Genomic DNA, 107,915 nt, shown 5'->3' on the forward strand with positions numbered 1-107,915 from the left:
TTTATACAGATTCAACGCTCTAAGCCAATTAAATTATTTTAGAACTATAAAAGTATATAATCACTTCATAAACGTTCCTCACTCTGTGACTTTTTATATGATCTTTTTTTAATTTATATTGTATCATCATTCTTATAATACAAACATATCTATGTTTAATTTTCAATTTTATTATATTTGATTGAAATTTGACTTTTGTTCATTTATATGACTTTTCCAGGTTTTCCCTGGAATTAGATTTGGCATATTCTATACACATACTTGCTTGTGCTTTTGTTGACATACCTGTTTAGTGTGAGTAGTCACAGGTTTTTCCACACTTTTTGACCAATTATTTTCTATGACCTAATTCATGATTACTGGATTAAAAAAATATTTTATATTGATTGAAGTGTCACTAAGCATATATACACATACACACATTATAGAAATTTCCCTGACTTTTATATCATTTATTTTGTATTGTAATTTTGATAATAATTTTTCATTTTATTATATTTATGAAATTTGATGTCATTCCATGTCTGGAAATCCCAATTTTACACTTCCCTGATATGTAATTAGATTAGGCATATTCTCACAAGCAATATGTATGTGCTTTTCCTTTTGTTTACACACCTGTTCAGTGTTGACATAGTTCTGCAGAGCGTCGCGATGAATCCCACCGCCGCCGCCACTCTCCTGATGATATCCGTTTGGGGTTGCGGGACCTTCAGAATACTCATACTCATCATATTCTTCTTCCTCTTCTTCCTCATACTCGTCCTCATCCTCATCTTCATCCTGATCCTCTTCTTCATCACGCTGAAGCGCACGGTATTCCCAAACCGGGGGGAGCGACGGAAGGTTCTCATAGTTGAGCAACGCGGTGCGCCGATGACCACCAACCCCCATTCCCCGGTCACAGCCATATCCCTGCGGAGGCAGTGAGGAAGCGTGTGTGTGCGTCAGCGGGAGGGAGTGCGGATGCGTGTGTGTGCGGGAATCCCCAGTGGTGCTGCTACTGCTACTGGAGCCCAAAGACTGAGATTGGGACACAGTGCTCGGACTTAGCCTTTGCCTACGTGCCCCTCGGAGTCCGTTGATATTCTCATATGTCAGCTGGCTTTCTGAGCAAGGCTCCATGCTCGGATGTCGGTGCATTAGATGATGGCAATGGTGATAGGAGTGTGTGTTGCACATGTGTACAGACGGAGTCTCCTCTCCTTCTGTTTCGGAGCTGCCATCTGGCGCTCGAAGCGGGTGAGTGATGTGGCGGTCTCTGTCTCTCTCCATCAGGTGGCGCTGTGCTGGGGTCGGACCCAACATGAACTTCACCTCCTGGGCTCCAGGCTGGAGGAAGACCTGAGGGTCTTTGTGAGGGTCGTCCATGGGGCAGCAGTGCAAGCTGGGCTGGCCTGGGACTGGGCCCCCACGTATGGTGGTGGTAGTTGAGGTTTCCGGGTAGGTGGTGGGCCGCACTTCGGGCAGGGAGTGGACACAGTGGCGGCTCGAGAGGTCAGTTTCCATTCCCACTGTATTCACATATGTATGGGTCTGAAAACAAACAAGAAAGGTTTGTTAGTTGCTATTTAAGTAACTTAAATAGCAAACTAATTGCCTGGGCTAAGTGTTACAGTATGGATATTTTAACACCTGGAAAAAGATGTGTATGATGCAAAGGATCTGTACGCCAAACTATGCATCAATGTCATTGCATTAGATAACTCAAGAGGCATTTACTTAAAATAAAATAGCACAAACACACTTTTCAAGCAAAACAATTCACTTGTTAGAGGCAATGAGGTTTTAAATGTTAGTGGAACACATTTAATGTAAATAATGTATGTATATAATGTATATTTTATGTCTAATGCAATGCTGCTTGAGCGACCCAATGCTTTTTGTGGATACTGTATATGTGCACAGGCAGGTGTTTGTTCTCACTTGGTCATCCAGTCCCATGAGGCTGTGTCTGTGGTCGTTGGTGAGAGAGGGCTGCGATGAGTCTGCACTGATTGGGTATCCTGGGTATCCATTAGGAAAACCCTGCATCGGGAACGCAGGGGCTACACAAACAGAACAAAGCACAGTACACGTAAGCAGGTGTCATTTAGGTCTCCCTTCTGTAAAAATCCTGATTATATGAGCAAGATATAAAAATAAAGTTGTGAGAGACATTTAATGAATGGAGTGTGAAAATATGTAAATACAAGTGTCTAGGTGTTTAAATGTGCATGCACTTTTTCTACAGATAAAAAAGCAATACCATTGATGTGTCATTAAAATGAATTGACATATATGTACATATGAAACCCTATTTGTTCAAGTGTGTAGATATTCCCGCTCACTATTGGGTGTCTGTGGAGTTCGAGGCATGTCCATCTCTGGCGCATGCCCGGGCCGGGTCATGATCATGGGCTCTTCCACCACATTGATGCTGTTACATTGCATCAACTCCTGCAGCAGGTTGAAGATCTCCTCTGCACGAGAGCACTTGAATGCAAATATCCCTGTCAAAACATACAAAAATAAATAGCAAGAAAAACAGTAAATGCACAGGTGGAGTGTCACTTTTAAGCATGGGGGAAGGCACAAAAATATATTGGCACATAAAACATATAAATTAGGATGACAGCATTAAATTGAACTTATTTTAACAATAATTACAATTAATATCTCTAGCATGTATATTAAATTAAGTAGCCAAATCAACCAACCCCCAAATAGTGTGCAACAGTCAGGTTCCAGAAGTGAAAACTGTAAAAACTTAGCCTAGACATCTAGACGCACCCTAGCAGCAGCAAATCTAATGTGGATCAAATCTTGATGTGGGCCTGGCTTGTCAGGGTAGTAAAAGCTTGATTTTTAACCATAACTTACAAACCATTATAGATAGACCTACTGTGAGCTCAGAGGTTGTTAATCAATGGTATATGCGTCAGCACACATTATTTCAACTTATCTTTTTTAAGTAATTGTGTTTAACTGCTGAATTTATGGTGAAAAGCTACATTATCCATGATGCTGTATAAAAATTCCATCAATCGGAGAGTCGCAACAAGCAAATCGTGCCAAAAGAGCTTCAATGAAGCACTGTGTGCGAATGACGTCCAAATACTTAAAGGGGTGATGAATTGAGAAATCAACTTTCCCTTGAGCTTTTGATATATAAAAGGTCATGGTAATATAAGAATATCCTGTAAGTTTCAAAGCTGAAAACTTCCTTGTTAGTCAAAGAAAAGCTTTTATTGACACCAGGCCTAGCAAACGATCAATCTCAGAATGTGCCCGGCTATGACGTCTGAGTGTAGTGAAGCACCGCCTCAACAGAAGAAGAACAGCACCTGATTCTGTAGCCCTGCCCACCGACTACACAAGCCTACATGGAGCTAAACCGGATAGAATTTCTAAACATACCGCATAAGCTTGATTCGGATTACAATATTTTGAAGGCACGGATGAACTTTATTTTTAATGAATATCCAGCTCACGTGGGGAAGACATGACAGGATGAGATTACATGAATGAATGAAGCAACACACTAATGTGAGTAAAACATGTTTTTATATGTGATAGTATTGCATTATTACAGATCGTTTGATATCTATTGATTATGTGTACGTGTCTAACTGAACATTAGCACGCTGTCAAAGGCTGATGAATCCTTTATTTGTGGTGTTGTTGGTTCATTGCGAATCGGGATCAGACAGATGTTTGGGCTAGGGCTCGCAAAGCCCAACGTCCCGGGGCTATGTGTTTTCCAGACAGGCTACCAAAACGTAAGCCCGGCCTGCCGACGGGCTATCTTAAATAGTGAAATAACATTCCTTTCTTGATGTGCGTTCACTCTCTTGACTTGATATTTGAAGAAAAAAAAACATTGCGGAAGTTTTGATCATGCAGTCGGCAACGTACTTGGTGTGTGTGTGTGTGTGTGTGTGATGCACGGTTCGCTCATATCCACCTATCGGGTGGGCCAAGTAATAAAAGAAAATCAATACAATCAATCACGGGTGGATGAGAGATAAATCATTGTGTTTGTTTGATAAAGATAGTTTGCGAGCCCTGTGGGACGAATCATTTCGTTTGCCGTTTCTCACAGGCTTTCAAAACAATCCCTCATAGCCTACACACAAGGGAGCTGAAGCTCATTAAATATGCAAAACTGTTATCCAATTATAGCAGTGGGCGTTTACTTCCAAGTCTTCAGTGTGGCACACCCATCAAAACCCAGTGTTTCTTGAGAGAGCCTCAAAACCAGGGTAAAAAAATTGCCTATTACTTATTCATTATGTTTTTGAATGTAAAAACCACGCGGACGTCATAAGTTGACCTCAGACAACAGTATAAAATACCTTTAAAAATTAGAATATGTACACATATTTCGCAATAAACTTAAAATGTATTGTTTCTATTGATTTAATCAACAACTTTAAATTAAAGCCAGTGAGTACAGTCTTGTACATTTGTCCGATTTTCAAAATACTTTTTTGCTTCAAATAAAACTTTGTAACACTATGATTCACTGCGTAGCTGGTTGTCTTAGTGGAAGAAAATTCTTCCGTAAACCAATGCCACTGAAAAAGTGGGCGGGTGCTAAAGCTCTCTATATACCTATAAGCAAATATAAAGGTTCCTGATGGTTGCTCTACACACAATTCAGTCGTACGTCTGCATAATTTTGAAGCAAGAATCATCTCACCTTGTCCTGTCTGACAACGACGGCCACTCTCGAAAGAGAAGAGGTTGGAATCGTAACCGTATCGCCGAAGGCAAAGGTATGGCCACCGGATGGCGTCACGTTTGCGTGTGTGCAGAATGAGCTCTGTCTGTGTGAGCTCCATGGTTCCTGAGCCCAACTCATTTCCCTCATCGTCCACATTAGTCACCTGTCAAACATAACCAGTTATCTCAGATCCAAATGATGCTCTACTAGGTGAACCTAGTAGCTGTTCTCAAATGTTGCACTTCAAATATTTACCACCACAGTACTTTTTAAAGGTTTGTGAAAAGCACCTTGAATTTGTTGAGATGGTTGTCTTGGATAGCGTCTCTGTATAGACAGCTCCAGCAGCTCCCCATAGCTTCAGCAGGCCAGCTGAAACCTTAAACGGGGACAAACAGGTCAGTTAATGCTAGAACTACATGGAGACAGCTGAAAGTTAATAAGCAAGACCTTTATAGTGGTGTTATTTATGGAAAATAAATGGGCAATGCATAAAGAGATGACTGAAGACAAAAAGTACACCTATGCATGCTCACCTGGTCCAGGCCATTAGTGGGAGTGATGCTTGCGTCAATCCCAGAATCCTCTGCTGGGTGTCATGGCGGAAGTAGGGTGTGCTGGTAAGAGCATCCAGGCCCAGTGCACAAAGGTTTCATTTTTCCTATGAAGCAGAGGAAAAGCAAAGACTTGATGTACAATCCTCTGAGTATACTGTCCTCTTTTTCAAGAACTACTGTGATTAAGGCACGGGAAATAAGTTTCTCCGTCTCCTCTGACTCCCACTGGATAAATAAAACGTAATTACTTTGTACTGGGAATCTTATTCTCAAGTGAAAAGCAGTTTCACATTCAGCTTATAAGATGATCCTTAAAAAAAAAGATGGTCTAATAACCGATAACCACTACTTGTATTTCAGGTGGCTTCAAACTTCAAAATGCATCTTTTTATTGTGTGATCCCACCACGAAAAGTAAAAGACCTTGTGTTCACGAGTCTAAACCCAAACTGCCCAAATACTGAGTACCATATTTATGTATTTCTGTGTTACCCCACTAAAACACTTACTGTAAGAATGCATTGTTATATTAAAAACCATGGGCAAAATTCCAACAGGTGTCATTACTTTCTGTAAGTGTGGAATGACCACACTAATTATTATCTAAATAAACCCATTCTTTCATGAATCTCAAAATTAATATCAGTTAAATGTGCCAGAATAACATGGACTTGTTTAAAGTTTAAAACACAAGACCTCTGACAACTTCATCACTTAAAATGTAAATGTTTGTGTCCATCAATTAAAGACCAAAATAGTGCAGATTCATCAACACAGCAGTTCATCAGAAATCACATCACATCAGAAATGCTCACAATGTATGAATGAAAACAAACAATAAATAAAATAATACCTTTTGCTCTGAAATGATACTACACATTCTTAAATCAATGCAAATCATTTAGCAATGAATACCTGAATCATACAACAAATTTAAACAGTTTACTCTTCATACTTTTTGCTCTGATTCTCTGCACGCTTTTTATAAACCAGGAAATACTATGAAAGAATTCAATGGCAAGTGTGTTTCGTGTACCATTTAAACAGCAGTTTTGTAACCATGACTTCCATGAAAAATGTACACTCAAATCCAATTCCATATAACAATATAATGCTAAAATAAAACAAATTGTATACTTTTTTATGTTTTATGTCTACTATTAATATCAACATGACTGAAAATTAATAATCCAGTGCTCACGCTGATCAATATAGCACCATGAGCATTTCAAACGACATAACTGCTTTCAATAAAATGAAGCATGCATGATTAAATGTAAAAAGATTAATGGTGGAAGATGTCAGTATTTTAAATGTGTGCCAGGCCCTTTAGTCGAATTCATGTGCGATTCATTAATAAAGTTTGTCATAAACATGAAGGCCCAGTCATAAAGTTGCTTTCCACACAACCCCAAACTAACACACAGTATTAGTGCGATGTACAGTACACAGAAAAAGGAAACTGTGCAATAAAGGTAGGCTTGGAGATAATGCATTTGATATGTTATCCCTTTTTGGATATTGATAAATCAGTATCAATATGAGCATGTCAGTTCATAACATCAGGCCACACAATGTCTCGTGCCTCACACAGCAATTTGCACAGTCGAACCTGAAATCCACGTTTCTCTGAAGGTCTGTCAAGCAGGACCAGATGCGTTAGGCACCTGGAAAATTGTGTTTTTATGTCTGTAGTTTATGCAATAAACCAGAATCTTATATCCAGATCTCGTGCAGCAGGTATTCCGAATAGACACTTAGGGACAAACAGATGCGACTTGCTCGTCTTGTAGCACATCACCGCCGAGAATCAGTCGTAAAAACCGTAGAACTGCTGCACAAATCTGCAGGACTAGATTTTTTAATGCGAAGACAGAAAAGCAAAGTAGAAGTCGAACCAGTAAGAGCAACACTTGCGGCGTTCGCGGAGATGGCTCGCTATGTTCCAGCCTTTGTATCAACGTTAGTGTTACACTACCACTAACCGTTTGCAGCTGGATGCTAGTAACTATTGTGTATCAAACACAGCACATTCACGCAAACTAATGAGATGAATGAAAGCAGGATGCGATAGAGCTCGCGCTGTACCAGCGGCATCAAAACACGTTTAGGCTACTGCAGAACAATTCAGCTGCGGTTGCTACTCACATGTTTGGCAATACGAGACGAGACAGATGAAGGATGCGAACAGCAGTCCACGGCGGATGCTACACCATCGGACTTGGCGGTCGGCGTGGTGGTCGTATTTGATGCTTATTCTAGTGGTAAGACTGAGAAAAAGCGAAATGCGTGGAAATATAACAATAAAGGCAATTGTTTTTTCCCCGTAACGCCCCCTTGCTGCGGCACGGGCCTCTCTTTGACATTTCCCGACCACCAGGGTGAGAGTTCAGGCAGACAACGAGGGCTGCTGGAGCGACAAGAAGGTAGAATATGCTGGAGGACCAGAAGATGAGGTGTGAATGTGTTTGAGCATCACACGATGACGTGTTGGCAGCAGCTCTATTTAAATCCACCTGGCTGTCATTTGAGACAGACAATTCAATTTCTTCTTGGTTTTATACATTCGGCATTCTGTCAAACAGGTGTTTTTCGATTAGAGAAATTGTTCAAACTTTAATTTCTAAATCGTTTGCAACTGTCCAATATTCATTACTTAGTTTTTGATCATGTCCGACAGTTTATTGAAGAAAAATAAATGTGTACAAAAAAAAATCTCAGGGCCATTATGAGGCGGTGTGAAATAAGTCTACTCTAGGTGATACGAATTTTTTAAAAACACTGGTACCATTTTCTACAAAAATCATTGCACCTTGAATACACAGGAAACAGTTTTCCAATATATATATATATATATATATATATATATATATATATATATATATATATATATATATATATATATATATATATATATATATATATATAATGGATTTTTGAATAACATTTTTGTGGGGTTTCTCTATGTAATCTATATATATATATATATATATATATATATATATATAATGGATTTTTGAATAACATTTTTGTGGGGTTTCTCAATCTACACAAAAGATGCCTTTTCTGACACTTAAAAATCAGATCACTTAATCATTATTTTCAGAAATGTTTTCTAAAATATTAAAACATTTAATATATATATGACTATAGCCATTTATTTTTTTTCCTACTATGAAAGTCAATGGATACCATCAATTGTTTGGTTACCAACATTCTTCAAAACATCCTTGTTTGTGCTCAACAGAAGAAAGAAACTCATACAGGTTTGATGAGGGTGAGTAAATGATGACCGCATTTTCATTTTTGGGTGAAATATCCCTTTAAGAAATGTGGGTAACACTTTACGATAAGGTTTCATTTGTTGTAATTAACTACATTAGTTAACAGGTAATAACAATGAACAATATCTAAAGCATTTGTTTATTATATTAATGTTAATTTCAATATTTACTAATACATTTTTTCAAATAAATGTCATATCTGTTAACATCAGTTTGGGCACTGAATGAACAGACCATGGATAATTGTATTTTTATTAATAAACATTAACAAAGATTAATAAATGCTGTAAAAATATATTGCTCATTATTAGTATAGTTCATGCTAGCTAATGCATTAAATCATTTTAACAAATGAGACCTTATTGTTAAATGTTACTGAAATGTGATATGCAACACTGAATTTCAACTAGCCCATTTGTACTGACAATAGCCGATATAACACTGAATATGAAAATCCTCAGATGATTGCCACAGACATTGCTTTAATCATAAAAAGCAGTGCTTTCCTTGGAGTGGATAGCATGATAAGGAATAGAGAGAAGATCTTCAACAGATTCACAAGAGTCCAGTTGAGGCTTTGCATGTGGAGGCTCAAAGAGCTCAAAATCATCAATCATCTCAAAACTTTCGGCAGCAGCAGGAGAGAAATTCCCAGAGTAAATAGCCCTCATTCTTGAGCCTGTGAAATAAGACAGAAGTTCCTCAGAATCAGTGGCTTCTGGTTCCATGACACCAGGACTGAGCGGCAGCTGGTTCTTGTCCTCTTCCTGCTCTGTGAAGGCAGCAGTCAGCCCTGGTATTTGGAAGATATCCTCATTTGCATGAAGGGAAGGTGTCGAGCAATTAAAATTCTCAAGAAGGTTCTCTGTTGTATCATGTGACACAGAGGAGGATGGATTCTTGATGTTGCTACTGTCATCAGCTCCGTTTGTCCCATCCACATTAATGCCAAGATTCTTCACCTATATCCTTTAAGCTGGCAGGCCAGAAGGCTGGTGGAAGGTTGTAAACGCCTACTAATTTAATTGGACCAAGCTCCTTAAGATTTGGAGGATCCCAGATCAAATCTAAACATAAAAAACATAAGCAAATATCTATATCATATATATTGATATATGTTGTATATACACTCACCTAAAGGATTATTAGGAACACCTGTTCAATTTCTCATTAATGCAATTATCTAATCAACCAATCACATGGCAGTTGCTTCAATGCATTTAGGGGTGTGGTCCTGGTCAAGACAATCTCCTGAACTCCAAACTGAATGTCAGAATGGGAAAGAAAGGTGATTTAAGCAATTGAGCGTGGCATGGTTGTTGGTGCCAGACGGTCCGGTCTGAGTATTTCACAATCTGCTCAGTTACTGGGATTTTCCCGCACAACCATTTCTAGGGTTTACAAAGAATGGTGTGAAAAGGAAAAAAAACATCCAGTATGCGGCAGTCCTGTGGGCGAAAATGCCTTGTTGATGCTAGAGGTCAGAGGAGAATGGGCCGACTGATTCAAACTGATAGAAGAGCAACTTTGACTGAAATAACCACTCGTTACAACCGAGGTATGCAGCAAAGCATTTGTGAAGCCACAACACACACAACCTTGAGGCGGTTGGGCTACAACAGCAGAAGACCCCACCGGGTACCACTCATCTCCACTACAAATAGGAAAAAGAGGCTACAATTTGCACGAGCTCACCAAAATTGGACAGTTGAAGACTGGAAAAATGTGGCCTGGTCTGATGAGTCTCGATTTCTGTTGAGACATTCAGATGGTAGAGTCAGAATTTGGCGTAAACAGAATGAGAACAAGGATCCATCATGCCTTGTTACCACTGTGCAGGCTGGCGGTGGTGGTGTAATGGTGTGGGGGATGTTTTCTTGGCACACTCTAGGCCCCTTAGTGCCAATTGGGCATCGTTTAAATGCCACGGCCTATCTGAGCATTGTTTCTGACCATGTCCATCCCTGTATGACCACCATGTATCCTCTGATGGCTACTTCCAGCAGGATAATGCACCATGTCACAAAGCTCCAATCATTTCAAATTGGTTTCTTGAACATGCCAATGAGTTCACTGTACTAAAATGGCCCCCACAGTCACCAGATCTCAACCCAATAGAGCATCTTTGGGATGTGGTGGAACGGGAGCTTCGTGCCCTGGATGTGCATCCCACAAATCTCCATCAACTGCAAGATGCTATCCTATCAATATGGGCCAACATTTCTAAAGAATGCTTTCAGCACCTTGTTGAATCAATGCCACGTAGAATTAAGGCAGTTCTGAAGGCGAAAGGGGGTCAAACACAGTATTAGTATGGTGTTCCTAATAATCCTTTAGGTGAGTGTATATATATATATATATATATACACACACACACACACAAAATATAAAAACATTTTCATTACAGCATGTTACATTTTTTTTTATTATTTAATCTTAAACATGTTCATATTTAATGTTGCGCATAAACCATTTAAACCAGAATAACAAAGAATAACTGCTAAAAATACATTGTGATGTCACTATACATAACGCACACATAACATACAGTTTTATTTTATTTACAAAAATTAAAAATAAAATGTCATCATCAACCATGAGGTTAAACCTTGATTGAAAACATCCATCTAACTGAATTTTAATGAATTGAAATTGCTTAGCCTACACAAAAAAATGACATAGGCCTACCGTATATAAAATACTTGTTAATAAATCCATTTGACCACAAAGAAATTAATAAACCATTTCAGCTACTGGGGAGTTCATTTAGATAACTGTGCTAAAATATTGAACTGTTGGAGCAAATGTCATTTTTGATTTACTACACAATTGTGATACACAGTACAGTGGGTAGGCTATTTCAAAATAATGTTTTGAATATATTGCAATAGGCACTGCAAATATAAACATAATATATCACAGTTGCAGTGTGCATGGTAACTTAAATCTCTTTTTTGAAGTACGCAATAAGTTGTGCCTGCAACCCCTTCAGCCGTGAGTTATTTACGATACAGTAATAGCCTTATTGATTGTATAAAACGGTTCCACACAATACAAATATTAAAGCCAAAAAATATGTATCAATACAATACTGAATGAGAACAAACATGTTTACGTTGCTAAGAGTGGTTGCTAAGGGTGTTGTGTAGAACGCCCTGTTTTATCGTGAATAAAACACAGCTACTGGCCAATCACTCAAGGACTAAACCTTTTAGTTCCAGTCGTCGATTCTGATTGGTCAATAGTTGTTGTTAATACTTATTCACAATACAGCAAAGCCTCTCTCTTACAGCTTACATGACTATTTCTTCAAGGTTCAACACATGTAGCCTAAGTAGCCTACAGGGAGTCATCTTCATAGTACATTTTGCATGTTGCACGTTTCCTTGGTGCTCTTACCCAACAACTGGAACAAGGGAATGCAAATGTTTCGATCTTCGTGTTAATTTGCATAATACTCTCGCGTGCACATGATTCATTCCATCACGTTAATCCATACGTACATAAACAATTACACAACAGATATTTAGCATATATAGGCCTATTTAAGTCTAACTATATTTAAAAAAAATAATAAACTATCTAATTAATATATTTCACGAGGTTCTTGTCGTCTTCTTGGCAGTCGTCATCGATCTGGCAGCTCTTTCGGACAACTTGATATTGACACATCAAAGCTAATTTTTAAGTGGCATCTACAGTGGTGAAAACGGACATCTTATCCTGCGCAGCGCCGCGTTGATCTTCTTGAACACAGCATTTTCGCATTACTATGTTGAGTGATCGTTTCACAACACGAGGAAGAGGCAGTTGTTTACACGCCTCTCTCTAGTGGCCAGCGCTTCAGTAGCATTGTTTCTACACTAGACTAGAGCAGCCTAGCCCTTCTTGCACGCCCACTGTCTGTTACACAAAGTTATATCATGATTTCAAGATCATTTAGGTCATAGAAGGCCATCGAGGCTCCTCTCGACTTCACATAACACCGAGCAGCTCTTCAACCTGTCAGGTAAAAACAACAGCCTTGTTATTAGTACAACACGCAACTGCCTTTCTCTGATAAGTGCGTCGTTTACACTTCTAAACAAAATTCTACCTTTTTTTACTGGGGTCAAGCCATCCGCCACTCCGAGATACACAGTCAATCTATCCGCCACGTTATTTTGGGGTGCGCGCATACACTGGCTGTTACGGTACGACCGTCAGAGAACTGATATGAAAACAAGTGATCTTCTGGTGAACGCGATTTAACATACTTTTATTCAGTACGTCTGTCTGAATAAATGAAAACAAATAAATATTGTACCTGTCACTGTATGATGCCGACTTCCAAAATAAAAGTCTGCCTGAATAAAAATAGAAACATACCTAAATAAATATAAATAAATAAACATTTTACAACCCAATTTCACCTGAAAAGGATAGTACACCTCACAGCCTGTAACTGTATGATGTCGAATTCCAAAATAAAAGTCTCCCTGAATAAATAAACAGGTGTATATATGAATTTTGGGGGAGGGCTTTTAATTTAGTTATATATATATATATATATATATATATATATATATATATATATATATATATATATATGAATACATGTATATATTTACACACACACACATATATACATATATATAAATATATATATATATATATATATATATTTACATATATATATTACAAAATAAGAGCACTCCAAAACTCATATTTGCGCAGTTTTTTTCTATACATTGAGTAACCCATAAAAACAAAAGTCCTAGTTTACACAAACTAATTTCACTGCAGACTGAGAGTACACCTTCTTACAGTGTCCACTACACCGTTTCAGGACAGTCTGATGTGGGATTACAAAATAAGAGCACCCCAAAACTCATATTTGCGCTGTTTTTTCTATACATTGAGTAACCCATAAAAACAAAAGTCCTAGTTTACACAAACTAATTTCACTGCAGACAGAGAGTACACCTTCTCATAGTGTCAACTACACCGTTTCATGACAGTCTGATGTGGGATTACAAAATAAGAGCACCCCAAAACTCATATTTGCGCTGTTTTTTTCTATACATTAAGTAACCCATAAGAAGAAAAGTCCTAGTTTCCACAGACTAATTTCACTGCAGATGGAGAGTACACCTTCTCACAGTGTCAAATACACCGTTTAGGGACAGTCTGATGTGGAATTACAAAATAAGAGCCACCCAAAATTCATATTTGCGCTGTTTTGTATTGACATTAAGTAACCCATAAAAAGAAAAGTCCTAGTTTCCACAGACTAATTTCACTGCAGATGGAGAGTACACCTTCTCACAGTGTCAACTACGCCGTTTCAGGACAGTCTGATGTGGAATTACAGAATAAGAGCCCACCAAAATTCATATTTGCGCTGTTTTGAATGTACATGAAGTAACCCATAAAAAGAAAAGTCCTAGTTTCCACAGACCAATTACACTGCAGATGGAGAGTACACCTTCTCACAGTGTCAACTACACAGTTTCAGGACAGTCTGATGTGGAATTACAAAATAAGAGCCACCCAAAATTCATATTTGCGCTGTTTTGTATTGACATTAAGTAACCCTTAAAAAAAAAGTCCTAGTTTCCACAGACTAAATTCACTGCAGATGGAAAGTACACCTTCTCACAGTGTCAACTACACCGTTTCAGGACAGTCTGATGTGGAATTACAAAATAAGAGCCACCCAAAATTCATATTTGCGCTGTTTTGTATTGACATTAAGTAACCCTTAAAAAAGAAAAGTCCTAGCTTCCACAGACTAAATTCACTGCAGATGGAAAGTACACCTTCTCACAGTGTCAATTACATCGTTTCAGGACAGTCTGATGTGGAATTACAGAATAAGAGCCACCCAAAATCCATATTTACGCTGTTTTGTATGTACATGAAGTAACCCAAAAAAAGAAAAGTCCTAGTTTCCACAGACTAATTTCACTGCAGATGGAGAGTACACCTTCTCACAGTGTCAACTACACCGTTTCAGGACAGTCTGATGTGGAATTACAGAATAAGAGCCCACCAAAATTCATATTTGCGCTGTTTTGAATGTACATGAAGTAACCCATAAAAAGAAAAGTCCTAGTTTCCACAGACTAATTTCACTGCAGATGGAGAGTACACCTTCTCACAGTGTCAACTACACCGTTTCAGGACAGTCTGATGTGGAATTACAAAATAAGAGCCACCCAAAATTCATATTTGCGCTGTTTTAGAAAAGTCCTAGTTTCCACAGACTAAATTCACTGCAGATGGAAAGTACACCTTCTCACAGTGTCAACTACACCGTTTCAAGACAGTCTGATGTGGAATTACAGAATAAGAGCCACCCAAAATCCATATTTGCGCTGTTTTGAATGATTCAAGATTCAAGATTCAAGAGTTTTATTTGTCACATACACAGTTATATACACAATATACAACTGGCAGTGAAATGTAAACAGGTCCGCTCCATGGACAGTGCAAATAACAGTTACAAGAAATTAAATAGAAATAGAATAAAATTAGAATAAAAAGTATTAACATAAGTAGAATTATAAATAAATCAAGTAAAAGATAAAAATAGGAAATAAGATAAAAATAAAAATATAAAAAATATGTGGATATGATAAGTGAGATAAACTGTAGACTTAAAAATAAGTGGTTAACATAAAATATATAATATGTATATATAAAGAAGTATAATGTGCAATAATGTACATTAAGTATAATGTACATTAAGTAACCCATAAAAAGAAAAGTCCTAGTTTCCACAGACTAATTTCACTGCAGATGGAGAGTAAACCTTCTCACAGTGTCAACTACACCGTTTCAGGACAGTCTGATGTGGAATTACAGAATAAGAGCCCACCAAAATCCATATTTGCGCTGTTTTTTCATGTACATGAAGTAACCCAAAAAAAGAAAAGTCCTAGTTTCCACAGACGAATTTCACTGCAGATGGAGAGTACACCTTCTCACAGTGTCAACTACACCGTTTCAGGACAGTCTGATGTGGAATTACAAAATAAGAGCCACCCAAAATTCATATTTGCGCTGTTTTGTATTGACATTAAGTAACCCTTAAAAAAGAAAAGTCCTAGCTTCCACAGACTAAATTCACTGCAGATGGAAAGTACACCTTCTCACAGTGTCAATTACATCGTTTCAGGACAGTCTGATGTGGAATTACAGAATAAGAGCCACCCAAAATCCATATTTACGCTGTTTTGTATGTACATGAAGTAACCCAAAAAAAGAAAAGTCCTAGTTTCCACAGACTAATTTCACTGCAGATGGAGAGTACACCTTCTCACAGTGTCAACTACACCGTTTCAGGACAGTCTGATGTGGAATTACAGAATAAGAGCCCACCAAAATTCATATTTGCGCTGTTTTGAATGTACATGAAGTAACCCATAAAAAGAAAAGTCCTAGTTTCCACAGACCAATTACACTGCAGATGGAGAGTACACCTTCTCACAGTGTCAACTACACCGTTTCAGGACAGTCTGATGTGGAATTACAGAATAAGAGCCCACCAAAATTCATATTTGCGCTGTTTTTTCATGTACATGAAGTAACCCAAAAAAAGAAAAGTCCTAGTTTCCACAGACGAATTTCACTGCAGATGGAGAGTACACCTTCTCACAGTGTCAACTACACCGTTTCAGGACAGTCTGATGTGGAATTACAAAATAAGAGCCACCCAAAATTCATATTTGCGCTGTTTTGTATTGACATTAAGTAACCCTTAAAAAAGAAAAGTCCTAGCTTCCACAGACTAAATTCACTGCAGATGGAAAGTACACCTTCTCACAGTGTCAATTACATCGTTTCAGGACAGTCTGATGTGGAATTACAGAATAAGAGCAACCCAAAATCCATATTTACGCTGTTTTGTATGTACATGAAGTAACCCAAAAAAAGAAAAGTCCTAGTTTCCACAGACTAATTTCACTGCAGATGGAGAGTACACCTTCTCACAGTGTCAACTACACCGTTTCAGGACAGTCTGATGTGGAATTACAGAATAAGAGCCCACCAAAATTCATATTTGCGCTGTTTTGAATGTACATGAAGTAACCCATAAAAAGAAAAGTCCTAGTTTCCACAGACCAATTACACTGCAGATGGAGAGTACACCTTCTCACAGTGTCAACTACACCGTTTCAGGACAGTCTGATGTGGAATTACAGAATAAGAGCCCACCAAAATTCATATTTGCGCTGTTTTGTATGTCCATGAAGTAACCCATAAAAAGAAAAGTCCTAGTTTCCACAGACCAATTACACTGCAGATGGAGAGTACGCCTTCTCACAGTGTCAACTACACAGTTTCAGGACAGTCTGATGTGGAATTACAAAATAAGAGCCACCCAAAATTCATATTTGCGCTGTTTTGTATTGACATTAAGTAACCCTTAAAAAAAAAAGTCCTAGTTTCCACAGACTAAATTCACTGCAGATGGAAAGTACACCTTCTCACAGTGTCAACTACACCGTTTCAAGACAGTCTGATGTGGAATTACAGAATAAGAGCCACCCAAAATCCATATTTGCGCTGTTTTGAATGTACATTAAGTAACCCATAAAAAGAAAAGTCCTAGTTTCCACAGACTAATTTCACTGCAGATGGAGAGTACACCTTCTCACAGTGTCAACTACACCGTTTCAGGACAGTCTGATGTGGAATTACAGAATAAGAGCCCACCAAAATCCATATTTGCGCTGTTTTTTTATGTACATGAAGTAACCCAAAAAAAGAAAAGTCCTAGTTTCCACAGACGAATTTCACTGCAGATGGAGAGTACACCTTCTCACAGTGTCAACTACACCGTTTCAGGACAGTCTGATGTGGAATTACAAAATAAGAGCCACCCAAAATTCATATTTGCGCTGTTTTGTATTGACAATAACCCTTAAAAAAGAAAAGTCCTAGCTTCCACAGACTAAATTCACTGCAGATGGAAAGTACACCTTCTCACAGTGTCAACTACACCGTTTCAAGACAGTCTGATGTGGAATTACAGAATAAGAGCCACCCAAAATCCATATTTGCGCTGTTTTGAATGTACATTAAGTAACCCATAAAAAGAAAAGTCCTAGTTTCCACAGACTAATTTCACTGCAGATGGAGAGTAAACCTTCTCACAGTGTCAACTACACCGTTTCAGGACAGTCTGATGTGGAATTACAGAATAAGAGCCCACCAAAATCCATATTTGCGCTGTTTTTTTATGTACATGAAGTAACCCAAAAAAAGAAAAGTCCTAGTTTCCACAGACGAATTTCACTGCAGATGGAGAGTACACCTTCTCACAGTGTCAACTACACCGTTTCAGGACAGTCTGATGTGGAATTACAAAATAAGAGCCACCCAAAATTCATATTTGCGCTGTTTTGTATTGACATTAAGTAACCCTTAAAAAAGAAAAGTCCTAGTTTCCACAGACTAAATTCACTGCAGATGGAAAGTACACCTTCTCACAGTGTCAACTACACCGTTTCAAGACAGTCTGATGTGGAATTACAGAATAAGAGCCCCCCAAAATTCATATTTGCACTGTTCCCTTTCGAAAGGGAACTCGCGCTGCGTCAGCTTGACGCTACGGGGGAACGCCTTCAGCGTGACAGGTGTCTGAATCACAATCGAATCACGTCAATCCTATTGACCGGCGACAGCCCATGACATCATCAAAGTGCGACCAGGAAGTATATAAGGGCGCCTTACCAACATGACACCGCCTCTTCGTCTGAAGGGACTGTTCGGCGGGCAGGCCCTGAGGCATGGCAAAGCGACGCAGCGTCTCGTTCCCTGTTCTCAGGGAACCTAGGTTACATACGTAACCGGAGACGTTCCCTTTCGAAAGGGAACTCGCGCTGCGTCAGCTTGACGCTACGGGGAACGAAATACCAACGCCACCATGCCGAGGGGAGTGCATGCCCACTGGCAGTGACAACTGTCAGGACAAGCAAATTGAAATAAAATGCCTGAACCACTCCCCCTCTGATCACACAAGGCTGTCAGTGACAGCATTCCCTACGGTCATAGCCCGAGCTATAAGCCTCGTCAGGAACCTTAGTGCGGCTGCACGAGGTCCTACTCAGGCCGCTCAAAGGCCTGGATCCAACCCATTCAAAGGAAGGGGGCTCCTTTAAGGGAATCTGGCTAGGGGGCCCTAGGGCGCCCCAGCCAGCCACTATTCGGGAAGAAATCACCGAATGCCACCAGGGAGACCTGACCCAGAGACCTCTATATGGGACACATGGGACCAGCCATCCTTGTCTGTTCGAGAACAGAGCCTCTGGAAACTCACCTCCGGGAGAGGCATCCAACCCAAGGTACTGCAAGCTGGCAGTGTCCTCCTTGAGCCGGATCTCAGAGACGGGCATCCTGGAGAGCAGTACTCAGCATAGCGCTTTCGACCCTTGCCAGCGAGGGGAGTTAATCTGCTCGATCCTAGGATCTACTGAGTTATTATCAAGTAGAAACACTCAGGAGGCCAGAATGGCCTAAAAGCTGATATAATTGGGAGGCCTCGCGAGGGGCCTACGACCATCTGATCAGGCCCAGGCAGCTTCGGGCTCACATACGACCCTCGAAGAGAGGGGAGCTTAAAAAGGGGCTGCCCGGTAGGTAAGCCAGGTTGTAGGCTAGATTCCCTCCCATGGGAACCAAGTAGCAGAAGCGACCTCAGTCGCGCCAGGGTAAGACCATCCTCAGATGCTGCCAAATAAGGGGCAGATACCACTAGCTGTCAGCATATGCCAGTAAACAGTTCTTGAACTGAGAACCCAACCCCTCAGGGAGGCCTAGTGAGGCCTATTACATGATAGCAGTACATGCCAAATGCTCGAGGAACCAACTCGGGAACTCGGCTAAAGGGAGGCCAGATGAGGCCCATCTCCATAATAGCAGTCGAAGCCCACTGTCGATGCAGCTGGAAACAGGAGCTCATCCCCTCAGGGAGGCCTGGAGAGGCTACCTAATAGCAGGCTATGCTAGCCGCCAGAACATTCTGACTCGGGAATTCCCCCTCAGAGAGGCCCAGTGCGGCCTATTGCCTGGTAGCGAGCTCACCGGGAGGCAGAGTAAGGCCTACCATCTGCCAGCAGTCCATGTTAGTCCACATGACTGAAACCTTGGGGTGTGCCATCAGAGGAGGCCCGGCTTGAGGCCTACTCCCCACGGCAAACCTTCAGGGGGGCCTGGAGAGGCCCGCTACCTGGAAACCCCACATGCCTGCTGCCAGAGGCATCCTGGTCCCGGGGCTCACCCCTAGGGACAGTCAGGCAGCCGCACTGACTTATCATGGTCGACTGGGGTCCATGGAGCCTTACAGCAGATCCGCGGAGGCGGCTTCCTGTTGTGGCAGGCACGAGACTGGCTGCTATATCTCCCGGCTGACAGCGGCTCCTCTGCTGGCTGACAAGACAACAAAGAGAAGTTATTAGTTGATAATTCTGCTACTTGAGGCCGACATCGTTGGGGAGTAAGCACATAGCAATACCAAAAAAAAGGGCCGACTTTGCAAAGGCCAACTTTCCGAGGCTGACTACCTATCTAGGTTGCAGCTATTAATCGCTAACCTCCCCAACGTCGGGACTCACTCGCAAGGAGGCCTACTGAGGCCTACCACCTGACCCGGAGTCTACTGCCCAGACTGCCCAAGTTGGCTGCTCACAGCCAACTGGTTTCCCCAAGGTCTCAACCTGGGGCTAATCCATCCCAGCGGCCCACTTTTCGGGCCTACTGTATGACAGTTGCAGTCTTACCAGCAGCGTCTACAAGCTCTGGAACCTAATTACATTACTCATGACAGGATACTCGGCAAAACAACGCCCTGGACCCCCTAAACGGGGGGAGTACCACGTACGCCACCCGCCCAATGAAGGACCTAGCTTTTGAAGCGGCCTATCGTTTAAATGCAAGGGCGTCAGCCATGGCAATGCTCTGGCTACAAGGGAGCTCACTACCAAACCAACAAATTTTGCTTCACAAAGGTTAAGAAGTGCTGCTCAACCGAAGCCATGGGTGAGGCAGAGTGATACAGAGCTAGGTTAGCGAAATACTCTAATCTACCCTGTTTTAACAGAGGAGTACTGCCACATGCCTTCAAAAACCTGCTGAATATACTTTCAAAGCAACTGGCTTGTAAAATGCATTCGTTCTGGCCGTCCAAACAGAGGAACTATAGGCCCTACAGAAATATCCAACTACTCCAAAGTGATCCCGAAATCCTCAGCAGGGAGCATGGAACAGAAAATATATTGATATTTTCCCCACAGGGGACTTACCCGCTCGCCTGCAGCACGCCATTGATATTCAAACACAATCTTTATTCATAATGTGTGTGCTTAGGTGCAACATTACCACCGACCCGCTCGAGGGCGCTCTCACACACCAGGCCTGGCGGGCCGTCAGAGATTGGGGTACTTCCTTTTCCCGCTCATCACGGGCCCACCGCCTGATGTAAGAGGCGTTGGGGAAAAGGGAATTGTTAGAAGGAGGAAGGGCCTGCGTTAGTCTAGCGCCTCCTCGGAGGCGGAGACTGATCCCAACGTGGCCCTCCACGGCGCTGGTTCCGGGTCACTTGTCCGACGTCCTTCCTCTTCTGAGTGCGGGAGTCACGCTTTTTCCACGCCCTGCTCCGACCAGGAGGGGGCGCGCGAGAAGCGACGCTGGCTCGCTGGTCCTGCCGCCGGTCCTCAGACCGTGACGGACCGGAGCTTCCCGCCTGTCTGGGTGCCGCCCCGGATCTCCGCGGAATGCATGATCTAAATGCCGCAGAGCGTGCCCTCGCCTCTCTAAACCTTCCCACCACCGCCTCGACGGAGGTGCCGAAGAGTTCAGAGGGTGAGACCGGGGCATCGAGGAGAAAGGTCTTTTCTTTCCCCCCGATGTCCGCCAGGTTCAGCCACAGATGTCTCTCCGTGGCCACCATGGCCGCCATCGAACGACCGATGGCGACCGCTGTTTGTTTGGTAGCCCGGAGAGCAAAATCTGTGGTGCGACGCAGCTCGGCCATCGCATCAGGGGGTAGGCCCTCCCCCTGATCGAGATCCCTCAGCAGATCAGCCTGGTAAGCCTGCAACACCGCCATAGTGTGCAATGCCGACGCAGCCTGACCTGCCGACGTGTATGCCCTGCCGTTAAGGCGTGAGGTGGTCTTCAGCGCCTTAGAGGGCAGGGCGGGAGCTCTCAGTGTCGATGGCCTCCCAGACGCGAGATAGTTCGCGAACGTCTCGTCGATTGGTGGCATCGACACATAACCGGACTCGGCGGATCCCTCGACATCAGCGGAATTCCCTCGCTGATAACGAAAGATCCGGGCCGAGTACGGCTTCTTCCATGCCCCCGAGATCTGATCATGAAGATCGGGGAGAAAATGGAAGGATCCCGGGAGCTGCTGGATTGACGTCGGAGAGAAACCGATCGTCGAGGCGGCTCGAACGCGCGGGCTCTCTCCTCGCGCGCCGCCACTGTAGCTGCAGTCTAGCAGTGGCACTAGGGTTGGGCATCGAGAACCGGTTCCAACTTGGAACCGTTTAAAAAATAACGATGCCATTGGAATCGTTTAGAAATTTTGTTTTCGATTCCGATCATCGGTTCCAAACGCGCAAGTTTTCGGAAGTGCTTGCCGCGCCCATTTGTTCTGTTGCAGCCATGGAGCACGGTAAGTGGCGCTCAAAAGGGTGGCTTTATTTCACAAAAAAAAAAAACCTGGGTCGGCACAGTGCAACACATGACAAACTTATATCTTGCACGGGAGGATGCACTACAAATATGTGGTGTAGCTATAAATTAACGAGTGTAGCGTGTTTGAAATGCTGCGCAGGTCTGTCCCTCGGGCAACCCTGCGCTAACCAACGTTATTAACGGGATAGTTCACCCTGAAATGAAAATAAAGCCTTCTTTTACTTACCCTGATGTTGTCCCAGTGCCCTATGTCCTATGACATTTAAAATACTGTTCCTGCACGCGCTCCTTCCTATTATGGCGATCAGCTAAAACATTACAAAAAATAAACAAATGTATCACGCAACGATACAGGGAGACGCGCGCCATATGGAAAGTGTTCAGTGGGCACACTATAGGTTTTGCGAGAAAGAAACCGTATTATTCAGTCAAAACACTGAGCTCGGCGGTATTCTGAGCGCGCTCCTCTGTGTAAGTTACACTATGAGCTGTCAGCAGCCGCCGGCGCTCATGCCTACTATAATAACTCGCACTGTTGTCATTGCACCCACGATAAGCACACACACACACACACACACACACACACACACACACACACGCACCATTTTGAGAAATCAAGCTCAATAGAAAAAAACGCGATTCTCGTCTTTTCTATAACGTATATGATAAGAAATAATACTAATAATATAACCTCCTTAAGTGAATATTGTGTACCGGTTGTCATGACAATATTGCACGAGGCTACTGCGGCTTGGAGTGCGCACACACTGGAACACGCGCATTTGAACAACAGCTGGGTGAGTAAAAGATGGCTTTATTTTCATTTCAGGGTGAACTAACATTATCCCACCTCATCATAATCAGGTAAGTGATTGTAGTGTAAACCCCTTGACCAAATTGCGAATTGTGGTGAACAACAACGTTACTGAAATTATTTTTCCCCCTCGTAGATAAATGTAGCTATACGCAAATTGCCCACGCTAGTAGCAGTCCTAATGACTGCTGTTAATGCTATTGTTAAACCGGGACTCGGTGTGGAACTCCATTCACCTTTGCAGCAAAGCAAGTGAAAATGCCAGCGGAGAAAGTCCCAAAACTAAAACTCATTATTGAATCAAAATACAATTTTCCTCTGTGAAATGAGCCTGTGACATGTTGTGACTCCACCCCTCAAAGAATCGGAATCGAGAATCGAAAAGAACCGTAATCGAAACTAAGAATCGGAATCGGAATCAGAATCGTTCAAATCAAAACGATGCCCAACCCTAAGTGGCACGCTCCATCACTTCCAGCAGCTCGTCATACACGGGGCAGGGCGGCTGAGAGGGTTCAGCTGATACTTCGTCACCACCCTGCTCAGCTACCCCTTGCTCATCCGGAAGAACACCAGCTGACGAAAGGGAGGAAAGGTCTGACTCCTCCCCCGGCAGCTGCCCCTCGCGATCTGACCGATCGTCAGAGAGAACCACGCCTCTCTCTAGACGATGAGCCAGATCCATCTGGGAACCCCATGATTGCAGCCGGCGCTCGGCCTCAGCACCGGCGGGACCGTCCCCAGAAGCTGGACCCACTTCCCTCGAGAAGAGGGCCAGACGAGAGCGGAGCGTCCGGATGGGAAGACGCTCGCAGTTGGCACAGGAGGCTCCCTCGAGAACCTCCCGTGCGTGCTCTTCCCCCAGACAAAACACACAAAGGGTATGTGTGTCCTCAGGTGTAAGGAACCTGGGACACGGATCCGCGCACTTCCGGAAGCTATGCTTGGACTTCCCTGTGTGTTTCATTGTAGCTTTCGTGATTCTTTCTTTCGAAGCAGACAAACAGTCCCTGAAGACGAAGAAGCGGTGTCATGTTGGTAAGGCGCCCTTATATACTTCCTGGTCGCATTTATGATGTCATGGGCTGTCGCCGGTCAATAGGATTGACGTGATTTGATTTTGATTCAGACACCTGTCACGCTGAATGCGTTCCCCCGTAGCGTCAAGCTGACGCAGCGCGAGTTCCCTTTCGAAAGGGAACAGTGCAAATATGAATTTTGGGTGGCTCTTATTCTGTAATTCCACATCAGACTGTCCTGAAACGATGTAATTGACACTGTGAGAAGATGTACTCTCCATCTGCGGTGAAATTAGTCTGTGGAAACTAGGACTTTTCTTTTTTTGGGTTACTTCATGTACATACAAAACAGCGCAAATATGGATTTTGGAGGGCTCTTATTCTGTAATTCCACATCAGACTGTCCTGAAACGATGTAATTGACACTGTGAGAAGGTGTACTTTCCATCTGCAGTGAATTTAGTCTGTGGAAGCTAGGACTTTTCTTTTTTAAGGGTTACTTAATGTCAATACAAAACAGCGCAAATATGAATTTTGGGTGGCTCTTATTTTGTAATTCCACATCAGACTGTCCTGAAACGGTGTAGTTGACACTGTGAGAAGGTGTACTCTCCATCTGCAGTGAAATTAGTCTGTGGAAACTAGGAGTTTTTTTTTTAAAGGGTTACTTAATGTCAATACAAAACAGCGCAAATATGAATTTTGGGTGGCTCTTATTTTGTAATTCCACATCAGACTGTCCTGAAACGGTGTAGTTGACACTGTGAGAAGGTGTACTCTCCATCTGCAGTGAAATTAGTCTGTGGAAACTAGGACTTTTCTTTTTTTGGGTTACTTCATGTACATACAAAACAGCGCAAATATGGATTTTGGTGGGCTCTTATTCTGTAATTCCACATCAGACTGTCCTGAAACGGTGTAGTTGACACTGTGAGAAGGTGTACTCTCCATCTGCAGTGAAATTAGTCTGTGGAAACTAGGACTTTTCTTTTTATGGGTTACTTAATGTCAATACAAAACAGCGCAAATATGAATTTTGGGTGGCTCTTATTCTGTAATTCCACATCAGACTGTCCTGAAACTGTGTAGTTGACACTGTGAGAAGTTGTACTCTCCATCTGCAGTGAATTTAGTCTGTGGAAGCTAGGACTTTTCTTTTTTAAGGGTTACTTAATGTCAATACAAAACAGCGCAAATATGAATTTTGGGTGGCTCTTATTTTGTAATTCCACATCAGACTGTCCTGAAACGGTGTAGTTGACACTGTGAGAAGGTGTACTCTCCATCTGCAGTGAAATTAGTCTGTGGAAACTAGGACTTTTCTTTTTTTGGGTTACTTCATGTACATACAAAACAGCGCAAATATGGATTTTGGTGGGCTCTTATTCTGTAATTCCACATCAGACTGTCCTGAAACGGTGTAGTTGACACTGTGAGAAGGTGTACTCTCCATCTGCAGTGAAATTAGTCTGTGGAAACTAGGACTTTTCTTTTTATGGGTTACTTAATGTCAATACAAAACAGCGCAAATATGAATTTTGGGTGGCTCTTATTCTGTAATTCCACATCAGACTGTCCTGAAACTGTGTAGTTGACACTGTGAGAAGTTGTACTCTCCATCTGCAGTGTAATTGGTCTGTGGAAACTAGGACTTTTCTTTTTATGGGTTACTTAATGGACATACAAAACAGCGCAAATATGAATTTTGGTGGGCTCTTATTCTGTAATTCCACATCAGACTGTCCTGAAACGGTGTAGTTGACACTGTGAGAAGGTGTACTCTCCATCTGCAGTGAAATTAGTCTGTGGAAACTAGGACTTTTCTTTTTTTGGGTTACTTCATGGACATACAAAACAGCGCAAATATGAATTTTGGTGTGCTCTTATTCTGTAATTCTACATCAGACTGTCCTGAAACGATGTAGTTGACACTGTGAGAAGGTGTACTCTCCATCTGCAGTGAAATTAGTCTGTGGAAACTAGGACTTTTCTTTTTATGGGTTACTTAATGTACATTCAAAACAGCGCAAATATGGATTTTGGGTGGCTCTTATTCTGTAATTCCACATCAGACTGTCCTGAAACGATGTAATTGACACTGTGAGAAGGTGTACTTTCCATCTGCAGTGAATTTAGTCTGTGGAAGCTAGGACTTTTCTTTTTTAAGGGTTACTTAATGTCAATACAAAACAGCGCAAATATGAATTTTGGGTGGCTCTTATTTTGTAATTCCACATCAGACTGTCCTGAAACGGTGTAGTTGACACTGTGAGAAGGTGTACTCTCCATCTGCAGTGAAATTCGTCTGTGGAAACTAGGACTTTTCTTTTTTTGGGTTACTTCATGTACATGAAAAAACAGCGCAAATATGGATTTTGGTGGGCTCTTATTCTGTAATTCCACATCAGACTGTCCTGAAACGGTGTAGTTGACACTGTGAGAAGGTTTACTCTCCATCTGCAGTGAAATTAGTCTGTGGAAACTAGGACTTTTCTTTTTATGGGTTACTTAATGTACATTATACTTAATGTACATTATTGCACATTATACTTCTTTATATATACATATTATATATTTTATGTTAACCACTTATTTTTAAGTCTACAGTTTATCTCACTTATCATATCCACATATTTTTTATATTTTTATTTTTATCTTATTTCCTATTTTTATCTTTTACTTGATTTATTTATAATTCTACTTATGTTAATACTTTTTATTCTAATTTTATTCTATTTCTATTTAATTTCTTGTAACTGTTATTTGCACTGTCCATGGAGCGGACCTGTTTACATTTCACTGCCAGTTGTATATTGTGTATATAACTGTGTATGTGACAAATAAAACTCTTGAATCTTGAATCTTGAATCTTGAATCATTCAAAACAGCGCAAATATGGATTTTGGGTGGCTCTTATTCTGTAATTCCACATCAGACTGTCTTGAAACGGTGTAGTTGACACTGTGAGAAGGTGTACTTTCCATCTGCAGTGAATTTAGTCTGTGGAAACTAGGACTTTTCTAAAACAGCGCAAATATGAATTTTGGGTGGCTCTTATTTTGTAATTCCACATCAGACTGTCCTGAAACGGTGTAGTTGACACTGTGAGAAGGTGTACTCTCCATCTGCAGTGAAATTAGTCTGTGGAAACTAGGACTTTTCTTTTTATGGGTTACTTCATGTACATTCAAAACAGCGCAAATATGAATTTTGGTGGGCTCTTATTCTGTAATTCCACATCAGACTGTCCTGAAACGGTGTAGTTGACACTGTGAGAAGGTGTACTCTCCATCTGCAGTGAAATTAGTCTGTGGAAACTAGGACTTTTCTTTTTTTGGGTTACTTCATGTACATACAAAACAGCGTAAATATGGATTTTGGGTGGCTCTTATTCTGTAATTCCACATCAGACTGTCCTGAAACGATGTAATTGACACTGTGAGAAGGTGTACTTTCCATCTGCAGTGAATTTAGTCTGTGGAAGCTAGGACTTTTCTTTTTTAAGGGTTACTTAATGTCAATACAAAACAGCGCAAATATGAATTTTGGGTGGCTCTTATTTTGTAATTCCACATCAGACTGTCCTGAAACGGTGTAGTTGACACTGTGAGAAGGTGTACTTTCCATCTGCAGTGAATTTAGTCTGTGGAAACTAGGACTTTTTTTTTAAGGGTTACTTAATGTCAATACAAAACAGCGCAAATATGAATTTTGGGTGGCTCTTATTTTGTAATTCCACATCAGACTGTCCTGAAACTGTGTAGTTGACACTGTGAGAAGGTGTACTCTCCATCTGCAGTGTAATTGGTCTGTGGAAACTAGGACTTTTCTTTTTATGGGTTACTTCATGGACATACAAAACAGCGCAAATATGAATTTTGGTGGGCTCTTATTCTGTAATTCCACATCAGACTGTCCTGAAACGGTGTAGTTGACACTGTGAGAAGGTGTACTCTCCATCTGCAGTGAAATTAGTCTGTGGAAACTAGGACTTTTCTTTTTATGGGTTACTTAATGTCAATACAAAACAGCGCAAATATGAATTTTGGGTGGCTCTTATTTTGTAATTCCACATCAGACTGTCCCTAAACGGTGTATTTGACACTGTGAGAAGGTGTACTCTCCATCTGCAGTGAAATTAGTCTGTGGAAACTAGGACTTTTCTTCTTATGGGTTACTTAATGTATAGAAAAAAACAGCGCAAATATGAGTTTTGGGGTGCTCTTATTTTGTAATCCCACATCAGACTGTCCTGAAACGGTGTAGTTGACACTGTGAGAAGGTGTACTCTCTGTCTGCAGTGAAATTAGTTTGTGTAAACTAGGACTTTTGTTTTTATGGGTTACTCAATGTATAGAAAAAACAGCGCAAATATGAGTTTTGGGGTGCTCTTATTTTGTAATCCCACATCAGACTGTCCTGAAACGGTGTAGTGGACACTGTAAGAAGGTGTACTCTCAGTCTGCAGTGAAATTAGTTTGTGTAAACTAGGACTTTTGTTTTTATGGGTTACTCAATGTATAGAAAAAAACTGCGCAAATATGAGTTTTGGAGTGCTCTTATTTTGTAATATATATATGTAAATATATATATATATATATATATATATATATATATATATATATATATATATATATATATATATATATATATATATATATATATATATATATATATGTATATATGTATATATGTGTGTGTGTGTGTAAATATATACATGTATTCATATATATACACACACACACACACACATACATACATACATATATATATATATATAACTAAATTAAAAGCCCTCCCCCAAAATTCATATATACGCCTGTTTATTTATTCAGGGAGACTTTTATTTTGGAATTCGACATCATACAGTGACAGGCTGTGAGGTGTACTATCCTTTTCAGGTGAAATTGGGTTGTAAAATGTTTATTTATTTATATTTATTTAGGTATGTTTCTATTTTTATTCAGGCAGACTTTTATTTTGGAAGTCGGCATCATACAGTGACAGGTACAATATTTATTTGTTTTCATTTATTCAGACAGACGTACTGAATAAAAGTATGTTAAATCGCGTTCACCAGAAGATCACTTGTTTTCATATCAGTTCTCTGACGGTCGTACCGTAACAGCCAGTGTATGCGCGCACCCCAAAATAACGTGGCGGATAGATTGACCGTGCATCTCGGAGTGGCGGCTGGCTTGACCGCAGTCATATACTGCACGCGTTAAATAATGTTCTGCTGAGCGCGTGACCAACATTTTGCGATCCCACATACTGTTTGCACGAAAGTATGTAATATGCGACACTCGTCACCATCTTCCCCTTTGAAAAAAAATGTTTAGGAGTCATAGGCTACGTGGAGTCGCTCCATAGGACATACTGAACTGGCAATGAACAAAATTTCTCTTATGTTTGAATCTATGATTCCATTGTTGGAAGTTCATTCAATTTATTTTTAAACATAAAAATAGCCTATTTATTAATAACAAATGTGACAACTTTCGGCAAACGGTTCATCTTTACGGTTAAAATCTGTTTATTATTTTTTTTATTAAATTATGTTTTGTGTTTATAGCCCAATAACTATAGCAAAATGGTATTATATTTGAATGTTTTACTTATTTTACGATATATTAATTTTTTTGCATCAAGCTAATGTTGTATGATTGCATTTTTTTTTTTTGCAAGAGAAGGCTGTTGTCCTTTACTACAAATGAGCCCTAAGCTACTGTTGTCCTCCTTGACTCACATGCTGTGGAGATTAATATAGGGTGTTAGAAGTTATTGGGTGCTGAGCAATTACACTAAAACAATGTGTATGTACATAAGCAATTGCTAAGAAACATTTATTTGCCAGTTTGCAGAAAGAATGTGGATTCCCATGCTGGGTTTTACTTGCCTGCCACACGTTGGTGGGATATTTGGAGGTCTCATCACACGGAAGGAGGTGAAGACCTGGTACATCACGCTCAATAAACCTTCATGGAGGCCACCTAATGCTGCTTTTCCAGTGGTGTGGACCACTCTCTACACTGGCATGGGGTTAGTTTAAACAGTGGTTTAAAAATAACTATACTTGCCGGTTATCCATTGAAAAGCTTTGAAGGAAGTTGTAGTTAAGTTTAAATGTTAATAAGTAACTAAAGAGACCTTCAGATGGTGTGAATACGTTTTTCTTTTCTTTTTTTAAAGCTACGGTTCATACCTTGTGTGGAAAGAGCTTGGAGGCTTCACCCAGGATGCAATGGTGCCACTGGGGCTCTATGGGTTGCAGCTGGCACTTAATTGGGCCTGGACCCCCATCTTCTTTGGAGCGCACAAGATTAAACTGGTGAGACATTACTCTAGGTTCAAAAATGGTTCCGTTAAAATACAGAGAAACTATTTTAAAGGGAAACCAGAACCAGTTTCTCTGCTTATAGCAATGAGATGGTATCAAAGTTTTTTGTGAAGACATGCTACCTGTTTATCCAGAATGTAACAGTATTTAGTGATAACATTGCTAATTAGTGTTCTTCTTTCATATCTAGGCGATGATAGAGATTGTGTTGCTGAGTGGCACAGTGGCGGCCACAATGGTGTCTTGGTATCCCATCAGCCGCACTGCCACACTGCTCATGGCCCCATACATGGCCTGGCTCTGCCTTGCTACCTGCCTCAACTACTGCATTTGGAGAGACAATCCAGATCCCAAAAAAGACGACTAAAGAGGCCAATAAAAAACACTATTCTAACTAACACAGCTGACTAGGAAGAAAAATGCAGTCATGCTTTATTTGAAGTAACTGTTTACTAATGAAGAATTCAGTTTATTTTTATCTTTACTTACAAGTTTATAATATATAAATTCACAATGTCTTAATTATAAGAGCAGGAAAGGCACTAAAATGAGAACATTGTAATGCTTCAATCATCTCTTCACTAAAGTTCAGCATTTTACACTGATCAGTTTATAGGTTTTCTCACCTCAAAATGTTTAATAACAGAAAAATGTTTTGTTTGCTTGCTTCCATGACATGGTTTTTTTATGAATAAAAATGTTTCAATGACTCTGTTTCTTAAAAGGAAATTCAGTTACAACATAGATTTTATTTCAAACACCAAGATCTGGTCATAAACCTTTGTGGCTGTGCAAGGGTGGTGGTCAGGCAGGGTAGGTTTTTATCATCTATCTTTTGTGAACATATTTTGCCATGGCGTAGGCTATATTATCAATATCTGCCAGAATATTCCCCAGTGTGCACGGTTTGTTATTTCACTTGTCTATGCAACCTATTACTGAACCACACTTTAGCTGTTATTTCATCCTAATCCCACATTACAAATTTTACAAACCTTAAATTATGCTGGATTGTTAAAATGGAAATAAAAACATTTTATTATAGACTTTAAGGCCTAAATAGAGGCTATAACCCCCAATGATGTTATTAAAACAAAAGCTGGATTTTTACATTTAAAAAAAAAAAAAAAGTATTATGAGAGTGAATCTACCTTAACCCCCCCACGACTACATATGCAAAATAGAGGATTCAACCATCTAGAGAAAAAAAAATCAGTCTTAAGGATAAAAAAAAGGGAAGGATGTGAAAACAGTAGAGCAAAAATTAAAGAATGTACATAATTCAGCATGGCTGGGTTGTTTCACGGTAAATACAAAAAGTATTTATTTGTATTATGAATTCAAGAGAAATAATATGCAAGTAATAATCTATAAAACTGAATATCGTTTTTGAATAAAGACATTTCTCCAACTTTAACAGAGCTCTCCGAATTAAACCATCCGTTGTACTTCTTGGAAGTTTCTGTTCAACCATCAACATGAAGAGAGCTACAGTTGTTAGAAGTGAAGATTTAAATACACACCTTAATTGTTTTATTTGAAAAAGTGCAGAGGAATAAGTTCTATACAGTTTGATGATTATTTTTCAGTTTTTTCAGGGGGTCCATCATCAGGTTTGGAGGAAAAGCGCTGCATTAGTGTCTTCCACAATCCCTTCTTCACTTCATCTGCTTGCTGCATGTTTCCTGCAAAAATAAATAAATAAAATAAATAAACTAGTAATACAAATGTCTATTTAAATTCTAACACACATAAAATGACAGCTAATGAACAATTACTTTGACTTGAAATGTGAAAGTGATCTAAACAAACTGCTCTTGTGAAAATTCACAATACAATTATAAAATGATCTAATTCAAAATTCTCCTTTGTTTTCCCTTCTCATTAGATTACTACTACATGACACTGAATGTAAATACAGACTAGTACTTTACATTTAAGATCAAGTCTTTATGCACTACTCAAGTTTGGGGTCAGTTTTTTTAATAAAGAAATTCAAACTTTTATTTAACGAGGAAGGACACATTAACTTGATCTCAACTTTTGATCAATTTAATGTGTCCTTCCTTTAAAAATGACAGTAACTTTTACATTGTTACAAGAAAAGGCTAATTCAATAAATGAAGTTTTTACTTTCTGAATCCTATATACTTTCTGAATAACAAAATGTTTCTTGAGCAGCAAAACAGCATATAACAATGATTTCTGAAGGATCATGTGACACTAAAGACTGAAGTAAGGGTGCTGAAAATTCAGCTTTGCCATCACAGGAACAAATTACATTTGAAAATGAATTAACATAGAAAACAGCCATTTTTATTGTCATTATATTTTACAATATTTATGTCAATATTACCATTTCAGACAATTGAGCTTAGGAAATCCTCACCTGTTGCCAATAGTATTTTGCACTCTTCCACTGTCACACCTGTAAAACTTGTATCTTTCGCTCGTGGAAACTGAAAACACAGACAGACAAAAACACTGATGCTGTTAAACTGAGGTTTGCATCAATAAAATCAACCGAATGAAAGACATTCTACGAAAAACAAAATTGTGAGGAAAGATGTTTTGACAATAAATAATCCAGTCTCCACAGAATATGCACGATATTAAGCTGATGATATAAATAAACCTGGACCTAGAAGATATTAGGACATTTCACTCACCTTTTCTTTGTAAACATTACTGTTGATGCGAGCCAGACTTTCATACATCTGATCACATTTCTCTGGGTCTGAAATCTAAATGAATACATATAAGACAGCATAGGCAATGTTGTAAATAATAAGTTGTATTGCGGCTTAAAATATTGTTTAGAAAGAATCTTAGCAAGGAAAAAAAACATTATAAAGAGAAAACAAACCAAAGTACATAAGAACTTCTCTAACATATCCTGATAAATAACATGCTCGTGTTAGTGACTGTCTAATAAAAAAAGTGTGAGCACCTCTGCGCATAATGTGACATTTGACTTGCAACTTGCAAGGTCTGCAACAAGGGTAAATAGAGAAGTAATTTACTTAGTAAATCTCCTACCTGTGTATTTTCGCCTTCTCGGAAAGCACTAGCGACTCTTTGGCGTAAAAATGTTCCTAAATCTCGCCCTTTCTTTGATTCGTCCTTTGGCCATTCCTCGCATAGCTTTAGAAATCGACGGTATCTGGTGGCAGACATGTTTGACGTACAGGAATTGTAGGTGGTGTTTCACAACTGCACTCACTGTGCAGAAAATCTGTAAGCCGTGGAGGGTCAAATGGAACGGCGTTTCAAAATTGATACTACTTACATTGAAATAGCCCGTCTCTTCACACGGTTTGTCCCAGATGAGGATCCGTACTGCCATCCTGTTAACCTCGTGGTTTGCCGTAGAAATCTCAAGGTAACATCCAAGACCCTCTGCTTGCTCGGCTAATACCAATACGAATAGTAACATAAAATGAGCGGAAAGAAAGCCGAGGGGCAATCAGGTGGTGTCATGGGCTGGATAAGCTCAGCTTGCCATTTTGCATCGGACAGAAATGATTTTAGAAGGTTTGTTACTATTGTAAATTATCTACCAAAGCTTAAAACGACCCGAACAGTACTACTGCGTACACCTCATATACCCGAAGTGACGTTCAAATGTATCTTTTTAAATATTTTGACAGCATCTGTGATGATCCCCTTTGTTTCATTGTTACAGGAACCTCCTTGTAAACCTGGGTTTATTTGCAGCGGGTGTTTGGGTCGCAAGAAACCTCTCAGATTTCGACTTAATGTCTCCTCAGCCAATCACGTAGCTCCCGATCAACAAAAAGGGACTTGCAGGTGAAACAGCAAAAGCATTGTTCATCCCCACACTTCAGAAACAGATCAGAGAATTAACTCTTGTTTTCTCTTCTCAAAATAGGTGGTGCTGAAATGGGAGACATTTTCTACAGTGGGTCTTGTTGAACAAGCCCATTCGACTCTCAAGGGAATAAATCCCAGACATTCGAGGATTACAATAGTAGATTTCTTGTGTACTTTGGTGTTTTGTTGAAATAAAGCTCATGTTGAAACATTTGCCTAAAGCCTTTTATTTACGAATAAATATAAAATCTACATAATATTGGAACAATAGTCAAGAAAATGTAAACATCTGTTAGATTTTATATTTTACAAGCACTTCATACATATTTTGATTTCTTCAAGAACATCCTTTTGTGTAGCACTTCCACACTTGCAGTCCATTATTTTGAAGACAAAACTTTGATCCAGGTCTCTTTTTCTAACCTGAGGACACAAGTATTACGATTTTAGATATTACCTTACACAAGAACTGAGGCATTTTTCAAATCAAAATGTTCACTCAAAATAAACAATGCTCAAGATAATAAATACAGGGATTGGACAATGAAAAAAATACTGGCCAATATAGTGTGTTGGAGGTTTCACAACTATACATCTTCACTGATTTTACATTCAGCAATAAGAACAGACTCTGAAGGTTTAATTAGCGGAGCAATAGCACAGCTGTACATAAAATATTGCAATTCACAACATAATAGGGGACATATCAGGGCTCAAAAGCGGACAAATTGTTGTTGCGCGTCGCACTGGCTCATCTGACCTGGGGCCTATACCATGAAGCCGGTTTAGCTGGCTAGCCAGATATGTTTAAGCTTAGTTTGTGCTAATCCTGGGTTTTAGGTACCATTAAAGTGGTTTGGCTTTTAGCTGTGTTCATCTCCATAGTAACTTACGCTCCACGGCTAACCTGCTCCAGGGCAGGTTATGTTCTGGATAAGAGATCTCAAACTGAAATTGGACCAATCAGCTGTGAGCAAAGTGACACATCTATGATGCAATAAAGTCACTCCCCCTGTTTCTACTACATGTGACTACATGTGAGTTTAAATGTTCAATTATCTCTATATATCAACTAAACTAGCTTCAGAACTTTTACTTGCACTGACTAAGTAAGATTTTTCTTAAAGTTGTCCACTTTCATAGACAGCTCTTTTCTTATTCCTGTGTAAATTTGTTTAAATTCTTAATATTTTCAATCATGTAATATTCTGCAGAAGAGAGAAATCAATTTTGCTGCTTCTCTCGCAAGTAGATGTCAGTTTCACTGATCCACAGCCTGTGATTGGCTGTTCACTACTGATGTCACAGCTAAACTCCTAAACTCAGGATCAAAGCCTGAGTTGACAGAGAGAGCTGATGATCAGCATCATGGGACCAACAAAGCCTGAATAGACTGGTTTGGTTTTGTCAACTCAAAACTAATCCTGTAACCCTGAGTTTGTTAAACTACCATCATGGTACAGGCCCCAGGTGAGCAAGTCTTTATGGTGTATAGCTATGGTCTCCAGGGTAATGTCAGAGTACCACCACATAGGACGAACTACAGCCAAAAGGAGTAACCGTCAATGCAAGACGAAGCTGTCTGAAAGGGATGACCAGGTGCTAACCTAGATTGCATCCAAAAAAAACACCTCCCCAACTCATTGCAGAATTAAATGCGCACCTCGACTCATCCGTATCCACCAAAACTGTTCCGCCAGGAGCTCCACAGAGTCAGCATTCATGCCAATGCCAAATGTCGTTTCATTGGTGCCAACAGTGCAAATCTTGTGCTGTGGACAATGTGAAACATGTATTGAATCCACCTTCACCGTCTTTCCCACATCTGTGGGAGTTACGGTATGGAAAAGCCCCAAAGGAGGCTTAACACCCAGACTTTTGTGTGCCCAGAGTGAAGCACAAGGGTGGATCAGTGATGGTTTGAATAAAACCGGCTGGATAAAATTCTGTTGCATTATTTTGAATAAAATTCTGTTGCATTATTTTGCTGTTTACACTGTAAAGCTGCTTTGAAACAATCTGTATTGTTAAAAGCGCTATATAAATAAAGTTGACTTGACGGTTTGGGCTGCAATATCATGGCATTCCCTACTGTTCTTGATAGGCACGTCACTTCCAAGGACTACTGAACCAATCAGGACCGTGTGCACCTAATGTTTCAAACATTAGACCCTGAAGGGGGTGCCATGTATCAGCATTATGCACCAGTACACACAGCAAGATTTGTGACAGAATGGTTTGATGAACATGAAAGTAGTTGAACATATCCAATGGCCTGCACAGTCACCAGATCTAAATTTGAGCCGCTTTGTGTGTTTTTTGAAGAGCAAGTCAGAAAACATTTTCCTCCACTAGCATCACATAGATCTGGCCACTGTTCTGGAAGAGGAATGGCTCAAAATCCATCTGGCCACTGTGCAGGACTTCTGGTATGTCTGTCAGACGAATTGATGCTGTTTTGGCCGCAAAAGAAGACCCTACACCATAGAAATAAATGGTGGACTATAAACAAACATTTCAGTTTCATTGTCCAACACCTGTACTTGCACTACACAATATAATCCATTGCCAAGACAAGCAAGTTACCGTGTGCGTGCAGCCAATATGAGGGCGGTGGAAGACCTATTGTGGTTTTTAGTCAGATGGAGCAGGAGGGATTCAGGGGGTAGTTCCAAAGTTGTTGTTTTGAGTTCCTCTACACGCACATTATCAGGAAATTGTGCATGGTCCTGCACAACAAACCTGTGTCCACTGAGTGGAGTGTGAAATACACATCATTGGATACCAAAACTAGGGTATTGTAATTTAACAAAACAAACTAGAGGGTCAGTGAAATTAAAAACATTCCAGCAGATCATACCTTCTAACAGAGAGGAGCAAAAGATCATTGAAGAGATGCATGTACACATCTTTGCGAGAGACTACAGAGACTTTGTGATTGCCACCAACAATTAGTTGCTTCAAAGGTCCCTCTTGAATCAAATGACGCCCTCTGGTGACTAATGGAATGGACTGAGAGCAGAAAGAAAACTGGTTTAAAAATATGACAGCAGAAAAATAAGAAATTAATTAAGATTTTATACCTTGACATTTCCGAAGTCCACTAACTTGTCCAAACAAACAAGCAGCTCTGTCCTCTTCATTTGTTGGACACTTCTGTCACATTCCTCCACTATCTACACAATGAGATTTATTAAATTATAAATGTATTCATTTGTAAAGCTACAGATGAATTACATCTAATTATGGAAGCTGGTTTCTGCGAAAGAATAAAGAAAAGCCCCCCCCTGCAATTGCAAGAAAGAGCCGTTTACACAGAACTTGGATAAAAAGTAAAAAGCAACTTTCTAATTTGTTTTATTCTGTGGAGAAAACAAGCTTCCATATTGTATCTAACACTGATCAATAGGCAATTAATTAATATCCAAGACTTATAATAATGTATATACCGGTATATAGATATTATGAAAGCAAAGCATGACAGCCTACCTTACGTACAGCTTCAATGGCCTCCATCAAATTAGAGACATCAAGACAAACACCTTTAGCCCGCTTGAGGATGTTCTAAACCAAAACACAAACCATTCATGTTCACAAAAAGATGTTAACAGAATTTCTCTGAAGTGTGAACACAGCTCCCTGGCTTGTATAAAGGAATGCCAACCTCAAGTAGGAGTGTCAGCCGTGTGATCCTCTGAAAAGGAAGAATCAAGAAAGACTTGAGCGTCTGTCTCTGGCATTGTGGATCTTTCTCTAGTTTCTTCAGGATCAGCACAAATTTCCTGTTGCCTTGCCTGGTGAGGAGTGTAAAATTGTAATTAGAATGCAACTATACCAATGCTATAATATGAAATTGAATGAAGTGTTCAATATGGAAGAAACATCAAAATGGAACAAACAGCAGCTGAGTGATGATGGCCTCCTGGTACATCATGTTGGTGATATACGGCACATAGACTTGTTGGAAGTCTTGCTGGTGATTCAAAACAATATCACCAACCAGTGACATCACTACATTCTGCCTGAGATGGGACTCCAGGTCCCGCAGAACCCTAAATAAAAGTAATATTTAATTACAATTTTATATTGTAAGGTGGAAAATAATCAAAGATATTTGAAATAGAACAAAATCATCTGCTTTACTGGTAGCAACCATTGTCGTGACCAATATATTTGAAATTGACTCAATCCCCTTCCCCCTTAACCTCATCAGAAGGGCCAGTTGGAGTTTCTAAGGTAGGGCTGCTCGATTATGGAAAAAAACATAATCATGATTATTTTGGTCAATATTGAAATCACGATTATGTAACACGATTATTTCACATGACTTTGGGAATGTGTTGTATTTATTAAAAATACACCATTCAACAATTCAATTGAAATTGTAACATTTGTTGTACTTTTTGAACTATTAAAATAAATAATAACATATATTCAAATCAAAGTATAAAAGTATTCACGTAAAAATGATAACCACAAATAAATAAGATCAACAATATGGTTCGGCTAGATATGCTTTTCAGGTACGTCTAACATTAGTTTTCAGGTACAGAAATTTATCAAATGTAAAATAACATTGCATATTTGAGTGCATAAATTAAAGATGAATCCTATTAAACTTACAAAAGCTATTCAATCAAGAGCGGTGAGTGATGTCCTTGTCTTTTGTTGTTTGACATTAAAACGACAGCAGTAAAGGCTACTGCCTCTTTAATACCTAATGATCGGATATGTCGTCTTTATCGACTGTATAAAGTTCACTTAAGGCATATACAGACTATGTCTGCTAGGATACTCATCAAGATGGACATGTTGACATACGTTTTGTGTGAGTTTGTCCGTTCAAGAGCAAGACTTGAAAGAGAACTCGATATTTGCGCGCTGTGAGACGTGTGCGCGCTCTTGGATGAGCGCACAGATACATTTTCTCACAGCGCGCGCGGCTTCTCATTCGTGTCTTCTGGCACTAAACCCGGGTGATGACGGTGAAAACGACTGGTCATATTCTAACATATGGCAGCACTCGCATGCATTGAACAAAGTTTACAAAGAGAGAATTATTTGAAAAATATGAGGGGAAAAAATGACGTTTACACGGCATCCATGCTTTCGTCAGTTTTTGTTTCTTTATTAGATTGTCATAGGTCACTCTGTTTAATTTTCAAGTTGTTAAAGGGTAACTAAACCCTAAACCAACTTTTTTTAGTTAATGATCTGTAATACTGGGGCTTTATTAATGCTGTTCATTGATTCGAGTAAATGTTTTGACATTTGAGTATAAAGTGTTTTAATTCTATAAAATATGGTGTAAAACCGCCAAAGTGCTGCCCTCTTAAGGTTGAACGGTGGCTACTGCAGTTGAATTTTCCTATTGGACGTTGTGGTACATCGTGACGTAGGATGGTACCTCCAACGGCTCACTATCCGCGCCCCTGGCACGAGCTCACCACGCCCTCAGAAATGTTTCTGCCAATCACACGATGAGAACGGCTTCACTCCAGTATGAACTGTCATATTACATGAAGTAAACATTATGAATGAAACTCACTTGACACTTGCTTTAACATTGTTTGAAGAAAATACGGTTAAATAATGCAGTTGTCATTACACGTCAGGCTTTTCTTGCGATATTATTGCCGCCCGTCATGTGTACAGATAATGTTCATACATGAGACGCGCTTTCAAACCCTGACACGCAAGTGGTTGCCGCGGACGCAGATAGATTAGGTCAGTTCTCGCGCGGCTGCTTCACTAGCATCGTCGGCATCGGGAGTTAACGCAGTTTGAGCAGCGGCTCGCATTGATAAGGCTCCGGGTTTGTGTCTGTTACAGACAATCCACCCTCCTCCACTTCAGGTGAAGGTAGGAGAATGACCGCTCTGTTGCAAAGCTGGCGTCACTCCAGTCATTCTCCATCTTTGCGACTCGCGAGTCTGACAGCTGTCAATCAACCCGTCCCTGCGGGTCTCAGGTGCACGCCCTCCGCTCAGCCCCGCCCTCGGTTCATCCCCTCTGTCTCCGCCGGGCTCTGCCCACTTTTCCAGCATTTTTTGAAAATTGCCAGTGGGTGGAGTTAAGCTCTGAGCAGGGGTTTAGTTACCCTTTAAACAAATTCGTGGTGTTCCCTTGCGTTGCAGCCACTACCATGTAGCAAATCTTGCACGTAGCATGTTTCTGCTCGTCGTCTGATTCCTCGAAGCCAAACTGTTCCCAGGAGTTGGTTTCGCCTTTTTTGCTCACCAAACGCTGCTGTAACTGCCCTCCTTCTGCCATCTTTACTCGCGCCGAGTTTTTAAATTCCAGCGGATGATATGCACACGAGACTCACGATCTGAGAAAGTTTGTGGCTTCGGGAGGGGCGGATGAGCGCGTGCGCGTTTCATTCAGAACGCAAGACAAAATAAGAGTGTTCTTGCAAAACTGAACATGGCAAAATAATCGTTTTTTCTCGATTGTACTATTTTGGTGATCGTTGGGAGGCAAAATCGAAATTCGATTAATTGCACAGCCCTATTCTAAGGACAAAAGAATGGCTTGCTGGCCAAATGCTTTTCACACCTTTGGTACAGTAGGAGAAGTTTCGTCTGATTGGTTACTTTCAAACATCTCACAGTTTGGTCTGATTGGTCAGTTTTAAAAGTCATATTTGAGTTTAGTGACATCAGGGAAGAGGATAAAAGATCCGAACTGTAACTCTTCCTCTTTTGATTCTCGGTTTTCTCAAGAGAGAGCTGCTCTTTAGCTCTCTCTTTCTTCTTTTCTCTCGCTCTCGATCTCACAGGTAACATTCTAGGCAGAGGCCTACTGAGTATAATTAAGGGTTTAAGTTTGCATCTATTTGAAACTATTTTAAGTGTAACCATAATTAGAATTTGTGCTTCCTTTTAAAAGAGATTTCTGTCTATTATGTAATTGACATTTTATATTTACTTGATTGTTAAAGGGTTAGTTCACCCAAAAATGAAAATTCTGTCATTAATTACTTACCCTCATGTCGTTCGACACCCGTAAGACCTCCGTTCATCTTCGGAACAGAAATGAAAGGCCTCCATTGGCACAATGGCACGATTCACTCTCAAGACCCTTAAAAAGGTACTATACAGGTACTGTAACGTCGTTACAAAGTCCATCTCACTACAGTGGTTCTAAAATAACTTTAGAAATCGGCGAGAATAGTTTTTGTGCGCAAAAAACCCCTAAATAACGACTTACATAGTGATGACGATTTCAAAACAAGGCATCATGAAGCTTCGAAGCGTTATGAATCAGCGAGTCGAATCAGCGGTCTGAATCTGCAAATTTCAGCAGTTTGGCGGTTTGACACGCGATCCGAATCATGATTCGGCTCATTGATTCATAACGCGTCGAAGCTTCATGATGCCTTGTTTTGAAATCGTCATCACTATGCAAGTCGTTATTTAGGGGTTTTTTGCGCACAAAAACTATTCTCGCCGATTCATAGTTATTTTAGAACCACTGTAGTGAGATGGACTTTGTAACGACGTCTTTAGTACCTTTTAAGGGTCTTGAGAGTGAACGGTGCCATTGTGCCAATGGAGGCCTTTCAGAGCCATCAGATTTCAACTAAAATATCTTCATTTCTGATCCGAAGATGAACGGAGGTCTTTCGGGTGTCGAACGACATGAGGGTAAGTAATTAATGACAGAATTTTAATTTTTGGGTGAACTAACCCTTTAATAAATTGTTAAATTTTTGATCCTTTCTGAATTAATCTGTAATTATTAGCTATTTCCAATACGGAACGATATAATTGCAACAAAGGGTTCAAACGGAATGATTAAATGTATGAGTAATTATCAAATATAAATGACCAAATAACCAGTTGGCACTCTCTTCTAAATTCAACAACTATGATAAATGGAGTCAGATACAGAATATTATAATTAAATCCATCTTTCCAGCTGAAACACTGAACGCGCATGCGGCCTTCACCACGGTTCGCTACCGATCATTGGAGCGAATTCATGCGGTCTTACAATATACACACACACCAAAGCTGGATTTGATCAGACATGATTAAGAAAGGTGTGACATTTTTCCAATTTTAAAATGTAATTTACACTGCACCCTATGAGGACAAAGCTGAATTGTATCAGGTATTATATTAGAAATATTACTACAATGGTTTTAATATAATTTGTATAATCTGTGATTGAAAACAGTTGTGCTGCCTAATATTTTTGTGAAAGCAGTTTACGTTTTTGATTTTAGGATTCTTCAATGAATAGAAAGTTCAAAAACAAATTATTTGAAATAGAAATCTTTTGTAACATAAAATGTATGTAATGAAATTTTAAACCAATTTAATATAGCCTTGCTGAATAAAAGTAGTAATAAAAAAAAAAAACACATTTTAAATAGTAGTGCATGCAATCATTAGATTTATAAATATTGTTCACAAAACATTTGTAATTTTTTTTATATCATTAGACAGACGTTTATATTTGATTTCAGTGATCAGTGAAAGCAGCATAATGCATCTTTCATTCATTAAATTGTGTTGTATTTATTCTTACCGTTCACTGACTCTGCAGACGTCCTTTAGGTTGGAGAACAGAACATGATGCTGCACACGGGAGAGGATCTGTTTGATTTCTGAGGAGCACTGAAACACATTCAGTGCTACTACCAGACTCTTCTGATACGAGGCCTCTGACACAATCAGCTCAAACATGGCCTAGCCAGAAATCACAAAAACAGAGGGACGAGTAGCGTTACTTCACAATAGACATCAGACCACAGTCACATTTTGCAAGCATTCATCAGTCTTGTACGGATCCTGCAATATAGACCTCCTGAAGCTGGATCTCCTGCGCACTGAGGGACCTCAGCAGACACTTTACTTGCGGTAACTCCTGCCATAGAGCATATGGCTTAGCCTGTAGTCCTGGTGGGCTCAACACAGAGCTTGGGCTTAAAGGAGGAGGAGTTCTCAGACCAGAAAGATACATAGTTGTCACCAATTCTGAAAGTCCCGTCTTCTGTGCTCGGTGTAAATCCTTCTTCACAGAGTTCATCCAATACTCCTGATATAAAGGGACCGCTAGGAAAACAATATTGAAGCAGATAAAAGCAATATTTGTTGTTACTATATATTTGGTAAATAAATTATTTTATTGTGTAATGAATACATATTTAACGTCATTAGCATTTTTTTACAGGACCCCAACCATCTATTCCCACCCACTCCAGAAAAATCTTAAAACTTAAGCAAATTATTATTATTTTTTGTCTTTGGATGTTTGAATGAAATGTGACCCAGCTACGGAATCTGGTTGACAGTCTTTGGAAGATTCATCTGTAAACTTACAACTGTTGATGTACTCGGATTCAAACGTGGCAACGTACGTTTCCTCTAGTTGTGCATTGACTTCAGTTGCATCTGCCCTGAAACAAGAAAATTGCTTAACTGCTTTGTTTCTGTGCAAAGGCTGATGCACAGACAAAAATGTGTGTCTGAATTATTGTTTTGTGTATCAATGTTACCTTTTCACCTCATTCTCCTCAGATGATTTCAGACTGGAGCTCTCTGAAGAGAAGAGGGATGAAATGGGCAGAGAAAACGCCATAAAGTTCCATAACTGTGAGTTTGCAACAGATCTAAGAGCTTCAGCCAACCCTTCAGATGCACTAAGAAAAAGAGGTCAAAATTAAAACACCATCCTGGCACCATCTAAAGCTTTCTAAAAAAAAACATTATTGTGAGGTAGGATAAATAGAAAATAAAACAACAGGTTAGGATAGGAATAGTTATAATAATAGGCCACGTTAGAATAACAAACGATTTTAATATTTATTATTTATTTTCATTATACATACTAGTAAAGTCCTTCACAGTCCTCCACATTTGTTCTAGGGGTGTGTTCATCCAGCCCGGGACGAGCATCTAGTGCTTCTGTTACACCATCTCTGCCGGCACAGATTCTCTCATCCTCCATGACATGAGCCATATAGCCTAGGGTTAATCTATCGAGTTTATGAGTAGGGTTAAATTTGAATTTAAAATTGTAATGATCACAGGGAAAAAAACAGCTCTTTTACACGCAGTTACTCATCCGACGCTGGAGTACTTTCCAAACCACTGGATTAAGATCTGTGAGTCTAATTGACTCGGAAGAGCTTCCTCACCTGTCCAATTTCGCACAACCAATTTTGCTGCTTTTGATTGGGCGATGGGCGTTGCTTTGGCGAATAAGATTACTTTATTATTGGCTGAACCTAAAGAAACAATAAAGAAAATAGAATGCCATGTCTCAGTGTCATATCTTTTTTATGAAATAGTGGGAACAAGATTTTCATTATCATCACAATACAGTAATAAAAACATGACAGTGGATATAAATAAAAACTTAATGTTCCTAAAATATGCTTTATTTTCTTAATAAAATAATTCATATTAATATAAAATGTTATTAATTTAAGCAGTAATCTATATTATGGTTTAGGGTCGGTCAAATTTATGAGAGAATCACCCTATTATTGTAAAAGATGAAGGACGCATTGTATTAAATGTAAGCAATTTAAAACTCCCTTCGTCGGAGTCGAGTGGTCCAAGACTCTAGGACTATTTTCACACTTGAACCACGAATACACAAACAAAATTTATTGGATTCGAGGAGTTTTGTGGTTGAAATTTAAAAAAAAAGTATCAAATCCTTCCCTCACGGGTCAATTTGACCCCCTTAGGAATGAATGGAATGCGAGGAATGCTTCAGTATAGAAAAACCTAAAAATGCTAAAGATTTACCAAAAAAACGTGTATCTGAATGATCTGAACGCATACTGACGTGAAATGACTCTAGGACCCAGAAAATGACTCTAGGACCCAGCGGAAGAGCTAATTTGCTCCATATAGATCTATAAGCCCATCTCGTGGCAAGAGATATTCAATTTTTTTCCACAAGAGGTCGGCAAAGACACCCAATGTAAGACATTTTGAGCTAAATTAAAAGGGTTAAGCATGAACATTTTATTTTGAATTTAAGTTGAAAGAATGTGAGGAATGTGCTTAAATGTAGCTACTATTTATTTATACAATATAGTAAATAAGTGAATATAGTGATAAATGAAATAAGCTTCCTGGACAAAACATTTTTAAGATTTAAATCAAATTGAACACTTTGACCCACAAGGGAAGGATTTGTTACAAAGTGCAAGGGAATGATGAGGGTTAAGATGACTCAAGTAGGCATTTTAGCATCAACTAATAAATCTGTCAAAATTAATCTAATAATTGATATGAAGTATTATGCTTAGGCCCCATTTTTTACACTCCAGTCAAATAATTATTACACTTAAATCCTACGAAAAAGCACTTCACACTTGAAATATAAGAATCACTTTTTCCTTTTATTTGGTTTTTAAACTGTATACAAGATGAAACTCAAATAAAATGAACACAACTGATATATGACCCAGAGATTACAAAAATGACAAGAGGGTAGACATGACAAAACATCACAGACAGCTGGAAAGGGCACATCAGGACTTTACACCAAAACCAAATGTTTAGACAAGGGACAACAAATAAGAGAATAAAACAGACATCCCAACAAAATGTAGTGGTAGCTGCCCTGAGGGCATATGGGGGGTGGACTCTTCCTGTGGATTACTTTGTCAGCACCAACTTTTTCCTGTCAATTTCGTTTGAATGAAAACACAATATAAAACACTACCACAACATCATGAATGTGATAAAAAGAAATACTAGTGATAATAGACTGACAATATCGTTTAAGGATGGACTAAGAACATAAAGGTTATGGTATTGTCTACTTTTTAATTTCCAAAGGCAATCTATTGAAAACATGTCAAGTTATACAGGATTGGCAACTATCAAATAAAATGGTAATTAAAGAGGAAAAAAATAATCACCTCAGCGTGAACATTACTGCCAATTTAAATTTGGAAAAGGACTCTGAATTTGACACTTTCCCTGTTTACTATCTGCTCCGATCACATTTAAACAAAATAAATTTAGTAAGATGCTACAGAAGATTCTGTGTAAGGTCAGTAAACATCAGGCACATAAATCAATTTTGAGATCTTAAACCATGCAGTTGTTGGAAGATAGGAAACAGGTCTATTTCTGCCACATTCATTTCATTACAGAGTCCTACTACCAGAAGTAAACTATTCATATTCCTGTAAATTGTCTGTCAGTTTATCAACTTTATTCAAACCAAACCAATAAAATCAACAATCCATTATGAACTATTGAGGCAACATGCAAAACTTTTAAAAAGACTGCACAGACATTACCATTCTGTTGAAAGGGAAATATGGCCAGCTTCTCACGTATCTATTTTTAAACATGTATGTTGGCAAAGTAGAGAGCCAGAATAAGACCATCAAGTACAAAACAATGAGGACTGCTAAAGGAAAACCACAGGATGAAAAAGGCTCATATGTTAACTGACGCCACCCCTACAAAGTTGATTTGGAGTCTAAGAGGGCACAGTGATCTTTCTTGCCAGCAGCACCAATAAGGCAAGCTCCACACTGCCTTGAGCCTGTTCCAGTGCCTCAGCAGCCTCACGAGCGGAGAACCCTGACGACTGGATCCTCTGAATGTGCTCTAATGGAAATTGTCCCATCGAGGGCTGTGGCGCAAGTTGGTTGGAGTCTCTGAAGAAAAGAGGATCCGCCACAGTGGCTTGAGTTTGAGATGGCCCTTGGCTGGAATCGGTTGATAAGCCAGCTGAAACAGAAGGGGGGCGCTGCTGAGACAGGTCAGCTGAGATGTCAATGCCTGAGGTGTTTACGTCTGCAATGTCCAGCACTTGCTGACCCTCAGGGAGCTCAAGATCTCCCTGGGAAGTAGCAGTAACCAGCCCAGAACCTTCCTCAACAACAAGGGCATAATTTCTTTCAGCTGCATAAGGGTGCTGAATTGTTTGTTCCACTGTGGGATCTACCAGAGTAGAAGGTTGGTTCTCTGTAAATCTTGGATTGCTCAGTACATCTGGAGTATCGTTCACTGATTGAGAAGTAAATTCAGCTTTGGCAACACTTCCATCCTTGTCAATTGGTGTGGCAGTATTAGAGGACGTGTCAATTGTTGGGTTCAGAGTAGATTGGTTTCTTGTAGCATGACCCAGGTCCACCTCATCAACATCTTGTCTTGATGTTGTAGCATTAGGGTCCAAAGGAGGAATCATTCCAGAACCCGTTGGCCAACTGCTGGACATCAGAAGTTTATGGAGCTCCTTAAGGGCTTGAGCCAAGGAAGGGATGTTATCTACCTCCGGCTGGTCTCTTTCACAGGGTATAACACTCTTTTCAGAGTCTGAATGGACAGAAGAAGTGACTGGCTCAGCAGGACAGGGTTCACAGCTCAAATCTGGAACATGCATGCATTGTGGTTGAGCCCCTGAAACATCTTCCATCACACTACCATGGTCTCTCTGCAACTGATCAGGAAAGTCACGGCCAGTTTCTGGTTTTGCATTGGAAGAAAACTCCATGTCCACTTCCTGATCCAGTGTTTGAGTCTGAGAGCCTGGGTTAAAAAGAGAGGGAGATTCTGCTGCTACAGTCCCAGAGGAAGTGCTATTCTTCCCCAAAACCGTGTCCATCGGACTGCCGGAATCTCCTGAAACTATGTCACCTGTCACTTCATTGTCCTTGGGCACAGTACTAGAGAATGGTTCCTGAGAGGGAAGAGTGCTTGGGATGGGAGCATCTGCATCCGTCTGTAAGCAAGATGATGTTGAATCGGCCAGTCCTTGGGACTGAGATCTGAAGGTGTCATCAGAGGGATCTGGAGAGGGTTCACCAACTTTCAATGGCTGAAGTGGAGAGGATTCAATCGATGTGGGAATTTCAATTGGGGACACTCCCTGGTTAACAGAAGCTGGGGCAGACTTAGAACGATCTAGGGTAAGACTGTGGGGATGACTTGAGGCGGATGATGTTGTGGGTTGGTTGAGAGGTTTAAATGGCAGGGATTGTGGTGAGGTAGTTTTTCCATCTTCAGTATCTGAGAGAGAGAAACACTAACTAATGAATTTGAAAGTCTACATTAAAATAGGTGATCTAAAACCGTGCAAAATCAGCAAAAACTGCAAACCATGCAAAATAGTTAGCATCATAGACAGGCAAAGTTGAACTCATTTCAAGATATTACTCACAAAATGGAGGCCGTTCCTGTGCGCACCAATGTACATCTTGTGTTTAATATTTACTCGGTCAAATATTGTATTAGGCTAATGAAATGTTCCCTTTGAGAATGTAGTACCTGGTAGGTAGAGCCCTCTCCAGCTGTCTGTCCATATGACATCAGTTCTGTCCTGCTCATAGTTAGGGCACACAAACGCCACACATTTCATGCAATAAGAGGCAAAAAATTAGCAAAAACACATCCAGAGAAAAAGAGAGAAAAAGGCATGCTCCTATCAATCACATTAGCTACACAAGGTGGTGTTCTTGATCTGTATGAATATGTACACTATTTGCAGTTATAACATTTTTTAACACTATCTAGAAAACCTCAAGGATTTAGTGACAATGTTAAAACTAAAGGAGGCCATGTCCTAACATATTTTAACTTATGTTCCCTCAGTTTTATAAGTGTTAACTGACAGGCGTGTGCAAGCATACACTAGAGCTTAGATCGGGCTCAAAAAAATCAAGCCCGACCTTACCTGAGCCCGTTGTGTCCGAGCCCGGCCGGACACATTAACTGTAGTTATGAGCCCGAGCCCGATTTAAACCCGACCATTTTTTAATACGTGGGCATTCTGACAAGAACGAGCCTGTAATGAGCGAAGCGGAGCGGTGTGATGCTCAGCTCAATAATCTATGCCAGTGCGCTCCCCTCATGAACACTCACCGGTAAAATTACGTTCACTCAAATCCTGCTCAGACATGACATTTATCTGTACTGTAGCCTACTATACTTTTTTTAGCCATTAAACAATGTATTTTTTTCATATTTATGTTTAAATATTATAATGTTTTTAAATTTCATCTGACAATGAAAAGTACTAAGATGCGAGTGGGTTAGAAATGATTTTGGTGGTTATTATATTTTGTTTAATATTAAGTTTTGTTTTGTAGAAAGCCTTTCTATATAGTGAATTTCGTTTTGTATAAATTGTATCTTAATTTGAATCAAGGTTTCGTCAGCCAATTGCCTGGATTTAATAAATAATAAGCAAATATATAGACTATAGTAATACCATGATCGTGACATGAAGGCGCCGGGAACTGGAGCGCGTCTCAAATAAACCGAAACTCTGCAGGCTACTTGCCTCACAGACATGAGAAATATGTGTATAGAAAGCTTGAAATGTCCAAACGAAAAAATTCTAAACGAAAAGAAATAGGCTATAGTTAAGGAAAGCACAGTGTTCACTCGCGTCTCAGAGCGGTTCTGCATGCTCCATCACTGCATGTGCTGTGAGTTTAACACGCATTTTTAGACTAATCCTGACTTGTGCAATTTTGTACACATTTGTTTCTCAGTTGTAGTATTAGTTCTTACTTTGCTAAATATATATTATTTCTGATTATGGCATAGCTTTCTGCCCACCCAATTAGGCTAATAAAGTAAGTCATATTTCCCGGAATCTATATTTCCCGGAATAGATATTTCCATTTCAAGGAATCGAAGAATCTAAACTCTAGCATACACTATCATTATAATACTGAATTATTAAATACTGAAGTCAATATGATTTATTTTATGTTTTTGAAAGCAGTCTCTTAAACTGAATTGATTTGATGAAAAATACAGTAAAGATAGAAATGTTGTGAAATATTACTATTTAAAAAAAAAAAACGAAAAACTTCCAGTCTCACATGATCCTTAAGAAATCGTTCTAAAATGCTGATTTGATGATCAAGAAACATTTTTAATATCATCAATGTTAAAAACAGTTTAGTGCTGCTTAATATTTTTGTTGAAACTTTTTTCAGAATTCTTAGATGAATAGAAAGCTCAACAGCTGAAAAAAATATTTTGTAACAATTCAAATGTCACTTTCGATTAATTGTCCTTGCTCAATCAAGTATTGATTTATTTAAAAACATGTACACCACCTTGTGAACTGGGTGAGTGGTTTGTACCGCAAACAAACTATACAAAATTTTTTCTGTTTTATTCTTCTAAACAAGGAAATCCCTTATAATTCTACAATAAACCACTGATGAGTTTTCATTCCTTGTGTTAAAATCTAATGCTGCCTTCGTGTGCTATTGGAATTATCGCAAAAATTGATTCCATGATTCCTGTTCTTTCCGACAACAATGCACTTGAATGCGACAAGCAAGTAATCATGACTTGAGAATTAGGACATTTCTGATAGCACATGAAGGCAGCATAAGTCTAGCTTTTATTCCAACCCATTAGCCATGCAATCTCTTGGTCTACATATCATGCATCTCACCGCTGTCCTGCACAGATCTTTGTATTGCCTCTGCCAGTTCTCGATCTGCAATCTCCTCAGGCCGGGTATCCTCTCGTCCCTCTGGTCCATATGCCAGCCGGGCACACTCGGGCAGCTCTGCCTCAGGTAGAAAACGTGTCTCTGTACCCGTCGTGCCAATCAGGAGAACATTTTTCTTCAGGTCTATGGAACACTGAATGAGAGCAAATTAAGTTATGATAAGAGAACTGCGGTAAGTAGAAGAAAACCGTCTGCAAGCTCAAGTAATGAGGGTAATCTACTCTAGAACAAAAATATTGTGTTACATAAAATTAAATATAATATTAATATCATTGTTTACAATATTATATCTTGCCATTCAAGTGAGATATAAAATATTTTCCTGAGTACACAGACTGACAATAGCATACAGACAAAGTAACCTCACTTGCTAAACTCTGTGTCTAGGGAATATGTGAAAATGTCTGCATCCTCAAGTTAGTTTCATTCCATTAAAGCAACATTAATGTCAAGTTGTACAGATTCCATTACGGGAAATAGATGACTTTATTGGCTATGAACCAAAGTTCCCAAGCAGACCTGGTGTCTCTTCAGCATGTCAAGGCCTAGCAGCATATCCATGGGCTGATCCTCCAAAAGTGAGAAAGAGCAAGGCAGGAAATCTCCTTCTATCTGCACCTGGGCTGGGTGTAAAATATATATTTAGTATATTATGAATAGATTTAAGAAAAAAGTGTTGGAGGATATGCATATTAAATATTAAAGGAGTAGGTCTAAATAAAGGCCATACCCAAATGAACTCGCCCAATAATTTTCTGGGTGCCAACCCCTTTGGCAATGCCTGCCCAGCGTCTGTCCACTAGACGCATGATATTACATCGCTCTGCACACGCTTGGCTCATAATCGTCATCTGAGCTCCTAAAGAAGAATTATAAAACATTGGTACATAATATGAAGAAACCTCAAGTATTAAAAGGATTCTCAAGTATATTAAGGAAGCTTATGACTAAAAATATGATGCTAATTTGAGTGAAAACTATTTAGGTTGATGATGTTTAGTAAGACATTACTTTAAACGATATACAACAATGCACTCGACAATATACTATTGAGAAGACATCTTAAAATATGATTGACTACCTGAGTCAACAAAGGCCTTTACTGGGTGTCCATTGACTTTGCAGTTGATGTATAGCATGACCACCTGGCCAAAACTCTCGGGTGCTTCTTCCATAGCAATGGTCATATTCTCCTCAATGTTGTGCTGCCTGAATATTAAAAATAATGTCATGCATTCTATCGTTTTCTCTGTTTTATGATCCATGTGCCACAGACCATGTTTTTGCTGTACATATAATCTCACCCCTTATTTGTTACCTGATTTCTTCCTCAATCTTGGCCTGAGCTTCCAAGTCAAAAGGATCTGCAGTCAGCAGTTTGATTCTCTCCTGCTCTCTCCGCGCTCGGTCCTGCTGCTGCTCCAATAGCACCTTGGTGAAGCGCTCTAAAAATGTAAATCAAAATTATTGTCAAAATTATTGTCAAAAACATTCAATCATCCACATAGATACATTTATGCCCCATCATCTGTATTTTACCAAGGTCTCCACTAAGTAGAGCCTCAGCGAGTGGAGGATTTCGCTCTTTCAGCAACGAAAGCTCATGTGGATTTGCCAGCAACATGTCACGTAGCAAGGCGGGGTTGTCCAATCCCTGAGGAGAAAGGGCTGGGGCTGGACCAGGGGCTGGGCCTGGGCCTGTGCCTGGGCCAGACCCAGCGCCAGATCCAGGAGTGGTGGCTTGGGGCGGCCGTGATTGGGTGGCACTTGGGCGCTGGGCTTGGCGCTGTCTGTTTTGCCCCGAGGACGTCCCAGGAACAGCAATCGAACTGAAATCGATGCGAGGCAGACCTAAGACATTAAGATTCATTATGATTAATGCATTATAAGCGCCCATTATTAAGACATTTTAAAACAGATCTAGTAATACTGGTTTACCTGGAACTGTGGGTTGTTGCCCTAGTAACCTCTCTGCTTGTCTTAACACTACCACATCTCCATCCTTCAGCCCATAGCTCCCCAGGGCTCGGGTGGGATCTTGTAAAGGCTGCTCTGCGTATGAAATCTGCAAAGGTTGCATTATTTTATTCAATATGTGAAAACCTCATTTTGTCAATAGACCTATAAAATCACTTTTGCATTTGTAAAAATATCTTAACTAACAACTCATAGAAATAAATGCTTTAGTTACTAAAGTTGTTCGTTAAATGAACAGCTTACAGTTTCAGTTCGTGCACCAGTTAATGGGCTAACAGGCAACGTTTCTCTTTCGATTTCCAAATCGAAAGATTCATCTGATGCCTCATGCCTCAACGTACATGTCAAATACAAACTCATTCGTGTCATGTTTTTTAATACAATTCAGTGTAGTATGGTGTCCTGGCAGTGTTCATCTTTATCAACCAAATTACGTTTCATTGAAATAGTTTAGCGTTGGTATATGCTCGTCATTAGGGCATCTATGACCTGTTAATCTTTCCAGATTTTGGGGTTTTCTGGAAGTGTTGACATATGCTCAGTATGCTATTAATAGCATGAACCTATGGCACTAATTTGTTTAGTCAGGTCGCTTAGCATACTGGCTAACTAACTGTTGCAACACTTTTGGAAGATGTTTACCTGAATCTCCCCGGCTGGTATTCCTGATTCTAGTTCGCAAAGAGCCAAAAAATCCCTGAGTTCAAGCTCCGGGGACACTTCCAGGGCGAAAGTGGTTTCCGAGTGGTCTCTCGGTGCACAAAACACGGTGAGCAGCATTGCGCTCGGGGTCGAACCCGGTTCCTGCTTCTCTCTTGCTGTCAGAAACTGACGTTATTTCGAAGTTTTGTTACAGGAAATGTGACCACGTATGTCCTGTTAAAACGTTGTGTAAAATCTGGTTATGAAAAAGTTAAGCCTGTGGAGAAACATCTGAACAAGCAAACACAATTCGCTAATAAAGAATTCGTTCACTTCCTTTCCACAACGCTCTAGCCCACTGCCGTAAACCGATTACGTGTGTCGTAGCTTACTGAGACAGGAAGTCAGAAACAACATTCATAAAACAAAAGCGATCAATTTTAATATGATACATTTATTAAATATTGAAATGAAGGGATACATAAATAAATCATTTTATCAAATTAAATAAATTAATAACGTTAATTAAAGTGAATAACTGAATATAAGTAACTGAAGTAAAAATAAACTAAATGCTGGGCAATCAAGGGCATCCAAAATAAAAGTTTGTGTTTCCATAATATATGTGTGTGTACTGTGTATAATTATTAGGTATATATACTTAAATATATACTCCTTCATGTATATATTTAAGATATATTTGCATACTGTATATATTTATATAATTTATCTTATACGTAAATATTTTATATATAAATATAGCATATTCTTCTTAAATATATACATTCATGTGTGTATTTATATATCATAATAATTATACACAGTACACACACATATATTATGTAAACACAAACTTTTATGTTGGATGTGATTAATTGTGATTAATCGATCGCCCAGCACTCATTTTAATTAATTAAATTATCGTTAGTTAACGTGGTCAATGTCACAAATGTGCTTATTTGATTGAATCTGATAAATGTATCCCCTTTTTAATCATTTTTATAACTTTTAAAAGTTTTAGAAATCCTAACATAGTTTTTTATTTATCTTTTTTATCACAAAGATACTAATTTTTCCAATGTGTCCTGACATTTATGAATTTTAAGAATCAAATTATTGATTGTGAATGTCATAATGTGCAAAGAGAAGCATCTGTCAGTGAATACAGCTGTTATCTCATGACGAGCTGCTGAGGCTCTGATACAGGTTTATGGCAACAAAGAAGGTGAAGAAACCCTGGTTAATTTGATCTGTTGTAATCATGTGTCTTCAGACACACACTTCTGATCTGATCTGAAGTCAAGTCACCTTTAATGCAACAGAATTTGATCCTCTGTACAGACGCTCTGCAGAAAACAGTAATGTCATCCAGCTCAGTTCAGTTATCATAGTGTCAATGCGGCAGATCAGTAATATAAGCTGACTATTTAAAGCCAAAGGCAACAGAGGCAGCACGTGACAACACCAAACACCATGCTGTAGAGGGCGCTACAGCACAACTTAATCTCTAAATATAGATAATAGGTTTCTCACGTATAAAGTTAAGGGTACTTTAATAGTAATCAAAATAGTAGTCATTTAATAGTAGTCAAAATTTAATTTAAACCTGTAAATAATCAAAGTGTAGGATTTTGAAGTTCCTAAAAACTGATCAAAAAGGAAAAGCGTGACATTGACCATGTGAGCCTCTTTGTGAAAAAGATGAAATGTCCATTTTCCATTAATCTTTTCCCTAAAAATATTATACAGATAAAATATGTATATGTTTATACATATTACAATTTTGAAGGTGAGGTACAAAAAAATAAATATGATTGTAAATAAAAATCACAATCCAAGTCAGTTTATTCACCATCATAATGTTTATTGGACCCTGTTAAGTTTCTCATCCTAAAACAGAGTCATGAACGGAATTTGATCTTGTAGTCACTTAATAAATGTATCTTATAAAAACACCTTAAATGCAACAATATACACACTAAAATACAAACGGATGACACTATTAGAGCTAAGATAGCTATGTTTCTGTACCAGATATACACATTTTCTAATTAAAACACAATATATTCATTTAACACTTACTAAGCACACATTCAACAAGTTCAGGTCAATCCATTGTGCAAACAATTAATTTACACAAACAAACACACACGGAACAGACACAGATCATTGCAGAAACGCTCAATGTAATCTATGACTGTAGCATGCACATATTGATTTAAACAATACTTGTATATAATCTCTGACCTATTTTGCTTTTATACATTTTAAATTGCTCTTCTCCCAAACTGAACTAACGGCACACTCCCTGCATTCAACGGTCAAGTTCGTACTAACAGTTAGTACCATCCCAAGATATTTTTAGACATCCTAACTTTGTAAGGACAAGTTCAAAATTGCATTGAGATCAGGGCACCCTGAAGTGTCAATCTCACTGATGCACCATGAGGAGGCTTAATGTAAATTAGGTTATAAAGGGCTCCATTAGAAGCTCACTGACAGTCTGTCTTGTCTTAAAATGTATGAGTTCAGATCTTTTAAACAAAGATTTGGGAGAATGCTCATGGTTGGTTTGGATGGAACAATAAACTGGCTCAATACTATGCTCACGTGAACATAACAGATTTTTTTCTTTTTGACCACATTATAAATGTGTCACTTTAAAAGATGCTCCATGCTTGGATTAATGAATGAGAAGCCAGCAAAAGCACTCTGGTCCATGGAATCGATCAGGCCTTTCTCGCAGTGTGAGAGACGGGGTTTCTCACTCAAAAACTCACGGTCAAAGTTACTGCAGTCATTTGGAGATTTCTGCAATTAGACAAGACCAGAAAAAAATGAGCAAACACAAAAGAAAGACACACACACACACACACACACACACACACACACAAAAGAAGAGAAACAGATGTGAGAGGAAAAACATACCACTTTTGGTTTGAAGGGGGGCTCAACTTCTTTCCTTTCTAGAGCAGGCCAGTTGACAGTCTTGAAAAATTGGTGGCCTCGTATATTTCCCACAATCCCTAAACGGCGTGATGGGTCGCGCTCAAACAGCTGTGTGCAGGCATAACAAAAAAGATGAGGTGTAATTGCAGAAATGTGATTTGTGTTGTTTTTAATTTAGTATATGTGCATGTGTACCCTTTCTAGCATGTCTCTAGTATCCGCTGTGATCCAGCGGGGATAATGAGGGGTGTCCATTCGGATCGATTCAAACAGCTCGTCCTCATCGTCACCGTGGAATGGAGATTGACCAATCAGCATCTCATACACGAGCACGCCAAACGACCACCAGTCTACTGAGAATGAGTACTGCTGACCCAGCAGAATCTGATTTCCCACACACAAACACATCAAGTCAGGACAGGACAAGGCCGTTGTCGGTCTGAGAGTGAACCAACAGCAAAGTGCATTCTTTACCTCAGGAGCGATATAATCTGGAGTTCCACAGAAGGTTGTGGCCCGGTTTTCCCCAAACACATTCTCCTTACACATTCCAAAATCAGCTATTTTTATGTGACCCTCTCCATCTAACATCACATTATCCAGCTTGAGATCCCTGACAAAAGGAGAGGGCAATAGTAAAAAATTATCACAGAAAAAACGGTGTGAAATGGGGAAGTAATGTGTAATTAATACATCAACACAGTGGTGTGATTGTTTTCTGTACCTGTAAATAATGCCTTTGGAATGGAGAAACTGCAGGCCGCATACTATTTCAGATCCATAGAACCTGGCAAGAGAAGTCAGTTCAATACAAATTTTCTGGTGCTATATAATCATGCTCACTAAATCAAGGGCTCACAAATATTTTCATATTATAGAAACTATTCTTATTTTGTATGCATATATGCATGACATACGTGGCTCTGTACAGATCAAAACGCCCCTTTTCCTGTATATGAAACATCAGATCTCCTCCATTCAGATACTCCATCACAAAAAACAAGTGCTCCTGTTAGAGATAAACAAATTAAAGTAAACTATTTATAGATAATTCAAATTAATAAATGTGCTTGACAACAATATATACATTTACTTATTGTTTTAACATATTCCATGGCATGTCTAGTTGAAAAACTCCCTTATATTAATGAGAAAATTGAATTTAAAATGAAAATTTGAAATGTGACAACCATATTTGCATACATTTCAAGTGTTTGTGTAACTACTTTGTGATTGTTCTTTTTGTGTAAATGAATGTTTGGCGTACCTTGGTCTGAAAAGTGGAGTAGAGGTGTGTAAGAAACGGATTATCCCAGGCGAGAGCCAGCACTCGTTTTTCTACCATGGTGCACTCCACATCATCATCCATCAACACCACATCCTTCTTCAGTGCCTTCACGGCAAACCATTCACCAGTGCCCTTAAGCTCAGCCAAAAGCACCTGACAACAGAAAGATGATGAACATGTGTGAACTTGAGCAAGACTGTATGTAGCAGCTACTTAAAACTTGCAAAAGGCTAAGTCAGGGAGCTTCCCAAATTATCCTGTGACCCTCCACCATGATCACGTGACATAAGCAAAACGCATTACCTCCTTCAAGTTTTCTACACTGTATATGAATGTGTGGGGGAAAGAGAGGTTGTATGTTACCTTGCCAAAGCTTCCCTTGCCCAGGACTTTATGGAAAATGAAATGCTCAGCAGTGATACGCGTTTGGTGGGTGATTCGAGAGGGGGGGCGAGGACTCAAACCCTCCCATAGACGACCATAAGGAGTCCCATCTGCAACATAGCTTTTCTGATAAACTGAAATCATAATTTTTATTGTTATTACCACCATATAAATCAAGCATTCTCACCATTAACATCAGATCCTGGAATTTTGTTAAAATCCTGGTAAACAGAAACATCCTGTGAGTTGCTCTGCGAGTTGCTTTCAGGTCGTTTGGTGGATTTCTGAGACAACACACATATTCACAAACTTAATTTCGATACTTTAACGCGGTTATGTTTATTTTTAAGTGCCTTATAACTTGGACTTGTGCAAACATTAATATATATATACAATTGAGACTTGAGTAAGAGCTTCTGCCAGTAGTTTCTGGTTGATGCCACACAAATTGGCCACTTTAGTCTGGCACTTGTGATGGACATTCATGGAACAGTCTGAAAAAGAAGAGACAATTGCAAACATATAATCAAGAATCCAACATTAAGACTAGCCAAGCACCAAATAACAAAACTAAAGTGGCCTTTTTTCGCTAGCACTAGCCAGTTTACAGTTACTGTCCAGTGAGCTGGTAACTATTTTTAGGCATTTCTATATATTACAATGGTTTAAACCACAATCTAAAACACCAAAAATAAATTGTAAGTTAAATAAATCAAAAAGGGAGTAAATGTTCATAATTTTATGGTTATAAAAATGCCAGTAAACTAGCAGGTTTGGCGAACAGTTCATTGTGGGCCCTTATAATACATATACTGTTCGCATGATATACTCACCCTCGCATTTGAGGCCCTGTTTGACAAGACCCCACAGCAGACTGCCACAATGGTCACAAAAAGTGGGACTCATGTAGTTGTAGGTCTTAAAGCGATGTGGCATGTCAATCTTAAAACGCTCCTTCTGAAACTGTAGGCACACACAAACTTTAAATAACCCGCTCACAATAAAATTAAATTAAATTAAATAACACAATACAGCACATACCACTGTGTCTCGACTGTTGGTTGCAGTGCCCGTGCACCTTCCGATAATTTTATCAATACACTTCTTGTGGATGGCTGCATTGCATTCTGGTGGAGAAAAAATATTTTTTAGGTGGCCTCAGGAGGCTCTGTGTTCACAATGTTGCTTTATTCTGGATGAAACAATTCAATGTTGAACAAAGGAAAGCAATCCAGTCATGTCTTTCCCCTTTTATGGTACATTCTTACTAAAAACAGTTTTGTGGGCAAGTGTTGAGGATAATAGAAAAAAAAACAGCAAAATATACTCACGTCGGCACTTGTAACCTTGCTTGTTGAGACCCCTAGGCAGTAAAAGGCAAAATTATATGAGTATGTCTGAATTATAAACTTCTAACATCTTATAACTGAACATTCGGGACTGACCAAACAAAATCTCTGCAGACAGAGCAGAAGGTGGGCTGTCTGAAGAAGGTGGCGATGAACTCATGGTTTTTGATGAAGTGAATCTTAGCCTGTTTAATAGCTCCACGACGACGAGTGAGAGTCGGTGCCTCGTCTTCTGTCACTACTGACTGATGACTCTCTGAGAGGGAAAGAGAAAAAACAAACCTTGATGGAAGCGGAATCAAGCTGATGGCCTGAAACTTTTTGACAGTAAATGCATGAGATCTTTGTCCTGAAAGCAACTCACTATAATGTAAATTAATATATTATAGTATATAGTAAATATTATGCCTTTTTTAAATTCAACTTGAAAAATGGCTGCATTTTGTTCCATTCCATTCCATTTCGTCAAGCTGCTTTTGAACAAGCACACGTCATGTAAATGTCACTTGAGAAACATCTGACTGGGGTCAGGTGAATCCCCATCAAGCTAATTATACTGTACAAGGACAAGGTACAAGTCTGATAAGTCAACTAGCTGTTCAATCAACCCACAGACAAGACAGCACTGAAAATACACGCCTGTTTCAAAAGTATTCAGCAAGTATGCATTAAATTGATCAAAAAAGTGGAAGTAAAGACTTTTCAAATAAATTCTATTCTTTTGAACTTGCTATTCAAAGAATCCTAAAAAAAATATTTCCACAAAAGTATTAAAAAGCTCAACTGTGAAAAATGTTACTCAAAAAGAAAATTCATATTAGAATGATTTCTGAAGGATCATGTGACACTAAAGACTAGAGTAATGGCTGCTGAAAATTCAGCTTTGCTATTACAATAATATTAAAATAGAAAACAGTTATTTTGAATTGTAATAATATTTTCACAAGATTACAGTTTTTACTTTAATAAAATAAAGAAAAATTTGGTGAGCATGAGAGACTTCCATTCAAAAACACTGAAACAATTTTTATTACTGACCCCAAATTTTTACACAGTAGTGCACATAATTTTGCACATAACTCGAAAAAATCTGCAGTGGAACATTTTGTATTCTAAAACCAATAAAACAAAAAGAGGAGCAATGGATAGAATGTTTGAAGAATCAGTGTATAACGTAGGGAAGAGCTGTTGTGACATGTTCAGCAGAGACATTCCTGTGCACAGAACTTTAAAGGGAGTCTAAATGGATTCACACACGCCCATACACGTGATCAGATAAGCATGACTCCTCCTAAAGCTAACGGGAATAGGTTAGATTCAAGCAGGGCTTTAAATAAAAAAATTAAAAAGTACATTGACCAGGAGCTCAAGGGTGGCACTGAGGTGAAACACCCGTGTCCCATTACTGACACACTAACTCAGGCGGGATGTACTAAACTGTTTGAGCCGATTATGAAAAACTCCCTTTTTCAGGGCATTTCTATGAAAGCAACAATCCAGTCTTAAGTTAATGATTCTTTTAGTTCTTGTTTGGAAATGCAATTCATATTGTATTTTGTTGCTAAATTATATGATGCAGTCAGTATACACTGATCGAAGACCAGTGTACATCCACGATCTACCTGCTACACAATCGAGAAAGTACGGCTATGCAGATGACCTGGCCATCTTACTGAGCAAGCCATCCTGAGAAGCAGTAGAGGAGGACCTCTCTGAAGACTTGAACATTCTGTCTTCATACCTGAAGAACTGGCGCCTCAAGCTTAGCACTGACAAGATCGTATCATCCGTGTTCCACCTCTGCAACAAAGGGGCGTCCCGCGAAATTAACATCATGGTTAACAACACCCGGCAACAGCACCAGCCCACATGGGGAGCTTCACATCTCCACTGAGGCCCTGGTGTTCTCAAGTGCTGAATACTGTGCTCCGGCCTGGTGCCGTAGCCCCCCCATGTCATTAAGCTGGACACTGCCCTTAAAAGGTGCTACAAGCGATGTCACGTTTTTTAGGCCAAAACATTTTTTGTCACATACAGTAAACATCTCCTCACTATCCGCTAGCTGCCTGTCCCCTGAACAAACTGTAAAAAAAACGTGGTCTCTGTAATCAGCACAAGCTCCACAAATGGCAACAAAAAAAAACTTGGGCAGTCTGGACAACGAAACATAATAAACAGTGCTCCAGCCAATAACCGACAAGAATGATTTGGGGGTGGAGGTTTGGGGTTAGTGCGCGTGCACTTTTTTTATTTAAAAGTACATTAATTTACTCACAATGAGCGTGAAGTAGTTGGTTGAGCCATCGTTACCACAGCAGCGTTAGCACGCAAGCTACCTCCATTTTAAATGTGCGTTCATGACTGTTTCAGGAAGCACGGAGGGGAGGGGGAGGAGGAGGGAGGGTCTAGCTAGCCTCTGTTTTGTTTGACAACACTTCGAACGTCAACAAGAAGTTACTCCACCCAGGATCACTTAGAGCACCTTTAACACCCCCCTGCGGACTGTCTCCAGATGCCTACGAGCCACTCCAACTGCTCATCCTCGGAGGAATTGCCCCTGCAGAGGTCAAGCGATAAGGAGCTATGCTGGCTCTCGCTCGAGAGACACAGGCGAGTGAATCCCACCTCCTCCACAAAAGCGCCACGGAGACACCACAGCGCAGACGCCTCAAGTCCCGGCGACCTTTTGCGCCACACGCCCAAGAACTGCTCCGCAATACACCGCCGACATCTGCAAGGCTGCCATCTCGGCTACTCCTCTACGTTGAAGACCCCACGGATGTTCCTGGCCAGCACCTGCTCAGAAAGCAGTGGACAATCCTCAACCGCCTGAGGACAGGTGTGGGACGCTTCGGGGCAGCAATGATGAAGTGGGGCATTGTGGATAGTACCCAATGCGACTGCGGAGACCCACTACAAACGGTGGAACACATTTTAACTAGCTGCCCCATATATCGGCCCCCGAACAGCAAACGTGGTCTAATTGACCTTGATCATAGGACGCTGGACTGGCTCGCCTCAACAGAACTGAAGGTCTAAGGACATGCGCCAGAAGAAGAAGAAGACCATGATTTCCACCCCTCATTGTGGACCTTTAAAATCACAGGAAGAGAGTAGAGAGATCGAGCACTTATTTGAGTGAGAGTATGTCTTACCTGCATCTAAATCCTCCAAAAAGAACTGTACAGACATCATAACTTTCCCTGATGGCTGCAAATCAACCTGAAAATGAAGAGAAACTTTATAACATCAGCTGCGCAAATGCAAACATTGACACTACATGACAATGCATAGACATAACCACATACCCAAAATTCTGCACGTCCATTTGCCTTCTTGCATCTTTCTGCCAACACAGACACACCCACAGTAACTTCTGCTAAAGGTTCCTCTGCGGTTCTCATGAGTAGTATTTGTATGACACGTCCCTCATAAATATGTGCATCAAAACTGGATCGCCAAGCAGGAAACATGGTGGGCTTCTTCTGGATCAATGTCTTTCCTCGCTCTTAAAAGAAAAAGGGGATATTTTTGTGATCAGGCATAATCCATTCGAAAATGTTTGGAATTAAATACTAGTATACTTCACAGTATGGTATACAGCAAACGTTTTTTTTTTTAAACTTTTAAAAAAAGGCAGCAATAAACATTTAAGTTCATACTGTAGTACGACTTCATTACGTTGCACATTAAATTCAAAGAGTAGCATTTTGGGATTTTAACTTCTGCTAGTTTTGATTAACAACAATCAGCCAGAAAATATAAAAAATTGCAAGTGATATTTTCTTCCAGTCACATGGAAATGAAGGTCACTCATTTGGCAAAATGAAATGGGTAATTCAGTTCTATGCAGATGGAGGATTTACATGCTGTTCCTTGTACACACAGTATACTGCAAAAACAGAACAAGAAGCTTGGTGGCAGTATGCCATTCCAAACATAGCAATGCACTTGAAACCCCCATTACACACACACACTCATGTACACATTTACTCACCAGTGCTGAGAGCTTCCTTCATCTTGACGGCACAGAATGGTGCCTCAGCCACTGGCGGGAATGTGCCAAGATCATAGGCATTAAACGCAATTCTCAGGAAAGGGGCCATGGCAACCCCTCAGGCACAGCCTAAAAAAAAAAAAAACACAGACAACCAAAATTCTTATGATTTTACTAATGTATTAGGTGATATGTTGAGTAAGAAAGCAATACATTAACATTACTGTATATAGGAAGAAGGAAATCAAAACAAAAATATTTCATCATTATCAATTTAGAACTACTAATATCATGTAATTATATTTAGTCATAAACAGAGGAAGGGGAAATTGTTTAATCAAATTTTTAGGGATATCTTGGTGTTAATTTCTGTCTGTTCGATCATTAAATCTAATAGTAGCTCTGTTGTTCTCTTAGTAGTTTCATAATACTTTATGTTACTTAAGTTTTGTAATCACCCACCCTCTTTCTGACCTTTAGCATTAAGCGGGCCATTTTTTCTGTTGCACCTTTAAGGCTTCTATGTAAACGCCCTCTTTAGATGTAAATGAGATTGGATAACTTTGCTGTATTTTCTCAAGAGCAGTGGATTTGCTACCTCCCTGTTGGTCTGTTTTTGGTTCAGAAAACAATCCATGCTGAAATGATCAGCTTGACATGATGATAGTGACCATGAAAAAAAAAAAAAAGAAAACTTGAACTGCAGTTTCAAACACTGGGATTTTTTTTAGAAGGATATGCAGAGTGACAGGTTCTACACTCAACCAAAACCATCACAAGTTAACTCTTCTCATTAGTATTTCCAGAGTTTAAGAGCAAAAGTACCTACTTCCTTCTTGCTACCTCAATGTGAATGGGAGGAGAGGACCACTGGACCAAGTTTTTAAGTACCAAATAGACATTGACAGGGAAATGCAGACGTTAAGTTTTAGGAATAAAGATGAAGTTGAGTATATAAAAATGTATTCTCTGAGAGTCTGATATGCTGTGTGTATCAAAAGATTTCATTTACATATGATTTGACACATTCAGTGTATTTGTCTGTGTGTAAAACAAGTTTGTGAGATCTGTATTTGCTTTTATGTGATTTTTCAAAGCGCTTTAAATCCAACCCCAATTAATATTATTAAATATAAATACTTAACTGCAAATAAACCTTTTTGCTAAGGTATATTGGTTTAATTTTCATGCAACAGAACAATGTAGAAAATGGCGAATGGGCTCCAGGTAATCTGTAATAGTCATCCCTTCATCCCTCAATAGTCTATTTATCTTGCTTTATTGTGCATCAAAACATTTGGAACATGACCCAGATGAGGTTTATAGGTTTATGGTAATAACCGAGCCTAAAATTGATTGGTCTAGTTCTTGTATAACGTCAGGACTCCACCCACTTCTATCGAAACCCAATGACATGAGTCAGGCTCTGGCTGCAACATAGAAGCTTCATAGCAAACTTGCTGGTTGTTTTCAGTGGACTTCAGACCTTAATACTACAGAGTGTGTAAGAATAAGAAAGACAGGGAGAGATAAATTTGAACAGTCAACATCTATACGCACACACATTTCTGCTTTAGTTCAATTATGAAACGTACTTGTTGAAACGTGCACAGAAACGTTCAAACAAGTTGCAGAATCTCAATCTAAAAACCTAAATCTGTGCTTGTGTGTGTACTAGCGAATCAGCCCGTGTCAATAACATAAGCTTGCAGCACAGTACAAAATTGATTCTGAAACAATCCAGGACACGTCAGAGTCTCTCTTACAAAGATTCACACACACATAATGAATCCTGTCTATGCCTGATTCTTCAGCTAAAAAAAGACTAGAAGCGCCTGAGCAACAAGTCTGAGCTCCTGTGTAAGTATAAGTGTAAAATGAGAGCGATATAGAGGAGGAGAGAGATAGTGAGGGTGATATGATGGGTAGGCTAGGCAGATGTGGTTAAGATGCTTTTCTGAACATAAATTACACATAATAGATTTAAAATAAGTATTACAAGAGGGTTTGTACTCTTAAACCTTATGACAAGCCATAACAGGAGTTAAAACACTTATAAGGGTGTTAGATGTGTGTGTGTGTATGGCTTTGAATGGCTTTGTAAGGTTAGCATCACTAGTACTATTGCAACAAACTCCTTATTATCCTATAAGTATTAAACTTAAAGGGATAGTCCAGCCAAAAAAATAAAATCCTGTCATCATTTACTCACCCTCATGTCATTCCAAACATGTACGACTGTACAATGTATTTGCCGCAGAACACAAAAGATATTTTGAAGAATGTTGCCAACCAAACAGTTTTAGTTCCATTGACATTGACTGTTTAGCTACCAACATTCTTCAGAAAATATATATTTTTTATGTTTCACAGAAAAAAAAGGAAGTCATACAGGTTTGGAATGACATCAGGGTGACTAAATGATGACAGAATTTAAATGTCAAGGTGGACTATCCCTTTAAGAGTGTAACTGGTCTCGCACTGTTTGTGCGGCTTGTTGAAGAGGTTGAGGTGTGCAATTAGAATTTTAGATACTTAAGAGTGTCCTCGCTGACCTGGGCCAGTAAGCAACTGAAGAAACCACCCTAGTACCCAGCGAAGCAGAAATCGTGTTGCACATAAAGTAAATCATAACGAAATCTCATAGTGTGTCTATATTTCACAGCCCATCTGATGAAATTATCAAAATATCACCAAACTCACTGCAACTAGTTGCTTTAAAGTACATGAAATACATAATCTACGAATGTACTTCAGATAATCTTGCTGATTTCTTGCAAGGCATTTATGGGGTCTTTCATTTCTAACACTGATGTCAACAGCAGCAGCAGGTTTCATTACTTTTGTCCACAGTCATACACACACACACACACACACACACACACACACACACACACACACACACACACACACACACACACACACACACACACACACACACACACACACACAATCTAGTGTACGGGGCAGGAAGGAACTATCGACACCCATGAACAGAATGAAAGAGTGGTATGGTGTAAACTGTTCAACCACAGCAGGATGTGTGTCTCCACTGCAAACGGCTATCACGGCAGCCACATGCTAGTGATGGATAGTTAATATTAAAGGAAATATAACAGAGGCGAAATCTCGCTACAAATCATCGACAACAACTAAAAGCATTAGATAATTACTTTAAAATGTAACAATTTCCACCATGCCCCAACACACACACACACACACACACACACACACACACACACACACACACAGTCATCTCAACCAGAACCACGCTCCATCTGTTTTGTATATTAGATCAATAATTATTGATATTTCGTGGAGGAGCGTGTCAGTGGCATTTTAGACCCCTCAATGTCATAAATTGGGGCTACGTATGGACTATGAATAAGATAAATTTGATAATACACAAATAATACAAATTATACTTAATTATTTTACTAACAGTTTTGTGTAAAAATAAAATAAAACGTGCTGTAGACTAACGTTACATCGCAGGCGTTTTTGGATATCAACAGCTCGGAACTCCCCTGTAATGAATAGCTAAAATGCTCTCTAGGTAGGTCACTAGGTTGAGACACAACCTCTATTTACTTTTCAACTACGTTGAGTTGATGTATAGCAAGACAAAGTGCGGAAAAACGACTCTGTCAAGGTCCAGTAGACAGCAGCGTACAGTAACGTTATAGTGTTTTGTGAAGCTGCGGTTTGCACTGCGCCCTTTTCATACCATACTAATAGTCTAAATATAGATTTACGGTTTTTAGAGAATGCCTTATAAAACACTGAAGAGGAGAGGGATTGAGGTATATATCTGTAAACACACACAGTCTCTGAGCGCGGCGCTCGAATCAGTTCAGCGCATCAATCGGAAAAAAACAGCTAAGAAAATGAGTGAAAACCTCTAAAATGCAAAATTACTAAAGTTCTGACACAACCCAGCAATAGTCGATCAAAAAAACATGAAGTGGTAACTTCTTACCTTTCCTTCGGAAGAAACGGACTTGTCTCTGAGACGCCTGCTTTCTTCGATGATTAAGTCGTTTGAGGAAGTACAAATCGCTCGTGGAGTTCAGAGTAAAGTAGGGCGGAGTGACGTCGCACAGGTGCTCTCTTTCTTTGCGCGATCCCTCTTCTGTCTCACGCGCGCTCTCTCAGATGCTTGTAGTCTGCCATTGCACTGAACAGAGTGCACAGGTGCGTTTTTAGAGTCTGTATCAGTACAGTCAGTGTGTAGCCTATGTAAGTGACCTCTTTGCGAAGGGCTCATGCGAAGGCATTGACGGTGTACCTCTAGATGCCCCACTATTGATGGTATGCCATTTATGCTTATGGCAAGCCATGTAAACATTTATTCTTTTAATTTAGGTAGCTTTTAGCAGGTCCTCCAAAAACATCATAGACATTGGCGGGGGCAATATTTCTAATATTCTTGATGCTGCTTTTCTGCTCTTAAATTACACACCACTCTCTGTTGTTAGGACCACAGAAACTTTTAAAAGTAGTACATTTTTTAGAATGGAATGGAATGTTTCCAGCAGCCCTCGTCAAAGTCAAAATGATTAAGATGGTGAATCAAATAAAAAAGTAGAGGTATAAGTAGCTATACATGTCATTTGTTTTTCACTTCCAGTCTCTCACTTCTGCCGATATGGATCAACGATTTTGATGACATCACTCTGCACTTCAGATTTGCATCAAATTTTCTGTCCAGTCAAATGCTCTCTAGAATCTGAAGTGTCCCACCCCCTACTTTATAAATAGTTTTGTCTTGTCTTGTCTTGTTCACACATTTACTATTTTCTACATGGTGAATGGCACATAGTGCACTATATAGGGGGTAGGGAACGATCAGACCGTGCACCATATAGGTGATAGGGAATTATTCAGACAGTGTAAATATCTTTTCCATTGGGGTGAATGAAGTCTAGTTTCACGCAAGTGTCACGTGAATCGCTGCAGCACATAGTCTGCACCAGTCCAGAGACACGATAGCACAGAACGGATGGAGTCAGCGCAAACCAGAAAACGTATCGGCCCATTTTAATTCAGCACAGAATTATATTTTAAAGCGATATCGAGGAGATTAGGAGGAGAAACGGTTAGAGATTATAGGAGGAAACTGCGGCTTTACTGAGCTCAACGGCTCTGGCCAAGCTGTGATATAAATTAAACGCTATTGGCTATTTAAAAAAGAAAAGGGAGGAGCTATATGTCCCACCCTGTCTTCCTGTTTCAGTGGAAATTACGCCAACACATTGCATAATTCTGCGTGTTTCAAGGCACTTCAGTGGGACTTTAAAGGGGTGATGAATTGAGAAATCAACTTTCCCTTGAGCCTTTGATATATAAAAGTTCGCAATATAAGAATATCCTGCAAGTTTCAGAGCTGAAAACGTCCTTTTTAGTCAAAGAAAAGCTTTTATTGACACCAGGCCCAGAAAATGAGAGATCTCAGAATATGTCGACCACTGATGTCATAGAAAGCAGAAACACCGCCTCAAGCCCGCCCAGCGACTCGTGGAGCTAAATGGGTCACGCTACCGAGCAATAAACATGCCGGTTCCAGCTCACATGCGTAAGACATTGTGCGTTTGTTCGCTTCATTCCACCGCAGAATCGTCTGTAAACAAGATACAGGTCGAGACTGGATTTGCAGACATATTGAGATTAAAACACAATGCTGTGCCTTCTATATTGAATCCGACAGGAACGGTGCAACACACTGATGTGAGTAAAACATGTTTTTTTATATGTGTTAGCATTTTTACAGATGGTTTGATATCTATTGATTACATACCTCAGCACGCTGTCACAGGCTGGAGAAGGTGTTATTGGTTCATTCGTGATCAGACTCGGACTTGTAATGCCAGTGCTCACAAAGCCCAACGTCCAGGGGCTATGTGCTTTTCAGACGGGCTACCAAAACGTACCACTGGCCTGCCGACGAGCTATCTTAAATAGTGAAATAACATTCCTTTCTTGCGCACGCATGTGTGTGTGTGTACGGTTCGCGGTTATATTCACTGATCGGTGGGTCAAGTAATACAAAAATAACATTCCAATCAATCGCGGGTGGATGAGGGATGAATCATTGTGTTTGTTTGATAAAGGCATTTTGCGAGCCCTGTGAGTGTTTCCCCAGATGCTTTCAAAACAATCCCCACATGTACTGAGGGGAGTTGAAGCTCATTAAATATGCAAATCTTATCCAATCCTAGCCATGGGCGTTTACTTCCAAGTCTTCAGTGCGGCACGCCCATCAAAACCGAGCGTTTTTAAGAGAGCCTCAAAACCATGGCAGAAAATAGCCTACTTATTCATTATGATGTTTTCGAATGTAAAAACCACGCAAACGTCATAATTTGACATCAGACAACAGTATACAATTTTTTAAAAAGACAGTTCATGACACCTTTTTTTAAAACAGCTTGCCACATATAACAACATTATGACCACAGCTAGAAACAAATGCAAAGAGGAACGATGATGCGTTGGCTGCTGATTTATATATAGTTTACTCAGAGGCATTGAGATGAGGAACAGACCATGAGTCTGGTTTCTATATTGTGTCCATGGAATATTATCTATAAAACAGGTCACATAACTGTGGGTGTGAAGGACGCAATATGTGAAAATACACTCTTATGTGTGTGTGTGTGCTTGTAGTCCTGTCCTGCTTTCCTTCTCTTGGTCCGCAGTGCTGTGGAGTGTATGTCCTAGATTTAAGTGTGTGGGTGAGATTTGAAAAAAAGCAACGAAACAACAGTATGTTGCAAAGCCTGTGTGTGTGTGTAGATATCTGGTGCAGAACTGGAGGTGATGAAGGGGCTGTTTTGCTACCCCTTGGCTGATCGAGCAAATCTATTGTTATGTGTAAAATAACCACCAATGAACTGATATTTAATCATTTGTTTTCTTTGTTTGTGAAAAGAACATTAGAGTAACAGTCCAACAAAATACATGGATTAATTAGTTTTACTGGTGTGCTTAGAGAGATGTTTACAGTTGCACATAAACTTTGCATCGACACACTCTCTCTCTCACACAAACATACACACATACACATACTCTATAAACAGATAAGAGATGCCTTATATGTCAGTTTCCAGCAGTAAAACAGAAGCCACATTTCTTCCTCTTCTCACCACAACAAACCAATGAAGAGAGTGTAATATTTTACACATCGTCACCTTGCTAAAATAATTGGCCAAATCATTTTTTCAGGATTCTCAGAAAACACAAAAAACTGAACCAATAACTTCAGAGGTTGAGTAGATTGTTGTTCTTCTTGATGCCCATTAAGTCTCATTGTCTTTTGACTTAGGCAAAATAAAACGGAGTAAGTCACACTCTTGACATAGGCCATTACAGAGTTACAAATTGCATGATCTGTTCAACTGAGGATGTGGGTGATTTTACCAGAGGTGACCAGCATCATGAGGAGATCCTTTTTGTCAAAAAATGACTTAGGCAATTCTTTTAGGAAGGTGACGACATGTAAGGGAAGATAAATGGCCCCAAATAAAAGGGAAGTTAGAAATATGAAGAAAGAAAAATGTTTTATAGAGATGAGTTTATTTCCAGTAATAGTAGATTAGGCCAACTGACATGATTTAGAAAATGAGAGACTCCTTATATATACAAATGTTCATGTGCATTGACTGGGTCATTTACCTAGGATAGATCAAGAAAAGAACATATACCGCTTTTAATCTACTGTAGGAAATAGAGGGATCTTTTCCTCCCCCCTCTCTTTATCTCTCTGCTGCAATGCAGAGGAACATAAGATACTTAAAAGACCCAAAAGTGTCACGACAATGTCACAGTGACACTGAATCATATACGCTCACACACACATTTTCTGTGCCTCTCAATCACTCTAGATCTTCAGTCGAATTTTCTTGGTCTAGAAATATGAAAGACTAAAAACTGGTATTGTGTAATATGTCTCACCTTTGACCTTTACACACATCTTACATACATAACAGTCTTTAATAGATTGTATGACCTAAAAAGATGAAACTGTATCATTTACAGTAAACTGTTTACCTTTACAATTAATTTATCTACAATCCTGGGCAGAAAAAAATGGGCCAAGACAAAAATGGCAAATTATATTTAGCAGTCTTTTAATGGTCTGAACCATTTAATCACAAATCACTGCACAGGAAATTAGCAAGAATTGCACAAATACTGTAGATAAAGTAACAGCACAGAATAGCCTTACCTTTTTTGGGTAAACTTGCAGAAAAAATTTTACGGGAAGAAGATGCAAGTGTTGTTCCACTCAATGTTAATGGCTTCAGACAGTTCATGAGTAGTTGAAAAATGCCTCCCAGTTCATTTGAGTATAATGTGAGACCAAATATTCACTATACGGTTCCAATCTTCACTCTGACAAAACATGAACCTGATGAACCACTTCATGGGTGTCTTTGCAATTTAGGCAGGAGCATTGTCTTAACATAAAATACCATTACTTTAGATAACTTTTCATTTGTGGGAAGGAATCCATTCTGCCATATTCTTCTGTACTCCAAAAGCATTACATTACTTTTCACAGTAAGTAGCTCACCAATACCAGCAGCTAAAAGACTCAATGACCCCGCTTCCTTCTTGCTTCTGTGGTAGAGATGCATTTATTATAATATTTCTCATAGACACCACTCATGTGTTTCATTTTCATCACTCCACACACAAACTTCCTATATTCTGCCAAAAACATATTTGTGTCTTTGATGTTTTTCTGAGACAGCAATGACTTTTTAAGTAGTGTATTTGCTTAAATTTTGCTAATATTCTGGCCATTCATTCAATTGGTTAAGACAATTAAAAGCTTAGTGTTTAGTAATTTTAGGTGTGGCCTTTTTTGCCCTTGAGTGTACAAGAGCCATGCACTCAATATGCCAATGTAGGCAAAATAAGTTGACTTTGTTTAATATGGGTCTCTCAGTAAGAAAGGTGAAGTGGGTTGGGCTACAAGCAGTCTACTTAGAGCTGTTTTGATTAACAGTAATTATCTCAAAGTACAGCAAATTACCATGAATTCAGTGGAGTCAAGTAGGCTGCTTTGAAGAAGCCTACTTATAGGGCTGCGTGGAAGCACCATCCACTCAAATTGGAGTGAGTATAGATAGTCCATTAAGAGAAAGGTAGGTTCCAAGTTTTAACCATCCAGCACCACCCTTGATAATTTTTCTTTAACAAGACATTTAATATCTTTCAGTTTCTTTCTCTTAAATATGTTTTAATGAACGTTTTGAAATGCAGAGCTGGTTCAGTGACAGCTTTAAATTATGAAATGACTTTTTTCAATACCCTGGTATTAAAAAAAATGCTGTCTTTGTAATCTTTAATTAAAACGTAACTTCCCTTCTGAAACGACTCCTTTTCGGCTTACATCATCAAGCCCCTCCCCTCAACCTGCTGTCTTATCTCATACTCTCTTGAGTAGGTACTTCTTTTGAATTCACGACAGCTAAAAAGTATGTTTTATCTAGTATGAATGTGTGTAGTATGAATGTAATCCGGACGTACTACATTCGCCATGTTGTCATTAAGCGTCAGTTGCGTCGTTTCACTGCCATTTACAAATCCTCTCCCGTGGCTTCATGGGATAGTAAAGTATCCATCAATGCACACTTCAGAATCCCGTTGGAAATAGTAGGCCATCTGTGTCGTTTTTGACGACTCTTTTATGAGTACTGTGAATTCGGACATACTCTTTTTGTCACATAGGCTACTGTTTTACTATATAGTAAAGAAGTATGCGATTTCTGATGCAGCCTACACCCAAATGCAGATTCATTCAATTATGGAAAGCCTACTTTTCACAATCCAATAAGTTCTTGATGTAGGCTATACAATTTTTTTCAAATGTCCTGTTTTCTTGTTTCACTCATAAATATGTCTCATTAAAGGGATACTTCAAGCGCTGGGAAGATGAATCTGTATTTAAACTGGGTCATTTATGTAGTAGAAATGTGAAATTATTTTTGAATGTGGTGCCTTCTAGACTGAGAAAAGCCAGAAAATGTGTTTTTGGTTCATGTGGATGAAAGACAACAACTCCCAGAATGCACTTGCTTCGAGGCCACTCCCAAGCCTACCAGTTCTAATGTTAGGCCCTGTCCCAAATGGCACCCTAAACCCTCACGGTCTTCCTCTGAGTTCGCACTTTCACGACGTAATGTCGCTTTGACTGCTTGGAAGAAGTCCGCTGCATAAACCCGCACCAGAGCGGGCTCGGCAGAAGTGCGCATCGAGGGCGCATATCGACCTCAAAGGGGTCGCTCGCGAGCACCCTTAGTACGGTGAGACCTAAAATGACAAATGGGACACGCTGCGGTCTCGTGGACTGCGCACGCAGCGGCCATTGTAAGTCCACAAGACCGAAAGTGCAGTAGTGCACATAAAGTGGGCCATTTGGGACAGAGCCTATTGTTGACTAGAATCTAAAAAGACGCCGTAATATTGTGAGTCTCCGTGACGAGTTAGTTCTTAAAATAACTTAAACAGTAGTGTATTTTCCATCCAAATGGTGCTCTGTTGCGTTGTACCGGGATGTACAGCCAAAACCAGAAAAGGACAAGCAGTAAGTTTTCACCATTTGCCGGTTAAAAATGTGGAGCGGTGCAAACAGTGGCTGCGGGCTATCAACCACCCGAGTTTTGGGGAGGACACTAATATGGAAACCCTGAAAATACGTAGGGTGTGCAGTCGCCATTTCAAGAGGGAAGACTACGAACTGAATGTGCTTGGAATGAAGAGAATCGCTCTGAAGGACAACGCGATTCCTTCGGTATTCACCTTCCCAGATGACGAAGAAGAGCCTGGGCCATCTGATACTAAACGCATTCGCCTAGAGGTAAGACTCTCAATAATACTCGACACGATTTCTGGTCACACAGTAGCCTATACATAGTGATATAGTTGTTAGCAGTAAAACAGCAAAATTAGCAAAGTAACGGAGACACGATCTAACTTACTTGCAGGTCCCACCCCCTATGGGCGGGTTTGACACAAGCGGAACGTATGCTGCCTTCACGTGCTCTCGGAATTATCGTAAATACGAGTTTCCTAGGTAAACATTGCACATGAACGCCCTTACATTTTGAATCTTGAATGCAATGCGCTCGTAATCACGACTTCAGAAGTCGGAATCATCAAATTTCCGATAGCACGTGAAGGCAGCATAACTTCTACTACTGGCTGTAGTCTATCTGGCCAAAACATTTTTTTTCAAAAATATTTTTTTCTTTCTTCCAGAAATAAAATGCATAATTCTCCCTCAGGGGGACATGAGGGGGAAAGTACGATATTTCGAATATACTACCGGGTTTCTACTGATACAAAGCTTATTGTTAATCGCTGAAGTAACCCTTTAAGGAAGTAAACCATTTTTTTTATGTTGACTTAATACCTGTTTTAGAACCTGTGGTAAAAATGAAAATACAAACCTTGGTCTGCACACCCCTACAAGAGAATAGTTTATCCTCTTTAATAAATAAACTGCAAAATAGGAAAATAATGTTTTTTGCAAATTGTTGTTGTTTTTCTGCCATAATATTGCAGGGGTCTCCAGTCTCAGTCCTGGAGGGCCACTGTCCTGCAGAGTTTAGCTCCAAATACACACACCTGAACCAGCTAATCTGTGTCTTACTATGGCCTAACTAGGTGGTGGAGGTGGAGGTGGAGCTGGACTAGGTAAAGCACAACCCATGACGTCCAGAGAGGGGGAGCGTGACATCATTTGGCTCTGCAGTGAGCACCACGTGATGCTGTTTCTTCCATCCAACCTTGGTCCATCTATCTCAGGTGCAATTGTAACCTGCCCGCTCTAAGTGGGACTCGAACTAGGGTCCGCCGGCATGAGAGCCGGACGCTCTTACAAGGAGGCTAAAGACTGCAAGCCCTAGCGTCAGTCGCTAGAGCGTCTCTTGAGATTAGAGGAGTGAGGTTTACTCGCACAGCAACTATTAGCCGGCCTACGTTACACAATGCAATGAAAAAACCTTGCCAACTGCTGGACACATTTCATTGATATATTAAGGAGATTTTTTACACTCTCCTTTAGAATTTCTGATTGTGTAGATGCATGGAATCTAACAAGCACAGGAACCATGTTTAATTGATGGAAGTTTTTGCATGTGTAGGCCTATATCATATATTGTTAGCTCAAGTAATGCACTTGATTACAACCATTACAATAATTTTTGCTCAAAGGCACCTTACTGCCAGCATTGAGAATCAAATGTATGAGCTTTCATGCTTTCAGAAAAGAAAAAAGGGGCTCATGTGAGGCAGAATGGACACTGAATAGCTTGAGATCAGTGTGACACGGGAGAAAAAGAAAATAGAAGAGAAAGGATACAGGAAGGTAAAATGATGAATGTGTCTCCTATTTGGGACAAGGTGTCCGTAACTTTCAGGTACTCCAGAAAACAAACTCCTCTCATCCTTGCTCTCTCACTCTGTTCTGGGTCACATAGTCTCCTGGGGACGTGGAAGCAGGGCAACGTCACCCCTCCCTTTTTCTTCATATCCCTCTCACACACACACACAGTCTCAATTTGTAATGCACTCTTTAATTACTGAGTTGAAGATACTTAATCACAGAATCACTTCTCCAAACTTCACTCTCTGAAGACTTAACCTGGCTGTCGTTGAAAATAAAGCTTAACAAAACTGAGGAGTCCTGATAAAAGTTAAAGAGCTAAACAAACTCTTGGTTCCTCCTAAAGTTCCTCTACCTAAATCTGAACTGGAATGATTTGCATTGTGAAGGCACTACACAAATACATTTGAATAAAAGAGAACTGAACTAAAATGAACTTTTAACGAAATCATAAATGCACTGCAATGTCTACCATATTGTTACCGGTTTGATTTCAGCATTGGTCAACCCTAAAAGTTATAGGGATATGCATAACCGCGTCAAGGAAGCACATTTTCAAACAAGGAGGAAAAAAAGAGAAGTTGAGGCATTGGTGGGGTTCGAGAACTTGATGTGAACACAATGCACTACACTCAAATAATGTTTATTCAAATGATAATATAACAGGTAATCCATCTGGCAAAGTACTTATACATTCCTCATATAAATATACATTAAGCCCTCATTTTGAAGATGACATTGCAAGTGAACAGAATGGCAGATTGGACAAAAGGCAAGTAAATTAAACATTGCATCATCACCATCAAGTGCAACGAGAATACCAGCTCTGTTGCTAGATACTAACTATCAGTCCAAAGTTACTCCCACGGGTTCTCTGTAGATGCCATTGTCCAAATGACTGACAGCAGTGTACAAGTAAATATAATCTAGACATGAAATGACAGCATGCAAATGGCACTGTTTAAACACTAGTTCCCATCTATAGAAATTGTCCTAATATATTTTAGTGATCTGGGATATTGCATAATATATTACATTGTATAATGAATCTGTTGGTTAAGTTAAGCAACATCTCGGTGGTTTTAAAATGTTCTCATCTAGACGACAGATGGAAGTGCTACAGTGTGGCTTTTAAAGTGTGTCCACAGCTCAACGAGGTCTTTGGAAGAAGCATTTGGCACAAAATAAATGCCTGAGTGTGAGCATTTCGTTCCCTTGGCATTCCAAAAATATCTGTTGCGTCACGTTAGCGTAGGGATGGCTGATTGCGCTCCCAGTCACACTGGGTAGTGATTTTTGAGTATGACGTGTAAATGCATTGCTCTCGAATGATCAATAGCAGATTTAATTGCCGATATGAGAAGACGACACAACGAGGACGGCTGCTACAGGACTGTAGCTTCCTCCATAGCATTGACCCACCTAGAACAGAATAGAATTTAATTTAGAACATAACATATGTTATATTTTTTGTATGTTTTAGAAATAAGTCATGCTCATTTGATTACAAATACAGTAAAAACATTAATACTGTGAAATATTACAGTTTAAAACAACGTTTATATTTTGATATATTTTAAAATGTATTTCTGTGATGGCAAAGCTGAATTTTCATCATTACTCCAGTCTTCAGTGTCACATGATCCTTCAGAAATCATTTTAATATGCTGATTTGCTGCTCAAGAAATATTTTTATTATTTCTTACTATAACAGTTGTGCTGCTTAATATTTTTCTGGAAACTGTGATATATATATATATATATATATATATATATATATATATATATATATATATATATATATATATATATATATATATATATATATATATATATATATATATATATATATATATATATATATATATATATATATATATATATATATATATATATATATATATATATATATATATATATATATATATATATATATATATATATGTATATATATATATATGTATATATATATATATATATATATATATGTATATGTATATATATATATGTATATGTGTATATATTATTAAAGGAAAAAAAAATAACAGCATTTATTTAAAATAGAATTCTTCTGTAACAATATAAATATCTTTACTGTCACTTTTGATCAATTTAATGCTTTGTTGTTGAAGTATTAATTTCTTTAAAAAAAAAAAAAAATCTTACTGACCCCAAACATTTTGATAGAACATATATAAACGTAATACATTTTTATATATCCTATACATGTTTTATGTATTTTTATATACTTATTAGGTCAAAATAACACATTTGTTTAATTATTTTAATGAGTTAATTTTTGACACGACGCAGAATCCGTTTTTTTTACGTCATCCTTTGGCTAGCGTTACATTATATGATCACGCTCTTATTCATGCAAATGTTTTTAAACTATTCAAGCACGATAAGACACAAAAGAGAACACAGTGACAGCACTTGAGACAGGATGAAAATACACATAATTATGCCAAAATGCCCTTTTTTGTCGAGTATGAGTTAAATGAAGTCTTGAATGTGAAGACTTTTGAGAAAATGGGATGCGTGTCATGTGCTGCGGGTCTTAAAGTGACAGCAGCCTAATAAACCTGCTGCTGTCTGCCATTAAGGATAATCAAAGAACAAAATAAAAAAAGAAAATCACTTTCTGCTCTTGACTGAATTTTTGTAGCTTTAATAAGGATTAATCTATATTTAATTGATCATTTATGCAGTGAAGACTGTGAAGTGTTTGATAACTATTTATTTATATAATTTCTGTATATATCCTACCTGTTAGACCTACCTAAAAATCTTAAAGCACTGTTTATAAGATTACATGGGTCAAAAACAATGAAATCATCTGATATATTGAAGAGCTTAGGTAAATGTGACATTTATTATAACGGATTTATGCAAAGATTGTTTTTAATGTGTTTCAATTAAATTAAAAGTTATATTTTTTAAAGCCTAATAAATGCTAATATTTATAACTTTCAAGTATAACTTTCAATTAGACTGTAATGCTGTATGGCTATAATTAATGCCTAAAATTGAGAAAAAAAATCAATTTCATAGAGATATCAGCAGCAGTATTGGTATAGGTGATACTGGCCTTCTTTCATAAAAAGATGCCATTAAACAAATATTTAAAATATAGGCTACAGTCTTTATGTTGATTCTACATTAATTTGGAGATTAAATGTGAAATGATTACGTTTATGAAAACTTTAATGTTATATAGTGTATAGTATATTTAGTCTTTATATATTTTGAATCTTATAAATTGGTATATAAATGTACTGTGAAAGTAATGTTTATGTGTTTTAACCTCTGCGCAGTGTGACTGTCCTGGGCTCTGAAAGTATAGAAGAGAGTGCTTTTGTGGTACAGCTGAAACATGCTGCTTTCCCCTTCAGCCTCTGGCCTCACAGAGAAACCCAGCAGAGGAAGCGTCTCACATGCGACCCTCTCCTTATGTAAGAGAAAAGGACACAGGGAGAGATTAGAAACTGCATGTTGCAAGTTTATGTGTGCAAATCGTGACTGTGTGCATTACCTCGGGCTGTGGATATGTGTAGAGAACTCTATCTTTCAGGAGGAACCACAGGCTTCTCCAACTTCTCTTGCTGTTCCTGCACCTCTGCAGCGTTCCACTCATCATGCCCTCAGACCCTGTCACCTTGGCAACAACACATGACAATATATTAATGTTTCATAGTTCACCCCAAAAATAAAGAAAACATTAATATAACAATATAAAAAATATAATTACTAGTGCTGTCAAAATGTACGCGTTAACGCATGCAATGATTTTTTCAGTTTAACGCATTAAAAATATTTAACGCAATTAACGCAGCATCCGTTTTCCAGTCATCCTTGGGCTAGCGTTACATTAAATGATCACGCTCTTCTTCATGCGATTGCTTTTAACCAATTCAAGCGTTACAAGATAAAAAAGAGTCTGTGAATGTGTTTGATAACTTTATTCAATTTCTGTATATGTCTAACAGGTAGGAAGGCCACAGGTAAATATGATGTTTACTATAATGGGTTTATGTGATGATCGTTTTATGCTCACTTAAATCAAAAGTAATTTTTTAAAGCCTAATAAATGTTGAAATTGATAGCTTTCAATTATACTGTAATGTTGAACGTCTTTAATTGTTTAAAGGGGCTATATGCAACTTTTTCCCCAAAATAAACGTAACAATAGCCTTTTTATTTTACCATTTATGACTCAAACATCTCCTGATGAGCATACTGACACCTTGTCCGCTCACAGTGGGTGCACCTATAAGCCTGTATCCTATTTTTCCTATTTTCTGGCGGGTCGTTTTTTCCCGCGCTGTCTGCGGATGTGATGTCACCACCGCTGCCAGAGCGAGCAGAAAAAAAGAGCAGTTCTGTTTTTTGGCCACAAGTGTCAGTCGCGAGTTTAAATTTCAGAAAAACGCATATAGCCCCTTTAAAAAAAAAAAATTCATAGTGACATCAGTAGCAGTATTAGTATCACTGATACTGGCCTATCACTGAATGCCATTACAACAAATATTTAAAATAACACTTCTTTGTGTGTGTGTGTGTGTGTGTGTGTGTGTGTGTGTATATATATATAAAATGTCTTAGCAGACACTTTCTTACTAAAGTGACTTACTACATGACAAATGACTACAGAGAACAACATAATCATGCCATTTATACAGTAGATGTGGAAAAAATGTGTTGTAATCGAACTATTTAGATTTATTACATTAGATCAGAGTAAATAATGTTATCTATTGAGGGTGCTAAAACAAGTATTTAGTTATTATTTAAAGGTTAGGAGATACCTGGTTGAAAGACAACTGGCCTTTGCGGCTCTTCCACAGACTTGATGGATGAATGTTTTGGAAGACAGCAGAGAGCGGTCGACTGGAGCTGTCCGTTATTGTGGCAACATCTCTCAAACAGATGCAGACACACACATGAGAGTCAAGCATAACTAGGTTTAATTAATACAACTATTTGAAATGAATCAATGATATTGTGGTTGTACCATTCTTACGCAGTTCAGTGTAACAATGATCACACACTTTGGCACGTCTGTTCTTCATGTATTTGAGGGGGAATTTGTTCCTGCAACAATCTCTGCAAACAACCTACAAGTAAGATAAGATAGGAAACCCAGAATTAACAGCTTGTAAGTGGTACCCTGTGTAAGTATAGGTAACACTTTATTTCAATGGTCCACTTTAGACATTCTACTAAGTAAAAACCTTGCAACAACATGTCAACTAACTCTCATTAGAGTACTAGTAGACTGTCTGCTTAATATCAGCTAACACTTTATTTTGATGCTCCCCCAACAGACATTCTACTGACTATAAGTAACTTTGAATATAAGCGTCAACTTATTCTATTTACAAGAACCCGAACCTAACAATCTACTACTAATACTCTAATTAGAGTTAGTTGACATGTTGCAAAGTTACTTACAGTTATTAGAATGTCTAAAGTGGACAATCGGAATAAAGTGTAACCGATACAAAGGGTGTATTAAGGGTGATTGTGACACTTTTTGCCATGAATTTTGGAAAAAGTGTCCCATTTTACCCTATGTCTCTGTGTATGCATTTGTACCTTGCCACAGGCATGGCAGTGATGTCGTCTGTTTGTGAGGCTGAAATGTGAGGGACAGTTCATGCAAACGGTCACCTGGGAAACAGACAACAGGGGAGGAGCGTTCTCACCGAGACACATCTCTGGACCCTCCACTAACTAAAACACAAGACACATTAAAAACAAGAAACAAAATGTCAACTCTTTCAGGTGTCATGTTGCCATTTTATCACACCGTCTATAAAGCTTCCTCACCTCAAAACAGTCCACTGGGTCTCTTGATGCTGGGCCAAGATCCACCAATGTCCGATTCAGTGTAACAAACCAGCTGTCCCGTTCCATACAGGAGCTGCACACGAGAACACATGCATCAGTCATGCTGAACACATACATATGAATTATTGGGAGACTGTGAGTGTGTGTATGTCACTTGCCTGGCAGACAAAGTGATGCTTATATCTTTCACTTCTATCTTCAGTGCACTCTGAGAGTTCTCAATGGGTGGCTTGCTGACCTGAAAGACAAGAAGAGTGAGAGGTTTATTAATTATAATTCATTGTGGTTCAGATTATTTATGGTGCTCAAAAGAATTAAAAGGACTGGTAATTAAAATTCCATAAGAAGAAAAGGCCAAAATGAGAGAATATATAAACACAATAAATAAACAAATAAATATATTTGAACATTTAAAATGTCTTATTCTTTTAAACCTTTAGATTCTTTTATACAATATTCTTTAAGGTGCTATTTAAATATTGCTTTACATGTTCATATCCAGTGTTATTTTAGTATGCTATTGTAGTATTTATTAATATATTGAATAAGCTTTTATTCACTTTTTTAGTTTTCATTTAATGTTATGTTTTAGTAATTTTGCTATATGTTTTAGTAATTTAGCTTTAGTTTATTTACATTTCAGTTTAACATTTTTTTTTTGTTTCAGTTAGTGGCCAAGGCAACATTTCCAAATTTCATCAATTTACTAATTTTTCATACAATATTTATATGTAAGCTTATTTCAGCTTTATTTCAATTTAGGACTCCAAGAACCATTATGCATGAATAAACAGTGGAAGTTTCAATGAATGCAGTCAGTCCTACCTCCATCCCTGCCAATGGTAATCTGTTGATGAGTCTGTATTTGCCATCTTGCTGAGGATATGTGTAAAGCATTATGTCATTCATCTGGAAATGTAAAATGTTAAGGCTTAGAAATACATAACATTCACAGAATACATGTAACATACAAGCACAAATAATTACTTGGTAATTTTGTTATTTGCATTCCACAACAGTTCATTTGAGTTGGTCTCAGTAACAAATGTTCACCACAAGGGGGCGCTATGAGAACTCATCAGAGTTGCTTTGCTGCATCACTGCTCTTGTCAGTGACTACAAGCACTGTTTGTATTAAAGGGATAGTTAACCCAAAAATGAAAAGGTTGTCATCACTTACACTCATGTTGTTCCAAACTTGTATGAATTTCTTTCTTCAGTCGAACACAAAACAAGATATTTAAAAGAATATGGTAATCAAACAGCTGACTGTAGCCATTGACTTCCACAGTAGAAATATCTTCTTTTGTGTTCAATAGAAGAAAGAAAAATGAAAATTATTCCATAATTTACTCACCCTCAAGCCCTCCTAGGTGTATATGACAGTCTTCTTTCAGACGAACACAATCGGAGATGTATAAAAAAAAAATTCTGGCTAATCTAAGCCTTCTGAGGTGAATCGATAGGTTTGTGTAAAAAAAAAAATATCTAGCTTCTGGCGGAACGCCTTCCATATTCAACTTACGAAGAAAGTGTAGCACCTCTCGCAGTTAAAAACACTTACGCTACGTCCGACATCATCGACGCGCCAGTTATGCTTTTGTAAGTTGAATACGGAAGGTGGTCCGCCGGAAGCTATATATTTTACTTTATAAAGTTTTACATATGGATATTTTTCTTAAAAAAACCCATCGATTCGTTTCAGAAGGCCTTTATTAACCCACCGGAGCCTTGTGGATTACTTTTATAGTGGATGGGTAGGGTACACTTTTTAAGGTTTCAAATTTTGGGCTGCCATTCACTGTTAATATAATGCTTGGAAGAGCCAGGACATTTTTCAATATAACTCTGATTGTATTCGTCTGAAAGAAGATTGTCATATAAACCTAGGATGGCTTGAGGGTGAGTAAATCATGGGGTAATTTACATTTTTGAGTGAACAATCCTTTTAAGGCAGCTGGTTTCAGGTATGATAACAATAATGATCTAGAACAAATCCAAACGTGCATTGAAGTTGTGATATAACAAAGTGAATATTCACTGACTACAATATTGAATGTATTTCTCTGTGAAATAGAACCATTGGTCATCAACTACTCAACCTGAAGTCTTTTTTTATTCTTTCCAACAAATGCCAATCATTGGCAGTGAAGAAAACAGCTATATACTGCTAAACACAACCAAAATTCATCTTTGTAGACAGGATGTTGCCCAAACATTGGACTCAGACGTGCCTTCTTACCATCATCCTGTCTGATAAGGCAGCATATTTTGTCTTCTGAAATGTTAATCAATGGTGCATAAGAAACTACGAAATGCCACTGAGAGTCTCCTACATCAAGCAATAAAACATGAGGGATATTCAAGTTCAGCACTCTGGGGGCCACATGCCCGTCTCACCGCACAACTGTCCGTCTGGCTTAAAAGTCTACATTATTTCTGACAGCCCATCTCACGTCCATTCTGTCAGCCTCTGTTCTGTTATCTTAACAGATCGCTCTGTCCCCGTTCCCACAGACTTATTCTGGGGTGAGAGCAGCACGGCAAAAACAATAGCAATGTAGACATAAACACACACAGAACAACATCCTGCCAGGAAACTCTAAAAACAAGTAAAATAGCTCACAAACACAAAGGAAAGACACTAGAGGCTATGCAGAAAGAAAGCAACCATGTGTCTTGTGAGCTCAACACTTACAATCTCATCTCAGCAAATAAAAGTGATATATAAAACCAAATGACTGAGCAGATTTTCAGTTGTAGTTGCAAAAACATTGTGGGTAAAATCGAATCAAATCACATACCAAGAAAAGGTGACGTGGCTGCTTGCACTTTCTGCTGACCTTCATCAGGGTGCCCTCTTTCACAAACACCTATTGATACAGACAGACAACATTACTCACCATTACTGAATTAAAAAATAAATAAATTCTGAAACAATTTCATAAACCAACTAAATTTGATAGGACAAGAGGTATAAGGAGTTATGTGATCAGCAAGCCATTGAATTTCTCACTCTTCCAGGCTGTAGAAGATCTGTCAGCCCAAGAACGCTGTGTTCAATGTGGACCAAACGCAGGAGATCCGCCTGACAGAGAGAAAAAAAGGTAAATTCCCTTGCATGTCACAAGACGTCATATAAACATACAGCCTTGGTTCCACACACATCTACCCTTATTTAGACTCTCTGCAAGCACATTAGGCCAACACACACACACATACTCACTCCGTTTTTAAGGCTGTCATGGGCATGATAAGCAACATCTGAGACCACAACCAAAGCATCTGAGGGGCAAGAGAGTAATAGGTAGAGAGGGACAGTCAGATTTAATATTTTAATGCATGGACATTTTCAACGTATAAAAATATTGCCTGTTATTTTATTATACAGAAATAATACACACACACGCGTGTGTGTGTGTGTGTGTGTGTGTGTGTGTGTGTGTGTGTGTGTGTGTGTGTGTGTGTGTGTGTGTGTGTGTGTGTGTGTGTGTGCGATTAATCCCGGTTAATCGATTGCCCCACATTAAAATAAATAATATATGAATTAATTATAATATACTGTATGTCAACCATACATATATAATTTGCGAATGGCATATATGATATTTATTTAAAACAGATTTGGATATACATTGAATATATTTTAGTTCCCTTTATTCAATAATTATTCAATATATAAAAATATATTTTTAAAACTGCAAATACATTTATTGTAAATACATATATTTACAATAAATATGATATACTGTATGTCATAACATACATACATAATTTGGGGATGAAATATATGATATTTATTGACATTAGATTTGGATATATATGTAATCTATTTTAGTTATAAAAGTTATTATTGAATATATTCCTTAAAACTGCATATACAATAATTACACAATCATTATACATTTTTTTAAATAAATTTATATTAAGCATAGTACGTCACACTGCTGAACCAACAGATACTCTCTTATAGCAGCACCTCATAAATAAATGATCCTCATATATAAATAATGCAGAAAGGCTTGTTTAAGCAGATAAATGAAAATGCACGATGGGGTCAAAGGTCATTTGTCTTTTGTGAAACTATCTTGAAAATCTGAGATTTGCCGTTACTTAAGTAAATCAATTATACACACTGAGAGATAAGACCAAAGGTTTCCATTGGGATTGCAAACATGCCAAGATAAGAATCAAAGAGCACTTTCTTAAAACTGATGAAAACTAAATTAGGAAACAAAATGTCTTCCAGAGTACTGGTGCATTTTACCTTGTGTATTTTCAAACTCTCTGGAGTCTGGTGAGAGGTTATTCAGGTAGTCTGTTATAAAGCAAATATAAAACAATAAGCAAAAAAATCACAAATGATTAGATAAAAACATTACGGATGTTTTTCAATATTTAGACGTCACCTGTCAGCAGCATACGGTACTGTAGGATGCGCACAATGACCTGTAACAACTGCATTTTCAGGGTCACTGCATCTAGTAGCTGAGATATAAAACACACATACTGTAATGCAAATACATGCCATCGGAGTAATTGAACACAACAAAAATGAACATATTTAAATGTAAATCATTGAGTACAAATTACACAGCACTGTTTCAAAAGATTTTAACTATTGACTGGTTGATGGATATGCCTAACAACAAGCAAATATTTGATTCAGTTAGAGTTGTCAATCATTGAAAAACAAACTTAATAGATATCTTACTGTGTTTTGTATGTGCTCCAGATAATTCAATTTTTCATCATAATGACTGATGAAGGAAGAGAAAATGGAAAACTCTGTCTTCTTTGCCAGGATGATTTCAGCAATACTTTCATTCTGATCCCTGATGAGTGGTGTGAAATGTAGAAAACAGAAGAACATACATGAGAACAAGAACATGACAGATGGACATAATTTGGGAATGATAAACAGTTGAAGGTTGCACATCCATGTCCGTGGGTGAGAGCATCTTACCATTCTTTTAAGCGGGTCTCCAGTAGTGTGTGGATGTTTTGGTGGAGAGTACAAATATCAGGTACCTCTGTCCAAACTTTCATCAGCCTCTCATCGGCTCCAACTGACTATTGTGTGAAAGTGAGAGAAAATGAAAGAAAGTGCATTTCATTATTTTGAAGATGCACTCAATCATTATTTTTAATAATCACATCAATATATTTCCTTATGAAAACCACAGGCAAACATTCAGTGTCACTGATGAATATATGAATGACTCACCTCACAGAGAAGCTGTAAAGTCTTAACATGCCTTAAAATTAAGAAAAAAAGGAGGTACGTTGATAATATTCAGAGTTTCAGACAACTAAATGTTTTTTCAATGATAAAAATCATTTGTGCCACTGTATTCATGCACTTGTTGTTTTCATGACTTACTGGGCCTCACTATCCAGAAGCTCTTTGGCACAATAGAAAGCCCTGGAGCAGTTGACAGTCTGAAATCAAATGACAGCTGAGTTACAATAAATTACAAACAAATGAATGCAAGACACGTAGAAACACTCATAAAAAGCTCACCAGTTTGTCAGATGCCTTTGTCTTTTTCTCTTGTGTACAAGCCACACCCACAGACACACCCACTGTTCCATTTGGCCTCACATTAGGAGAACAGAAAGTGTAGAGGCTAAATAACAGAAAAAGTCAAATCATGACACACTGTCACAAAGTTATATATATTTTTTTTAATTACTTAGTTATGCAATCATGAAATATTTGGATTTGTTGTTTTTTATTGGACGATAAACTTTACGGACAAAAATATATCATAATCATAGATCAGATGCTCTTTTACTTATCTGGAACTGCTAAATGATTAAAAACAAAAAAAAAATACATATCAAGGACTAAAAGTACATATATGTGATATCTCAATGGTATCTGTGTGATGTATTCTGTTTATGTGGAGAAAATCAAAATAAAGCAAGGAATTTTTCCCCCAATTTGAATAATAAATTGTAATACGTACAAACCAAGGGATGTATACATTCACATGCTGTAAAAACAAGAATTTAAGTTATTGTGGACTGTCAGCATATAAATAAGAAGATGTATGATCTGATGTCATACTAAAGGTCTTAAATGAACAAATGATTGTCACATGATGTCATGATTCTTCGATAACGTAAATAATCCTGAAAAAATAACCAAAGATTTGCTTAATTATTGTGTTTTTTTTGTTTTGTTTACAACGGGGTAAAAGGATGCTTTAAAGGGGTGATGAATTGAGAAATCAACTTTCCCTTGAGTTTTTGATATATAAAAGGTCAAGGTAATATAATAATATCCTGTAAGTTTCAGAGCTAAAAACTTCCTTGTTAGTCAAAGAAAAGCTTTTATTGACACCAGGCCCAGCAAACGATCAATCTCAGAATGTGCCCGGCTATGACGTCTGAGTGTAGTGAAGCACCGCCTCAACAGAAGAAGAACAGTGCCTGATTCTGTAGCCCCGCCCAACGACTCGTGCCACTAACATAACACAGGCCTACATGGAGCAAATTATTACGTCTACAAAACAGATGGTTTGATATCTATTGATTATGTGTACGTGTCTAACTGAACATTAGCACGCTGTCAAAGGCTGAAGAATCCTTTATGTGTGGTGTTGTTGGTTCATTGTGAATCGGGATCAGACTCGGACATGTATGAGCTAGGGCTCGCAAAGCCCAACATCCCGGGGCTATGTGTTTTCCAGACGGGCTACCAAAACGTAAAATAGTGAAATAACATTCCTTTCTTGATGTGCGTTCACTCTCTTGCCTTGATATTGAAGTTTTGATCATGCAGTCTGCAACGTACTTGGTGTGTGTGTGTGTGTGTGTGTGTGATGCATGGTTCGCGCTTATATCCACCGATCAGGTGGGCCAAGTAATACAAAAATAACATTCCAATCAATCGTGGGTGGATGAGAGATAAATCATTGTTTGTTTGATAAATACATTTTGTGAGCCCTCTGGGACGAGTCATTTCGTTTGCCTTTTCTCACAGGCTTTCAAAACAATCCCTCGTAGCCTACTCACAGGGGAGCTGAAGCTCATTATGTAAAACTGTTATCCAATCCTAGCCGTGGGCATTTACTTCCAAGTATTCAGTGCGGCACGCCCATCAAAACCCAGTGTTTCTTGAGAGAGCCTCAAAACCAGGGTAGAAAATAGCCTATTACTTATTCATTATGTTTTGAATGTAAAAACCATGCAGACGTCATAAGTTGACCTCAAACAACAAGTATCATTTTTTTTTAAAAGCCAGTTCATGACCCCTTTAATTTTATTTTCCTCTAAACCACTAGATGGCACAAAAACTTGCCAAAGCACTTTCCAAAAGATCCGCTTTTCAAGGTGCACATGGAAATTTGGCTGATCCTTGACGCGATTGCGGGCAGCATATATAATTTGATATAATATTTTATGTTTTTAAAAAAATTTTTATTGTAGATTTAAGTAGCAAAAGACAATCTGTAAAATTATTGATTATATTTTCTTAATGAAAATAAGGTCTTAATGATTGTAATTAAAGCCACAATATCTAATTTTTCGCCGCTAGAGGTTGTTTATTCAAATCAAAGGCGTAGATTGATGATGCCTTGATTTCGCAAAGCTTTTATTATGTCGCAGACAATGGCTTTTGCTTCTTCCTTCTTCTTCCGGTCATTTTCTTACCCCTTGTAGGAGGGGTAACGCAGTGCTGTTTTATCATATTAGATACATTTGAGTCTGTTGAAAGTTTTGTTATAATGCTATTCTGTGCGTTTGCTCTGCGGTAAGCTAGAGCGATATTAGGCATGGTAAAACATGGTACTCGCTGTAAATCAAGAAAACGAGATTTAAACAATAAGACTAACTGTGTTGAGCTATATAACAATTATTCGTTTTCTGTCGATGTATGTATCCAAACAGTTGCTCACCTGTCTAATAAAACACATAATATATAATATAAAATAAAAAAAGGAAATCGAGGATCATTGACAGGCGATGCACAAACATTGGCTTATTTCTCTGGATTTAAACATTTTTGGAAATATTTGGGATAATGTAATTACACAATTCCATAAAATATATAACACTGTTCTAATGGTTTTTGGATATTTTAATCCAAAAATCTTACATATTGTGTGCCTTAAAAGCAACAGTTTTTCAATAACGGAAGAATATTTAAAAGTATGGTATTTGGGGTAAAAGGCGCCCCTGCTATTGGGGCGAAAGGCACAATAATTAACATGATAATAAATATCTGACTGACTTTTCCATTTGTTGACATCAACATGGTTAGATTCAGATGGTAAATATTATATATTAAGTTGGGTGTCCACCTAAGACATAATCGCCATATTTATAATGAAACCATCACATTTAAAAATATTATATTAATCATTTCATATATTAAAATGATTTGTTACTTCTGTAAATTTATATTAAATTATCTCATTTAGTGCTTTCAGAATCTTTTTACTTTTTAAAATAATTTTGTTTATATCTTAGAATATATTTTTATATTAACATATTTTAATGACAGTATATTTATTGAACAAAATTTTATTTTATATATAAAAAACAGATTTATTAACTTTATTTTACATTTATTTAACATTATTAAAAATATACTGTATTATTTTAGCAAAAGTATTTGTATCAATACTGTGTGTGTGCCTTTTGCCCCATGCCTGGGAGCCTTTTACCCCGTGTGTGAGGTAAAAGGCCCACCTTGCCACCTTATACATTCATAACATTTTTAAACAAAATAAACCACTTTTATTATTCATTTTCACACAAAATCTGTTGCTCCATAAATGTTCAATACAAAAAAAAAAAGTTCTGCAATCATACACTATGTGAGTAGTAATAGCCCAGTTGTACCCGTTTTTCTGAAGCAGATTTTGTATCATCTTTTGTAATATAATCAGGCCAGTTAAATACATACAGATTAAGAGGGTTGCAAAATTGTCTAGTAAATTTAGAAAATAAATAGGATTGCATTGTATTATTAGATTACCAAAAGATTAAGATTAAGAGCTTTCAATATGTTAAATAACACATTGCTTATGATGCCAACAAGATAAAAAATTGTATGCTGTTTAGTGTGTAGTTCCTCAAAACTGAAAAAAAAAGTGTTTTCACAACTGAAATTAATCATATTAGAGCTTCATATTAATAATATAAAATATAATTAAACACTATATTAATATATAAACAGTTGTACCTATCTGTCTCTTGCTCAGATGAGTGACTTTTGCTCTGGAAGCCTGGCAGACTGCTCATATCCACATAGCCATCAGTATCATGGGTTGAACTCTGATTCCGTTGACTCTGAATGACGGGATTCAGGAGGCGAATCTGCACATTCTCATAATGAGAAGCAGCATTTTGAACGTTCTCGTATTCTGATGAGTCGGTATTGGGAGATGAAAAAGATCGAGGTTTGGAAAGGGGAAGGGGCTCAAAGAGGGAGCCTGGCTCAATAGAAATGGTGCTAGAAGTCAAATTATTATTAAGAGGGAAGTTTAGTCCCTGTTTTTGTCTATTCTTCTGGAAGAGAAAGGAAGAAGGGGACACGGGTGGTGTGCAATCTGGAGTGCTCTGCAGCTCCAGGCTGCCCATGTTATGCCTGATAAAATCCAAGCGTTTGCATGACGCTTGTGGACTTGACTCGGACGAGGACCTGGAGGAGATCGAGCTATTATCCATTACACTTTTCCGATCTGATTTCCTAAGGAATCGTAATGGCAGAAGGTATCGTTTAAACCCGAAATCAGGCTTCTTGCATGAAGCGGAGATTTCGTTTGGGAGGGATGGAGAACTTTTTCTGATTGGTCGCTTTGTGATGGATGCCAGTTCAAAAGGGGGTGGAATATCCACTCTTGTGACTTTAGCTAAGTTTAAGGTGTGGGTGCCTTGTGAAAGACATCCTAATGAACCAGTTAATGCAGGCCTACTATCTCCAAGCAAACACTGATCTGTATAGAAAGAGCATGGGTGTAGCAAAAGTCGGCCATTTCCTGGTGCAGGGCTAGTCGTTAGGTCAACTCTCTTACTGGGGGTTTCCACAGATATAGAGCGAGTCATAAAGTACTTCCTGTTCTGAAGGAAGTCTTTGGCTTGGACTTTTGGCTCTGTCTCTTCATACACATGATCTACTGTGAGTTCTTTTCCTTCAGATATACTCAAGTGGTCACTTGCAACTCCTTTTTCTTCAATGCTCTCTTCATCTTGATTATGTTGTAAACTTTGGCCCTGGGTTTCAGGTTGCTGTTGAATAAGCAAGAGGGCGCTGATGACATCAGAATTGAATGAGGCAGACATGGCTCCATCACGATCAGCCACATGTTTGCTACAGTAGTTGTGATTTGCATCTGCTACATCTTCATCTGAGATAGTCTCAGAGCCTGAAACAATAAATGGCTGAGAAGAAGAAGACGAATTTGAAAAAGAAGTCTGATCCGACTCGAGGAGAGTTTCACCTCCATTGTTTGATGAGGGACAGTCTGGAGAGTCCAGAGAAGCAGTTTTGTCTGACAAATAATTGTTTCCTTTTCCCTCCATTTTCTCTTTTTCCACCTGCATTTCATCATCCTCCTCCTCAATGGAAGTTGAAGACAAATCAGAGCTGTACATTCCATCTTCAATGGTGAGCATCATAACATCTCCATTGTCATCCTCTGTCTCTGTTATTTGAAGAGGTTCTGTTTGCTCAAAGAGATCACACTCAGAAAGTCCATCTTTGTCTGCTAACGCCTCGCCTGCATCACAAATATCAGGGAACATCCCATCTATGTCTTCTTCACTTGAAAACCTTCTGCCTGAGATTATATCATCTGGGTAAAATTCTTCAATGAAAGTTTTACTGGTGCAAATTTTGTCATACAGTATTCTGTCTCTGTGTGTTATACATCCATAAGCTGCATTAGAAGCCATTTGAACATCACTAGAACTTTCATGTGATGTTGACACATTTTTAGTCAGTCCACATGCTATCTTCCCTTTGTTCTCTACTTGTATCTGCTCTGCTACTACATTATCGCCCACCTCTCTTTTACTGCATGAATCAGAGAGAAGGTCCATTGACTCATCCTCATCCTCTGACTTAAATGTCTCACTCTGTTCTAAACCCTCCACCAAATCTAAATCTATTCCCTGTGCTAACTCATCGCCACATCCTAAGTCATCGCCCTGTTCGAGAATAACATCCGGTTTTGTCTCATCTGTCTTTTCCATACGTATTGACTTCCTCTCTTGTGACCCCTCCTGTTCCAGAACTATTTTTCTATGCATTTCCATTATACGCCCTCTTGGATTTGGAGGACTTAAGCATTTGATGGTGTTGAGTGGCACGTACATATTGAAGTTTGAACTGAGATGATGCTGGAGATATTTTCTAGGTTTGGATGCAGTTTTTGGTTCTTGATTATCACAGTACTCTTCAGGAATAGGTGGTTGACGTTGCATCTTGAAGAGAGGCTCAGCCTGGAAGTGTCCTCTCGGGTCCAGGGGGTGCTCTTGAAACTCTAAAACACAATATGTAATAAGTAAATATTAATATTTACAAAAACATTGCTGGAAAGTACCATTGTAAACATTGTAACAGTTCAGGGCAGTTCCTTCTGCTTTATGCATTAAACATTTCTACACTGTAAAAAAAAGTCTGTAAAAATAGTGCACAATGTACTGTATAAATATGAAGGAATTTTCCATATTGTTTTTTTTACAGGTGTTTAACTTTTGAATTATGCATTGCATTAGGTTGTGTTTTAAGGGTTACCGTAAATTTCTGTAAAATTACTGGATAATGTCCTGGCAGAAAATCACCAGTACATTTTCCATTTTTATTTTTTACACCGTAGTAGAATGATACAAATGCAGCTATGGACACAAAATATAGAATAATAAGACGTAGAGAAAAAAAATAGGAATCCAGAAATTCACATTTTTATATCAAATTGTATGATACACACACACAACTGTTTTAACATTTTAAAATGTGTTAGAAATGAGTTCATTTTCATAAAAACTTGACAGATGCAAACGTTTTTCTGTATTTTATATTTTGCATACACTTTTTTTTATCATGCATTCAATGTTTATTTCTGCTTTTTGAAATGTTTATATATTTTTTACCTTTGTCACAGACCCAAACTTTTAATGTTAAACTATGAAATCCATCTTAAAAAAGAATTATGGACTACACAAAAAGAGTGAAATAAACCATTTAAATTAGCATTGTATATTTAAAATATAATTTTCACAACAAGATTTACTTCCACGTGGCCAAAATTGCCCATAAGGGACGTTCTAAGAAAAATATGAATATGTCATGCTCTAAAACAGTGCTGGCTTTTGAAATAGAATACCATAGTGTATTTCGTACATGTCCTATGGCTACTTGAGGAGCAAACTGAACATTTACAAACAATTAAATATCTAACCAGACAGATCAGCTGTAAATTACTCAGCATAATGCAATGAGAAAATGCGCACTAAACTATCGAAAAGTGAGCTACTTAAAACTTGATACTATTTCACATACTTTCAGACATTTAAATATCTCACAGACATATTGCTCGTTTCCTAAATTACCATAGCCTACTACTTGGTTTTCGTTACCACATTTCCATGTTAAAAACTCACCTGCGCTCATTGTCGAACATCATCTGGTATCTGAGACACGGCAATAACGGGTAAAATCCATTTGAAAACAACGAAATCGTAATCCTAGGAGAACTTACATGAGATTATACATCAACTACTGCATTCTCTTAATACATTTTGCGCTGTAACAGCAGTACTGGACAGCACAGGAGCTCGGCACGAGCGCGCGTGCACACACACTCACAGGCGAGACTTCGCCTTGACTTCCTGAGGAAAGGGCGTCAAGACAAAAAGAAAACAGTTTTTAAATTAAGAAAATGGTATTTATATATACATTTTTTATGCATACATATAGAGTTTGTAGAAATTTGACCAGTTTGTTCAGGAGCACACAGATCTGAGGAAGGAAAAATATTTTATCTACATCTCACAACATATAATGAATATAAAAATCAAATACCTAAAATAAATATTAAATAGAGAAAATGTGTTTTAGTCAAAATTATCTGAGGGCAATATATGGCATTCAGAGGTTTGCATTGTAGGCTCTTATCCTGCATGACCTTCCTTAACATAGACACCCAAAGAGCAGGCTATAATGCAGATATAATGAGCATTACCACCACATTTGGCCTTTCTATGAATTTGTCCCTTGTAATGAAACAAAACAGTCATGCACAAGCATTCATGATGCACCCTCACCCCGAAAACACACACACACACACACACACACACACACACACACACACACACACACACACACACACACACACACACACACACACACACACACACACACACACACACACACACACACACACACACACACACACACACACACACACACACACAGGATTATAGATTATAATCTCTCCTCGTGAAAATCTCTTATACTAATGTCAATATCAATCATATGTTAAATCCAAATAGGTCAGATGTCTCATGGCTGTTAGTAATCGCAAAAATGGCCAAGTAAAGTGAAGCTAACATTGAAAAAAGGTCTAGAATAATCAGTTTGTAGCTGTTAACTTTGGCTGCAACATCTGAATTGGCCAATGAGTTAATCCAGGAGTAAAACTGGCAGCTGTTATTTTTACATGTACGATTAATAGTAGGAAGTCATTTCTATAGGCTTAAATAAGGCCATGACCTTTTCCCATCATCTCTACAGAAATATGCTTCCTTCCTCAAACTTCTTTAGCCTGAGTTTAGTCTGGTTAGCTTGAGCATTCAATTCTCCAGGTCAGGAGAAAAGTACAATAAAAGAGGTATAAAAAACAAAACAACAACCCTACTTTAAACCTAAGACTTGTACCTAGCTTTAACGTAATACTTATTTTATTTACTGTTATGTTATTTGTGTACAAAATGTATTTGGGTGTGTCCATTCTGTTTCAAAAATTACAGAATTTTGGCTGAAATGTTTGTGTAGGCTATTTAGATGGGAATATTATGAGTTTGTGGATAAGATACCTGTTTTCATATTTTTTTTGCCTGTTCAGTAGATTTTTGTGACACCACAACAACAAAAGTGTCACCACTTGGGATAAACTTGAAAAAACGATAGTGTATTACTTTGTGTTAATAGTTGCATGCACTACATAATCTGGATCACATCATGCATGTCATCCTAATGTTTATGCCTTTCATTCCCTCTACAATATGATTTTCAGATCTCCAGGATGCTACTTTTGGAATCGCAATGGCAACTGAACAAAGGTGGACAAGATTAATGATATCCTCTTCTCCTCTGCACTCACTGCCCATATAAATATACATGGTTAAGGCACATTTCTTATCCTTGATTCACACTAGTGCACTCACAAAGGCTCATTGCCTTCACAGTGTTGTAGTTAGTCAAAACCTGAATGTATGATTCTGGTGTTTTCATTCACATTGATTGCAGTCAAAGAAAAATGAGGGAGATCTCACTGGAAGTTCGCTAACAGCATGTAAGTAAAATGCTGTAGTAAAATGTTAAGCACAGGCACATACAATCACATAGACATGCACACAAAGACAATAGCTGAATGGGCTGAACACGATTCAATCATATGGTTCCACGTGATTGAAACAAGTAAAACCCTTCTAGTTTAGTCCAGTGATTTAAATAACAACAAACTAAATATAACCTTTCTTTAAACATTTTATGTTCAATGTAGGCAGTCTAGAAGTAATATCAGAGCACAAACCAAGCAAACTTCACACTTCACCACAATGGTAACCCCCACAAACACTAACATAACAGAAACTTTTAAATACCAACATAATAGCTAAAAAAATGCTTAAGATAACACTTTGTTTCAACATTTACTCTCTCAATTCAGCCTCTTTGCAAAGCATGATGGGAAGTGAAAGTCCTGTTTGATTGGGTTATTTGAACGTTGCATAACCATTTCAAGTCAATTTAACATAAAGCAATTACATTTGAACCAGAAACCTGATAAAATGGTGTTAAATCATAAATTGTTTAAATAAAGTGAACAGCATCAAAAATAATTATTTTGAGTGCACACTAATGGTGGAGACAAACACACTGACACAAAAAAATCACTGTTCATTGTTTGAACAAAGACGGGAAAAAACACCCTGAACACTCCACCCTTTCCAGTTCAAGCAGGAAATGCTGAGCATGATAAAGTAGGTTGAGTGTTTATCAAGGATTCTGTTTTATCGGAGCATCAGTCCTTTTGATCATACATTAGCATGTTTACCAGTCACTGTTGATATGTGTTGATGCAGGAAATCATTATGTTTAGTTAATGCATCAGCTCTGACTAGAGCATTATATTTCATGACAGCAATGATACAACACATTTGTCAACAACTTACTTTTGCAAGGTGTTTCTTAACATTCCAAATCCAATCAGTAAGTTGAGGAAAGGACATCATCTGTTAAGTAAGAAGGGTGAATTTGCCATTTAATGAAAATGAAACGGTGTCTTAACATAGTTATTTGCAGCAAATAATGTGGAGCTCAGCTAAAGCGTTATTGTTTTAAAAAGCTGTATGAACTGTGTTAAAAAGAGTTACATCTTTATTAACTAACACTTCATGCTGGTAAAATCCCTGATTTTTAGAAAAGGAACGTTCTTAGAAGTGGTTTAACAATTATTTCAAGAAAAACAACGGTTAAAGTCTTTTTATTGGTCAGCTCTCTATAACACAATAAGACAAATACACGGTTAAGTTGTTTAATTTAAATCTTTATTTAATAAGCAAGATAATTGTGCAGAAGCACTTTAAAATCAACTTGAATTTATGTAATTAATAAACATAAATAAACATATAAATACACAAACCCTGGAAATCAAAGCATGTTGAAAAGATCACTGAGGAGCACTGTGTCATCATCATTATCCTCAGGTCCAAAAATAAAACTCCATCCTTCATAACCAGGTTGTTCACCCATAAAAAAGTCATCATCCATCCGCAGCTTATGAAGTAGCTCCTCTAGACTATAATGCTGGTAATCCCTTTTACTATGAAATGCTTTTTTATTGACGAAGGGATTGGTGCCCATGTCCTCATTCTGATCCTTCTTGAACTTTCTTTCTCTGCCCTGATCAGGGTTAGTTAGATGGTCCATTTGATCATAGACTTGCCTCTTCTCTTTGTCAGACAGCACCTCATAGGCTAAGGGGTAAAAAAATAACAAAATTAAACCATAAAATACTTCAGTTTGGTAGTTAATTCATGTATTTTAGGATGTACATTTGTGCATCCACACACCCTGAGCAATGTGTGTGAAGGTCTGCTGTGCATTCGGGCTTTGGTTCTTATCAGGATGGTGTTTAAGGGCCAGCTTGTGAAACGCTTTCTTGATCTCTCTTGAAGACGCAGAGCGAGGAACTCCAAGAATTGAGTAATAGTCACTCACACAATTACAGGCACACACACAAAACAGAAGCACCACGCATACATGCTCTGCTGTCGCCATCATCCACCTGAAGATCAGATGAGAATAATAAACAAACCTATACACATATGCTGTTCGGACATTGGCCACAAAACATATAATGTACTAGCAGAAAACAAACATCTATAATATCGATCTAACAAAGTGACCTCTGTAAACAAATTATGCCAAGAATTAGGGCTGCGCAATATATCGAAATTATCTAAACAATCGCAAATGTACATATCGCAAGGGCACGCAATATCTGAATGATTTTAATAGGCTACTTCAACATTGTGAAAAGTGTACGTTTTAGGTCGACACATATAGCAGAGAATAGACTGGGCACACGACTGTTACTCATGTGACTTGCTTGACGTTAAAAAGAGTTATTAAATGCAATAAACTTGCGAAAAACAACTCCTTGCAGTCTCTTGCTGTCTGCTGTATGACACACACTGAAACGTGCGCACAAGCCGTTCTTTTTCTCGTGTCTTGTTACGCACTCGAACTGTCAAATACACACAGTTATGTCAAAATGGCTGTCTTGACGAGTATTCATGTAAACACAGTCGGTTATGCTTTAGGTCATGAATATATGTGGAGAATCGCTCGAAACGGTTCACGTCAGCATGTTCGAGCAGCCCCATATTTGGGCCTACGGTACACGCTGACGTCAGCTTCTGTGACGTTGATCCGACTCAGCTTTTCAAACCGGAAGACAGAAATCGCTCTGAAAAAATGCTAAAATAACTATTTTTTGCATATGAATAACATTAATGAGTACCTTTAGTGTTTTCAATGATGTGCAGCCTATACATATCTGTTTACATCTCAAATTTTTTTGGGGGGGGTTTCATGACCCTTTAAGTGAAAGATATCAGTTGGGGAAAGAAATAGATTTTACACACTTAAAGCAATATCGTATCGCATATCGAATTATTCAACAAGCATATCCCATATCGCATTTTTCTTCAATATCGCACAGCCCCAAGAATTAAAATAATTATTTGTGCAATTACTTTTAACTTTTTGAAATCAATCTACTCCTCAAGGTGTCCTAGCAGAGTAACCACAGGTGTATTTCATCACATTAACTATGGTATGGAGTGGACAAACCAAAAGGTTTTCTTTTTAAACAGCACTGCTGTTTTATGAGGTATCATTTTAAAAATTAAAAAAAAAATTTTGTGTGGAGTTTTTGTAATTTTGCTAGTATTAGTATTGTGGCGTGTTAGTATTATCTTGACATATAATGATGTTGGTTATGTGTATAGACACACACACACACACACACACACACACACACACACACACACACACACACACACACTAACAATACAATAGCATTCATACTTTTCTAGTGTCCACCTTTGACTTACCAAGGTTTCATAGAGAAAGAAATTCATACATTTCAGAAGACTTACCAAAGTATGTTACTAATACTGTCATTCCTTGGAGAAATAAGGTTTTACTTATCGCGTAGTAAACGCAGGATTTCAATCAATGCTGGCCCCACGTTTCGGAACGTCGATCGCGCCTTTTAACGAATACAACTGATGATTTATGGATCTTTTAGTGAACTATTTCAAATGATTCGATTAATTGGGATGAATCAAAAGATTCACAATGCACTATCATCCAGTCACGCGAGGGCGCTGTATTGGGATGAATCAAAAGATTCACTACGCCACTAACATCCAGTCAGGCGAGGGCGCTGTGTTTTTGCTCGCATGTCTCTTCGCGGTAGTGCTGCGCTTGTTGAGAGCGGATTGTAAACACACGGCTATGGCTGCTGAGAGGGGTGGAGGCGACAACAACGTTAACGACGAAATGGGGAACCAACTACAGCTCCTGCCAGGTACGTATTCCTGTTTGTTTCCTATTAAACATGGAGTTATAGCAGAGTAGAAGCGTGCCATCTAAATGTCCTCCTCAAAACTTGCAGGGAGATCTTTACAGACATTTCCAGATCCGCAGCAGTCGCCGTGCATGACAGCTGACAGGTCTTCTTTACAAGCTGAAAGTGTCTGCGTACACCTGTTATTTAGAACACACAGTCTTTGCACTTGTTTGCAAATATATTTTTGTAACACGTTTAGGAGCTGTAGCAAAAATGGATGCAACAACATTTTTAATTCAAGTGTTGTATGCATTTTGTTGTTTTATTGTGTTGTCAGCAGACAGTTGATATTATATTCATTGCATTATGCACCTAGATGAGATATTTGCTTCATGTTTGCTTAATAGTGGCTTCATGCATGCCTGTTGCCCTCAATTCTGAATTGATTCTGTATAGTTGACTAAATGAAAGTATAAGTGAAAGTAGAGTAAATAATAAGAGAAATTATATTCTACTTCTAATCTTTTTCTTTCTGTTTTTATAGAAAACGAAGAGGAAGAGGAGGATGTCATGGAGACTGAGGATCGAGATGGTGAGGATGCAGAAAAGCCAAGTATTATAAACTTTGACACGAGTCTGCCAACTTCACACGCTGTGAGTGTCATCAGTACTTTTAAACACTGGTCATGTGACCTGAGGCTTATAAGGTTAAAATCAAGTTTAGGATATAGCTCTTTTACTCATTTCAATTCATTAGCATGCACATTAATATTCAAGTAGTTTATGGTAGAATTATTGCTGTAAAATAAATCTCAATCTATAGAAATCATGTAAATGAGTCATCAAGAGTCTTTTTCCTGTTCTTTTTTTGTTGTTGCATGTTTGTCTTCATTTGTGTGTGCATGTGCATTGTGAAGTATCTGGGCTCAGACATGGAGGAGTTTCACGGCCGTACCCTGCATGATGAGGACAGTGTGCAGAGTCTGCCGGTTCTTCCCCACGTCGCTCTCATTCTGATCCCAGGTCAGACGCTGCCCTTGCAGCTTTTTCGACCACAGGAGGTCAGCATGTTCCGCAACCTCATAAGCCAAGATCGCACATTTGCCGTGCTTGCACAAAGGTATTAACAGACACAAGGTGTAGAATAATAACTACTCCACAATAATGATCACGTACCTTTGATTCCTCTTCAAGGACATTAATCAAACAGGTTGCATTAGAGGGTTTACAGGTGTATTGATATTTCTTACATTTGTACATGTATGTCATAGTTTGACCGGGTTTCTATTTCTCTCAGTCCTGATGCGAGTGGAGCGGAGACAAAGGCAGAGTTTGGGACGACGGCAGAGATCTATGCATTTCGTGAGGAACAGGAGTATGGCATAGAGACAGTGAAGATCAAAGCTATTGGACGGCAACGCTTCAGAGTGCATGACATACGCACACAAGCAGATGGGTAGGGTTGCTTTCAGTGGGTACAATACTATTTTTCATTGAATGCAGTAATGTAATGATACTTTAAAAACATATATATTTTTGTCTTTTGTAGGATTCGTCAAGCAAAAGTACAGATTTTACCAGAAAGGATTCTGCCTGACCCTTTATGTGCACTGCAATTCCTGCCCCGCTTGCATACACACACGCCACAGACCAAAAGCTCACAAACAACAACACAGCAGGACCGGTGCAGCCAGACATATAGACAGGTAACTGACATACAGGTAAACGCACATCACTTTAGACCAGTGTTTCTCACCAGGCCTCAGTAAACATCCAAGGGGGTCACAGGAATACATTTATAATTATTCTATTATTATGAATAAAATTATTATTACATTGAAAAAATCGAACTATTAATGTTACTAAAAATCTACCTTAATTAAGATGCTAAAAAACATACACTCAAGATCAGATTAATTTTATTGTACTTCACACAAAAGATGAAGCGCCGTCCGTTTTACTCCATAAAGTCAATGTAAGAGCATAATAAAACACAGTACAAAAAGTGCGTATTAAAGTCTTGTCCATAAACGCTCTCTCTCCCTTGCATTATCATCAACATACACAGCAAATTACACAAAAACACTCACTTAACACTAACAGTAAACAAATATATACAGACCTCTTCAGGGGGGGCTTAATAAACTGGTAAACTTTATATCCGTAAAACAACTCTGATGAACTGTAATAAAGTGCGCGCTCTCCCTTTCATTTCTGCTGTGACCAGTATTGCTCCGGAGACTATAAGCTGGATCACAAACAGTTGGTAATGATCCATCCTTGAATAACAACTTTTTTTCTGGAAATTATTTGCTCAGACATAAACGAACCTAAACCTGCTCTGGCATCCAAACAATCGCGGACTGTGTACAGGTCATTCAGGGCGGGGTCTATGCTGAAAGGACGTCAACAGTTGTGGGTGGGGCCTGTGCAAGGTGACGTCACTTTGTCCAGAATCTGCAACGGCTTGTTCTGAGACAGTGCGCATGATTTTTGGGGATAGCATTTTGGATTTGTATCATTATAGGGTGGTTGTGTGATTTTGAATAATATGTGCCCTTTAACTAAATCAAATCAATATTTGATGTGACCACCCTTTGTGTTTAAAACAGCTTTTGTCCTAGGTACACTTGCACATAGTTTTTCAGCTAGCTTGCACAATTGTATTAAAAGACACAAGGTGTAGAATAATAACTACTCCACAATAATGATCACGTAGATTCCTCTTCAAGGACATTAATCAAACAGGTTGCATTAGCGGGTTTACAGGTGTATTGATATTTCTTACATTTGTACATGTATGTCATAGTTTGACCGGGTTTCTATTTTCACCCTTTGTGTTTAAAACAGCTTTTGTCCTAGGTACACTTGCACATAGTTTTTCAGTTAGCTTTGCACAGGCAGATTTCTCCAAGCATCTTGGAAACGTTGCCACAGTTCTTCTGGATTTCTTCTGTTTTTTTCATGTAATCACAGGCAGACTCGATGATGTTGAGATCAGATCTCCGTGTGGATCATAACGGCTGTTGTCAGACTCCTTGTGCTTAAAACCATTTTTTCTTTGTGAAAATACTAACGTGCCTAAGACTTTTGCACAGTACTGTGTATATATTAGATTGAATTGGACTAGTTATTCAACTTATCATTATTTTGCCATTACTTCTGTATGTAACATACATTTTGCTTAATTGCTTAATGCAAAATCTACCTCTCACTTCCTTTCATAGAAGAAGCTCCGTTGTGCTGGTATGACCTCATGGCCTCCCTGGGTGTATGCCCTCTATGACTCTGTGAGTTTGATCTCTTATTATTAATTTGATATTATATATTACTTTAATATTTGATATTAGTATTACATTATAAACAAAATACTTTACACTATGCATTATAAAGCCTTAAAGGTGGAGTTTCTCATTTCAACCATTTACCGCTTAGAAATTAACAGTACTTATTATTTAATTATTGTAAATATAATTTATGTACAATCTCAGCAAACCATCATCAGCATTTCCGTAATATCGACAACATTTTAGCACTGATGGTTATGTATGTGTTTCTCTCCAGAAAACTCTCATGAGCAGAGTAAAGAAACAACTCCATGAATGGGATGAAAACCTCAACGACGAGTCCCTGCCTACAAATCCCACAGGTACACACTGAGTACGAGCACAGTCCGCACACAGCCACTTTCAGGCTCACACACACACAGTCAGTAGTTAGAAAGTGTCTCTCTCTTTGCAGATTTCTCATACAGGGTGGCCGCATGTCTACCAATAGATGATGCTCTACGACTGCAGCTACTGAAGATTGGCAGTGCCATCCAGAGACTGCGCTGTGAGTTGGACATCATGGACAGGGTGTGTATGTGTATAGTTGCCTTTGTCTATAAATCTTCATATGTCTTTCTATTTTACTAGGAGTTTGTTTGAATAATATGTATATTCTTCTTGTCTCTTTACAGTGCACCTCTCTCTGCTGTAAACAGTGTCAGGATACAGAAATAACCAGCAAGAATGAGATATTCAGGTCAGACAACAACTTTAAAAAAATACTGAGAACGGAATTTCACAATTTAGTCATATATGATATATTGTTTAGCAATTGCGGAGAATTAATAGCCTGACAAGCCAGACCAACATCAAGATGTTTGGTCTGGGAACTCACCATTGTCAGTGCTCAATCCGAGGGGTGGGATAAACGGTTGTCTTTCAAAATTAAAATTCTGCACGCCATGGGATATCGCTACAATCAACCATAGCAACAAAGAAGGTGAAGCGGAGCTAGTTGATAGATTAAACTTTCGCCATATCCGGTCGGCAAAACTCGGAACACATCTTCCTTTCTGAAGAATGACTTCAGTGCCGTTCTTTGTTCTTTTCTCAAAGAAAAGCTTAACTCCAACTCTTCCAGAGTCGTGGCCAAAGCCGATTCGAAAGACCGCTGTTCGCCAGCTTCTTTGTTTACAAGTAGCACGCGGGACTGCGTCAACTCTGCCGTCATTATGTTAAGCCCGCCCACCGACTCTATACACGATGTGATTGGCCTGACTAGAGTTTGGTTTTTCCAGCTCACAAGCCAACAGAGAGTTGCTAGACTACCCTGGCTGCATATTAGATTTGCTGCCGCTAGGTTGCGTCTAGATTTCTAGGCTAGAGAATTAAAGGAATAGATTACTAAAAAATATATTTGATCATTATTCAAAGCACCAAATCCCATCAAGCACCAATGAGGAAAATAAAGCACCATAAAAGTTCCGTGAAAGTGGTCATATGAATGATTCATCCATGCATATTTCATTTGATATATTTTATATTATATCGTAATTTTTTATCTTCACCAGAACTTGATATTCTGGTTAAAACAACTTCTCTCTGGTGACATATGTCAGACTTGTCCAATAATTTAGTCTACTTAAACTCTGCACCTTACTTACAATCAACTGCAAGCTCACAGTCAGATCTGCCTCTATCAAATCAACAACTGATGGATAGAATCAAGTCCTCTCCCTACATTTTTTATTTTTCAATAATCCGTTTCACTCAGATGTACATCACAATATGAATAAACAATGTGTTGCTACTTCTGTTTCATTGCAACTTTAATATTTGAAGTCCTCTGAAGTCATATGATAGCTTGAGTTGAGGAAAAGACCAAAGTTCAAGTCATAAAGTTATTATTTCCCTGTTGAACTTATGTTTTATTAACTGTAACTTGAGGCATATCGAATGATGACAGACTTTACATTTTTGAGTGATCTTTTCCATTAAGATGGAAATGAAAACAGTTACTCATTCAACACTCCTCTGTCTTCAGTCTGTCTCTGTATGGGCCAATGGCAGCATATGTGAATCCACATGGTTATGTTCATGAGACACTTACGGTCTACAAGGCCAACAACCTCAACCTGATTGGACGGCCTTCCACACTGCATAGTTGGTTTCCAGGGTGAGATTTTATGGGTTTTTTTATGTGTCAAAAATGTTTCTTTTAAATCTTAGTATCCATCCAAGTAATTTGCCATTTTCATGTCAAATTGAATGTATTTCTTTGCTTAGGTATGCATGGACAATTGCTCAGTGCAGAACCTGTGGCTCTCATATGGGCTGGAAGTTCTCAGCAGTAAAAAAGGATCTGAGTCCACCTCGGTTCTGGGGTTTGACTCGTTCTGCCCTGTTACCGACAATCCCACAAGGCGAGGAGGGTGTCGAGGGGTCACGCTTGCTGTGCCTGTGATGTGATCTGACGATTACTTGTGACCTTTAACCCTACAGCCCACAAGCATATGCTCCCCAAGGAGTCTCCTCAATCACCCCAAAAACATGAGACTCCAAACCTCACCCAGAGAGAGAGAGAGAGAGAGAGAGAGAGAGAGAGAGAGAGAGAGAGAGAGAGAGAGAGAGAGAGAGAGAGAGAGAGAGAGAGAGAGCAAGTGTGTTTGTGAGTTTATATGTGTAGATGTGTGCATGAACAGGGAGAGGAAAGAAAAAGGGGGCAGTGAAGCATAAGATACAGAAATATAAAGAACAAGAGAATGCAAATTGCCTTCACACACCTTGTGCTGTGTAAATTACAGCCTGATACGTGCAATATCATACCAGATGAGCTCTTTAAACTTACAGTCTGTTATAATGCACTTCATTTACAGTCTAAGCTGTCTTTTCTTTATTATTACTGTTCAGATGACCGTTATTGTTGCTCTTTAAGCAAGATTTTGTTTGGATGTTTATGAAATAAGTGTGATGATCTCATTTAGTCTGACAAAAAGTCGTTCATGCCCACATTTAGTGACGTAATCAATCATCATGTAGAATACCTCATACAATTAAATGTTCTTGGACATCTAAGCTTCTTCAAAGCAAGAACTAAACTGCTTAAAATGAAATCGTTCTCCACATGCTATGTCTCATGTGCTTGCTTTGGGTACTTGGCACACAACTCCTGGCTAGAATTGGCAGATGGTGAATGATTAAGGAAATATCAGGGAGTTTATGTTATTTAGACTTAGTATCAAGAGCAATTCTAAAAAACTATTTTGTATTTCTCAGTTTCTTTGTTTTGTTTTGCTTTTTCTTTGTCATTTATTTGGATACCATTTAATTAAATGATGATATGATGTATGTGTTGAGTTGAAAGCCAAAAACAGATGTATGTATCCAGAATGGAAGTAGTGTGCGAGAAGCTACAGTCTGCACTGAGAAACTTCCTAAATATGTAAAGATACTTTTCACATGTTCTTTAAATGGAGTGCAAAATACACACTTTATACAGATAATCGTCACACGTGTACGTTCTCCACTAGTTACATACAAAAACACACTGACTTGCATATCTGTAATGTTCAAGAGATAAAATACTGTTCAGTAATAAGAAATTCTCGCCAATAAACCGCTTCTGGAAAGTCAAAGTGTGTTTCATCCTTAAGGAGATTTTGGCAACTACAATTTGTAGAAACATTAATAGTATGGTTTTCCAAACAGAGCCATACTTTGATCACAGTTTGAAGAGATTACACATTTGTAGACAAATTTGGATTTGTGTACAAAATTGATTAAAAATAGAAAATAATTGCATTATTTTGAAGGTATTATTTTCAGCATTCTGCTTAAATAGCCTTCTTGAGGTCATGTGACAACAGTGAGGCATACTACTGTTGCATAATGCCTAATATTTCATATGCTACTTTTTAAAAGAGAAAGGACTATACAGTATATACTGTAATAATAATTATTTTTTTACTAAGCAGAGAGTACACTTAGTAGTTTACAGTATAGTATACATACATTTACATAATACACAAAAACAAACCATTGATCCATTAATAAAAAAACTGTATATTCATTAAAAATAGTCTTCCTTGTTTTTTATTGACAATGTTCTCCAGCCATTTCTTCTTGTGTATGAAATAATAAAAAGTTGTACAATAAAGTAAAATTATTATTATTATTACTTTCATTGAAATAATTCATACACATATCAAAATTATTTAATTTAAATGTAACATTTGTTTTCCTTCTAAAAAACACAATATACAACACATTGTGTATGCAATTACAAAAAAGATGGATAATAGATTATTTTTCTATAGTCACAAGAATAATCAATATCTAAATGAAACCTCTCTAACACACTTTTAGCTGGATATATACCATGTACATTTTTAAATGCAACCTCTTTTACTTTATTATTTAAACAGTATGCTTTACAAATACACCGAGCTTTCCAGTTTATCTAAATACACTGGCCCACAATAAGCTTTTATGAGTAACTGTTTTACCTGTTCAAATATTCCTTATATGTTTATTAGTACAACTGTGTTTCAGAATAGCAATGTCTCAGAAACATGCTGTCTTTCTTTAACATATATTGCCTCAGAAGGATAATTTCACAAGCTCTTACAATGTAAATTGTTGAGGTATGGCGTCAAACACAAAAGCATACTCTTTTGGTGTAACTGGAAACCCACGTTTTATAAAGCCATATATTACAAACCCAAGTGTAATATAAAGTTTGCAAGATTTCAATGTTCATAAAGATTT

At 38.5% G+C, this 107,915-nt stretch overlaps 9 protein-coding genes and 1 long non-coding RNA gene across 13 annotated transcripts in view; 3 read left to right on the plus strand and 7 right to left on the minus strand.

The window, feature by feature from the left end:
* frs3 (fibroblast growth factor receptor substrate 3) overlaps nt 1-5,064 on the minus strand; it is a gene marked incomplete at both ends in the record, with an annotated part of 5,583 nt that extends 519 nt beyond the window's left edge. The window contains 5 exons of the mRNA XM_079840076.1: nt 619-1,536; nt 1,927-2,048; nt 2,331-2,492; nt 4,685-4,871; nt 4,999-5,064. Coding sequence (XP_079696202.1) covers nt 619-1,536; nt 1,927-2,048; nt 2,331-2,492; nt 4,685-4,871; nt 4,999-5,064 — 1,455 coding nt within the window. The remainder of the gene's footprint in view (nt 1-618; nt 1,537-1,926; nt 2,049-2,330; nt 2,493-4,684; nt 4,872-4,998) is intronic.
* A 5,890-nt stretch (nt 5,065-10,954) lies between these two features.
* On the minus strand, nt 10,955-12,781 carry LOC307140670. The gene is made up of 2 exons (XR_013818272.1): nt 12,645-12,781; nt 10,955-12,550 (listed from the first exon to the last, which is right to left on the minus strand). It is a non-coding gene; the product is annotated as an uncharacterized lncRNA (long non-coding RNA).
* On the plus strand, nt 12,420-31,123 carry tspo (translocator protein). The gene is made up of 4 exons (XM_079840321.1): nt 12,420-12,557; nt 29,931-30,115; nt 30,266-30,404; nt 30,604-31,123. Exons 2-4 carry the CDS (start codon nt 29,943-29,945, stop codon nt 30,778-30,780), a joined length of 489 nt encoding a protein of 162 aa, XP_079696447.1. The 5' UTR covers nt 12,420-12,557; nt 29,931-29,942; the 3' UTR covers nt 30,781-31,123.
* uqcc2 (ubiquinol-cytochrome c reductase complex assembly factor 2) lies at nt 30,866-33,652 on the minus strand. The gene is made up of 4 exons (XM_079840322.1): nt 33,453-33,652; nt 33,083-33,157; nt 32,803-32,872; nt 30,866-32,098 (listed from the first exon to the last, which is right to left on the minus strand). Exons 1-4 carry the CDS (start codon nt 33,588-33,590, stop codon nt 31,992-31,994), a joined length of 390 nt encoding a protein of 129 aa, XP_079696448.1. The 5' UTR covers nt 33,591-33,652; the 3' UTR covers nt 30,866-31,991.
* A 102-nt stretch (nt 33,653-33,754) lies between these two features.
* tomm6 (translocase of outer mitochondrial membrane 6 homolog (yeast)) lies at nt 33,755-34,456 on the plus strand. The gene is made up of 3 exons (XM_079841907.1): nt 33,755-33,947; nt 34,099-34,223; nt 34,306-34,456. The coding sequence occupies exons 1-2, from the start codon at nt 33,853-33,855 to the stop codon at nt 34,193-34,195; spliced, it is 192 nt and encodes a 63-aa protein (XP_079698033.1). The 5' UTR covers nt 33,755-33,852; the 3' UTR covers nt 34,196-34,223; nt 34,306-34,456.
* Nucleotides 34,457-45,598: 11,142 nt separating this feature from the next.
* ddi2 (DNA-damage inducible protein 2) lies at nt 45,599-53,704 on the minus strand. 2 transcript variants are annotated; one of them, XM_079841798.1, is made up of 10 exons: nt 53,340-53,704; nt 52,659-52,785; nt 52,260-52,571; nt 52,039-52,165; nt 51,802-51,929; nt 51,451-51,579; nt 51,240-51,343; nt 50,661-50,853; nt 48,509-48,560; nt 45,599-48,250 (listed from the first exon to the last, which is right to left on the minus strand). In XM_079841798.1, exons 1-9 carry the CDS (start codon nt 53,475-53,477, stop codon nt 48,550-48,552), a joined length of 1,269 nt encoding a protein of 422 aa, XP_079697924.1. In that variant the 5' UTR covers nt 53,478-53,704; the 3' UTR covers nt 45,599-48,250; nt 48,509-48,549. The 2 variants fall into 2 exon arrangements, with proteins under 2 accessions (XP_079697924.1, XP_079697923.1); XM_079841797.1 differs by lacking the exon at nt 48,509-48,560.
* Nucleotides 53,705-55,179: 1,475 nt separating this feature from the next.
* prkcda (protein kinase C, delta a) lies at nt 55,180-67,602 on the minus strand. The gene is made up of 18 exons (XM_079840439.1): nt 67,286-67,602; nt 63,307-63,435; nt 62,618-62,817; nt 62,465-62,531; nt 59,406-59,565; nt 59,292-59,323; nt 59,002-59,087; nt 58,794-58,923; nt 58,354-58,454; nt 58,148-58,244; nt 57,940-58,070; nt 57,556-57,729; nt 57,206-57,297; nt 57,013-57,075; nt 56,763-56,901; nt 56,484-56,672; nt 56,268-56,396; nt 55,180-56,150 (listed from the first exon to the last, which is right to left on the minus strand). Exons 2-18 carry the CDS (start codon nt 63,413-63,415, stop codon nt 55,995-55,997), a joined length of 2,055 nt encoding a protein of 684 aa, XP_079696565.1. The 5' UTR covers nt 63,416-63,435; nt 67,286-67,602; the 3' UTR covers nt 55,180-55,994.
* An 8,694-nt stretch (nt 67,603-76,296) lies between these two features.
* On the minus strand, nt 76,297-94,397 carry fgd5b (FYVE, RhoGEF and PH domain containing 5b). Of its 3 annotated transcripts, none has more exons than XM_079840407.1 (21): nt 94,178-94,397; nt 90,756-93,057; nt 87,081-87,186; nt 86,940-86,998; nt 86,784-86,814; nt 86,523-86,629; nt 86,271-86,391; nt 85,966-86,044; nt 85,824-85,874; nt 84,783-84,841; nt 84,573-84,644; nt 84,361-84,429; nt 82,382-82,465; nt 81,715-81,794; nt 81,536-81,629; nt 81,302-81,439; nt 80,718-80,820; nt 80,512-80,621; nt 79,239-79,361; nt 79,011-79,153; nt 76,297-77,125 (listed from the first exon to the last, which is right to left on the minus strand). In XM_079840407.1, the coding sequence occupies exons 1-21, from the start codon at nt 94,185-94,187 to the stop codon at nt 77,089-77,091; spliced, it is 3,978 nt and encodes a 1,325-aa protein (XP_079696533.1). In that variant the 5' UTR covers nt 94,188-94,397; the 3' UTR covers nt 76,297-77,088. The 3 variants fall into 3 exon arrangements, with proteins under 3 accessions (XP_079696533.1, XP_079696534.1, XP_079696532.1); XM_079840408.1 differs by having other exon boundaries at nt 80,727-80,820; nt 94,178-94,364; XM_079840406.1 differs by having other exon boundaries at nt 80,512-80,663; nt 80,727-80,820; nt 94,178-94,364.
* A 3,051-nt stretch (nt 94,398-97,448) lies between these two features.
* LOC307141272 (uncharacterized protein) lies at nt 97,449-98,081 on the minus strand (the record flags this gene model as incomplete). The annotated part of the gene is made up of 2 exons (XM_079841331.1): nt 97,449-97,774; nt 97,871-98,081. The coding sequence occupies 2 exons, from the start codon at nt 98,079-98,081 to the stop codon at nt 97,449-97,451; spliced, it is 537 nt and encodes a 178-aa protein (XP_079697457.1).
* A 1,663-nt stretch (nt 98,082-99,744) lies between these two features.
* crbn (cereblon) lies at nt 99,745-107,219 on the plus strand. Its single transcript, XM_079840464.1, has 11 exons — nt 99,745-99,897; nt 100,424-100,533; nt 100,797-100,999; nt 101,177-101,335; nt 101,429-101,585; nt 103,107-103,169; nt 103,444-103,528; nt 103,621-103,736; nt 103,841-103,905; nt 105,193-105,324; nt 105,435-107,219. The coding sequence occupies exons 1-11, from the start codon at nt 99,825-99,827 to the stop codon at nt 105,610-105,612; spliced, it is 1,341 nt and encodes a 446-aa protein (XP_079696590.1). The 5' UTR covers nt 99,745-99,824; the 3' UTR covers nt 105,613-107,219.
* The last annotated feature ends 696 nt before the right edge of the window (nt 107,220-107,915 follow it).

Source organism: Gobio gobio (assembly GCF_949357685.1).
Source record: "Gobio gobio genome assembly, chromosome: 17".
Classification (NCBI taxonomy): domain Eukaryota; kingdom Metazoa; phylum Chordata; class Actinopteri; order Cypriniformes; family Gobionidae; genus Gobio; species Gobio gobio.

What these genes read in the sequence shown, in the direction of transcription:
- prkcda (XM_079840439.1), bottom strand. Translation starts at nt 63,415, where the DNA reads ATGGCCCCTTTCCTGAGAATTGCGTTTAATGCCTATGATCTTGGCACA. An exon ending in CCAACAGTCGAGACACAGTG is followed by an intron (nt 58,924 to 59,001) that starts GTATGTGCTGTA and finishes GTGTGCCTACAG; the next exon opens with TTTCAGAAGGAGCGTTTTAA. An exon ending in TTTGATCTGTACAGAGCCAC is followed by an intron (nt 57,076 to 57,205) that starts GTATGTCATGCA and finishes TTCTCTTGCCAG; the next exon opens with GTTCTATGGATCTGAAATAG.
- uqcc2 (XM_079840322.1), bottom strand. Translation starts at nt 33,590, where the DNA reads ATGTCTGCCACCAGATACCGTCGATTTCTAAAGCTATGCGAGGAATGG. An exon ending in GAGAAGGCGAAAATACACAG is followed by an intron (nt 33,158 to 33,452) that starts GTAGGAGATTTA and finishes GTATTCATTTAG; the next exon opens with ATTTCAGACCCAGAGAAATG. An exon ending in CAAAATACTATTGGCAACAG is followed by an intron (nt 32,099 to 32,802) that starts GTGAGGATTTCC and finishes TTATTTTTGCAG; the next exon opens with GAAACATGCAGCAAGCAGAT.
- fgd5b (XM_079840406.1), bottom strand. An exon ending in ATGACAGCCTTAAAAACGGA is followed by an intron (nt 84,645 to 84,782) that starts GTGAGTATGTGT and finishes TCTCTCTGTCAG; the next exon opens with GCGGATCTCCTGCGTTTGGT. An exon ending in GACAGTCACACTGCGCAGAG is followed by an intron (nt 77,126 to 79,010) that starts GTTAAAACACAT and finishes ATTCTGTTCTAG; the next exon opens with GTGGGTCAATGCTATGGAGG.
- tspo (XM_079840321.1), top strand. Translation starts at nt 29,943, where the DNA reads ATGTGGATTCCCATGCTGGGTTTTACTTGCCTGCCACACGTTGGTGGG. An exon ending in ACTCTCTACACTGGCATGGG is followed by an intron (nt 30,116 to 30,265) that starts GTTAGTTTAAAC and finishes CTTTTTTTAAAG; the next exon opens with CTACGGTTCATACCTTGTGT. An exon ending in GAGCGCACAAGATTAAACTG is followed by an intron (nt 30,405 to 30,603) that starts GTGAGACATTAC and finishes TTTCATATCTAG; the next exon opens with GCGATGATAGAGATTGTGTT.
- ddi2 (XM_079841797.1), bottom strand. Translation starts at nt 53,477, where the DNA reads ATGCTGCTCACCGTGTTTTGTGCACCGAGAGACCACTCGGAAACCACT. An exon ending in GCAACAACCCACAGTTCCAG is followed by an intron (nt 52,572 to 52,658) that starts GTAAACCAGTAT and finishes TTAATGTCTTAG; the next exon opens with GTCTGCCTCGCATCGATTTC. An exon ending in TATTGGGCGAGTTCATTTGG is followed by an intron (nt 51,344 to 51,450) that starts GTATGGCCTTTA and finishes TTTTACACCCAG; the next exon opens with CCCAGGTGCAGATAGAAGGA.
- tomm6 (XM_079841907.1), top strand. Translation starts at nt 33,853, where the DNA reads ATGAGCGGAAAGAAAGCCGAGGGGCAATCAGGTGGTGTCATGGGCTGG. An exon ending in GACAGAAATGATTTTAGAAG is followed by an intron (nt 33,948 to 34,098) that starts GTTTGTTACTAT and finishes TCATTGTTACAG; the next exon opens with GAACCTCCTTGTAAACCTGG.
- crbn (XM_079840464.1), top strand. Translation starts at nt 99,825, where the DNA reads ATGGCTGCTGAGAGGGGTGGAGGCGACAACAACGTTAACGACGAAATG. An exon ending in TGTATGCCCTCTATGACTCT is followed by an intron (nt 103,170 to 103,443) that starts GTGAGTTTGATC and finishes GTTTCTCTCCAG; the next exon opens with AAAACTCTCATGAGCAGAGT. An exon ending in CTGCATAGTTGGTTTCCAGG is followed by an intron (nt 105,325 to 105,434) that starts GTGAGATTTTAT and finishes TTCTTTGCTTAG; the next exon opens with GTATGCATGGACAATTGCTC.